The 121,896-nt window shown below is 45.2% G+C and overlaps 1 long non-coding RNA gene and 1 other non-coding gene across 6 annotated transcripts; one reads left to right on the forward strand and one right to left on the reverse strand.

Annotated features, from left to right (window-relative positions):
• The first annotated feature begins 46,158 nt into the window (after positions 1-46,158).
• Positions 46,159-46,262, forward strand: LOC118612070. Its single transcript, XR_004954779.1, has one exon. It is a non-coding gene; the product is annotated as a U6 spliceosomal RNA (small nuclear RNA).
• An 18,458-nt stretch (positions 46,263-64,720) lies between these two features.
• LOC107503225 lies at positions 64,721-121,655 on the reverse strand. Of its 5 annotated transcripts, none has more exons than XR_004954643.1 (8): positions 121,504-121,655; positions 86,272-87,442; positions 84,565-84,810; positions 81,290-83,405; positions 80,333-80,489; positions 80,031-80,217; positions 76,424-78,014; positions 64,721-75,906 (listed from the first exon to the last, which is right to left on the reverse strand). It is a non-coding gene; the product is annotated as an uncharacterized LOC107503225 (long non-coding RNA). The 5 variants fall into 5 exon arrangements; XR_004954644.1 differs by having other exon boundaries at positions 81,290-81,346; positions 83,204-84,810; XR_004954645.1 differs by adding an exon at positions 78,909-79,050 and having other exon boundaries at positions 81,290-84,810.
• Between the last annotated feature and the right edge of the window lie 241 nt (positions 121,656-121,896).

Raw genomic sequence — 121,896 nt, forward strand, 5'->3', positions numbered from 1 at the left:
AGGAGTATACAACAGTAAATGTAAAAAGTTACCATTGCACATGCAATTTTATTTCTAAAACAAGAATCTAGAGCTTTTCTAGAAATCTGCTGTCTTGGACATATAACACTTCCCCAGTGCATACTAAATTTTTTTGCATTATTGAGAATTTTATTTTGGTCAAAAAAGAAAAAGCAGAAGTGGAATCCTGATTTTATTCTGCAATCCATTAGCTGTGTGACTTTGGTGAAGTGACTTAACCTCTCTGAGTCTCAGCTTTCTTGCGTTTTTCACAGAGAGCTTCATAAGTGTGCGATGCATTGGTGTGGGATTCCGCATACAGCAGGTGCGGTGATTTCTGGCAGGACAGCAGGCAGTCACCCAGGCCAACATGTCAGCACCGGCTGTCAGCTTGGACCCGGCTCTCCCCGAGGGAATCTTGCATAATCGTCCATCTCATTCTCAACAGCGACATTAAATTTGTTATCAAAAGCCTCCCTACAGAAGGAAGAACAAACCAGGAGGGACTCCATGACTTATTCTGGCTAATGAAGTGTGAGTGACAGTGATGTGGCACATGCCACTTCAGAACGGGATCTTCTAGTTCTGCATCCTTTCTCTCTGCCTTCTGTCAAGATACCAGCGATGCCTCTGACAGAGGCTGCCCTTCAGGCTGGTTGTTTGAGTGAAAAGCTGAAGCCAGATCAGTGATGGAAATACAAGGTGGACCAGAAATAAAATGGCCACTGTAAGTCACCGAGCTTTTGAGTTCATTTGTTACTGCAGCATTACATAGCCTAAACTGCCTGATGCGTAATCATAGGCTGGGTTGATTCTTGCCTTAGCACGCTAAGATAGGCATAAAATGAAACTGAACACTTGCCTGAGCCAAATATAGTTTTAACATTAAACGTGTGACTCCCTCCTCAATCACAAGGCACAGAATAGTGGGATACCAAGGACTTGTGAGTTATTGAGAAAATCGTGCAGCATTTCCTAAACCTCAGATATTCTTTCACCAATTCTTTCAACAACGATATTCATCATCGTTGCATATCTGTGTACCGACCGTACCACCATTTAATTAATAGTTCTGTTTTCAAATGATTGTATCCTAAATATACGTTCTAGAGAAAACTTAGAAGTACTACATTAAGTGAAAACTATTGTCATTTTTATCTTACATAGAGTTGAAAAAAACAAATACCTATTAAGAAGGATTTACCCACGTACAGTTCTAACTATTTGTGCGGCGTGGCGGTGAATCTTGTGCGCTCTGGGCAACGCTATTGCAGTGGGTGGGCACCAGGCGTCGGAGTCTGGCTTCCAGTCTGGGCTGCGTCACACCGCATGTAACCTAGGACAGCTTCCTCCGGGCCTCCGTTTTTCTCGACCATTAAAAGAATTTATATTCTAAGGTCCCATCCAACTCTAACATAATATCATTTACTGTTCTTAGCCGCTGGTCCTACTCTTTTCCGCTACCATGGCTCAAAATGATCCAGGTGTGTGAGATGGCTAATAACCCTAACAGGGAAAAGAGAATGTGGCTAATCTGTAGGAAGGCTCCTATTTATGCTGTGATTATATTTCTCTCCCAAAGAGAGCATCTCGAAATTACAAAGCCCAAACGAGCACACATCTTATTTCATCTCCTTTTATGCTTTGCCAATAATTTCTTATTATTAGTTGGAATTCTCTTATGATTGCAAAATGATATCTCTCTTATCCTCCCCATGGGCTGACTTTATTTCCCGCCGTTGCTGGGAAAAAGGAGGAAGGAAATCATAATTCTGTTTAACAGGCAGATGCTGACTATCGGTTGACAATAAATCCCATGTTGGTAACGCAAACCGAAGGAATTTGCCCATTTGCAGAGCAATTTGATTCCCCTTCCAGTAATTCCATGCCTGTAAATCCTTTCATTACCCGGGCCTACTAGAGTCCCATTCTTCAAAATGAACATATGTAAATCAGGTTTTCATTAATATTAAAGATTTTGGAAACTGGAAGTAAGCTTGCAGATCATCTGGCTCAACCAACTAGTTATACAGATGAAGAAATTAAGGTCCCGGGTCGTGCAGTTAAGAAGCAACAGACCGGGGACAAGATTCAGGGGTGCGAACCCCCAGGTAAGGCAATGGCGTGTGCCGGAAATACAGCTTCTGCCACGTCCTTGCTGATTGGACATTATTTAAGTCAATTACTTCTCTTGGCCTCAGTTTTTTTCATCTGTAAAATGGGGACCATAATGTCTATCTTTCAGGGTTGTTTCAAGAATCAAGCAAGACACACCAGTGAGTCTCAAATTTGAAGGTTTAAATGAAGCGCCAGATTCTAATTCAGTCGTTCTGGGGAGAAAATGGGGGCAGGGCACAATGCTCAGCATTTCTAATAAGCTCCCGAATAATGCCAGCCCTTTCCCTGCAAAGTCACCGGCGACCTCAGAGTGACCCAGCAGAAAGGCCCGCCAATGCCCGCCGGCACGGCCGTCGCTGCCGAGGTTGGGGCTGGGGCTGCAGAGGGGACGCCCTTGCTGACCGTGCGGCACAGGAGGTGCCACAGGGCTATGCACCGCGTCGCTTTTCAGCTCAGACTCCGAGGAGAAGATTCTTCCCGCTCAAGGCAGGATCATGTGATCCTGGCGTAACAGCGTCAAGCAGAGGCGCTGATCTCAACAGTGAGGAAACAGCCAGAGCCAAAACAAAAGCAAAACAATAAAAGTAGGAAAGACCCGAGTGAGAGAAGGAGAGCGCGGAACCGACTGCGACGCCCCGAGGTCGCTTATCGTTACCTAATAGGAGGGTGTTAAAGACTGAATATCTGTGTCGCTCCAAAATTCATATATTACGATACTATCCCAAACACATACACACACACACACACACACACACACACTGATTTGTTGAAACTCCAGTCCCCAAGGTGATAACACTTGGAGGTGGGGTCTTTGGGAAATAATCGGGTGCAGATCGGGTCATAAAAGTGGGACCCCCACGATAGGATTAACGCCCTTACAAGAAGAGACACAGAGAGCTCTCTCACTCGCCCTCTGCCGTGAGGATATGGCGAGAAGGGAACCGTTTGCAAATCGGGCAGAGTTCTCGCCAGGCACCCAAGCTGCCCGCACCTTGATCCTGGGCCTTCCAGCTTCCAGAACTGTGAAAAATAAATGTCTCTTATTTCAGCCCCCCCCACCACCACATTTACGGTATTTTCTCGTAGCAGCCCAAGCAGACTAAGATAAAGGGGGAAATATTTCTTCGGTCGTGAAATAAAGACTTGGGGTTTCAATGCTCTGCTAAGGGCATGTAAGGGCATTTATCTATCCATAAATCAAGCTCTAAGCCGGTCATTATCATCATGTGGGCGCACCCCACAGGGACATGTTTGAGAGCAAATGAGGTGTTATTTAATAATTATATCAGGACAACAGGACGAAGCCAGTACTGCCCTCGTAACCACATCACACGCTCACCCTATATAAAGAACATAACTGAAAAGAAGGCTCCTCCCGGAACTTTATGAAGAAGCAAAAGGATTTCATAAGTGTCAGATATTAAATAAAATCTACAGCTACTTGGTCTGAACCCATCATCTGAAATGGGTATTATATTCATATAAGAAGTAACGTAGCATACTTTCTAATACTCGCATGGGTTGGCAAACTTTTTCAGAAGAGCCAGATGATAAATATTTTAGGCTTTACAGTATCTATTGCATATTCTTTAAACTGTTTTTAACCCTTTAAAAATGTAGAAACGATTCTTATCTCCCAGGTCACACAAAAACAGACTGGGGGCTGGATCTGCCCCCTGGTCAACAGCAGAGACTCTGTAATGAAAGGGCCATGATTTGAAACCTGGCCCCGCCTCCCACTAATCAGCTGAGTAGTCCAGAGCAGGTGTTTAACTCTCTGTGCTTCAGTTTCCTCATCTATAATAGGAAGATAATAACAATATCCCTTCATCGGGTCATGAGAAACAAAGCATTAGAATAGTGTCTATATAAATCTCTTGGTACTATATATATTATGTGCACGTGGGCACACTCTAGATACATTGGTACACTATAAATATTGAAAGGAATTCAGAGACTGACTTCTAGTTCCTCTTCTAAGGGAAAGGAAGCTGGACTTTTATTTCATCAGAACTCTTCGTCTGGAAAGTTCTGGAGATCTGTGCCTGGTGTGCCCTGTAGTATCCTGGATCTATCCATAAATCAATCCCAAATCATGACCATAAATTAGGTAACAGATAGGACAGCACCGCTGTGTGTATGAAATGAGATCACGTGGAAACAAGATGGATTTTCATGTCTGGATTTCATAAACGAGCTGTATCACAAATACAGTATCGCTATGTATGAACCTGATTAAATGGGAAAAAAAAAGTTGCTACGTGGAGGAATGAGTGAGTAAATGTACCAATGGACTTAATCGAATGACTGCACCATGGGAGGAAGGAGGCATTCCATTGTTTCGTTGTGTTTGTATTGATTTCATGAAGAGCTGGGTTCATTGCACAGGTGACCCAAAGGCCCATTTTAGGCATAGCTTCAGGTAAATAGGTGCCCTTTAACAGAAAAGAGGGGGAATGTAGAGATTTGCCGGGACTTGACAAGAATGCAGCCAGACAGACAATATTCCCTGTGTAGAAAATTCCCACTGCTGAGAACATCATTTTACAAGGTGATGAGCGATTCACCAGGGCCATCGAGACTAAGGACGCCATGGTTTCTGCCACCCATTACCTGGGTGATGATTCCAGGCATTTCTAATAGCCACCAAGTGAGAACTCATCTTCCAGAGCATTGGTTTTCAGTTCGAGAACATCAGATGTCCAGAGCACCCTCTCCAGGTAAATCTGGGAAGAACCTCCCTATTTTTGTATGTTTCGGATGGAATCTAGGAGGGAAAAAAAAATGAATCGTAAGACTGAAGGATATCTTTAAAACATTAAGGCAGAGGAAAAACAAAGAAATCTACAAAGAATAAAAATCGAGGCTTATCTCAAAAACACTAAGCAATGTTGAACACTCAAAATATCACAGGATAACCTGCTACTCAGCAAAGCTAAATTCTTCAGAACTTGCTACTGTAGAGAATACCTCTTGGACAGAGTTTTAAGCACCCCAGAAGACTGAAGTAAGAAATGACATATTTGTAGGGTTTGGGGGAGTTCAAGTGGTGTAAGGTGGGTCTTTCATGGAGAGGAAAACTATTAGAATCGGGCAAAGCTCGTGATATAACAGTTTAGGACCAGCACACATAGAACACAACAAGCAAATTTTTATTTTGTAAGTGAACCATTTGCCCTGGTGAGCGGGCTGTTATCTCATAAGCTGATCTGTTGGAACTTTCAGAAGCCAGTAGCGAGGTTATCTGTAGTCTTACATTTCCCAGATAAAAGTTTCCTGGAACAACCACCTAATTCATGTTGACATGAGTAGCTACACCTCTCGATCAGAGTACCTGGCATATTGTAAATTCTTGTATCAGTTTAGATACTGCTGCAGAAATGCTGCACACAAAACAGCATAAAATTTATTGCCTTTTATACATTATTCATGTATTATTAAGCTCGCAGAGGAGTGAGCTGAATTGGATTCAGCTGATCTCAGCTGGGCTCACTCATGTATACACTTGGCTATAAGCCAGGCTAGGGACACCACATTGGGCTGGGCTTGTGGGTGGCTCTCTCATCCTCCCCTAGGACCAGTGGCCAGCCAAGGCGTGGCCTTCTCACAATGACAGAATCGGATGACAATGACATAATAGAAGAGGGAAATCAGAAACTGCAAGCCCTCCTGCGGGCAAGGCTCAGAACAGGAAGACGGGCACTTCTGCCTCATATTTTGGGCCAAAGCAAGTCACGTGGCTGAGCCCAGACCCAAGGGATGAGGAAATAATCTCTGCCTTTAAAGCGAGAGACACGTGTGAAGACGCATAGCAGAGAGGTAGTTACAGACGGGGGCAAAGCAGGGAGGCCATTAAAAAGCACAGTGCTTAATAAAGATTCATTGAATAAATAATCAATTAATTATGTGGTTTGCAATCTTGATTTGGAAATTGGATTATTTTCTATTTTTTATTTGTTTTATCTTTTTTCTTTTTTTTTGTATATTTATTTTCTGCCATTATTATTCCCACATCTTAAAGGATAATAATATACACATATAAAACCAGGGATACATCATTAATCATTCAACAATTCAACAACCATAACTCTGCCATGCCCCATGCCAAGAGCTGGGCATAGAGCTATAAATGAGACAGGCTTGGTCCCCACCCTCACAGAGCTTCCAAGTAATCAGAAAGGATGTCTTCGTAGGAGCAAATCCTAGTGCAACAAGTAGGAAGAACACCAGCGTTGAAATGGCCATGGAAATAGCAGCCATCTTTTTGTGCATAGTGTCTGTTTCTGACCAGAATGTTCCAGACACAATGTTATGTAAGTGGGACGTCTACCGTTACGTCATTAGACCAGGGGAGGACTCACTGTCTCCTCAGGTGTGAAAGCTCGCGCCCTCTGTGACCTGTGGACACCATGGAGATGACGAGTGTCCTCTCTCATTCAGGTCCAGAGAAGAGACAGAGGTACTTTCTCCACGTGTTTCCCAAGTTCATGACATCGTTTCCATCATCCAGCTTGCTACCTGTCCCAGGCCCCCCCTGATGGTCCCCTCCCCAGGGGCCCCACTGTCTTCAACCTCTCAACCGCCTGCTGAGAGGTTGAAGACAGTGAGAGGCCCCTGGGGAGGGGACCATCAGGTCTGCACAGACCCTTCGTCATCTCCCTGAGGTCCACTCGTAGCCACTGATGTGGTTGTTGATGACGAGTATGTGATCGTTTCAGGAAAACAGAACCCTGAGAGCAGGAACTAAAAAGCAAAAGGCACAGCATCCATTTATATTCCGACATAAAAGCCTTGGGCTACGAGCCAGACAATTTTCTTCAATCTGACCTTTTTTTTTCCTTCTTCAGGCTCCTAAACTTAGCCAACTAGAATTCTTATTTGCAGTATCATCCTCTGATTCTCTTTAGAAAAGAGGGATTTGCCGCCAGTAGAGATGGAATGTAATGTCCTTGGCTTTGTCAACTCCAGCAGGAACAGGACTCTACAAGTTTATGCCATAGGTCTAGCACGTAGCAAATGTACAGATTACAGAAAATCTGTACAGAATGCCTGGGCTCCTGCTGAGAAACAGATTGAAGAGTAAAAAGACCGAGATATGTTTCCGCAGGTTATGTGCTATATATTGAAGTTGCCATTAATGAGAAGAAGATGGTGAGCAGGAAATTATTAGTCCTCCAGCTCCCCCATTCAGTCACCGCACTAATATGTGTCACGTGCCTACTCTTACCAAGAAAAACAAACAAACAAAAAGGAAATAGGCTAAAAAGAGTGACATGAGAGAAAGGGTAAGGCACAAGATGCATTCATCACTGAGGTATCTTACCGAGTATTGTTTACTTACATTATCGCATTGAATCCTCATGACAAGATTCAGAGTTGTTGAGAATTTGCCTAAGGCTACACAGCTGGTCATTGTCAGAGGTGGGACCCCAACTCCTGCGTTCTGATTCCTTTGCCCTCTTTGCTGTCAATCTAGAATGCCTTCCTACATTTTGGATGTAAAAAGGTTGAATGCCATGACTCCAACTGCACTAATGTGGCAGAAAACAGGCTATTAAACTCAGTTGGGAGACTCCAAGTCTTGAAAATCATAAAAACTGGAATCGATGACCATTTACCTTAGGGGTGACCTTCACTTATAAAAGTCAAGAAATATGCAGGCAGGTGGCAAGTTATACAAGAGGGTGACTGTAGAAACTAAGCCAGAATGAAGTGCGAAGTTGCTCATATCTCTCCAACTGACTTCCTTCCAACTGCAAAGCTTCTCACCCTGAGCATTCACTACTCATTCACTCATTCATCCATCCATCCATTCATTCATTCATTCAACAAACATCTGAGAGCCTACAATGACTTATGAGCTTATATCTGTTCTGTGCCTTTCTATCGTCTACCACTGTTAAACCAATAATCGCATAATTAAATGCATTAAGTACAGATTGCAGTATGTGCTTTTAAAGAAATAGAAAGGGTTTGATGAGAGTTTATGCCAGGGGAGCCTGATCCAGAAAGGGCATCAGGAAAGGTCCCTCCAGGAAAGTAACACTCAGGCTGCCTCCAGAAGGATGAGTAGCACTTTATAAGAAAAGTGGGGAAAGAGTGTCCGAGGCAGAAAAAAAAAAACATGGTCCCAGATGGCCTCTTGCAAACCTGATGGTTGAGTAGCTATCAGCGAGGGTGACAGTGATGGCTAGATGGCGCTTCTCAAGTTGTGCAACAAACTGGTAAGGTATATACTCATATAGTGAGTGTAAACAGCAAGCGAGAACAAACTCTTAAGTGCAAGCACTTTAAAAGTCTCTGCTTACATGACATTTGCTGCTGTCTCTCCGGCCAAAGCAAGTTGTATGGCCAAGTGCAGAGCCATGGTGAGAAGGGTCTCCTGGGGCACACTGGAGAGAGAAAGAAAAAATATTCCTGGGACTAGAGCGTTCGGAGGTTTGGAAGTGGAGTCAGAAACCTGCACAAGGGAAATTAAAGATGTCCAACACTGCTCGGTAGCAGAGCAAAAGGCAGAAGAGTTAGGGACAAAGCTGGAAAGGTAAAAAGAGACCATGTCATAAAGGGCTTCGGAGTCAGGTGAAAGAGCTTGAGCTTTATCCCACAGGCAACACCATCGGATTTACATTCCAGCAGGACCGCCATTGCTTCCATATGAAGAGGCAGAGAGCCCATTAGGAGGTATCCGAATGCAGGGAAAGGATAATAATGGCCTCGCCTGGAACAGGAGCAGGAAAGAGGGGAAGAAGTATTCAGATTTTATGCATAAAAAAAAGTAAAATTAATAGAATTCGATGAAAGAGCAGGTGTTGGAGAGAGATCTTTTCAGATATGTACTTGGGAAAACTGAAGACTAGGGATGGCCTTTACTGCCAGTGATCACGTGGGGAATGTCAAGTAATTGGGATGGGGAGATGAGTACCATTTTGGATTTTGTGAATTAAAAATTTCCCATGAGGCAGCCAAGTTTTTTTGGAAGAAAGTTACACACAGAGATGTGAGTCTTAGCAAAGAAATGCGACTTCGGCCATCAGAGACAATGACTCTGCCAAGGTGGGTGTGTAGAAATAGAAGGGGACTAAAGGCAAAGCCTAGAAGAAGACTAGTCTTTGAAGTGTAAGTCAGTAAGATGAGCCAGCGAAGGAGACCGTGCCTTGGTCACGAAGGTGGTGGGAACAGGGTCGATAGTGGAGGACGACTTCCAGAGCACTCATAGGGCTGAGAGTCCTGTGAGGTGAGGACTCAGAGGAAAACCCCTGGGCTGATGATCTTGAACAGACAAGCGACGGTGGCCATGCAGGAGGCAGATTGGCGTGACTGCGGAAGGAGGGAGAGTTTGGGAAGATGCCGAAAGCCACTCAGAGAACTGTTGCCAACAAATCTACAAAGGGGAAAGAGAGACACAGCACGACTGGAGGAAAGAGGGCGAGAGAAGGCTCACTCTTAAAGAAGAGAGAAAACTGAGTATGCTCCGATGCTGATGAGAAAGATCCAGTAACGAAGAATAACGCACAGAGGAGAGAGTGACTATCATTTTTTAAAAAGAAGAAGAAGGAGAAAAAGATAATTGTCCAAGACTGATTCCTCCCTGGGCCTTTCTCTTGTGGGCCTCGTCTCTCTAGTCTCAGGCCCCCTACCTGATGCCACTGTGGGGTTCCCCAGGCAGGGGGACTGCACACTACACTGCGCATTTTGTGATCACCCAGGCTGGACAGCCCCACCTCAGCCAGCGGCCGCCCATTTCCCTGGCCAGCCATTGAGCTCACTGATCATGTCTTGCTCAGGCTTCATGATGGGAAGGGCAATTTATCACTTTAAGTCTTGCAATGTGAACTTGAAGAGAATGACTTTCTGACAAATTGCTCAAAGAGAGGCGCCACCCAAGGAAACAAAACAATCCCCCCGCCATCTGTCCGTCTCGCCCCCCATGACACCTGCCTGCTTTCAGCACTTGCAAGCAGCCCAGCAGAAGCCACACGCGTTACGGGGCCGGACAAGAACGTTTGCTTGTAAACAGGGTACAGATGCCAAGATGTGTTAACTCTATTGGTATATAATAAATGGGGACCTGGAACGGCCGGCATTATGGCCTCTGAGCATGCAAAACAAAGGAAGAGGGAAGCGATTTCTCAATATGATATGTGTGTCTTGATTATAACGGTTGCTTCTCATTCTGCTTATTTATGAATAATAGTGATCTTTCTTTCATTAAAGATGAACTGAGCAAAATGACCCATCTTGAAATGATCACCCATTCTGCAGGAAGGGAACATGAGAGAAACCTAAAATCCTATTAGGCTGACTCTATTCCAACCTCTCTTTGCATCGAGAGTATTTGCCAAAACGCATTAAATCCTATAGAAGCCCCAAGATGTACACTTTTGGCTCACAGAGAGAGAGCGAGCCTCACTCTATTGGAAAAAGATGCTGCACACTTTCCATTTCCAAAGCAATCTTCTCAGGATGACAGGGCTGGCCAGGTCTGAAGGGACCGCGCGGACGAGGCTCCGCACCACAGCATAAGGCTGAGGACGAGCCAGGAGAAGACACAAGCAACCCTGGAAAGTGGCAATGAGCCGCACTGGCATGATGGCTGTGGGACCTGCCTGAGGAGATCAGGTCTCCAGGGAGACTATCTGGGTCATAGGGAGGGTCCCAACCAGGCCTGCAGCTCCAATGGAGCTGCGGCAAACCACGAGGACAAATTCCGTAGGCTGATTAATGAATGTGCTCGGGTTAATCACCAGGCATTTTAAATGGCTACAATGTCCACATCCTGTCCCACCGAGTCTGCTGGGTCTCCCTGCAGCTTTACCTCTCTTTTCTGTCTCTTTCTCTTTTTTTTTTAAGCTGCAGGTGCATGCGTTTCGAGACTGGATTGCCCACCTGCCTCCTGCAGGGTGGCCCCAGGATGTGACACAGACGGAGGCTCCCCCCTCCTCTCCCCCATCCTCTCATGTCCGTATCTTTTTGCCACCACTTCCTTTCTCTGTGACCTTGACCTCGGGAAAGCTTCGTAACCTTTCTTTCTCTCAAATTCTTCATCTGTAAAATGGGGAACTATTAGTCTCTACCTCATAGGATCATGGTCAAGTTTAAATGCATTCACGCATCAAAAAACCTCAGCTTGGTGATGGACACCACAAAGAGCCTAATTCATATTATCAGCTATTACCTTTTCTGTTATTTTTATTAATGTGGCTGTGGTTGCAATTTTTCTCTGGGGAACCTCAAGCTCCTTGAGTGCAGGGACGGTATTTTGTTCCTCTCTGTCCGTCCCCCATTGACGAGCACAGCGTCTTATGAATTCATGTCCAATAAAAGGGAAAAAAAGGAGAAGGGAAAGGAAAAGGGAAGACAGAAAGAATAAGGCAGGGAAGGCAAGAAAGAGAGAAGGAAGAGGGTAGATGACAAAAGCAGCTGACATACAACAGTCGGGAGCCACAGGAAGAGAAACTCACCTAGACGTGATGAAGAAAGGAAAGCCACCGAACGAATAGACAGGACGAAGGTACGTACAGGATGGAGGCAGCTCAGAGACGGACGTGCTCAGCCGGGCTCTGCCGCAGATGGACTGGCGCCGTCCATCAGCTTTGTGAGGCCTCGGTTTTCGGCTCTCTGAGTAAAGGAGGCTGCGCGGCGCCGCGTCTCAGGTTCCTCGCAACTCTAAACTGTCTACGCTTTAATGTCAGTGTAGCCGTCCCTAAGTGGGTCGCTGGCCTCGTGGGGGGGGGGTCCCGTGAAGAGCAGACGGTCCATATGAGTGTTTGGAGAGGAAGAGCAGGATGGGGACATGATGACAATCATAGGAGTGGGAGACAGGTCCACAGGTAAAAGACGGGGCGTGGGAACTAAGTCAACACAACTCCAGCATTAAAGCAACCTGGTAGTCACCGAGCCAGAGGGTGTTTCCATGTGTTTTGTTTTAGAAAACCAGGTTGAAAATGTCCCCATCTCAGGGAGGAACAGAACGTGGCCAGTGTTTCGGAGCCGGTAACTCACGTGGGAAAGGAAAACAGAAAGTGGAAATTCACAGGCCTCTGACAACTGGGAGACGCAAGGGGCGGCCCCAGGTAGAACCACCACAGAATCCATCACCTGACAGCTGAGGGCGGGACCTGAGAAGCTGAACGGTGGAGCGGGAACCCTTGGTGCGAAGAGACTGTGGATAAGCTTGGATGGATAGAGCCAGGAGGAATTAAAGAGAGGAGACTGGCGAAGCTACGTTTTCTTCCCGGAAGCGTCTCACTGTGATTGACGTCCAGCCTTTACACTTGACTCTAATATTTCCCCGCCTCCCCCAACCCCTGCCAAGAACCGAAAGCACCCTCTAATGTGTGGACGCAGCCACTCTCTCAGGCTTGCCAAATTTTAGCAATCCCACCCTTTGTCTTAAAATGTTGTTCTTGCCAATATTCTTCAGTTTCTCCCCAGCCCCTACGAACTGGAAATGACTTGAACAGTCCGGCGGAGGCCACCCTGAATTTGCCCGTGGGATCACAGCCTGCAGCCCATCCCCAGGTCCAGCTCAAGGCCTTAGGAAACCCTGTAGCACCCGAAGCTCTGAGCCCCAGGCTCGCGCCAGGCAGAGGAGTGCTTCACAGACTTCTCGCGGATGTTGTCATCCGTCTGGGGGTATGAGCCGTGGGCCGAATGGATGAACCGGGCCCTCGAGTCCTCACCAGTTAGGATCCTTGGCTGACACCCAACAGCAGGGCGAGGGGGCGGGCCTTCCAGCAGTCACTCGGACTGGGGTAACCTACTCTGGGAGTGGAGACGAACGTTGAGCCCCTGGCCTCCTTTCCATTTGGAATCTGTGCTCGTGTTCTTCCTTCTTTCTGGAATGTTCTAGCATCCCACCTCCAACTAGCTTTGACCTCTTAGTCATCCATTACATCCCACCTAAGCATCTCCTCCTCCAGAAAACCTTCCCTGACCGCGCAGTCTGAGACGGGCTGTTTCCCATTACCGCGTTCCTTTATGCCAAAGAGCTCACTCCACTGGCAAATATTCACTCATGGATATGGCCGTGAGCTCCGAAAGGACAAGGACCTGACTTCTTGCTCGGGAACCGTGCACATTGCCAGGTGCACATGGGTTCAGGAAATATTTGTTGAATGAATGAAGAAACTCTGAGAGACGGAGAAGTGTCTGAAACACCTACACACTGACCACAGGGTTCTGGAGCTGACCTGACAATATGGTTACCAGGTCTGCCCTCCAGTGGAAGCAGGCAGCCCTCGCTCAGGGCCATCTCCTATCCGAACTCCCATCTGCCAACCCCTCATTCATGCAAACCCAGAGGTGCATGTTGAAACATTTACCACTTAAACTCCAAAGGGCTGGGCTCTCTGAAGAAGGACTGTCTAAATATGGATAAAAGGAAACTTCGAAATACTATAAACCAAGGAACCTTGGCCATATGAGATCAAGTGCCTGCAACTCCCTAAGGAACATCATCAAAGGAGACGATTAATGTGGAAGGAAAGACTCCACGAAGCCAGCACCGCACGTTCTGGCCTTCCCAGACATTTACCAAAAGAACAAGACGCCTGTAAATACCAAGACTTCCGAAAGTATTTTCAGAACAGCGCTAACATCAGATAAAGGGCCGCGGCAGAAGAGGGCGTGTGGTTTTCAGAACTCTTGGGATAATGGCCGGATTGTGGGGTTTATTGATAGGACGGCCAACCACAATAGAGCCAAAATTTATCCCTAGCAGTGAATGAAAACAGTACCTATTGCAAGATAAACACATATCGACTACTCTGTAACAAGCCCGAAGAGTACTTAACCCCGACCACTTAGCCGTTCCTATTGAGCCACTGTGGTCAGCACAGAAGCACAATGCACCAGGCGTTTCTGTGACCAGCGGTTCCACAGCTCTGCTGCTGGGATGCGGCCCTTGGAAAGATCCCCACCTCCGAAGCCACACGGCTCCATTCTGCACGGTCTGATGGTTACTATTCAGAAAAGCCGGCATGTTCCAAGTGGCGGGGATCAGACCCCACCTCTTAATGGGGGAATTTGCGGCCATTTTTGATCAGCCACATTCCGCGTGAATAACCCTTATTCCCGCCTTCGTCTTTCCTAGAAGCTCTTAAAATAACTTGTAAACTTTTTGCCCCTCCATGAGACAAACCCGAGTTTATATACTACCATAGAAGGATTTTTAATTGGAAAAAAAAAAAAAAGTCAAAATAATCAGTATCTCAAGCCCTCTTGTGGCCCGGCCACCTGCAGGGTTCACGCGTGGCCAGCTGAGGACTCGGAGTGGCCCATGCTGCAGTCACCTCTCTCGCTACAACTGGCCTGCTGTGGTCCACGCAGAACTTTCTCTGTCTGTGTCACTGAGATTATTCACAGGAAGCTGTGGGCGTGCGGTCAGCCTCCAGGGCGGGACGGGGGACGTGGATGGGAGCCCCGCAGTCCCTACTGCGCCGCACGACTTCTCTGAGCTTCATCTCAGCTGATCTCCACACTGTTCACGCTGCCGTTGTCGCCACTTTGCGAAGAAGGGAACCGAGGCTCAGAGAGGTTTAGTAACATACCCAGAGTCACACAGCAGATACGGGTCAGCGCAGTTCCCTCTTCTATACTAAACCGCCTCTCGGAGGCCCAGAGAGAGTGACTTGTCAGGAGCCACCCAATAAACATCCACGCCACGATCGGATATAAAAGCACCATCACCTCTGGCTTGTCACCATGTTGTTCCTTCCAGCCTCTCCCACTGAGCTCTGTGCCTCGCAAAACGCAAAGCCTGATGAACAGCTTAACCAAAAACACTCGCGTTCTTTGGACTCAGCAGGGCAGACAATACAAGCTGTAAGTCAAAACATGTGTCATCTGGGCTACACGTTAAGGCTCTCCCCAATCGGGGATCCTCTCTCTACCCCCAACTGTGTGGAAACGACCCAGAGGAATCTCCTCGACATCAGATCGTGCTTTATACACGGAGGACAATGAGCAGGGGACACACACACTCTGCCAAGCGTAGCTCCACTGAGACTCTCTTTTCCTGGAATTCTACTTAAGATCAGAGCATTGGCTCGACTCGGGGGCGTGCAGCCTCCACAGAATGACGAGGCAGCAGCCTGAGTCGGGGGGTGAGTGTTCGCGAGGATGAGGCTGGACCCTGGAGAGCGGCCGGTGCAGGTGGCGGGGGATGTACAGCATGCCCCTGGACCGGACGGGCCGTGGTGGTTAGGCGGGAGAGTAAACACTCTGAAGCCGTCCGTGATTAAGTATTCGATCCATGTCCCCCACCCTCAATTCCTCTTATCACACCCACTATAAAGGTGAGACTTTAGTGACGGGTCGGTCAAACAGGGTCACACAGCTCGTGAGATCAGAGTCTAGCTTTAACCCCTCCCGAACAGGCCAGACTCCAGAACTCCTCCCGTCACAGCTCGCGGCCTCTATCAGGTGCTGCGACGCACCCACTGCACACCGGAGCAGGAAAGCTGTGGGGCGCACTTCTTGCAGAGAGGCCTGTGCCTGGTGACACGCCACGTGTTCGGGCCCTTGCACAGTGCCTGGCCCGGAATAAGCTCCCTCTGGAGTGGTCCAGGGCTTCGCGGGGGACAGAAGCTGCGTGCAGAAGGAAAGGTACGTGACCGACCGTCATGGGAGTGGTTTGCACAAAGGGCCATCTGGGTTCCTGGGCACGAGAAATTGCCGTGGGGCTTTCACAGACAGGACAGGTGTGGCAGGAGGTGTAGGAATTGCCGTGGCGAGGGGAGGCGAGGTCCGGGTAGAGCAACGGACATCCAGGCTCAGGGCACGACGCGGCCAGAGGACGGCGGGATGGCGTTTGTGGTTCGTGCAAGGGAGAAAGCAGAGAGAAATGGGGACAGGCTGGCTGGAGTCGCGCTTATCCTCGATTGTCGGGTTACTGACTTTGGAAGGTTTTGGAAATAACAAGCAAAATCTCCTAGGTGCTTCCTACATGCCAGACGCTGTACTCACAATTCACTGCAGGATTTGTCAACTTGGGCACCGTTTACATTTTAGGGACAGATGACTTTTTGTCATAGGGGCTGTCCTATGCAATGGAGGAAATTTAGCCACATTCTGGGCTCTACCCACTAGATGCCTGTAGCATCTCTGCCCCCAGTTGCGATGATCAAAAATGTCCCCTGACATTATCAGATGTCCCCTATGAGACAAAATCACTCTTGCCAAGGCTGAGAGCCGCTGTTTTACACAGACTATTTAATTTTTGCACAACTCTATAAGGTAGTTACTACCGTTTGCTCTATTTTACTGGCAGGGAAACTGAGGCACAGAGAAGTTATATAATGTAACCACATTCACTGGGCTTGTAAGGGCAGAGTCAAGCCACTTAGCCAGGACAAAGTGATTCAGAGCCCATGAGTCTCCTCACTGTGTTTCATTTAAATGTTAAAATTGCAAATGCAGTAAACCTTCAATATTAAATGTTCAAAGCCAAATGTCATAAGCCTTGTACTTGCAATTATGTAGAAATTTATATGAAGTTGCTTGACAACCAGTAATAGTACACCAAAAAAGTAATAATATAGGCTTAAATCAGAGAGGTGAAATTCTGGGAGCTTAATTTCTTTAATAGTGTTGTCATATTTTTTTAAACATAAGTAAAAGTTTTGATGGACTCTAGGCAGTACCTCTAATGTTATTTCTCCACCCATTTCCAAGAATCGTTGGCTAACATCAGCTCAATCTGACTTATTCTCTGAGACTCAGCTCAGACATTACCTACTCCTCCAGGAAGTCCTCTCTGGCTTCTCCCTCGACCCACTCCTACCTTCAAAGTGGCTTCATATGCTTATCCTCGTTGCAGTCAGACAACATCCTACAAAAGAGTCCTATTGGGGTCTTCACACTATAATTGTTTTTCCTGCTTTATAGAAGTATGATTGACAGACTAAAGATGTATATATTTAAGTATACAATGTGATGTTTTGATATACTTTGTGAAGTGATTAGCTCTATATTCCACTTCTAGGTACGGGAGTCCCCTTCCCCCACATCCACAGGACACATTCCAAGACTGCCAAACTACGGATAGTGCCCAAAACTGTATATACTGTTTTTTCCTATACGTACCTACCTGTGATAAAGTTAGATTTATAAATTAGGTACATTAAGAAATGAACAACTATAACTAGTAATAAAATAGAACAATTATAACATATACTATAATAAAAGTTATATGAATGTGGTCTCTCTCTCTCTCTCTCTCTCTCTCTCTCTCTCTCTCTCTCTCTCTCTCTCTCTCTCTCTCTCTCTCTGAAAATATCTATTGTACTAAACTAATCTTTCTTCCTCCGGTGATAATGTGAGGTGATCCAATGCCTACATCAAGGGATGAAGGGAGGTGAATGACGTAGGTGTTGTGATGTCACCTTAGGCTACTTCTGACCTTGTGACAGTAACGTGCGCTTTGTAGCTTGTCTGGTGAATCCAAATCGCCAGCATCACTGCGCTTGTGTTTTGGCGCCCTCTGCTGGCCAGGAACTGAACTGCTGGGAATGCGTGTGCATGGGGGCAGGGGAGGAGAGCGAAGCCAAGTCAAGCTGCTCTTGACAATGAAATCACCCTAGCTCCTAGGTCCGTGGCCTATTTTCGTATTTTTTTTTAACACAGAGAAGCAGAAATGGCTGGCATTACAAGGCTGAGTGAAAGAAAAGCTTTAAGGGAAGAGCATTCAAAATGAAAAAGTGTTTACTTAAACAGTCTTATGAGCAAGTCGTGCAAGGCATCGTCATACCCATTTTCCTCCTTTAATCAGCTTTGTGCTGGCAGGACAGTGGTGTAGGCAAAACGGCAGCAGAGGGGGAGGCAGATAAGGAGCAAAGGTCACTGGAGTGCAGAAAGAGCAAACAACTGTTGCACACACACGTGCGTACACACCTATTTTGGTACACTAATACATGGGTTCACTGATTTTTAGAAATGCTGCCTTCTAAAGCCCTTTATGTTTGGCGTTTCACATCAGAGAAGCGTTGGATGGCTGTTAATAAGGTCAACAGAAGCATCATAATGGGAGGGGAGTTAATGGCTATGGAGAGTGGACCCTGGGGCAAGCACGTTATTTAACCTTATAAGATAGGAATCATCATCCCCATCTGCAAAATTCTTAGAAGTTATGTAACTTGCCCACAGCTACACAGCTCGTGTGTAACATAGGGGTACAGAATGAGTTACCCCAAGATGTGTCTCAGTGATACGTGGATTATTTTAAGCTAAAGGCTACTGAGACTCTGTGGGCTCAAGAGAAACTTCTGCTCACCTCTTCACTATCTGGAAGAATTTAAATTAGGAGCTTGGCCCACAATATCAGGCATCACCAGAAATGACTTTTTTGCCCACCTATATGACAGGGCCAACTAATAATTACTGAACATGTGATCTCTCTGCAAGGACCTTCTGAAGCCCCCAGGTGCAATTACGTCATCCCCAGCTCAGAAAGCCTTAACTACCTCAATTTCCCTTTCTGTTTCTGTCTGACTCTCTCACATATGTAGGGTTCCCATACACATGTATGTAATTAAATCTGGTCATTTTCTCTTGCCAATCTGTCTCATATCTATTTGAGTATTGGACCAGCCAGAAGAATCGTGAGGGTGAAGTCTCTGCTTCTCCCGCAGAAGCAAAGCTGGGCTTCGCTCCCACCTTACTGCAGTTCTTGCACCGTGCCCCTCGGACCTCCAGCTTCTGGGGCCACACCAGACGGGAGAGCAGATGCTGACCCACACTGTCAGCATTTCAGAATCAGAGAGTCGCCTTTCAGCCCTTAAGAGCCGCCTCCGCGGCTGCCTGTCAAAGGGAAAGAGGAGCGTACATTTTGGAGGGGGGAAAGCTCAATGCCAAAGGTAAAGTCAGATTAGTTTTCCTGGGCAGACTTGGTTGTTCTGAATCACCCAGTGAAAACAAGCATGTTGCCATCTGGTAACTACCTTGGGGCTGCGGCGTCAATCCCTCTCCTTCGTCCTGCCCTCCTTAGGAAAACACGGCCCCTGGGTGGTCCAGATGGCCAGAGCACAATGAACAAAGGTTGCTGATCCATGTGTGACCCCTTTTGCCACAGGAAGTCCTCCCATGCAAAAATACATTCAAGCAGATTTCCCCCCTGCTAAACGGCTCGTTAGAGAGTCAACGACTTCTAAGAGGAAAGCATGCAAAGACCTCAGAAGCTGTCTGTGCGCCAGCTCCCCATCTCGTCTTATCCGTGGGCTGAAATGGCCACAGCCCGCTGTGCCCAGCACCACCCCGTGTGCTACCCCGGGGGACCCTCAAGGAGCCAGCTCCCTCACTAGAGAAAGAAGGAGAGAAATGTTCAATAACATGCTTTGTACTATATCAAGTTGTTTCTATCCTTCCTCCACCCTTCCTTGCCCCCTGACAGTAGCTGTCAGTAGAAACACCCTCTTGTTGGACTTTTACCAGTGGCTGGGGTTCTCTGACTCACTCCCCACACGGAGAGTCCCTACCAGCCCTTGAGAGGGGAGGAATCCAGCAAAAGAGGCCAGAAGTCACCCTGGGCTGGGGGGCGGATAGGCTTGATTATCCTTATTCTCCAAATCACGCAGCAGCTGGAACCTCCAAAAGGCTCCTCAGATGCGTCAGACTGCCTCCTGTGGACCCCTCGGTCCCAGACTTCTACTCACACCAAGAATTGTGAGACGACATAACAGAATGAGAGGCGGAACCAACTCTCGCTGAAGGGCCTCACACATGGGGGTACTTAGTCCCGTAAACATGACCTGGGGCCTAATTTCTCTGAGCCTTGTTTTCATCATCCGTAAAACAAGGACAATAAAAGTAACTCTTCAAAAGTGTGACGACGAAACCCATAAATATATTTGATCGGTATATAGCAAGTACTAAATAACATTTTTATTATATTAACCTGGATATTAATATGGATTTATTATTGCTATTAGTGGAGATTGTTGATATATAGATATCAATATTAATATTACAGGGGTCTGAGCAGTCCTCACACATGATTTTAAGGCCGTAGTATACAGTTTATCATCTATGGTATGGATTATCGACCTCAGCACTATTGATATTTTGGACTAGATGGTTCTTGGTCGTGAGGGGCTGTCACGTGCATTGCACGATGTGGCAGCATCCCCAGCTTATTATCCCCACTCGATGCCAGTGGTACCTCCCGTCCGGTCGTGACAACCAGAAACGTCTCCAGACATTGCTAAATGTCTCTGGGAGTGAAAAGTTGCCCCTGGTTGAGAACCTGTGATCTATCGTATCCTATGCCAGCTACTCGACTTCTTAACTTCCACTTTTTTTAGTGGAAAAAAGAGAAAAAAAATTCTAGTTATCATTCAAATGATGACTAAGGGACAGATACTTTAAATGCCTGGCTCACTCTATTCCACGACCCTGTGGGCTAGGCCCGTTTACAGATGCGGAAACTGAGGCACCCAAACCCTTCTCAAGGCAGAGGTGTCTAGACCTGAGGGAAGACCAGGGGTGTGACCTGGCCTGAGAAAAGAGAGAACAGAGGTTTGTCAACAGGTCCTAGAGACATCGGAATAAAAGCAAAAGCGAGAGTCATGGAAGGCAAACAAGAGTGGCATGAACGTCACAAAACTGAAGGAGACCGAGGGGTCTCGGCCCAGCTGGGGCGCCGTCTGCAGCTTCCGGCCAGAAGCTCAGAGAGGCAAGAAGCAGCTGCGAGGTTAAACGAGGTGGTTTTAACGTGAGACACCGGAGCCACCCTCGCCCCACAGAAAGGAGCCTTCGCGGACCGCGGAGGTGAGTGTGGCCAGCTGGAGAAAAGGCGAAGGAATTAGGAAGTACAAATTGGCACTTACAGAATAATCACAGAAATATAAAGTATGGCATAGGGAATAGAGTCGATAATATTGTAACAACTGTGTATGGTGCCCGGTGGGTACTAGACTAATTGAGGGATCACTTCATAAGGTATATAAAAGTCTAACCACCACGCCGTACACCAGAAATTAATGTAATCTTAAATATCAACCAGAATTTAAAAAAAAATTTAATAAAAAGAAAAAATAGGAACGGAGCAGAGACACCAGACAAACACTACCGTCACGTCAGGAGGAATCTGGGGCTAAGCTGGGGACCTACATTCCCCTGCATGCGTCGCGTTTTCCCACCATAACCAGCTCTGCAGGAGTAAAGCTGCTATCGACACTGACCTATTCACCGCAACTGTTGTTATTGGGTGAGTCACCACGCAGGAAAGAGAGGGAGGAGGAAGAAACAGACCAGTGAGCCTGACTAAGGGGAAAGCCCTGCCCCCTGAGCTCAGGGCGGAGGGACACACAGGGCTGCTTCCTGCGGGTTTAGTCACAGCATCTTCAGCGGGAAGCGGAGCCACTTGTGTGACTGTTGGCCTGGCGTTGGGCAGGGGTCACGAGAATGGGGCTCAGAAGAAATAGTTCTGGGGATCAGCTCTAAAACTGACTAGCTAGACAACCCTGGATTAGTTTTCTCCTCTGAGCTGTGATTTCTTTATCTGTTGGAGTCAGGTGGTAGCACCTGCATGGAGTAGCTCGTTGTGCAGTGTCAGGAAATGAGATTTGCCTGAAAGGCAGACATGAAAGTCTTAGCACCTTGCTCTACACTAAAGCTAACTGTGTTTCAAGGGCCCGGCAGCTAGAGTCCCAATTTTTGGCAGAATCAACTGGTCCGCCACTCTGCTGGATGAAAACCCATGCTTACAGCATCTCCCTATTGTCTCCTGATTCTGAGAATTGCCCTCTGATTTATTGGAATTCTACTTTCTCAGAACAGTTCCTTAAGTACAATTGTATACCCAAGGAAGAAATAAAGCCCAGTTATAACTCAACACTCACTACTATCATGCCTCGCGAACCCCACTGCGGTCTGATTCTCGTCTCCAGACTCCCCCTGCCCTATTCCCTTGCCAAAGACTCCGACGCAGAAGAGCTTCCGTCAGCCTTTGCCAGCATGTGCTTTTAGATGAAGAGGATAAAGACCAGTCTCCCACTGGCTCCAGAGAATACGTTTAAATATATTCTCAAACACGGAGTTCATAACAACATGGTGCATTTGGTTAAGCATGCCCCTCCCCCACTTCCATCTCTGAGTCCAGAGTAGCCACAAGGGACATGTCATCCATATGTTTCTCATTCATTCAAATGCAACTCACTTAAACACTGCTAAGCAGCGCAAGGCCAACATGTGCTTGTGTGCTATATCATTTATTAATTTTGTTTTTACTCCAGAAGCAGTAAATTATATTTTCCAGAGGGCAAAAAATCTCGATCCTCAAAATATTTACACTCAAGCCAAACACAGAACCTCTACACTGCTCTGTCTTTAAATTGTGTAGAAATAAATATCTCAGCCAAGGGAGGGCAGGGATTCTTTACTAAGTAGTTTGAAAAAAAAAACATATCTAATAATTACAGCAGAATTTTACAGTTGGGGGAAAAAGTGTGTTCCATCATATAATACACAGAATATAAAATTTAAAATGTGACAATATCCTCTCAATAATTAGAAATACACAGAAGATACCACGATTCTCAAGCAAATGAAGAATTTATCAGATTTGTACAGTGTAACATGTACGTTCATCAAAAAGGAGTGAAATTTGAAAAACACTGGTATAGGAGAGAAATACTCTCTAATGTCTTCCTCCAGAAATTTTAGGTATGTTTGATATTGATTACTTTGTTTCTTCCTTCTTAGTTTCCCGGTTAAATGTGCTTAATTTACAAGTGGAAAATGATTATTCAAAAATTTAGATTGGACAAATCGTTCAGTCTTTGAAAACCTGAATTGCTATATCTGTCAAATGCTCAACACCCTCTACCTTGCTCCCAGTGCCAGAAAATTTATTCATCTTTGTAGAAGTGGAACTCCCCAAAGGAAAAGAAAGATTACCCTGAAAATGGGTAAATCGGAGGTTTGAGGACAGATCAAAGAACACAGACCTAACAGGACACGAAAACCAAATTTCCTCACCTTTACATGGTGTCTCCGAGAATTAATGGCTCATAGATTCTCCCTGCTGTGGCTTATTAAGAAAGAGGAAACCAGGAAGGGACTGGACATCCTAGGTTGCAGTGCTGGACAGAATAAAGCACATCCCCAAAAAAGCATCCACTTCCTCGTTCCCAGAACCTTTGAACATGGTACCTCAACTGGCCAAAGGGGAATTTGCTGGTGTGATTCACTTAAGGTTCTTGAGAGGCAGAAAGTAGCCTACATCATCCACTTCGGTCCAATAAAACCACGAGGGCCTCTACGAGTAAATGAAGGAGGCAGGAGAGTCAGAGAAAGTTTTGACGACGCACTCCTGGTGGCTTTGAAGATGGAGAAAGGGGTCACAGGCCAAGCAATGCAGGCGGTGTGTATAAACTGGAAGAGACAAGAAAATGGATTCTGCCTTTGAGCCTCTAGAAGGAACTCAGCCTTGCCAACACCCTGACTGTAGCCCCGTCAGTCTTATTTTGGACTTCTGACCTCTATGACTTTAAGAAAGTAAATTTGTGTTGTTTTAAGTCATGACGTTTGTGGTCATTGGAAATCAATACAATTGGTACGAAAAAGCTATGTGCTGAGCGACCAGGCTGTATTGTATATGCCTTCGCCGTCATTCCAGGGTTACCGAAGGGAGCAAGGCAGATTTTGCACCTACCAAAGAGCGAGAGAAGGAAACAAAAACCCACACAGGCAACCGCAGGGCGTCGGAGATCAAGAGAAGCACAGAATGTATGATCCAGGAAGGCACAGAAACTGTGAAGGCTCCAGATTGCTCCTGGCCAACTTCGACGAAGTCTCCAAGAGGCAACAGAGTCCTAAATGACATCTAAATGTGCTTGATGAGGCAGAGTGCCAATAAAGGGAAGAGGAACAAGGTCGAGGACCAAGATTAATTCTGGAAATGTACAAAACATACAGCAGTCTGTGTTTAAGAAATAAGCAATGTGACAATAGGTCTTGTCCCACACTGACTTGTGTTGAGGACTCCTTAATTATTGTTACTGAAAAGTTCAATAGATGAGCACGGGATAGAAGAAGAACTTTAGTAGGGTGGTTTATTCCAAGAAAACTCCCTCAAGAATATGTCACGTCTTCACTGACTGACTGCCATCCATCTATAGCTGTATGTATGTTAGTAACAGGTTTAAACAGCATTTAAATCTGAGCATGTCATTCACCATCTTACAATTTCTGGCAAGGAAAAATGTTCATGTCATACTGCAACTTTTGGTTTCACCTAAATTGTCAACTCTTGACTTTTGGCTGATCCTCAAATTGAACCAGACCATGAAAGGAAAGACATCTGACAGCCCTGAAACCATCAGATCCAACCAACAGATTGTTTGAAGAGGACTTCAAAGGATGGGTTTCAGATGTGTTTCAGCAGGCAGTGCCAAGGTAGGCCACTGCATTGAGTCTGAGAGGAAGTCCTGGAAGGCGATTAATCCCATAAATGTGCATTGTTCAACCCAATGTATTTATTCCATCAGTCATCGAACTCTCGTTAATCGCAACTATTACAGACAGTCTACAATAAGGAAGGTAGATGCTTTGCAGGGAGGATGGCCGGAGCCTTCACCACTGCTGTTAGTCTTACAGAACACTTAGCTAAAGTCGTTAAACGTAAAACCACTTTCCCATTGGCATCACCCAATTTAATAATACGGCCTGTACCTCTTCTACCACCAGCTGCCTTACAAGATTTTCATACTTTCTTTAGCAATGGCAGAACAGTCTTTATCCTGCCAACCTTATTCACCTCTTCTCTATTGCACCCTCAATCCATATAAACTCAGCTGAGAATAGGTAAGGCAGTCTGTGTGTCTTTAGACATTATGTGGTGTAACCTTGATATTCGGTCACAGTGATTTCAGCGTGTAACTTACATCCTTCCTCCTTTCCCTTGTCTTAATGTCAGATTTCAGTTTTACCAAATGTGTAGTGCAAACATTCTCTATTTTAAAATCCTTTAAATCCATTTAGAAAAGATAATTGTTTGAATGATTAATTAAATTCTTCCAAAAAACTCTGGTTCCTGCAGTATCTTCTTCAGCTGTCATAATTAATTATGGATGTTTTTGGAATGTTTCTTCAATTTGGTCTTTTAACTTTAAAGCATCTGTTGTCTCCCTTCCTGTATCTCATGTAGCTCTTTAAAGAGCCTTGGAACCAAGGACCAGACATCTGTACCATGTGTCCGACCCCGATCATAAAGTTTCTTTCAATGCCAAAGGCCTTCATGCGATGACAATTACATCCAGCATTTACAGAATATTTTCTGAGTACCTGTTTTCAGACTAAGCACTTCTACACAAATTACCTCATCTAATACTCATCAGGACCTTTTGAAATAAACGCTAGCATTATAATCCTACTCCAAAGATGAGAAAAATGTAGCACAGAGAGGCTAAGTAAATTTACCAAGGTCTCTAAGCTAACGAGTGATGAAGACAGGAGTTGAAGCCCTGCTCTTAGCCAGCACGGCACCAAGAGAAGTGGTCGAAATGAGCTTCGCCACGAACACTCTTCCCTTCCCAGACCAGCTCCTCTCATCACTTGTCGCTTCCGTGAGTGGAGAATGTAACATTTCATGTACCCCATGACCTTTTATTTCTTCCTCTACCACACACTCCATCCAAATGTAGTGATTTCGATATCTGAGCTTCACCCATTTACCCTAGAACAGTTTAATGGTCCAGTAGATTTTTATTTTGTTGAAATTTCTTGCCACTGGCTACTTAAAATATATATCATGTGAGAAAGCAAAACATGGAAGTTTTATAATTATATAAATATTATGCTAAGTAGTTTGATAAGTTGTCTGTAATGTCCAACTGGACATTAAATGTCTCTCCCTCCTCCATGCTCCACCCCCCTGAGATCCTTAATGCTTTCAGTGGAGAGCCATGGTCAAGTCTGCTGTGCTAAAAACTTTAGGAGACCCAAGGGTATGACGAGAGCAGGAAATAAAGTGCATAGCCTTTTATTTATGTTACTAAGATATAGCAAGACATTATGATCCTGGGACATGAGGTCTAGGTAACATGGGCTGGCCTGTCCCCACTCTTCATGCTGTCTTTAAAGGACGAAAGCAGTAATGTGGTTCTCGGAGCCTCTGGCCTGAGCGAGTGCTTTGCTCTGCTTGGGGAGCTCAGGAGGTCCCTAGAAGCCAAAACCTCTTGCACTGTGATGTGTCCTGGATCTCAAGTGCATCCTTTGGGCCACGAGTCTGCTGTCTGTGAGGCAGAATGGAGGAAAAGGAACCCAGCCTGGTCTGGTCAATATCTTTTTGCCGGTCTTCGAACCCAGGCCAGCCTTCGTGATCCAGCCTGGTTCTAACGCCTCGACATTGACACTTTGGTCAATGTTTACACAAACATACACGCACACATGTAGTCTTTTGTTTTTTCCCTGTTTAAAATGCAATCATATTGAATAGTAAGTGGTTTTGTAAATATGAAATCGAGGCTAGCTCCAGGGTAAAATATACTAAACTTCTCCTCCCCAGCTGGACTTTCCATTTCACACTAGGGCAGATGTTACAAACGGGGTCACTCGGTCCTCCAGCCCCCATGCAGGGCACCTTTCCATGCACTCAACTGAAAAGCTAAAGATTTCATTTCCCAAACCCCCTTGTAATTGTGACTTCTCTTTTGGCCCAGATTCTCCCAGGCAGACCGACCCCGTAAGACATGAGAGACAGAAAGGACAACAAGAAGCAGAGTCACACAGCCCCCCAGACACACACGACCCTGGGGTCACCAGGTTTTCTTGTGGCAACTGTTGCAAAGGTCCTAGTGTCCAGTGTCCAGCTTTGTTGTGTTAAATGCAGCAGAGAACATTCTATTTATATTCTGCATATCCTCCAAAACTTCCTTACTGTTCACCGCGAAGTTTGGCATTAATTTTCTTATTCTGATCAATCGTAACAAACTTGACCTTTTAAAAGCAGGATGCATTCTGGTGCCTAAGGGTCCTGGAGAGCTCCTTTGTTGGGTGGGACCTTGTCTCTAAGCTACCACCTCTTCAAAGAAGTGAGACATGTATGGAAGAGTTGAATGCAAACTAGAGAAAACGGGATGTTTTATATTTTCTCTATTTCAACTCAAAGTCACCTTAGAGTTAAGCCTACAGGAGTGCGGATTTGTGAAAGAAAAAAATAGTGGTCACTTGCACATCATTGATTATTCATGTATCTAAAAATATTTAATGGGTGACTATGCTAGATTAAGAGGTACAATCCCTCCTCCTGAGGACCTCAGTTTAGTGAGGGAAACTTACAAGAAAAACAGGAATTGCTGAGTGGGAGACCCAGAGTGAAATGACTCTTAGGGGCTCAGAGAAAGTTTTCCCTGTGGAAGGGACATTCATGCTGATGCGGGAGACCAAGTAGTGGCAGCCAGGAAAAAGTGACGAAGGACGAGCTGGAAAAAATAGTTGTAGGCGGAGGGAGAAACATGTACAAAGGCCCTGAGGTGAGAGTGTCAAGAGAATGACTCATTCAGTGGTCAGTTCAAGCTGTCCAGAGTATTGGGTGGATGTTGTATCAAGGGCAAAGCAAGATCTTTTGGCAGACATTGTCCGAACTTATCTATTTCAATTTGAATGAAGAATTTTCAGGCAGTGTATTTTGGTAGGGAATAGAGCAATTGTAAGCACGATGTAAGAGCCAACAGGAGAGTAAGCAGAAGGATGCTGGACACTTGGAGGCAGGGAGGGAAGAAAATATTCCAGGAGAGATGAAAAATCCACAAAGGAGCTACTGGGAGCAAGTTTGCACAGAGCTTGTTCCAGGCTGTTTGGGGAAGACATGGAATCCAGAATGCGTGCACAATTTAACAAGAACAAGAATGTCCCTCATGGCTTTGTAGAGCCACCATGTGATATTGTCCCAGGAGAATGGGGGACCCAGTGAGTGCTCCCTTTGCAGAACTTGCCCACTGGGAGACAGAGTGCAGTATCTGAGAGAACAGGAAGTTTACAGCATTTTCGCAGTAGGAAGAGCTGGTGCTGCCTCCAGGCCTGGTTCATGGTCCCCTGCAGCCTCTCCAGAGCTCTGCTGGTTGCAGCCTGTCTGAGTGACTAGTCACAGGAGAAGGCTCCCATCAGAGCTTCAAGAAAGGAAAACCCAACACAGGGTGCTGAGTGGCAGAATTTATGGCTCATCGACTCTCCATTCTCTATTAAGATAAATGTCCCCACCATGGCTCATGCAAAGACCTAGTCCATGCCACTGGATAAAAAGTGATGTAAAATTAAAAAGCTCTTTTTCAAAGATCTCATTCCAGAAAGCCCTAAAGCCAAACAAAATATGTTTCTCCTTCCAAGATGAATGCCTCGCCTGGCAAGCTTTCCCACTCTCCAGCTGTACGTTGGGGATCCTTGTCTCAGAGCATTAATCGACATTTAAATCCAAACTTTATTGTTTCTTGTATGGAGAAACGCCTCCCATATTCAAAAGGAAAAAAAAAAAATTCCCTCGCATATAGAACGCAGTAACAACTTTGGGTCTAAGAAGTTCCAGAATGTTTTCTTTCAACCCCTGGGCAGTCCCAAGTGAAAGGGGCAGGCTCTATTTCCTGGCCAGAATGTAAATCAAGAATGCCACACTTTCAGGGAGCTTGCCTTGGGTTTGAATTCCAGCTCAGTGACTTACTAACTGTGTGCTCTTAGAAACTCACTCACTTTCCTGAGTCCCGATGACAATAATCCTTCCTCTTGGAGTACTTGTGAGGCTTAAAACAACAACAACAACAACAACAACAACAAAGCAGTGCTAGCGCCAGGCACAGGACTCAGTTCTCCAAGAGAGCTCAACGCACCAAGGTTGGCTGTTCCGACAATGGTTATTTCTCTGCCACGGGAAAACCTTTTGACAATGGAAGATACACAAAGAACCTGGAAGGTCGTACATAGTGCACTGAATTCTGATTCCCCTTGGCCCACCAGCTTTCAGAGAGGTGCCTCCCTGGTGATGCTCCAGGAAAGACAAATGGGTGGAAAGTCCAAGAGCAAATAACTAGTCAAAGAAGGGAAAGTGACCGGTCAAGGGAAAGAGAGTGACTTGTCAAGGGAGAAGCTAGCAATCCACAGATATTGCTTGTTCCTCACCACAAGTCTTAGTCGGCTTGGCTTCTATAGCAAAATACAATAGACTGTGCAGCTTAAACAATGAGAATTTATTTCTCACAGTTCTGGAGGCTGGGAAGTCCAAGATAAAAGTGCTGGCACATTTGGTTCTTGGCGAGGACCTGCCTCCTGGCTTGCAGATGGCTACCTTCTTGCAGATGGCAGAGAGAGGAAGCTCAGGTGTCTCTTTCTAGTCTCATGAGGACACTAATCCCATCATGGGGGTTCTACCTTCATGACATTACTTAAACCTAATTATATATCTCTCAAAGGCCCCACCTCCTGTTACCATCATGTAGAAAATTAGAGCCAATAGTTTATTGTTCTATTTCACACATGACTCTAACTAAAAGAATAAGGCATGATTGGACCTTCAAAAAATATAGAGACGAAAATGCTTTTCTCGTTTTTTTTTTTTTTAATTTGTTTGTTGTATCTTCCTTTTAGTCAACAAACATTTATTGTGTACCCACTATATAAGAGGCACTATGTTTAGGACTGGATATGCCAAGTTGAATAGGACATAATTCCTACCCTCCAGGAATTATTAGACTATGAAAGAAGATAAAAACTTGAATGATCATGATGTCACGTTGCTTTAAAAGAGGTACTTTTCAAGAACCCAAGCAATGGAGGATGGAGCAGGAAGAAATTCTTTTATTCATTTGTTCAACAATGACTTCAGAAGGGAGCTAAATTCACAGTTATATCTGAAGAATGAGCAGGAGTTTGTCAAGTAAAGAAGGTGAAGAGGGCATTCCCAGCATAAGAGCTCAATGTGTTCAGGAAACCGATGATAGTTCCATATACCTGGGTGTGGGTTGCTTGGGAAGACTGGTAGGAAATTGTCCCAATTATTCACTGCTGTATAACAAATTACCGCACAACTTAGAGGCTTAAAACTATAATTATTTTACTATACCTGACCATTTGTGAATCAGAAACCGGGTCAGGGCTCAGCTGGAAGATTCTTATGCTCCAAATGGCATCAGTTGAGGTCACTCATTGATATTCAGCCAGTCGATGGTCTCATGTATAGAGTCCAAATGGATTTACTCACCTGTCTGAAATTTTGGCAAGGGCAGATGAAAAAGTTGGGCACAGCCAAGACCAGCGGCAGAGCATCTACACCTAGCCTCTCCGGATAGTTGGACTTGTCACATAGTGTCTTAGCATGCCCTAAGTCAAAAATAAAAGACTCCAAGACTCAGGAAATGAAATCTGACAGTTCCTTAAGGCCTGGGCCAGAAACAGGCAATGTGTCACCTCCACGATATTACATTGGTAAAAATAGTCACAAAGGTCACCTGGAAATAAGAGTTGGGCACAAAGACCCCACTTCTTTATGGGAGGAATGGCAAGGAATTTACTACAGAGATGAGTTGGGGGGAGAAATTTAGGGCCAAGTTGAGAACCATCCTAAGGATTTTATATTTTATTCTGTTTGTAATTTGAAAGAGAGAGAGAGAGAGAGAGGGAGGGAGGGAGGGAGGGAGAGAGAGAGAGAGAGAGAGAGAGAGAGAGAGAGAGAAAGGCAGCAAAATAAGCTTATTAGAATTTTTTTAAGGACAAGCACTCCTAAGTCATAGTAGAAGACGAATGAAGAGAGTCTCTTGACCAGAAGACCTCTCAAGAACTACTGCAATAGTCCAGATGAATTTATTACTTCTTAATCTCCAGCAAATCCTGGGGACCGTTAACAAGGGAGGAGGAAGGACTGGCTGGTAGCTAGTAACCAGCTATGACTAACATGATCCACAAACAAGATTTGGCGATCACTGGAATGAATGGAGAAAAGAAGAGTTGCAGCCTTCGCAAAGGTTTCTAGCTTGGGAAACTAAATGGGTGATGATTCTATTAATAGAGATGAGCACCTACTAGTAGTTTATCATGTCAAAGACTTACTGCTCTCGGTGTGTTCGTTGCTTCCATGATGACCCTCCGCCCTTGTGAATGACTATTTCTTATCCTCCCTGCCATTGTCTATTCGCTCCCCATTCTTTTCTTTACATGTGTGTAGGGGAAAAACACACACATATAAAAAATTTATGTGAAATTCTCTCCGCTACCAGCAGCTCAGCACAGACCCTTACTCATGCATATTCTCTCTAAACCTGTAGCTGCCCATCTCTAAGCTCACAGAGACGTTCGAGGATGGCTGCAGACGAATCGGCCTGAGGAGCTTATTAATAATAAAAGCCAAGATTCTGGTGGCGACTCCTGCAGATTCTGATTCCGTGGACCAGAGAGGCTTGGGGACCCCTGTGATAAAAGATTGATTTCACTAGATAGCGACAGTGGGTCATAGAAACACAGCAGAAGTGCTAACGGAAAAGGAGAGGAGCCCGGCCCTGTCGGAATGCTTCTAAACATCCTCCAGTAACACAAAACATTCAAAAACGTGGAGCTTGGCGTTTGATGAGAAACAGGACGCTGTTGTGCTGGGGTTTTTTTTTTCTGGTCTTTACTTTAAATACGATCTTTTATCAGAGGCACATATGTTTTCTATACTGTCACATGTGGCTGCAGTTAGGCCAGGAAACAAATTCCCTACTAGTTGAAAGGTTTGGCCTCCCTTTCACGCCCACCAAGCATCGGCTTCTATCCCCTGTTAGGGAGACCCCAGGGAAATAATTAATCAGCCTGCCTGCTTGCAACACTTCCAGGACTTGGGTCACAAGAAGTGCACGGTTTCTAACAGATGGCACGGCAACCGCCTGGAGATCTTCTCTGTCCTCCAGCTGCCATCACCTCTGTTGTCAACAGGGCCTGGCCGGTCACTTAAGCCTCCTCTCCGCACAGATCTGTGGCTCTAAGGAGGGACCCTCTCCCCTGTGTATCCCCAGGGCTTCTCTTTGGTCCTGTTGGACAATGAATGTTTTCCTTCAAGGCCCAGCCAAGCAAGTACGATGGGCAAAGTCATTTATTCATAGCCTGGGATTAGGCTCAAATTGCCTCCCAAGTGGCCAGGCCCCATTAGAAATTAAAGGAGGCCCCAAATATTGTCCTGTTTTTAAGATCTCAAAATATTTAAAAAAATGAAAAATTGTCAAAGCAAGGTAGCATATTTAAAGTTCCACGAAGATGGCTTCCTCGTCCATTTTTATCAGTGGGACTGCCTGCATAAAATCATTTGGAAGGACCATCAAAAGTCTGAAATTTGTCACATGACTTCAAGGCCTGGGTCAAGTAGTTCTCCTGGCTAGCTCCAATTCACCTCCCGCCAAACTAGACCTCACTTAGAACCGCCAAGAAAGCCCTATAACCAGAAAATCAGTGGCTCAGGGAGAAGAGAGAATACTTAGGCAGGAGACCTGGGTTCAATTAGGTGTTTGGCTGGGAACTCAAAAAGATTTGCCTTCTATTCTCTTTATTCTTTGAAGAGTCTAAGATATACTTTTAATTACAAGCTATTGAGAAATGGCCTGCGGTCAGTATGCATGGTCTCCTATGGGGAGTGTGTGAGCCTGGGGGCTGCCTCGCTAGGCAGGGGTTCCCTAGACACTCTCTCATCGTCTTATCCCTTGCTGGTGGTAGCCCGTGTGCCAAGTCAATTATTCCCATTGCAGAGATGAAGAACCTGAGCCCCAGAGAGTTTATATAACTTCCAAGGCCATACACTTACAAATAGCTGAATCACAACTCTGACCCAGGCCTGCCTTACCAGCAGCCTGAACACAGCCTAGAACTGCCCAAACTATGGCGATGGCCTCCCAACTGGCCTTCTTGCCTTCCGTCTTGCCTCCCCAACTCCACCCCCAATGTATATTCACATTGGAGCCAGAGTGACTTTTCTAAACGCAAATCCGACTATGTCTCTCCCATGTTTAAAAGCCTACGGCAGTGGTACACACACCTCCTGAAGAAAAGAATCGATCTGCAAGCTTGTAAAAAACGCAGGTGCTCAGTAAGATCCCCTCTCATTCTGATTCAGAATCTGATTCAGAAAGTGGTTTTTACTCCAGCCACACATTGCTGGGCTCAAACATCTGTATTATTGACAATCACCCCTGATCGTTCTAAGGCAGGTGGTCGGTGGCCAATTGATTGTATCAAAGGCCCCAATTCTTTGCCCCTCCCTAGAATCACAACCCGTACCATATGACTTTGGGGTCCCTCTCCCTAAAGTGGTAGAGTTTACTTTCCCACTCCTTGAATCTCAAAGAGCCTCGGAACTAGCTTTGGCCAATAGTGTATTAGTGAACATGGCACAAGCAGAGGATGAAAAAGCACCGGAGTGATTGGGCTTTCTCCTTCCCGCGCTCTGGCGTCCGTCCCCATGAGGACTGGCCCGCCAGAGGATGTGAGACACAGAGCAGAGCCGAGTCACTCCAGCCATCCCAGCTGAGGCCACGCTCGCTTCGCTGACATCAGGCCAACACCCCCACATGAGAGTGAGCCCTGTCGGGATCAGCAGGAGCCGCCTCGCCAAGCCAAACATGTGAGCAGTAACTGTCGTACGTAGCTGAGGTCGTGTACGGTGGTAATGCAGCATATTTGTGGCTACAGTAAGTGATTTTACAGTATCGTGTCCAACCTCCTCCGTGAAGCATGCGGGATCTTCATATTCGAACTCTACACGTTTCTCCATCCTCTTTACCCAACACTATTTACATGCAGCTGTGCTGCAACCGTGCCAAGACACTTTCAGTTCGCCAAACGAACGAGGCTGTTTTCCATCTTCGTGCCTTTGCATATGCTGTTCCCTCTGCTGAAAATGCCCTCTCGGCTCGTGGGTCTCTTCCTCTTTCACAGGGTTTCCTCGAATGCTCAACTCATGGCCCCCGATGCAGAACTCTATTATGAAGTTTAACTCTTAGTGTGGGATTTATTTACATTAAAAAAAATGCTCTTTATATAGTCTTACATATAAAATAAGAAGCAGGTCCAATGCATTGTTGTGGCACTGGTGCTCAATAAGCGATCATTCAATGAGTGGTTAAATGCATAAAATTGCGAGACAGCCGGAAAGGGACACCAAGAACTATTACTGGCCATGGGCTTGAGCTGGAGAGGCATTAGTTCAGAACCTCCTTTATCTGCCGATGACTTCAACTAATCAAGAGAAATGATTGATAAAGTAGCTTGGACCCCTGAGCAGTGAGTACATGACCCACTGCTTACAAGTTATGGATTTTTGTCCCTAGAAAAGCCCCTGGATTTGAAACAATAAAAGAGAATGAAAACCAAAACTAAGTTTGCTTCTCCTTTAGTGTAGACCAAGTTCTCTAGTTGCCTGAGATGCCTACTCTTTCCCATGTGATCAGCACCCACTCAGCCTCCAGGTGGAATCAGGAAAGTCTGCACCTCCCAGTGACTTATCCCGGCCCCTCAAGGGCTCCAAGACCTGAGTTCATTGTGGAAAGGCAACTCTTCAGCCATTAATTTAAAATACCTCTGCTCCTACACTTGAGGTTAAGGAATATGCCTCCCGATAAACTTTGCTTTAAAATATAAAGACAATGAGCATTTTAGTTTCCCAGATAAAATAGACTTGACGTACAGAAATATTCCTCCCAAAACGCGATACCTTATAGTTATACAAAAATATTCTAAAGCATCCTTTTTAAAAGCATGGTTTCGTAAGTAGTGATACCTGGGCTTCAATCAAAAGTCAAAATCAAATAGAGACACGATTATAAAAGATAAATAAGCACTGGCACTGGGATTTGCTCTGACGGCATCTGCCTTCAACGCTCGACCTGAACTCCCAGCCCCTGGTTGCCTAAAACACCTCGAGAGTAAATTCTCCTTAGATAAATCCACTATCAGCACGGGCCTCAGAGAATTCCCACAAAACAAGCCCCAAGATGCATGAGTTTACGATAAAAAGACAAATAAAAATAAAAACATGAGAGAAAAAGTCACGTGATACAGAATCAACAGTATCGGCAGCTGGCAGTATTAGACCCACCTACCTTCAGAGGCTCCAGATAACAGAATTACTATTTACAGGATATAAAATAAATAGGTCTCAATTTTGTATAGGAAAAAGTAGACTTCTTGAAGTCAAGAAATGTTGTGTGTTTTTGTTTATTGTTGTATATACTTTGTATATTGTTGTACCCTTTTAATGACTGGAAGATTAATGGCCCACAATAAGCTCTCAATACTCATAGATTGAACATAACAAAAAACTATCAAAATTGATGGGCAGATTTAAAAGCTACAAATAATACTTCCAGAAATTAAAATAATTGAAGTTAAAATTCAATGAATAGGCCATCAACAGATAAACAAAATGCGATGTGTGTGTATATATATACATATATATACATATATATGTACGCATATATATACATATATATGTACGCATATATACATATATATACATATATACATATATATACATATATATGTACGCATATATATACATATATATGTATGCATACATATACATATATATACATATATATGTACGCATATATATACATACACACACACACACACACACACACGCACACACTGAAAAATTATTCTGCCCTAAAAAAGGAACAAAGTGGTGATACACGCTACAACAGAAACGAATCTCGAAGACGTTATACTAAGTGAAGGAAGTGAGACACAAAAGATCATGCATTGTATGATTCCATTTATGTGAAATATCCAGAAAAGGTAGATCCACAGAGGTAGAATGCAGATTGGTGGTTGCCAGAGGCTGGGGGCGGGGCAGGAGAGGAAAAGGGGAGCAGCCGCTTAATGGGTACAGGGCTCTCCCTGGGGTGATAAAAATGTTGTGGAACTAGACGGAGGGTGGTGATCGCACAATATTAAAAATGTACTAAACATCATTGAATTGTTCCTCTTAAAATATATTTATGTTTAGTAGTTACCAGAAGGTAGGGTGGAGGGGAGAAGAAGGAGGCGGATGGGGTAATAGGGGTCAAATATGTGGTGACAGAAAGAAATCTAACGATGGGAGGTGAACACACAGTGTAAATGTATATATGCCTTACTGTTAAAGTGTACAGCTGACACTTATTGTATTTCGTTAATTGATGCCACCATAAATACATACATACATACATACATACATAATGGAATTTTAAATCCTTAAATAAATAATATGTATATATATTTATGTTATGTGAAATCCACTTCAATAAAAAAATGTGACAGATAAGTTAGCAAACTGAAAATGTATACACAAGGAAATTACTTAGAATGCAAAGCAGGAAGAAACAGAATTGGGAAAGAAGAACTAGGAGTTAAGAAGAAAACAGCATGAAATCTTAAAGAAAATTTGATGAAAAGAAAAACATATTCATACTCTTTTTCATTCTAACTGCTTTCATTTCTTATAGTTTGGAGTGTATTTACCATTTTATGCCCTGAAGTTTTCACAAATTATAAGTATAACTCATGTGATTACATGCTTCTCAATTATCATTTTGCTGGCTATATAACCTGGTTATATAATAATTTAATAAACTATTCTCCTATTGTTTAGACCAAGGTTCAGCAAACTACAGCCCATGTGTCGAACCTCACCCATCCTGTTTTTATAAGTCCACAAACTAAAAATGTTTTTATATTTTAAATGGTTGAAAAGGAAATCAAAAGAATACTACTTTATGACTTGTAGAAATTATATGAAATTTGAATTCAAGTTTCCATAAATAAAATTTTATGGGGACCCAGACGCATCCATTTATTTACATTTTGTTTATGGTTTCTTGCATACTATAATGGCAAAAGTACTTCATGGGCCAAATACTGCATGATTTACAAAGCCTAAAATATTTACCATCCAGTTCTTTACAAGAAAAGTTTACCAAACTCTGGTTTAGACAGTTGCAATTTTTTACCATTAGAAAACAATACTCCCATGACGCCTTCATGAATAACTTGTTTTCTTTTTGATTATTATCTTGGGATACACTCCCAGAAATGAGTGAGCCAGCGGGTATGAGCACTTTGATGGGCCTCTATATGTGATGCCAGATTGTTTTCTACAAGGATTGTACCAATTTCCACTGGCCCCAGGGGTGTGTAAGAATGCCAGTTTCCTCTCGCTCTCCTCTGATGACATTGTACTTCAACCTCAGAATGTTCTGAAGCTGTATCTGCTCCCATCTCTTGGACATGGCCACATGTATAACTGCATTTCATCATGATCCAATCTACAAGGCACACACATCCCTCAGGCACTCGCTCTGTAAAACGATGGCCCATAACTTAAAATCCTCATGTCTGAGGTCTGTCATGATTGTTTTCTGAGACAAAAAATACCTCTTTGGATCATCATTATTTATATCATCATTAAATAGATCCCATTCATGAGTAGGCTCATAACTGCAGTTTCTTGGATGTAAATGAGATTCAGGAGATGAGCATTAAGTTAGAAAAAGTCAGATGTTCATCAACGCTTCACCTTTCCTCTCTCTATTCTTCCCTAACACTGTCCCTTTCGAGATGGAGAAATAACATCCGCCATGATGTATTTATTGTTCAAAGTCACACGTCTAATTAATAACAGTTGCATGACTTGAATCTCTTCCAAGCCCTCCTGCCATTATCCTCTGCGGTTGATCAGTATGGTTAGTGATTCTGAATAAATTAAGTCCTCCAACAAGATTTGCTTTCATTAAATACAATAATAAACTAACCCCATAGTGGCCAAATATGAAGGGCTAAAACACCGATGGGCCTCAATTTTACGGGTCCGCATAATGTCCTTGAGCAGTCTTAAATGCACAGAACAGAACCCGCTGTTCGAGATAATAAAGGAACAACTTCTCTCTTCAAATCCTTGCAGTTACTGGCATAATATGTCCAAGATGATGAGGGTGGGTCCAGAAGGGACAGAGAGGGGACGGGCAACCCAGTTTCTCAAGTATGCGGTCTCTCTGTAACATGGTGCTCATAATATTTGTTTCTTTTCATCTTCTATGTTGAAGATGGTTGAAAACTTTATGTTGTCACGAACCAGCAGACGCACTGGCCTAACTTTCCCAATCTGTGTAGCTAGACTTGTCACGTTCTTTGGACGGTTCTGTTATGTTTCCAAAAGTCACAGATGTTTTTCTAGCAGCAAAGTGAGTACGTTTTACTCCCCCACTTCATCCCCACGGTCCCGCCATCACTAGGCTCATGTCCTCGGACTACCTTGACATGATCTGGAAGGAAATTGAAGGAAAGAACCACTCTACCCCAGCCTGTCCCTGGCCGCGGTGCCTGCCGGCACACATTCCTCCAGCTTCCGGACTGGCACTAGCAATCACAGGCATGTTTCTGCTCCGACGACCCCTGACTTCTGCATGAATCTCTTCTGAAATTTGTCCAGGAAAGGGAGCTGGAACTGTACACTTAACATCAGTCCCCATCATACAGATTTCATTAGAAAACCCACTTGGAAAATGTTTCCCCCCTTCCAATGAATCTGTACACAAAGGCAGCAATTGAATCTGGCACACGGAAATCAAAGCCTGGATTATTGAATATCAAAGCCCACCATGGGCACCCTCAGCCCCCCGGCCTGCTCTTCACCTCATCCCCGGCTCTGCCTTTCTTCTGACACCTTCCACCTGGACTCCCAAACCTCCCTCCTGGACTGGTTTCCCATTCATAATTAAAATCAGAATGCAGCTGCTTCACAAAGAGCCCTCAGTAACACTTACTCAATGACTATTTACTGAGCACCTACTATGCCCTAGGCATTCTGCCTGTCTTTGAAGATATAAAAATCAATGAGACCCAGTTCCTGCAGACAATCTAGAATCTAAGAGGCAGATACCAAAAAAGAAATTATAATTTTGTGTAAAGTTACAGTGAAACTTAATAAGGAATATATTGAATCCTAAATCGTTTTTGCTTTTCCTAACATTAACTGTGTGTATGATCCAAGAGAGCTTGAGCTTTCAAATTAAAAAAAAAAAACGAGAAGCATTCAAATTTTTGCTCTGCTATGTATTAGCTATGTAAGGAAAATTACCTCATTTCTCTAGGCTTCCATTTCCTCATATTTAAAATAGACATCAACATGAGAGTAAGTTAAGAGAATCTGTATAAAACTTAAATGAAGTGAATGCTCTTTTGAAATTCCAAATGATATAGTTGTATACACCAGCCCAGAAGTTCCTCAAGGTCAAGGACTGAACCTTTATTCACCACTGCAGCCCCAATGCCTAAACACAGTGCCTGGCACATAGTAACCACTAAATAAATGTTTGCTGAATAAATAAATAGGCCAATGAATCAATAAATTGATTATATTTATTTAACCTTTCTAAGCCTCATCATACAATCAGGAGTCAAAACTAGAGAACTTCTCTGGTCTCTTCCAATTCTCATGTTTTGATTCTTTTTTCTCCTTTTCTCCTTAGGCTAAATTCCCAGGAAAACTGACTGCTTAGCGTGGACCATTCTGGAAATATGTGCTTTAACTCGTTGCTACGGTGAATTTTATGTATCGTTATGGAGGATATTTTGGGATGAGATTAACAATCAAGTCCATGAACTTTGAGAAAGCAGATTGCCCTCATTATGCGGTGGATCTCATACAAGGCCCGGATAGAACAAAAAGACTAGCCTTTGGAGCAAGAGGAAATTCTCCATCCTGAGGACCTTCGGACTGGAACTGGATCCGCCACTGGCTGTCCCGCGTCGCCTGTCTACAGCTGCACAATGAACATTTTGAACTCACCAGCCTCCATAATCACATGAGCCAATTCTTTATATTAAAGCTCTTTCAATATATATACATATCCTACTGGTTCTTTGTCTCTGGAGAACCGTGACTAATGTACTGGTTTTGGAGACACAGTGGTTATTGCTGTAATGTGCACAGTGGTTATTGCTGTAATATCCTCAGGAGACTATGTGGGGCCTGCTGATTATGACCATCATACTGGGAACCTGGTCAATTCACACAGCAAGTAAAAAGACAGGGCTCTGGGTGTAGCAGAGGTCCTATGTTAAGCCTAAGCTCTTCTGTTCTCATGAGCCCCACACACCTGGAGGATGGGGAGCAGGGGTCTGGCAGCCATGAGGCTACCTAAGAGCCTTGTCTCGGTTGGGTTCCCACTTGGGGCCCCCAGGAATGTGCATGAGAGCTTTTGAGAGAGGGGCTGCAAGAAACAAAAGGGCCATTCCCACCACTAATCTCGCTGAGCTACAACACAAGGCTGCTGTGTGCCAAGACAGAGTGACAGGGAGCAACCTGAGGGCGAAGAAGAGGAAGTCTCCCCACTCCACTGGGGCCCACGGCAAGGCCTCTGCACCCTGCTATGGCCCTGAAGGCTCGGCAGGCTGAGCAGCTTTGGCCAAACCAGCAGTGGCCACAGTGAAGAGACTTAGCCTTTGAGACCTCGACTAGGGACATCAGAGCTCACACCAGAGAGGGGGGCACCAGGAAAAGGGCAGGCGGCACACACCGCGTGTCAAGAGGAGTGAACTTCTCGCCATGCAGGAGCCACCGTCAGCTGCCCAGAGAGGAGAGGTGATTCTCAGAGGCTCTGCGTGACCAAGGGAGTCGGAGCCAGAAAAAAGGACTGTACCGGCTTTTACTGTGACTTGGTTCTTGTCGTCTCAGGTTAGAGCAACCCAGAGAGCCCAAATTGCAGCTATTTTACTCCTACATGTGTTAAAGGTGAATTCCTGGGAGCAAACTTGTTGTCATGTGAATTCCGTACCTAGGAAGTGAGGGTGAAGTAAGAGAACCATCCACCCCCACGCCCCGCATTGCCTGGAATGTTTCGTGGGTGAGCCTAAGTGCCAGAAGTCCAGCGTGGTGGCAGAGGAGGGACCCAGAAGGGCACTGGGACAGAAAAGACATGGCAGGACCCGAAAAGTAGCCGCACGAAGGAGGAACGTGGAGACAGGAGTAGAATCTCATGGGAAAAGGACCTGAAACCATTTTACCTTGACCTTGAAAGGCAAGGGGCTGGATGTGCTGGTTTTCCAACCTTCTTTGAAGAAATTCAACTTTACATCTCTAATAACGACAAGGGAACGGACAGCCCGTGGGGTTCAGGGATACTAACGCCACAAAGCACAGGGCGCCTCTGCCCACCCACCTCCCAGAGGAAGCCAGGCATTGCGCTGCCCACTCACGCACGAGCCCCTGGCTGCTGACCGCTGGAAGCATAGATCTGAAGAAGCGCATGCTCTGGACATAGCCCTCTGAGCTCTCGTCCCCACTGTCCAACGTCAGACATCTGGGCTTTCAGAAGAAGACAGACTGCCAGGAGCAGTTAGCTGGGAAGCTTTAATCGACCAAGAAGCCACAAAGCCCAGCTGTCCAGCCAAGAGCTGAATCAGAGCTGATTCTTGCCTGAAGCCTGTTCAAACAACAGACTCCCTTTCATTCTTGATGTAGAAAGGAGAGCCTCTCTCAGACTTTCCTCCATTAATTTCTGTGCCCTGTAGAAAAGAGGAAGTCTTTCTTTTCCCAACAAAAACGAAACCCTCTCCAGGCATTCGTGCAATAACGGAGGCCAGTTCAGGCAAGGCTCGTGGTGGGCTGGGATTAGAAGCCAGGGACTCACAAATGAGTTCATTCTGCTCATTGCAGACTGCGTTCCCTGAAATATTTTCTTTTTCTTCCAGAACAAACCCTCTTCCCCTGAAAAAAGCAATGCCACAGAGTCCGAGGGCCCACTGAGAGACTGGCCTGTTCTACCTTCATTTCCCCACAGCGTCTGCACAAAGCCCTGCTCAGGAAGGTCTGCTATATTGAATTGAATGAAAAAGAACAGAAAATGATCCAGAAATCAAGGAGATGCTGCTCCTTTCCTTCTTCAGAGAAGTAAAGCCTATGTCAGAAGTCAGCAAACTTTTACTATAAGAGAACTGATAGTGAGTATTTTAGGTTTAATGGGCCTCAGGAGCAAAATCAATTATGGGGGTGTGTTCATAACCAAAAAACCCAAACTGCCATAATTTTTTTTCAGCCATTTAAAAATTTAAAAACCTTTTGGCTCTTGAGGGTCACACAGAACAGGCGGCAGGTCTTATCTGTCCTGTGGGCCACAGCTTGCCAACCCCCTGCCTATGGCCTCAGCTCCTCCACCCAAGGGCCATCTGTCTTTGTCACATTTAAATGTCTAAGTTGCTGAGCTTTGTTTGGTCAGGGCAGAGGAGGGGGAGAAGCAATGACCTGTCATCAGTTGAATTCCCAAATCATTAAATGTTTTCGCTCAACTCAATTTCAAATAATAAGTGCCAACAGGATCAAATATATGGTGGCTGAAGGAAACTGGACTCCGGGTGGTAATCACACAATACAATATATAGATGTCAAATTATAATGTACACCCAAAAATTTTTTAATTGTATTAACCAATGTTACCCCAATAAACTTAAATAAATAAATAAATAAATAAATAATCGTAAGTTTAGAAAAAATCCACATTAAAATATCTGCAATTGTGTCAAATCGAAATGAAATGCTAAATAAGCACGAGGGTTTTATTTCTTTTTTTTTATTTATGCTTTCCATTAAAGACGCTAAAGAATCAATTTGCTATTGTTTTGACATTGTTTAAAAGCCACATTAAAAGCAATTTGTGCGGCGATGTCAAATCAAAATGGAATATAACTAAATAAATAAATAAATAAATAAGTGCCAACAGCCAACACACACAAAATTAAACTCAACTTCTGATCCATACCAGCTGAAACTATTTTAAAATGTGTATAGAATGACTGGCAAACCAGGGAGTTTTTACCTATGGAAGGACACTGATATTTTGAAAGAACAGGGAAAGGAATTACCCTGAACCACATCCATAAATTATTAAAATAAAAAATAATGACCAGGTCAGGTGATCTTGCCCTTTAGAATCACACACACTTGGGTTCGAGAGGTGATTCTGTCCCTCATCACCTGTGGGCAAGTTACTTCACATCTCTGAACTTCACTGTCTTCCCTAAAACCTATCTTATTGCAGAATTAAAAATAATATGGGCCAAGCAGCAGAGTCATGGGCATTTTCCAGGTGTTGGCCATTATTTCCATTAGGTTTTTAGCAATGAGGACACTGGGTAGCACTTGGCCTGTAACGTGGCGGGTTAGACTCCTGCCTCCACGATGGAATGTGAGAGGGGGCTGGGCAGCTCCATCCTCCCCACCAGTGTCCTGGTATGCCAGAAAGCTCCACGTTTCTCAGCGCTTCAGATAAAGGCATTAACAAACAAGCTGCAGCTAAGCATCACTGATTTTAATGCTATCGAAATAAAAAAAAAAAAGAAACTTTTGTTTAAACGATCTCATATAATCCATACTGTGGCCCTGGATGGCGATCGAGGCAGAGGTTATCTCTATTGTGTAGGCCAGAAAACAAACAAAAATTGGACTTGGAGTCAGAAAATCTGAGGCCACATCCCAGATGTGCTCTGGGAGTCATGTGACCTTGAGTTTATTTGACCTCTTTTAGCCTCGGTTTCCTTATCTTTAAAATGGGTACCTGGTAAGATGAGGGGTTTTTATTTGAAATGCCCGGCACGGCATCTACGACATGGTAGGGGGTGATAAATATTAGTTTAAACTCCACAGCGAGATGACAAGAATCAGACTTAAACAATATGCAATGACGTAAGCTTCTTCGGGCCATTGTGGTCAAATGAATCAGACAAGATGACCTCAAAGTCTCGTAGTCTTTGCAAAAATGGTTGGTTCTCAGGGGTTAGTAAATTCTCTGAGGCTTCAAATGCACACAATTGCTGCCAAATCCCAGAGCCTGCTGACCCACTGGAATGCTTTGGTCGGATAATTAGAAAGTCTGGGATTCTCAGTATTCTCCCTTTTTCCATTCAAATCTGGAAGACTGGTGCTTCTGTACACCCAGTGTAGTCTAACTCCATTAGTGACCTGCAACTCAGGGGAAATACATAAAACAAATACCTGATCTTCTCCTAGTAATACCTTACAGAAATGCATTTAAGGTATCACTCACCTATTTAGCAAAATTTTCCTGAGAACCTACTCCGTACCAGGTATGTGCTGACATAAAAGTATAAAAATGCATAAGACACAGACCATGATGGTGGTGAGCCAGACAGATTTGTTCACAGGTACAATGCGATATGATAAAGGTTACAGTAAGAGAAATATTGAAGTACTGTGGCCATAACTAACTTTTCCCAAAGAGCCAAAGATTTCACATAGAAGAGAGCATCGATCTGGATTGTAAAGGCTGAGCAGAAGTTGGTCAGGTGAAGCAGAGGATCGCCAGAGAAAAATAACCGCGCCAACAAAGTACGAAATGCAGAGGGAGATAAAATTGAGAAAAGTTATCTTGATATATGGAAGAGACGATTTTGGCTGCAAGTAACAGAAAATTCTAACTCACAATGGTTCAAATGATAAGGAAATTTTACTTGCTTTTCTGGGGGTACACACACCCCACATTGATGGATTCAGCTGTTCATTCAGCTTCTTATTCTCATCGGCTCTCATTAGGTTATGCCGCATGATACAACAACTTTAAAATTTCGGTGGCTTACAATAACTAGCACATGTATATTTCTTGCTCACGATATTATCAATTGGACTCAACTGATCTCTGCTAGACTCAGCTAGGTTGACCCAGCTCAGCAATTCTCGACTCCACCTAGCACTCATGTCTGATTCTGGAGCCCAGGCTGCAGGAGTAGCCACCACGTGGGCCATGCTGTCCCCAAGGTGGAGAGCAGAAGCCAGAGAGTTCCAGCCCCACCACACAAACACACTTAAAGCTTCTGCTCAAAAAGGCAAATGGCATGTCTATTCAGAGCCATGAGTGAAATCATGTCACTAGGCCGAAGTCAGTATGGTCAGGGTGGGGTGGCAATAAAGAACTGTTAAGTAGTAATAACAATAGCAATGCCAACGATCACCATCAGCAAAACCTCAGTTCCCTCTGCCTCTCTGCTCCGCCTTCCACAGCTTAGCTTCATCCTGAGGCTGCCAGCGGAATGAGGCTGTTGTCTTCCTTGTTCCTCTCAGCACTGAATGAAAGGTCTTGTTTGGGGCCCATTTAAAATTATGTTAGGCCCATGGGTCAGTGACAGACACCAGGGACTGTCGTATGCAGGTTGGGCCTAACCAATTAGGATCTATCCCTAGAGCTAAAGATGAGGCCGGCCATCCTGAGTCCCTGAGAAGGGACTCTAACCCGCCCTGTAACGTGGTGGGTTAGACACCTGTCTCCACGATGGAATGTGAGAGGGGGCTCCTTGCTTCTTGTCCCAAGGGCGAGTCATTCTCCGCTCTACCATCAAAGGGATCTTCCTAAAATAGATCTCATTTTGACATTTCCCCACCTAAATGGCTCCTCACTATATCCAAGTTACAGTGTACACCTCTGAGCATGAACACCCTTGTGATTTTGCCCTGCTCACCTCTTTAACCCTGTCTTCTGTCACACTCCCCATAAAAGTGCCCATGGTCCAGCCATGCTGAACACACTGCAGCCCAGACTTCTTACTGCGCCGTCCCTGGTGCGATTTCCTCGCCCACTTCCTACACAGCTCACTTCCTCCTAAGCCGTGGCTCTGGCTCCTCAGTGCTCCCAGTGGTCCTTTGCTCTCCTCCATCGTAGGAATCATCAAGGTGTACTGACCTGTATGCTCACCTGTTTCCCTTGTAAACCACTCCGAGAGGGCAGGGACTTCAGCTTGGTCGTCTTTGCATCCTCAGAACCTAACATAGACCTAGTACACACACATGTGCTAAAGAAGTGAATGAGGCCCAGAGAGATTCATTCATTCCCTAAGTTCATTCATTTGCTCGTTCAAAAACTATCAATCGGGTACCTACTACGTGCTAGGTACTATTCTGGGTATTGGGGATGCAGGATTGCACACTGCTATAAAAACCCCTGCTGTGGCAAAGCTCACATTCTGGGGGACTGAGGGAGCTACATTCTAGGAGGGTTTTACACCGCAGCATAGAGACAGAGACAGAAATGGATCCTACAGCATAAATTATTCGTGCTTGCTTTGGCAGCACATGTACTAAAATTGGAAGGATACGGAAATTAGCACGGCGCCTGCGCAAGGACAGCATGCAAATTCGTAAAGCATTCTGTAAAGAAATAAATAAGTAAAAATAAAGTATGAATTATTCAATCCGTTCGTTTGTTCCTTCCTTCCTTCATTTATTTTCTATTTAATGTGCAACTATTCCCTGCCATCCACTCTATCCAAATACCACACGCACACACACACACACACACACACACCACATCACACCACATCACACACTGGTTTAATGTCTGTCCCCCCCCCACCTCCGTTCTCCCCAAAAACTGTAAGCGATGGGATCTGCTCAGTTAATATTTGTTGAATTGTGATAATTGGATAGACGGTTAACTATTTAAGGCTGGGCAGCAAGACATATTGAAGTCTGCCTCTTCCACATGTCCTGATGTATCTCAATTTGTAAGGAAAAAAGTTGAAAACAAAAGTAATTGCTCAAATAGTATCTGCCATTCTTCAAGGGCTCTTGTTTAGAGGCATTGCTTGCTAGGTCGGAGGTTTTTTGGCAAACAAGGGCACCCGTGAACTTTGCAGAAGCTTCATCCACCTGAGTTCTGGAGCCAGTCACATCCTCCAACCTTCATTCTCAGAGGCACTATGAGAGTCGAAAAGGACAAGATGAGTCAAAAAGGCTCCTTCACACAGAAGGTAGGAACCTCGCAATGCCTGGAATGGTACGTGCAGCCAGCATCCAGGGGGCTGAAAGTCCTCCATGGGGACCCTAGTCTCTAGGCGATTCTTTCCGAGAGGAAAATTCCTGAAGTTCCATCTTCTTCCTGGAAACTCCAGCACTGAATTCCGCCTGTCCCCAAGGGCAACATACATGCCATTGTGATCGCGTGGATCCCCATCTGGGATTTCAAATCCCCTTTTTGTGGGAGAAGAATGACTGGGCGATTCTCCCAGCCCAGGCGCTCTTTGAAATTGACCAGAAATCCATATCTAATCCCAAATTCCTTCCTCGGGCGCTTCTCTTTCTTCCACAACTGTTCTGTCATTTTTGGAGTAAGGGACGAAGCATCAGGCAGTCTTAAAGAAGAGCTTGTGTATTTCTTAGAATCAAAGGCTTTTAGAAATGGAAAGAACCTTAACTTAAAGATCCACAACAGCCATTACTTATTCAACAGATGAGAAAACCGAGCCCTAGATGGGTTAGTCTGTGGAGCTGCCATAATGAAATACCACAGGTTGCGTGGCTCCAACGGCATAATTTATTTCTCACAGTTGGGGAGGCTGGCCATCTAAGATCAAGGTGTCGGCAGGATGGGTTCTTTCTGTGGCCTCTGTCCTTGGTCTGCAGATGGCCACCTTCTCTCCTTGTCGTCACAGGTCTTCCCTCTATGTACATGTAGGCCTGGTGTCTGTCTGTCCGTATTTCTTCTCCTTATAAGGACACCAGTCAGATTAAATGAGGGTTCACTCTACTAGGCTTATTTTAACTTAATCACATCTTTGGAGGTCTTACCTCTGAATACAGTTGTATTCTGAGGTGCCAGGTGTTAGGGCTTCAACACATGAATGGAGGGGGCCACAGTTCGACCCATGACCCCAGGGATCTTACTGGTTCCCAGGCCTTCTCACGCTGTCTTCTTCTCGACATCTAGGTCTCAGAGAGGCCTCCTCTGGCCATCAAATTCAACGCCGTGCCCCTCACACTCCTTATCCCCAAGGCTGTTTCCTTTTCTTCACATTTTTCACCATGAGCACAACCATAGATATGGCTGCAGAAGAAAACGCAAATTCCTTACCTTGGCTGACAAAGCCCCGATAGGACGTAGCACCTGTCGCCCTTTCTGGAACCATCTCCGTTACTCTCGCCCTCTCCCTCTTTACCGCAAACAATCTGGCCTTCCTTCCGTTTCTCGAAATTACATTCCCACTTTATTTCCATCTCTGGGCCTTTGTACTTGTTGTTCCTTTGGCCCGATATGCCTTTTCCTCAGCTGGCTTCCTGTCAATCAAAGGTAGTCATTAATGTGACCCCTTTAAAAGGTTTTCTGTGACCAGCCTTTCTAAAGCAACCCCCAAGTTACACACCTAGTTATAGCAACCCATCTGAACTTTCTACCCGGCACGCATCACCTCCTGATACTCTCCTTTATTTGGTACTGCCCGACTTTCTCTCACCTCCGCCCTTCACTCTGCACCCAGAATGTGACATGAGGACAGGGGACTCTTTCTGCCTCGTTCCCCACCATATCCTCTATGCTTAGAGGGGTGCCTGGTCTGTTGCACACACTCAAAAAGTTAATAGAATAAGTAATAAAATGAATGAATAAATCAGTGAATGAATGATGCACTCGACCAGTGTTTTTCTACCTCAGCACTATCGACAAGTTTAGGACAAATCGCATTTCGTTGGAGGTGAGGGTGAGGAGAGCCTGTGCCATGCATTGTAAGATATGTGGCAGCATCCCCGGCCTCTACCCGCTAGATGCCAGGGGCGCCCATCTCCCCCAGTCATGACAACCAAAACTGTCTCCAGACATTGCCAAACGGACCCTGGGAGGAAAAATCAGCCCTCTTGAGAGCCATTCGTTACACCATGAGCTCCCAGGGAGAAGGAACTGTATCCAAAACCATCAGATATCTCGTATCTGCACGTAGATGCTCAATAAGTATTTTTAAAAGAAAGATTAGCTTCACACATTGTTAAAAATAGATCAAGAACTGTTCCAGAACCCATTCTCTCAATAGGATTTGGCCACTTACTATTTATGGTATCTTAAGTAATTGACTTAACTTCGCCAAGTCTCTGCTTCCTCATCTGTTAAACAGAAATATCAAAAATTCTTACATTGCAATCCTGCTTTCTAAACCCTAAAGTATGACACAAATGTGCAGTTAATTACTTATGGATTCCCAAGCTGTGCATTTTTACTTCACCTCTTGCCTGAAATAACTTCAGATCATTTCCTCCTAATTGCCAAAGCCCCAGGTTGGTATTTACCTGACCCCTTTCCTCTCCAGAAGTTGGGGGCACTTCCTGGGTTTTGTAATGTTCAGTCTCTCCCTCTCGCCTTCTTCCATGTAAGTTCAGACTCACACGTGAGGTCTCTGTCTCAAAAAATTCTTAAGAAAATGTCTGCCCTGAGTAACATTATCACTGGGAGACCTGGGTTATGTGTTGATGCTTGTACCTCGCAATCTTCAGAGAAAGTATTTTCCCTCATAAATATGATCATTCCTTCAGGCCCCAATGATATTCTAATTTTCCTTCAAGAAGCTTCTAGGCAGAATTAATCTCTTCCTCCCTCTCCCAGTGATACCACCTTATTTTCATCTCCAGAGTAGCACATCTCAAAGTCCACCTTGAGTCAGAGTTGTAGAGGGATCTTCAATTCTAGCCATACTGCGAGTTCTTTGGGGAGGGGTGGAGGACGGGAGTTAGGGGGTAGGGAGATTATAACATGCTCACCACCTCCCTCTGTCACTAACTACATCCCAGAAGGAAAAAGAAGTTAACCCTCAGGAATGTGATCCCCTAGGAGTCACAAAAGTACGTAAGTCTGCTTTTAAGATTAGGAAAGACAAGCTACATGTCTATGAATTCTGAGACAGAGTATCATTCACATGATGAATTGGTTATCAAAGCAAAAAATAAAATAAAATAAAGTGACAGGCACACACATAGACAAGCTACGAGCGCCATCTCATGGAGAAGCCCACCACTGCCTCATCAGCGCACCCTCTGTCATTCTCGGGTCTCATCCCAGGACATGAGTGAAGTAAACAGAGAGGGAGCAGGGACATCGGCATTGTCAACCCAATTCTCCCACACACGTAAAGGCTGTTGGCTGTGACTGCATGTCACAGTGGACAATGATGTTCGCATCTGTCAGTTCCAACTCCGCGTTCTCTTGTCTGTCTAGATCAGGACAGCAGCCCCAGAAGCAACGACAGATGAAGTCTGAGATGAATCCCGCTGCCTGTCGTTGATTAGATTGTGGTGGGATGAACCTGGGCTCACCACGTGGCCTCTAAACCAGAGAAGCCTTGACTCCAGCCCCTGTCCTTTACTCTGGCCATTCCCCAGGCCCAGGTCCTGTCTTCCCAGGGCCTAAGCTTTCTGAAAACCCAACCCCGATGTAGCTTTTGCTGTCTCCACCCTGCTCAGGCCCTGCTGCCCAGTGTCCCAGAGTGCTGCCTACCTTCTGGAACCTTCTAGCATGAGAGGGGAACCTCACTCTCAGATTGAATGGCCCTGTCCAAATACACACTTGCACAAACACACGAGAACTTGCCACATCCATTGGGCACCCCGGGGCAATTGCTCCTGCCAGCTGGTTTTCCCCAGCACCCACCTGCTCTGTCCGGCTCTCTCTCCATTGCTGGGGCCATGCTGTTACAATCTCGACATGCCTCACATGTGAGTTACAGTACATCCATGCAAGTCAAAGACCCCAACGTGCCTTGTATTCACCCTCTATCCAATTCATGATAATGGTGGGGACACTTGAGACCAGTAAAGGGAGAGTAGGTATTTTTGCCCAGAAAGTTGTCTGGGTCCAATGAGGCAAACTTTATCATGAAGTATCTGATGAAGAAATCTTGCACATAATCATGAAGAGGGGTGCTAGAGTAAGCATTACAAACTCAAACACCTCCCAGAGTCGGGAAGGTGTGTGAATGAATGGCATGGGTCATGCATAAGATGGCCGAGGCCCCCGCCCATGGGTGCATGACCACTGTGATGGTTGACTGTATGTGGCAATTTGATTGGGCGGTTGTGCCCAGATAATCACTTAAATATTATTCTGGATGTTTTTTGAAGGCATTTTTTGGATGAGATTTAAATCACTGGACTTTAAGTAAAGCGGATAGCCCTTTGAGGCGGGCCTCATCCAATCAGTTGAACAAAGACTGACCTCCCCCTTGCAGGAGGCGATTCTGCCAGCAGACTGCCTTTGGACTCAGACACCAACTCTTTTCTGGGTCTACCGAGTGATGACCCAGCCTGCAGATTTTAGATTTGCCAAGCCACCACATGGTGTGAGCCAATTTGTTAAAGTAAACACACACACACACACACACACACACACACATGCGCATGCGCGCACATCGTGTTCTGTTTCTCTGGAGAATGCTAAATAATATACCCACCTCGATGGACCAGCTATTTATTCAGATCCAGCTCATCCTGGGGACCAAAAACTAATCTCTTTAAACCACTGACTGCTACCAGCTGATGGGCCAGCAGTCAGGATGTCTGAGCTAGAACTAAAACAGATAGAACTAGCGCTACTCTTAGACAAAACTACAGCGTCTCTGCTCATCCAACTCAGAGACACCATCATGTCCTTCTGCTCCCACACCTCACACTCACCCACCCTTCCCATTCTCTCCCTCTTCTAACCACAGTTCTCTGAAAATAGACAGCATAATATTTATACAGGCCAGAAACATAATCATCACAAAAGTCCTGTGTAGTAGACACAATTAATCCTCCCCCACATACAGATAAGGAACAAGCTGGGAGAAGTTCAGTAACTTGCCTGAAGTCACATGGTAATCAGAGGTGCAGGCAAAAAGACCCTGGACTATCTGAGTCCAGAGCTCAAGGCCTACCAACTTGGCTTACGGGAAACCCTCTAAAAAATCTCTATTTTCAGAAACTCAGCCTCTGTTCATTTCCAAAAAAGATAACATCAGCTTTCTGCAGCAAGCCAGAGGTACTGTCTGTGTTCACCATGTAACACAAGCAACACACCTGTAAAACTCACTGAGTTTCTCCAGCAAGATGATAACTTTATCACTACAGTGTAACCTGAACATCCTCCACACAGCTAAAGCCAGAGCAGTACATCTAAAGCTGAAATCCGGTCCTGACGCACCGGTTTAAACCCTTCCTGTGGCTTGAGGATCTCCTGCCTCTTGTCAGTCTTTTCCCTGGGAGACAGAGTGGGGCTGACTTGACAGATGGAGATGAAGTGGCCATACCACAGAGGAAAGGAGGTGATCCAGAGACACTGAGCACCTGAGTGGGCCAGGTAACTCATGGAATCTGGGGAGATTTGAAAGAGAAGAGTGAGCACCCATCTTTCTAGGTGGTCCTTCTTGCTAGCTAAGAGAATGGACTGTGGCCTGGCTTCTCTGTGCCTTTTCCAATCTTCCATATGTGATGTGACATCTTTCTCTTTCCAAGAAGATGAAGCCACCAAGCTCTGCCCTGCACTTCCTGGAACATGGACCTGTACACAGATCTGGTGTCTCATTGTAGGTGAAAGTTTACTCCTGCCCAAGCCATTTCTCAATCTGACCACATGTGGGACATCAAGAACCCTCCAGGTCGGCTCCAGAGTGATTTTTGGCAAGAGGAGGAGTAAAGGATGCCAGGCTTTCTGCCAAATCCTGTTCTTGTGAAAGATCAGCTAGCCCATTCTGACCAGACGTATAAAATCGTCTATAATAAATGTTTCCTGAAAATGGCAGGGGAGTTTTTCCATCTTTACGCGCTCAGCTTGTAAGAGAGTCATTGAAGCACAGAATTAGTCATGCGAGCTGTGGAAACCAAATTTCTGATCAAGCCAAAAAAAGAAAAGAAACGCTCTAAAGCTCCGTTCCTTTTATCTAAGTTCCTTTCTAGTTGCCGTCAAGGTCAAAGATCAGTTTAATAAATCTGTCTGATATGTTGAGATGAGATTGCCACATAGTCTAATTGCTTGAAAAAGATGACTCGATGGAGATATTCAGTAATAAATGGAGCCTCAATGATATCATCACTTCCACCCACAGAAAGAGGTCTGGGAATCAGAGTGTGGGGTCTGACAGGGCCCTGAAGTCCTCTGAAACAGGAGGAAACTGAATCTCTTGAGGTTAAGTGACTTAATTAGGAGAATATAGCCAGTTACGAGCAAAATGAAAGTCCTGATATCCTGGTCATTTTCTTTCCTGTACACCAGCAATCTTCACACTGGGCTATATTCACCTGAAGATCTCCCAAGGCATACATGGCACAAATAAAATAGTTTTAGAAAAAACAACTTTCAGGTCCATAATTATCAAATGTGTATTCTCTTACATAATTGATCTATATGAAAAAGCATCTTGGGGTAGCAAGCCAATTCTCATATTTATCATGTAGAGAAGCATTTCCAATAATATTTTAAGCTTATAACCAATATTTATTAAAATGTATAGTATTTATGCATATCTTATTTTGATCAGTTATGAACCGATAATAATTATAATGATAACTCAATCCAAACAAAATTTATTTTGAAACTGGGAGCCTTGGAGTTATAGGAAATAATTTTTTTCAATGTAGAAACATTTTTGTTGCAGAAAGGTTTTATAGGTTGATCTATAAAAGACCTTCAAACATGAAAATGTTACAATAAGAGAAATTCTGTGATGGAAGAAAAGTGGAAGTGTGATTTTTAAGGTAAAAAATATGCGATATAGAATTTCCTGCCACTAAGTGAAAGCCAGTTCCTGTGGATTTTTTTTTAATTACATGATCGAGAGTGTCTAATGACTATGGAATTTATATGCTACTGTATTAATTTAAAAGACTGATTTATTAAAATTTTCAAATATTTATAATATAGTAGAGGTTTTGTCCTTTGCAATTATTTAAACTGATGAAGAAAAACTTATAAGTTAACTTAAGAAACATGTGAGGGGATACATAATTTTTCAAAATACTTTGAAAGCATAAAAAAGGAGCAAAAAACTTTGAAGACCATTGCATTTTACTTTCTTTTTGCATGAGCAGTGGACAAGGTGGTGAAGAAGAAAGACTCTGGCCTGGAACCTATCTTGCTACTGGGCCGGTTGTAAGCAGACCGGCTAGACATGGAGCAAACCCATTCCCTCTTCCTGGAAATAGTGATGAACCACATTTCCAACACTCTGCAGCTAGGTAAAAAAGGTCTTTCCTGCTCTTATAAATTGGTTTGCCTGTTTAACAGAGTTAAATATAGCAGGTCTTTGAGTAACGTCGTTTCTTAACATCATTTTGGTCAATGTTGTTTCGTTATGACTCCAATGAGATGCCACAGAAACTTCACTCTTGTCAATGTCAACTAGCCTCAAGTCAGTTTCCTAAAACATCGTTCCACCACACTTCCCAAAACCTAACCTCGATGTTAAAAGAGGACTTATTGTAGATGTGAACTTGCCTTTAAAGATAGGGCTTGCCCAGACAGAAATAGTTGAAAATCACATGATATCACATATATGTGGGATATAAACCTGAAAATAACAAATGAGCAGGACAAACAAACAGAGACTCATGAACATGGACTATAGACTAGTGGTTACCAGAGGACTATAGACTAGTGGTTACTAGTGGGGTGGGGGAGGGGGGAGGTAGACGGGGTAAAGGGGGCCAAATATAGGGTTTTAAGGGGGAGGGTGCAGTGGGTAAAGGGGATCAAATATATGGTAGCTGAAGGAAACTGGACTTTGGGTGGTAAACACAGAATAGAATGTAGAGATGTCAAATTATAATGTACACCTGAAAATTATATAATTGTATTAATCAATGTTACCCTAATAAACTTAATTTTAAAAAAATAAAAAATAAAGGGAAAAAAAGAAGACAGACAGTACATCCCTGTAAAAAAAATTTTTTTAAAAAATAAAGATAGGGCTTTCTCAGAGTCTTCAACATGCTAATATTTAATTAAAATCTCTAGCCATTACCAAGCTTATATGCTTATGGGGCCCTTTTCTCTGAGTAGATTTTTACATCTACAAGACCCAGCTTGATTTCTCGGCAGCCTCTGAAGATGCCCCAGGCTGTCTTCTCTCCAGGCCTTTGCTCCTGCAGCTCCTTTCGAGGTGAATGCCCCTTCATGCTCTCGACTCCTGTCTCCATGGGTCTAAATCTTCCCCATCCTCCAAGGATTAGCTGTTCACCTCTTTCATGCAGCTTCCCCTGGAGTCCCCCTCCCAGCCCCCAGTCTGAGCCTCAGTGCCCTGCTTCTCCCTTGGAGTTCTCCTCACAGTCTCCCTTGTTCAATTCCGCCGTCCACATCTTATCTCCTGCACCAAACGGTAAGGTCTCAGAAAGCAAAAAACAAAGTAGCATTTATCTTTATAGCTGCCCCTCAAACAAGAATATATCAAAGTATACGCTCAATAATTTTTTGAATGATGGACACCTCAAAGTATAAATCAACAAAGCTGAACTTCCAATGATCTAACACATATGGTCTGGCTTTTCCGTTTATTGGGTGACCCTAAAAAACTTGCAATATTCAGTATATGCTGGTATGCCATGTGAAGGCCAAGTTTCCTTAAGCAATCACAGGCAAGTAATGCCCTGGAATATACGTGGGGGAAAAAATGTCATTGCCTCATTACTTTAGCTTAATACGTTTTTGGCTAAGAAATAATTTCATGAATCACAAACTTCTTTCTTAAGGCACCAGTAGCCACCATACAAAATGTACTAATGAAGAACTGTCATTTGAAGCAGCAACAAAGGCAAGATCAAGTTCTGACCCATGCTGAGTTTTTGGAACAGTTGGGCTTTCTGCAAGCCAGGTCCACGTTGCGGGAGAATGTTTGTTCTGGCTCCGACCAGGATTCAAAAGGAAGAGCTCATATTTTCCCCTGCCCTTCAATCAGTGTAATGGTTTAACAAACGATCTAATTCATCAACCCAGTTGGCATTTACTGAGCAGTAACTACATGCCCAGCACAATCACCTGTGCCTGCTTGTTGCTTTTTGAGAAGGGGAATTCCAACAAAAATAATCATATAAAGAGATATGCAAAAGGCCCCAGTGGCAGAGGCTGTCACTTGTCTATAATAACCATTTTGCCCTTCCTCATTAGAAACAACACCCCAATTTTATTGGGGAAAGAAATGCGCTCAGCTAAAATTGCAAATTTCCTGACCTCCCCTTGAAGCTAGATTTGGCCATGAGACTAATTTTGGCAAAAGGTGGTTAGCAGGAGTTTGGGGTGTTTCTGGGGAAGTTGCTTAAAAGGAACTGACTTAGCCAAGAATTTTGCCCCTTTTGACCTTCCACCCACCCTCTGTTCTGAAAACCTGAGATGCTGCTGTAACAGCTGGCACTCAAACAGCCATCTCAGACCATGAGATAACCTTAATATGGACACCTTGAAGAAAAAAGATGAAAAAAGTCTGGCTTCTGGATGATTCTATAAGGCTATCATACCAGCCCTGTCATGCCTACCTCTGGTCTTCCTTCACGTGAGAAGATAAAACCTTTAAAATAAACAATTGTTTGATGGTTTGGGTTATAAAGAGCCAAATGAATTCTTGGTCTTTGAATTTGGCAGGTTCATGGTTCATTACGCCTCAGCCTGCACATTAAAGCAAATCTCAGACCAACATTGCCTGCACCAGGGACTTGACTCTATCTTCCCTATGCACTTTATATATTTAACCTTGTTCTTTTCCCTTGTTCTGAGATTGCTTCTTTCCCCTGCCAGCTTTGACAGCTGCTTTAGGCCCCTTCATTTGGACAACCACCTGGGTTCACCTGCCGGCTCCTAGATTTCAACCTTCTTCGTGGTTTTCTTTCTCGACACGCAGCCTTGGTTTTGAGGTCCCCAGCTGACTCAGGTGAGGAAAACTCTCCAATACAGCTCACGGCACTGCACAAAGCCCAACAGAAAAGCCAGACCTTTTGCCCAGACACCATGTCAGAGGAAGAGGATCTAGAGGTAGGTGCCAGAGCCCCCACATACAGTGGTACGAGTTGTGCACTGCACCATTCTAGGGAGCGCCATTCACCTCATAGGCTATCATGTGTTTCCTCATGGTTTACGCTATATAAGCAGCCCTGTCCTCACTGCTTAGCAGGCACAGGTCAGACTGGAGCTAGCAATATTCTGGGGTCCATTAGGCCATCTGGCATGGTGCCATCTCCCTGCTGCTGTGATTCCCTTACTGCTAATAAAACCACATCCAAAAGGCCCAGGAGATGACCACAAACGACACAGCTTTCTCGTACTCGTGCTGCTATGTATAAGGAAGGCCGAGTCCTGTCACGGCCCCATCCCCAGCCTGGAAAGAGTCAGGTATGAACAGTTATAAGGTGGGATGTTAAAGAAAGTCAATTGTGTCATTCTCAGTGATAATAATAAATATATAACTATCATAGCATATTTGTCTTTGTTTTATCATGTCATACTCACAACCTGCTCTGAGCTAGGAGTTGTTTTCAGTACAGTTCAATAGATGAGGAAAGAGGGATTTGGAGAGACAGATGACTTTCCTCCGATCGTTCAGTTTTCTAGAAGAGGAAAAGGGCTTCTGGCTACAAAGCCACGTTCCTCCTTCCACATGCTCATGCATTAATGGGAGTTCGTCATTATTCTCATGCCCATTTTATTATTAAGGAAAATTAGAAAAATAGATAGCTTCATCAATTTGCCCAGGGAACATGGCAGAATCTGGATTTTGAAGCCGGATCCCTTCTGGGTCCCGGCTTCCTTCTCCCACCAGTGTGTTGTATTTTTTAACTCGCTCCTGCTCCCATGACCATCAACCTAATTCTCCAACCCCAATTCCATGGCTTCTTTTGTTCGACTCTGCAAAGGGCATCCCAGGCATAATTGGTGGGGAGTGGAGAAACAGAGAGCTGTCCGGGCAGAAGGATAAACATCTTCAAAGGGCCCAAGCCCTTGAGCATCAGAAGGAAGGGGTACCAGGTAGAGGGTACCAAGAACAGAGGCTGACGGACATACTGGGCCAGATCAGGCACATGTACTTTAACCAAGAGCAGTAGAGAGCCGTCAGAGCAAGGGAGCTGAGATCATCAGGCTGTCACCTTAGGAAGGTCACTTCGACTGCCATGTGATGAGTGGAATGATCAAAGGCAGCACCGAAGGCCTGGTGTGGATCAGGAGGTGGCAATCCCAATAACAGTGGCAGCTTGAACGGTTGGATTCAAAGAATATCTAGGAAGTGAGAGCTATAGGACCTGCTCGTAGTCACATTCGACTTGACACATGCCCTTGGTACAGCCTCTCAATCAAAACCCTGCACAGAGCTTGGAAATCGTTGCAGTACCCAATCACCACTAGTCCTTCTCATCAGAAAGAAACAGCATAATTCTTCATCAGCAAAGGGCACATGTAACTTCTAGCTGGTAGAACTAGATAATAACCAATCACATAAAAATGATTCAGGAGTTTAGAAAGACACTGCTGTGAGCCGAACCAAAACAAATCCAGGGAAAAACAAGTCTATGACAGGCCTCGATGCCCGATGACATGCCCTGTTTTGGCCACTCAAGGCTTCAGGTGAGTAATAGTGTTGTGTATATGGGGTGCTATTTGGTGACCCCATAATTTATCCTCCAAACTAGGACATTTTTAAGAAGAATAAAAATGACTTCTATCAATATGACACCAGACAGGAAACGGAATTTTCCAGCCAAACCAAGTCTTAGAATTGTTCTTCCTTTCGGCTGCCTGACATTCATCACCTTTCGCCCTCCCCCTCCCCCCACACACATACATACACACACAGAGTGTTTTGGTGACATCTGCCCATGATGTCCTCCTGAGGACATCAGAAAGGAGGACATCACCTCTCTCCAATGGTAGGTAGGTAGTCTTACTAGTCTGACTAGTGAGCCCATGATCCAAGGTAACCCAGTTGAATCCAAGACTTTGAACTTGACTAGAAATGGCACAAAAACATAAAACACTAGGAAGAGTTCATTTATTCCAGCAGCATCTCCCAGCAAGACACTGAAGCATCCCTGCCTCCCAGACCTCTGGAACCCTCATTACACCTGTTCTTTTACAAATCTGTTTCTCAGTTTGTCCCATTGATTCCATGAGTGATTCTGAGCTACCTGACGTCGTTGCAATAAATTCCTTTTCTGCTGCTAAAAATTCTGATAGAATTACCATAAGCTTTAGCACACATAATTCTGATTCAAAATTCCACATATGGCATTCACCAACTCTGTGCCTTTGGCTTTGGTTTTCTTAGAAAAATAATATAATGCATACCTTATAAACTAGTTGCAGAAATAAATGATAATATATGCCAAGCACCTGGCTCAGTACCTGATTCAGAAGTAAGCTATCGGTTAAAATTAATTTCTTTCCAAACTTGCTTCCTCTCAGCTAAAATTCTGTAGATTTGGTTTTTATATTTCACATCAATATTCGCAAAAGGGGCAATCGATAGAATGATTTTAAGTTTGTTTAAGCCAAGCTGAATCATGAGATCCAACTGAGATTCAGTGTACTCCTGAAAACATGTAAGAAAAAAAAATAGGTGAATGAAACAGACCATGTGTAAGTTCTCTATCAACAAGGATGGTCTAGGTTATGCCACAGTAACAAATAACCCCACAAGGTCTGTGGCTTTGAACAACACAGGTTTATTTCTTGCTCACTCTTCATTTTCGTTATGAGTTGGTTGAGGTTTCTGCTCCAGGCCATCTCTACCTAGTGTATTTGTCGGAGAAGTCCAAAAAGACAGAACCAATAGGATATGTACATAGAGAAAAAGAGACTTGTTTTAAAGAATTTGCCCACATGATGGTAATGGGACTAGCAAGTTTAAAACGTGTGTGGACCAGGCCAGTAGGCTGGAAATTCAGATAAGGTTGATGTTGCACACTTGGGTCTGAATGCCACAAGGCAACAGGCTGGAAACTCAGGCAGGATCTCTATGTTGCAGACTGGAGTTGAATTCCTTCCTCTGTGGGAAACCTAAGTCTGCTCTTAAGGACTTCAACTAATTGGACAAGGCCTGCCCCACACTATGAAGGGTAATCTGCTCTCCTCAAAGTCTACTGACTTAAATGTTAATCATATCTAAAAAATACCTTCACAATAACATCTTGACCATTTGATCTAACAACTGGGCTTGTCGCCTAGCCAAGCTGACAGAAAATTAACCATCACTACCAGGCTAAAGAATCAGTCACCGCTTCTAAAGTTGCCTGTCATTGTGGCAGAGGGGGAGAGAATATGACAAATCATACTGGGTCATAACATTTTCTCCCAGGACTGATAGATATCAGTGTCGTTCACATTTTATTGCCCATAGCAAGTCACACAGCCATGCCTAAATTAACGGGGTCGGGTAGGTGAAACCCTACCATGCCCCAGAGCAGAACCAAAATATTCGTGAACAGTCTTAACAAATACCACAGCCCCATAATCTCACCTTCCTGATTTTTAAAAAGAATCCCATTGCCTTGGTCCTCTCCTTCCTGACTTTGCTGATAAGGCTATCTGCTTTCATAGGTTACAGAGATTCATTCCTTTGAATGAACAGCCATTAGTATAAGCACATCTCATTACACTTTTGATCACAGGGCCCTCAGAATCCACGAGGTTGTGAAGTGTCCCCTGTAAGAAGTAGCAATACTTCCTACTCTGCACATCATTCTGGAGTCTTCGAGTGCATTGAGAATCCTGAGATGGGGGTTATATTTCTCGGCAGAAATAGGCAGAAATGGGGCAGATGGAAGCAGCATCTGAGTTACCATTTCTGAAAGGATTTTCAAACATCTTTATCCTGCTCTAGGACTTGTGCCAGATTTCCCTCCTGTGTTCGTCTAGAGGAATTTTCACAGACAATTGATATAAAATAAAGATCTGTCTCTTGGTGCACAGTCAGCTAAGAAGTAGTCTCTTTCCCACCTTCTGCTTCAAAGAAAGTAGATTGGTCAATTTATTTAATCCTGCTGAGGCAGCCAAGCCTAATTAGCATCTCTGGTCTTAAGTAATCAGTGCTTCTCTTTGAAAAGAAAAAGAAAGAGATTTGCTATAACAAAAAAAAGCATGCAAATATTGGGAGAATTGTTTTTGTTTTTGTTTTTTTATTTGACCTCTTTCCTGACCATAAGTGATCTTGATGAACAAATGAAAAGGGTTGATAGAGCGATTCTGGTGCAAATGTGATAAGATGGCAATAAAGTCCCCCCTTCAAGAGGACAGTGAAGGTTGCATGAGCTAAGGAGTTAGCAGCGGCTGGGCCACCACTCTGCGCAGTGGAGCACAGGTGCTCTCAAGGGCTGTCCTGCTGCTTTGCTGCAGGTGGCTGTGTGTTCAGGGCTCAGCCCCTAGCGGCAACGGGCCAGGGTTTGACTCCCGATTCAACAACTCAGTGGTCATGGGACCCCAGGCAAGTTACTCACTGCTTCAGTTTTCCCCTCTCTAAAATAGAAACAAGCGTAGTAAATACCCCATAAGATTATCCCGAGGATGAAAAACCAATATAAACAAAGCACTTAGCAGAGTAACTCGCCCAACCACCTACCCACACAGTCAGCACTATCAGCCATGGCTAATAAGGAAATTGGAACCCTGGCTGGGCTGTGGTCCCTCTGCTCAGTTCTCCTCAAAACTGTGCTCTGCCTGGGAAGCCTTGGTACTTCCAGAGGAGGAAGGAGAAAGTGAGACCGAAAGGGCTTCTCTCCTCCTAGAACCAGAAAAGTCCTACTTTTATCTGTTCCAGAAATTGAGATGCTGCACACAAGTTTCTTATCGAAAGCACACTACTGGGGAACGATATTTGAACATCTGTCCTTCCATGTTGCTCCTCACTTTCTCATGCTTGGATCAGCACGATCCAGCCAGGCCCCAGAATGACACCCATGAACAAATCACACAGTCCCTGGGAACATGCGGATGACGTCGCAGCAGGAGAGATGGATGAGGAAACAGGCCGTGATGCCCGGAGTTTGGAGTATCATGCAAAAAGACATACCTGGTACTGAAAGGAAAGTGTCCAAATGTCTTTGAGATTGGGAGAGACCTGGGCGTGTAAATTGAAGCCTAAAGGCGGAGAGGAGAGGAAGGGGGACAAGTTTTCTAGGAAGAGGCTCAGGGGTGTGAAAGAACACGGTAAATTTAGAAAAAGCAAGTTGTCTAGCAATTAGGAAAGCCAACGGGAGGGCAAAGAAGAAACACTGTGCCCCCCAAAATGCGCAACCAAGACCCAGCTAAAGCCTTCCTATCAGGACAAATGCTTCATTTATAAATTCACTTAATAATTCCAGCCAAGGACCTGGCACCCCAGAGAGTCCCTTCCAGAGAGCAGTTTTCTTAAAGGTTCTTGGTCTCTTAGCAAAAAGACAGTCCTGCTGCTTAGGGTTAAAGGCACGAGCTGAGAACAGGCAAGGAAGGGTGCCTGGGAGCACCCACCTGAGAAAACACGGCTGCGGTTGGCACAGATTTCTCCTGCCTTTCAAAAGCAGAGCTGCTGCCACTGGCTTCCTGAGTGATGTCACTGAGCCATTGTGAGCAGGTCTTTGCAAGGCTTTTAAAGTTGACTCTTCCCCAGAGCATAGGCCGGGCTTGGGAAATGGGCAGTTCATTGGTTGACTCTGAGCTTCTCTGAGCAGGTGTGACAAGTGTGAATGTTCTCAGATGGTGAATGAGGCCATGACTAATTCTCACTTTACACACCCAGGAGCCAAGCCAAGAGTCAAAAGGTCCACTTCTTCCTGCATCCCAGTGAAAAGCAAACACAGCCTCCCCTCAGGCAGGAGCCTGGGCATGGAGTCAAGCGGGGGAAGTGTCGTTATCCTAATGATGTTGAGGTAATAGTAATAATTACAATAATAGTGATACCTGCCATTTACTGAGCCCATACTCTGTGCCAGGTGCTGTTATAACCACTTTTGCATCAATTGAATGAACTCAACTCAGAAACTCAATGGAGTCATTAATAAATACCACTCTAATTTTTCAAAAACAAAGGAGTCCAGAAAAGTTAAGCTTAGAGAGATGCAAAACAACAAAGAGTTTGCAAAAGCTGTAAAACCAAATAAACAATATCATACATTAAAATATAAACATTTTTACTAGAATTGACTGTATAGACCTCAGGGTCCACACTCCACAGGGACCTATCCCGAGGTGTCTATATATCAGGACAAACTGTACTCAAATGAGCGACTATAAAAGTCATCAGAGAAGTTCACGAGAATGCTGTGGTTTTCGGACTGTGTCCAGCTGGAGGGTATTAGAGGACGCTAAAGGAGGAGGTGACCTCTGAGATCTTGAGGGGCTGGCAGAATGTCGTTCCAGTTTAAGGGAGCAGGGGGAGGAAGTATGAAGAGTAGGAAAATTGTGGGGCATGTCCAAGTAGGGGACAGAGTGGATGGTGGCTGCAGAGTGCCTCCTGGGGACTCCAGGGCAGAGCCATCGGGGCCACAGCAGACACTGCAGCCACCGCTTCATCCCAGTTTTTACATTTATTTTATACATTGGGCTTCTACGTGTATTTTCATGTGCAGAAAAAATTCAGGCAAGTTCGGTTCTTCAAACCATCGCACCAAAGGGTAGAGAAAGTTCAGAGGAGAAAGGGGAGATGCAGCAAGAATGGGTGACGGACAGCGGAGCAGGGCGAGCTCCCGGCGTGAACGCCAAATCCGCGGCTCACACGCCACCGTCTCCACGCAACGCCTCCAGCAGACACCGCCAGTAGGATGCGTACCTCTTTCCCAGGCTTCCTCAAGACTCAGAATTCTTTCATAACCAACACTCAGACATCAGAAGAGGGAATTACAGAGCTAAGAAAGAGAGTATGGGCTTTTTTTTCTGTAGACAGTGGAGAACCACGTATTTTTTGACTGTCACCCGTAAAGGTTCATCCACGTCTAAACAATGATATTGTGATGAGACCATGCATCTTGTGACTCTGAGGCCAGGCCGCACAGAAAACATCACGGGTGACTTCCTGGGATCCCTGATCTTCCCTCCGACAAGGCCCAGATCCCCACAGTAATTTAATCAGTGGAATGGGACGTGAGAGAGAATATCTATCGTGTCTGCCAGTAATTCTTTCCATTAGCGCGCAGCGTGAAATATTCCTGTTTATTACATTGGTACCTGAAATTTGAGGATCCAGGAGTGAACTGGAATAAAAGCATCAGCTTCCCAGCCCAAAGATGGCAGGCGATGGGGTGAGGGGGGATCTTGTGCAGGAGGCATAGGAAGCAGGGTGATACTCGTAGTTAGTAAGGAAAAGGGATTGAGTTCAATACAAACTTCAGTTATTCCTCTCGGTAGAAAGAACATGATCCGGAGATATAAATAACATGGCTCTGCTATACACAGCTGTGTGACCTTGGACAAATCACTTGACCTTTCTGAGCCTCAGCTTTCTCATGTATGAAATCAGTGGGATAATAAACAGAGTGATGACCTGATGTCTACAGAGCATTGCTACCAACCAGGTACATGGCAAGCCAAGTCATTTGCCCCTCGGGACCTCAGTTTTCTCATCTGTCAAATGTGAATTTTAAGTGAGGAAATCTTTAAGAATTCCTCTAGAGTTTATAGGCTAAGAAAAGATTTGTCTCACCTGGCTTTAATGTCCAGTCTTCTGCACCCCATCTTTAATGCGTAGAGACCATGAACCCCTTCTTTGTGCCATTTTGGATCTATGTCACTACTTTTAAAACTTCTTTAAGCCCCAGGACACTAAATATGTTTCGCTGAGAATATCTATGGCATTCTTCCTTAAGGAAGAGCTCAGATCTAAAAAGAAATAAACCCTCTGTGATAAAAACTAAACGATTTAATTAGAGATCATAGAAAAGATATCACTTTGTATCAGATTTTATTACAGAAAACATATAACAGAATTTCCCCCAAATACCTGCAGCATGCTGGCAAGCTGTTCAAAAACAGAAAAAGTGTTCCACAGCACAGTGTTAAAAAATAATGATTAAACGAAACTGCCCAACATTTCACAAATACGTCTATCCCTGTAAGATTCCTTGTCAAAACAGATCATTCTCTCTGTCTCCACAAGTCAGGTTGTCCTAGTGAGAACCACGTCTTCAGTCCTCGCTGTGCCAGAAAGGGAAGCGATCAAGTCTGAATGGCCTCACACTGAAGTACCAAAGTGGCTAAGGCCCCCCGGTTTCAGAAAGGAGGAGAACAATAAGCCAGAGAGGACGGAATAGCTCTCATTCACTAGATCTGGATGTCAAGCCTTCCCACGTGAAGCCAGAGCAGCCTCATGGCTACGCCAGACTGGCGTCCTCTGAAACTCGTCTGCTCTGCTCCTAAGATAAATCCACATGTCAGCTCAGGCAGGAGTGAGAGGGGTCCCAGGAACCGAGCAGTCCCGGCCCTACCAGGGTGGAATTCACTCCAGAAGCCCTAGTCGTGGACGCTGCCACCAAGCGAGGAGAAGAAAGCAGAGCCAGGTGGGGTCCAAGGAGCCAGCGCTCACCCCTCCTGAGGGCTGTGGTACGAAATTCCTGACCTTGACTGCAGCCAGGGTTTTTCCTTTGCGTTTGGGTCCCCCTAGTGGAGCAGCGAAAGTGCACCGGCTCGATCACGAGGGAGGCCTGTGGGGAGAACGGACTGCTGGGCAGTTAAAACCAGTGGCCACGAAAGAACTTGAAGCTGCCAATCAACACGCAGTTCACTCCTACTGTTTACGCAGCAATGAGGGCAGGGAAGTGCGGGGGAATCTGGCTCCCAGGCGGGCTTGCCCATGCAATGCGCGCAGCCGGGTGGAAGGGGCGAGCCTTCCCCCAAAGAACCAGGGGGAGCACTTTTCCCCTGAGGGCAGCTCATTCCCACCATGAAGAAGGTGACTGTGACCCAAATACGCCCAATTTGTTCTTCCCAACCCGATAAATCACTCTATCTCCCCTGGAGCCAAGAGGCTGGAAACCAAATTGAGTTTCTGTGACAGAAGGAAACTTCAGAAGGGAGAAGAAATGTTCTTCCCTACCAGTCCTTGGCTCTTTGCTCTAATTCAGTCACCTTCACGGATGAGGCCATGGTCAGCCACAGTGTGGCCACGGTCTTCACAGGAGATCACCAGAATGTGAGGCTGCATCTTCGGCACCAAATGCCACACTCATGGGACCCCGGCGAGAGACTTAGACATTGCTTCCGGAAGGCTCCGAAATATATCAGAACCAAAATTCAGTCGACACCACGATGACTTCGGAATCGAGACTGAAAATTCATTTCTTGCAGTTTCCCAAATCGCAAAGTGTACAGTCGCACTGTCCAGTAGAGCATCTCCAAGACTCAGCAGTGACATTGAAAACTGCATCCCAATACTTTGAGAATCGACTGCATGAAGACACCCAAATAATAGAATGGTTACAAACTAGAGTTGTCCCATTATCAAATTCTTAGAACAAACAATGCACATTAAAAAATCAAATCCTCCTGACAGTTAAAATCTAAGGAAAGAAAAGAAAATTTAAATCCGAAAACTAATTATTTTGTCCCTGGGTGTTAAAAGCCTCATCTCCTTGCTTTCCATTATACCGGGCATGAATATTTCCAGCACCTGACATAGTGCCTATGACCACAAGACATTCACTATTACTTTGTTTTGTAAATTTATGAAACGAATGGGTGGATGTTCACTGGACCAACGTGGCTACCGTTTCATGATAAGAACAATCAACCAAATGGTAAATGACGTTTCTGTTTATCCTTCTCTCGATAAAGATAATTATTTTAGGAGCTGCTTCTTTGATTCTAATCACTAGCAAACGAAGCCAGGCTGCTCAGCACAGCTCCTGGCATGTGTTAGATATGCAGTGTTATTTGGATGGGATTCTAATTTCACAAATCTTATATTAGGAAGAAACAACAAGCAATGATCAAAACTTTGAGCCATCTAGAAAGCTGAACTACTTGGTTTTCTTTTTTCACTTTAGGGAGGAGGGGACTGATTTTTATATCAATAACCAAGAAAATGAAGTCAGAGCTTTTTGCATCTGCCTGGATCTCTCTTTGGACCATTTCGGCTCCAGCCAGTCCCTATCGCCCTTGCCCTCTGTGCAGTGTGCTCCACAAAAGCTTCGTCCTTCTGCCCTGGCAGCTGCCCGAGAAGGACCAGATGCTTATCTTGGCTAACCCTGGTTGGCCATGACAGGCATCCTGGTCCTCTCTCCCTTCCCTACAGCCTGTACAGGGAACACCACGTCAGGAAACCCCAGGAGCTAACTCTTCCCAAGTTGGTCAGATCCAGCCAGATCTCCAAAGAGTCAGTCACGACACTCTGGTGCCTTTGGGCTGTCTCCCTCCAGGAGTCCCCACTCACACGCCATGCTGCCCTTTCCAGTGTCCTCAGATTCATGAGTCCACACTTGCTCTTCCCATCGCTGTGGGTAAAGCCCACCACTGCTGCAACCCAGGGTCAAGGCATCCGCCTCCCCCGCTCTCCAGCCAAGTTGTTTCCCTGCAGAGGGTGGTGTGAGCAGCAAGTAGGAGGTGTCTCGTCTCAGCAGAGAGTAGTATGAGCTTCCTCCGTCTCTGGAGCTCCGTACCCCAACCAGCCACCTCTCCGCCCAAACCACTCCCTTCCCTCCTTTCTTGAGAAAGCCCCCTATCGTCCTTTGCCCAAACTTCCCATCTTCTCCTCTAATCCCAATACTGTCTCTATGTCTCCAAAAGCCCAGGGTTGACCAGATAGCTTCTCCTTGGTGGTCCCACAATAGTTTGCATTTATGTCTTGGTCAAATTCCTAGAAATTAATAACTTTGAAATGGAAATTCACATGCAGGAAGTTTAGTGATGGATGCTCTCAGGATTGACACCTGAAGGAGTGAAGGAAGCAGGCCTAGGCAGAGGGAGAAGCTTCAGCCCAGCCTTCGAGGGCTCTGGAGCTGAGCGTTGCCCCCTGAAACATGGGGCAGGCCTTTGTGCCTAACACTGTCCAGTCACGGGCTGTGCTTAAGGAAACGACATGATCTTGAATGAAGCTGCTTTCTTCCCGGAGAAAGACTCAGCTGAGAGTCACCAGCAGCTAAGAAAGAGAAGAGTGCCTGGGTCCCGGAGGGAAATCTCGATGATGCACCATTCACTGCACACTTACCGTGTTAATGCAGCATCTTCTTTCTTTTATTTGATAAATATTTATCGAGTGTACGAGATCCTGGAGATACATCAGCGGGCAGCTCTCACTAGGTCGTGAGCCTGCCAAGGGCAGGGACCATCTTTTTCTCTCTGTCTCTATGGTTCCTGCTCCTAGTATATAAAGATTGCTCAATAAATTGTTGCTGAATGAATGACTAATGAAGGGATTGAAGAGAGCCTAGCAAATAACACTTCTTCCCCCACCCAGGTTCAATATCATTGAGAAATAGACAAAATCAGACCTACGGAGGCCAAAATATAACCTTTACTACTAACAACACGTCTTGCTAGAGAATGTGAATTCTATTCGTGGGAATGTATTGAAGACAGGAAATAAGTAATAGGAAATTTCGGAATGAGGCAGACATTCCCGCCCAGTCTTGGGCAGTGTTAGGAAAACCAGAGCCCCGCTCCTGAACATGTGGGAGGGGCAGAAAAGAGATTCTAAGAGGTGGACAAGCTGAGCTGAGATTGATACGTCGCTGTTCTCCCAGAAGTTATGATTAGAGATAAGTCGCCTTCTCTGCATAGAGTAGGGACAGGGAAAGGCCAGAGTGTTAGCTTAGGAGCACCACCTACACAGGTAAGGATGCACCAGGACTGGGGAAGTTTTACCCCAATTAAATATGTGCTGACCAGACCGAACACTGAGAGCTTTCTGGCCCAATTCTGGTTATCACGAAGGCCGGTTTCATCCACGGCCCTCCCATCCCCCTGAGCCAATAAACCCCCTTGCTGGGAAGCAAACGCAAGTTCACCTGCAGCCCTGAGTTCTTACCTAATATAAGGATCAGAACTGAAGAAGAAAATTAAACATAGTGATAGAAAATTAAACATAGTGATAGAAATTCACGGTATAATTAATTGAGGCTTGAATCCACTGGGAGTAAATCCAGAGTCTGTGATGGCCCCAGTAGGTGTGGTTACTATGGAAATACTCCTGCTGTAACTTCCTGTACACGTGAATCTCTGGCACGAGGCCAGCAGCCCAATGCCAGGAAGAGACACCTTTGTGACAGTGATAGTAAAACACTCTTGACGGAATCATAAGATTCGAAATCGGCAGCGTTCAAATTCGAATTAAACAAAGTGAATTCGGCCTCTGTGTCGGGATGAACAAAATCAGATCTCTCCCCAGTACTGTTCTGGCAGCAGAAAGTGCATAATTCAGTCCCAAGAGAGTGAGAAAATTAAGTTTGCACAGGGTCTGGGACTTCTAAGCAAGGTCCCAAGCTCGAGGAAGACCCCAGTTACAGACTCTTGACAATGGCTTCTCTGCTCACAAGTAAAGTTGGCAAAAATTAAAGTCGGCTTTGGATTCAATGCTAGGGAAAAGTAGGTAGTTTCATAGATCATTCGCTTAAATGTCAAGCTCGTGCTTTTATTTCTCAGCATTTTGGGAGCGTTCACATTTCTGCACTTTGAATGACAGCTGGAAGAGGAACACCTAGCGTCTAACCAGCTCCCTCGGCTCAAATTAAATCAAAGCCGGGGTGACGAGACCCATTGGTTCGAAAGTTCCCGGTGGCACACAGCTTTCTAGAGCATTATAGACAGAGGGCGGTGGGCAGAGATCATTGATATGAGATGCGTATTAGTAAAATTCAACTTAAGACATCGCATCTCTGTCCTTGCAGTAAAAGACTGTGCTGCCGTCTTCCCTCAGCACGCTCACCCCCTCTGACACCTGGTTCTAACCCTGACTATGTCCTGAATTAGCTCACAGACCTTTGGGTTCATTGTTCAGCCTCGCTGGATTCCTCATTTCCATTATTTGTGGAATCACCTGACAGTGATAGCTCAAGACTCCACCTCTTCTAAAATATTACGCCTATGATGTGGGAGTGTCTACCACTGGGCACTGGGCATAACCACTTGTTAAATGAAGTAATGAATAGGCAAAAGAAGTGTGATTAAATGAACAAATACATCATCAATATATGGAAGTTCAGTAACTTGTGAGGAACTTCTGCAGCCATAATGCCGTTCCCAGTCAGGTCTCTGTGAGAGAATTCCTCTTTAACGCTCTAAGGCATCCACTGTACAGAATGAATTAACTTCTCTCTACCCATCCACAGCGGTAGTAGTTACGTACCAATTCTAGGAGATTTCAGAAATAGTTACTCCAATCGTTGTCTGTGTTCTATAGTCCAGTTGCGAAAAGCTGTATGATTACTAAATAGTCAACGAACTCATCAATAAACCAGAATTTGCCAAAGAGCCCAGGAGCATGCTAATACACCCCACCCCCCAGACCTACACATGCTGTGAGATCTGGCGTCTGGCCCACCCACCGGCCCCGTAGCATGGTACAGAGAGAAGAATATGGGCCGAGGACACAGAAAGTCCAGGGTTCCAGTCCTTGTTCTCCCAACCGCAAGCAGCGCAATCCACAGCAAATTATTTGTCTCTTGGGGCTTCGGTATTCCCCCGTTGTCTTAGTTTGCAAGATCCTCCAAACATAGACCCTAAGACAAGGACTTTGATGCAAGTAATTTATTTGGGGGCTGATGCGTGAGGAGTGGCCGTGGTGGCAGGGATGGAGACCGTGCCTGGAGTCAGCACTGTGCGCTCCCATTGCCCAAGGCGGACCTAGCTTCAGCCCCTGCCGGATAACCAACCCTCCAGCAGCAGAGACCAACGCCGAGCTCCCTGTGCAAAACCTTATCTTTCCAGGCTCCCAAGCAGGTTACACGGAGTAAAATCAACCTGTATTCCAGGTGCAGGTTTGCCATCAGAAGGCCGTGGCCGGCACCGCTTTCCAGGGGCTTTCAGAGTGTGAGAGCCTCCGAAACAGATGCCACAGTCCGTGTTTCAGTCCAAGGAGCTCCACGCCACCTCACAGCAATGGGCAGAGGACTGTTGGATACACAACTTGTAATTCATATGGCATAACCCAGAAACAGCCAGCATCACAGAGTGATGGGAAGCTGTCCTTTAGAAATGATACCCAGTCCATGATCAAGCCAACTCCCTGGACCAGAGAACAGCTGCAGTCAGAGAGACAAAGATGCCAAACTTAAGACTCCCTTCCCATGGGTGGAAACTGCCCACTAGAGCTTCTGGTGGCCTCCTGGGTGGTTGACAGCTTGTGGGTCAGGCAGAGACATCATCTACTAAACCTACCTGCTAACAGGTGGTGATAACACACATTATAGTGAGAATTAAATACATTTTCATATGTCAAAGGTCGGGAAGAAAGCAGAGATTTGACAAATATATATATTTTTCCTCTCCACCATGTAGGTAAATATAAAGAAAGGGAAAGATTTTTAAATCAAATAACAATAGGCTATCCCAGCCCCTAAAATATAAGATTTACCAGTGCATACACACACACGAAATGTTATCAAGGCATCTTCCTCGCAAATTCTGAAGAGACAGTCAACAAACAAACATCTGCAAAGCAGCACTCCCAGTTCACCCAACACAGATAGCCCCTGCCCTTGCAACTGAGCAGTCAGCTTCGCAAGGCTGTATCATAGCAACAGTCAGCCAGAGAACTTCCAAGAGTAACGAAGCATCCTTCTGATGGCTTCAGGTGCCCTAGCAGCAAGATGGAACAGAAAGAAAATTCCCAGCTGGCTGGCCAGAGTACTGTATCTCGGAAGCCTGAATCGACCATAAACTTGATGCCCAGTCTTGGCCCATCTCTTGATTGCTCTGAGCCTTGATTCCCTCGCCTCGAAACTGAGCACTTGGACTGTATTTATGTGTTCATTCATTTAACGGATATTTGCTGAGCATCTGCTAGTTGCCAGGCTCAGAGCCACCGTTCAGGGGAGGCGGGGAGGAGGCTGGACAATCTTCCAAGTCTTTTTCAACTCTAACTAGGTACTTGCAATGGCACATCTGTAGAGATACGGAAGCATTTTTCAAAACTAGCATCCCCCACAGGCCGTCCCTGTGCCATCTCATAGGCAAGCCCTTGATGTTAATGACCCCCTTACGCATCATCTTTCTTGGCAAAAACAAGAACACCGTTGTTCAGTATCCTCCCCTTGACCATGGAGAAGAGGTCACGGCAGAAATGGGCAAGGAGGTGAGAACATCTGGCCGGGCTCGCTGAGTCAGCAGGACGCCTGGCTCCCGGTTTGGGGGGCCTTGCCCTCCTCTCTTTCCCCAGGGGCCTGCTCCCTCTGTCACTGTGCCGGCTGCAAAACTGACCGGCTTTTTCCACAGTCCAGCAAACTGAGCTTTGGAACCTCACTCGTCCCCTCGGCAAAACGTCCAGCGAAAGTAGAGCAGATTTGAACGCAAAGGACAGTTACATAAGTTGCCCAAGTCCCAGCACAAAAACGTCACGTGACTCTGCTAGTTCACGTCTTCCCTTTCGCCCTTTTCCCTAGCAAGCCCAGGAATGGAAGCCCACGTCTCGCAACCAAGCCCACACGCAACCTTTCGGTAAGTGAGGATGCTTTCTTCACGTGCTGGGAGACAGCAACGTGGCTCCGAAACGAAATTCTTTTTGCTTCTTATTATCATATTAAGGGGTATGAGATTGTGAGATGATGGATGAATGAATGGATGGATAGATGGATGGAGAGAGAGAGAGAGAGGGAGGGAGAGATCACTATATACACATTACTATAGCACTATATGTAATTTGTATATTTACATGAAATATAAATTGCGCCCCCCCCCCCAGTGGTCCTCATTTTATTTTCTATGCCTTATCTAAACTTATTCACGAGTCACATTCCACAGGGGAGCAGGAACTCACCAGTCAAAGGCTGCCGAGTCGCTTCCAGTGTAAAATGGCGCCTTTCCCAGCCGAGCCACTGGGAGGGAGGGCACAGGTTTTCAGGCTCCCTGCCCTGTCTGCTGCAGAGGACAGTGCTCAGCCCATGGCGACCGGGGAGAAGCCTGGGAGGCAGCTGGACGGGGCTGGACCCCGGGAGCCCTGCATGGATGTCTCCTTGGGCACAGGGTGCCCCTTCCCAAGGGACAGTAAGCGACCACCCCCTCCTGCGGTCTGTGCTCATGGCTGTTCGCCTCCGGTTGAGACGTCTCCAGATAATTGGTCCTGTAGCCAGGCTTCACATTCCACGTCTCCACCACTGCATTATATCTGAGGGCTGCCATAGCAAGTCATCACAAACCAGATGGCCCAAAGCAGCGGACGGGTATTCTCTCACAGTCCTGGTGGCCGGAAGTCCAAAATCAGGGTGTCGGCGGGACCTAGGGCACCTCCCCAAGCTCTAAGCTCAAGGGAAAAATCCTCCCTTGCCTCCTGCAGCTTCAAGTAGCTCTGGCCTCTGACAACATCATTGCGATCTCTGCCTCCACCTTCACATGGCCTTCTTCTCTTCATCTCGGAGTCTCAAGTCTCTTCCGCTCTCATAAGGACACCAATCGTTGGATAGAGGGCCCCCCCTAAATCCCCTATGATCTAATCTCAGGATCCTTAACTCGATCATGTCTGCGAAGACCTTACTTCTGAATGAGGTCCCATTCACAAGTACAGGGGTTAGGACTTGGACGTATCTTTTGGGGGCCGCAATTCAACCCATTATCCTTTCCGAGGGCTCCCTGGGAACTAGTGAACCTCTTACTCCCCTTCGAGCATTCACGGGCCTCAGGAACCGGAAGTGCTGCCTTCTCTCAGCTGGTAAGACACCTCCCTCAGCTGTTTCCCACCACTGCCAGGTGCCACGACGAAGACGAACTTCTAAGGCTTGTAGTCTTGCAAGGCACATCCCAGGATGCCTGGACAAGAGTCGCTTCTGCTGCGAGATGCTTAACTACTTGTCTGGAGTTTCTAGCAGACCCTCCAGCTGCCTGCTTCTCTGTCCTTCCTCAGCTACTTACATTCAACCCCACCTCACCCTCAGGGAGGAAGGTAGTAAAAAAGGAAATGAACTCAAATTCAGAAAACTTGAGTCTGAACTCCAGGCCTGACATCCATTAACTATATGACCTTAGGCGAACCATTGCCCCCGTCCTGAACTCTTTCATGCCACTCAAGTCAGTAAGCCCCTCCCCACTGGAGGAAAAACTTGATGCGATCTTCACCTTGCTGCAGCCCCCAGCTCTCCCATCTCCTTCACCTAAAGGAGAAATGAGCCATCCCCCAAGTCCTCATCCTGTGCCCCTGCCTGCTTCTCATCCTGGTCTCATGAGCCACAGGACTGAGCAGTTGCCTGATGGCCCCAGCTGGATACTAGGCCATATTCTTAGCTGATCACCCATCCTCTTCTCAGAGTTGTCCAGGATCAGTTTGATCCTGCTTCACATCTGAGTTGTCTCAGGCACCACCGAAAGTCCCATCAGCACATGGGACTTCTTTTCATACTGCCCGTACGTCTTCTAATCAAAACCACCTCCCACCCCTCATCTCACCTGGAAACCTTTCCACAGAGCCCTCCAGGACTCAGGCTTTCACCGGCCAGCTCCCTTCATCCTCAGACCCTTATCTGAATATTCCTACCACCTCCCCTCACTAACTAAAACTGAGCCAGTCCCTGGGGATGCCAGTTTTTCCCCAGCCCTCTCAAGTAGAGATGAATTTTTTCCTTCCATAATTCTTAAACCTTAGGTATCCTCTTGGCTCCCCAGTGCTCCTTCCAACCAATTTCTCTTTCTTGTTTAATTTTTAAGGATGATCAAATAAAATATAAGTGAACAAAAACACCTCACCGCCTTGGAAGTTTAATTTCCCAGCTTTATCATCCTTTATTCTCCTATTGCCATCTTCCCATGATCCTTAGCGCTGCCTCATGATTGATTAATGAATTCAGAGTCTGGCTGTCTCCCTCTTCACGACGCCTCTTACCGTAATTCCTGGTGAGTGTAAAATGTCATGAATGGCACGTCCGACGGGGGCCGGTCTTTCACGTCCTTGCATCCTTAACTCCAGCCATCTTTTCTTTCACTCCATCCCTGCTACCCATTCACATGAAAGAAATTAATAGATCTCTGTGCCAACTCATGTCAAGCCACACAAGCTAACAGTTGCTGCATGTCTATTCTGTCATTCGGTCAAACACCAGATGTGGAAAACTCTGACTATGTGCCAGGCCCCAACACAGTAATGACTCGGTCTAGCCCTAATGAGTCTGGTGGGAGAAGCAGACAGATGTTTGCCATATGGAGAGATGAAGCGTTTGTCTGCATTTGTCCTTGGAAGTGAAGGTCACTGCACAGTAGGACTACAGAGGTGAGGCCGATAGAGGGAGCGGAGAAGGCGTTCCAGGAGAGACACCTGTGAGCAGAGTTTTGAAGTGTAAGCAGGAGTTTGACAGGAGTATGTGAAGAAAAGGTTTTTTCCTTAGAGTAGCTTTATACAAAGACACAAAAGTGGACTGAAGTATGGCGAGAGGTTTGCATGACTAGAGCGGAAACTGTGAGGAAGGCAGCACTGAGAGGCGGGCTGGAGAGATCTGTGCGGAGGAGGGTCATCGAAGGCCTTGAATGTCATGCCAAGGACCAGCATGAAAACCTTGGGAGCCATGAAGGATTTCAAGGAGCAGGTGCCCTAAACACCACACTAGGTCCTGCACGTAACTCATTGCGAGCTCGACATCTTCCGAGGATGGTCACCAGTAACTCCCCGGCTCCCTGGACACACATGATGGTCCACCCGCCAAGAAAGGGAGCCTCTTGACTCTGCTTGAACCTCGCCTGGCCTCTCAATTTGCCTGGTCCACAGAGTAAGACAGAAGTGCTACTGTGCCCGTTCTGGTGCTAAACGCCAGGGTCACAGGCAGCTTCCTCTCTCACTCTGAGAAGCCAGCCACCTTGCTATAAAGAAGCTCAGGTTCTTGAATGACAAGATCCCGTGTGGGTAGAAAGAGGCTCTGTGGAGGAGCAGCTGGGCGGGCAGATCCCAGTGCACATCACGTGGAGCAGGAGAGCCGCCTGGATGAGCCGTGCCTGGGTGCTTGACCTGCCAAATTACAAGAAATTGTAAGTCATTGTTGCTTGAAGCCTCTAAGTTTCTGGATGATCGGTTACATAACAATAGACAACTGAAACACATTTCATTTCATTTTCAAAAGAACCCCACAAGCAAATGTTATTTCCTCTTGTACATGTGAGGAAAATGATGCTCAGCAAAGCTTTAACGTGCTCAAAGGCTATGGAATTATAAGAGACATCCAAGATGGAACTCAGGTTTAACTCCTCCCTGGACCTGGACAACGAGCCTAGTGTTCAGCTAAACTGTTGGATACGGACAGCCTCTTCTCTGATAGGTGTAGTGTCTATTCCGGTGAGTCACGGCCTATTCTTTACTAGTTGTTAAACGTTTGGAACACTCCCCTTAACTGGGAGGACATAACGAGAAGAGGCAGGAATGACGACCGTCTTTTAAAAACATTGAGAGCGTCTCAAGTTTGTAGAAAACACCCCCAGCCTTGCTCTCTTGGCCTTACCATCCCAGCTCCCTTTGAATGAATCCGTACCTGAGGCCCAGACATGAGTGACAGCTGGTCCTCCCTCGTCTCCATGGCGAATCGCACGCACAACCAGACACGGTGGGCAGCAGGCACGCTTCACAGGCCAAACAGACACACGCAGTGACGGGCACACATTTTCTTCCCTTTGCTGCTTCCCATCTTTTTCTCGCTTTATTTCATGGTATTTGCTGCCGGGTTTATTACTGTTGAATGCCCCTTGGTGCATTATTTGGGAGTAAAATCGCCTCATTTAATTCAATGTATGGCTCTCAGAAGTAGATTTTCTTTCCTGCACTTGATGCTGGACAGGAAACAAGATGCTTCCCTTTTTCCCAGTTCTACTCTCCTGCCTCCCCCGGCCAACAAATGTCTAATGTGCTCACCACGTCTAGAGACTTGGCCTTGAGCCTGAATGGAGAAAAACAGAGATTTCGGCACACATATGATCCCCCACACGCACAGAAGAAAAGGCACTGAACTGGTTATGCTCGGCTGATTGTCTTCATGTTTTAGGGGGTCATTCGACTAGGCCGAGTGATTCCAAGAACAAATCCTTTGGTTCCATAACTGTCCCAACAACTCCTTGCTGTACACGAGAACTTGCCTTACAATGCAACAAACAAAGGAGGAGAAAGACTTTGAATCAGAAGGACAAGTGAGCTCTTCCCAAACCATTCCAATAAGACTTTACGCTCAGGTCACCAATGGCTTGTCAGGGTCACCAGTGCGTGCATCTAGCCAAATCCAACAATGGATTTTAATTCTCATCTTATTCAACATTTCCGCAGCAGCCGATGCTGTCCATTCTTCTCTTCGTGAGATGCTTTTCCCCTGGCTTCGAGGCCGTCCCACACACTTTGTTTTCCTCCTCCCAGCCTGGTTCTTCCCCCTCTCCTCCACGAGATGCTCTTCTTCCTCCTGCCTCTGTGTGTTGGCGTGCCCCACACTCGGTCCCAGCCGTCTCGTTTCCTCTGCATGATCTCATCCAGTCCCACAGCTTCAAAGGCAGCCTGTGTGCTGATGACTCCCAAATTGTATCTTCACACCAAACGTTTCCCTTATTAAGAATGTCAAGCCCAACATGTCCATGATGGGATGCCAAATTTTTCCCCTTAAAACTGCCCTTCCTTCAGTCTTCTGCAACTCATCAAATGGCACCGCCGCTCCCCAACGCATTCAGATCAAAATCCTGAGAATTTCCTAACGCTTCTTCCTTTAAGACTTCCCATTCACTTAATCAGCAAGTCTTCCCAGACCCACTCTAAATCTGACCTCTTCTGAGCACCTCAACTGCTATCAGCCAAGCTTCATTTTTGCCTCGACCATTGCAACAGCCTCCTGTCATAGAGTCTGCCATAGTTTCCAAGTATTTGCTACTCCATTGGGGGGAGAATTATACTTCCCCAGCCCTGGTGATGCCAGGCTTAGCCACACGACTCGATTTGGTCATCGAAATGTGTGTTGCTTTCAGGTAGAAACGTTCAGAATCAGCAGGTGATGCATCATGATCTCTTTTGTTTCTTCCGAGACCAGCAATGTTCCAGATAAAGCTGTTCCATTACCCTGGATCCCGGAGTGGGCATGATGTGCAGCATTGCTGTAAAACACAAAGCATTGTTACTGGAACATGACTCAGCCCACCCTGACTGTCCACATCCCAGCTTGACTCTCATGTCACTGCCCTCCCACATCACCTCCCTGCCTAGGAAATCCTCCACATAGTAAACAGAGTGACATTTTGAAAAGGTAAATCGGATCATGTCATTTCCCCACTCAAAGTCTTCCAAAGCCTTCTCACTCGACTTAGATTAAAATCCAGCCTTCTCGCCTTGTTCTGAAAGCCCAAGTGTGGCTGAGTCCTAGCCCATCCCTCTGATAGCACCTCTCGCCCTTCTTCCCCCGGCTCCCTGCCTCCTCTGAGTCCACACTGGCGGTGACCATCGATTTTGTGTGTCAGCTTGACTGGATTGAATGATGCCCAGATACCTGGCTAAGCATGATTTGGGGTTATCTGTGAAGGTGTTTCTGAATTGGCTTTTGTATCACGGACTGAGTAAAGCAGATTATCCTCCCCAATGTGGTGGGCCTCATCCAATTGGTTGAGAGCCTGAATAGAACAAAAAGGTGAAGAAAGGGAGAACTTGCCTTTATCTGACTGAATGGGCTGGGACACCTGTCTTCTGCTTTTGGACTGGGATTTATGCCACTGGCTCTCTTGAGTCTCAGCCCTCTGGACTCAAACTAAATTACACCATAGGCCTTCCTGGGCCTCCAGATTACGGACAAGAGATTATGGGACTCCTCAGCCTCTATAATCATGTGAGCTAATTCCATATTTTATATGTATAGATTCTCTGAAGAATCTTCACTAGTACATTTGCATTCTTGCTATTTCTTGAATATCCCCAAAAATCTATCCACTCCACAAGAAGACACAGACATACTAATAGCAGAATTCTCCTGGAGAATCAAACCAACGAAACCACCTTACACCCTACACTTTATACATCTCCTACTGGATTCCACAGTTGACAAGTGCCACCCCACACACAGAGTTTCCAGTTTCCATGTATCCCATTTTGAAGTGTGAGCATTAGCCAATGATCACCAGACCACCAAGGAAATTCTGTAAACTGAAAAGCAAAAACAGAGGCCAAAATATTAGGGAGATGAAGCAACGTGTAGAAAACTATGAAGGAAGATAAAAAATTAAAAGGAAACTATCGTTAACATCCTCAGAGAAGTAGGAGAAGTTATCGTATTTACTAATAAAAATGACATATCAAAAAGTAAACAATTATAGAATAAGAGAGAGTTCTTAGAAGTTCAAACTATAAGAGCCAGAATGAAATTTTTAATAGAAAGGTCAGAAGACAAAGTTAAAGAAATCAACCAGAAAATACAGTGAAAAGTCAAAAATATAAAAGATATGACAGAAAAGGAACTTTAATAGTCAGTCTAGCATAGCAGCACTATTCACAGTGGCTATGGAAGCAACCAAAGTGTCCTACGATAGACGATTGGCTAAAGAAACTGTGGTACGTGCATACAATGGAATATTACTCAACCATAAGAAGAGATGAAGTACTGCCATTTGTGACAACATGGATGGACCTCGAGATAATCATGCTCAGTGAAATAAGCCAGACAGAAAAAGTTGAAAATCACATGATATCACTTATATGTGGGATAGAAAACTAAAAACAACAAATGAACAGGACAAAAAACAGAGGCTCATGGACATGAACTATAGACTCGTGATTACCAGAGGGTAAGGAAGGGGCAGGTAAGTGGGGTAAAGGGGGTCAAATATAAGAGGATAGGGGGAGGGTGAAGTGGGTAAAGGGGATCAAATATATGGTAACTGAGGGAAACTGGACTTTGGGTGGTAAACACACAATAGAATATACAGATGTCAAATCATAATGTACACCCAAAAATTATATAATTGTATTAACCAATGTTATCCTAATAAACTTAATGTTTTAAAAAAATCTCAAAAAAAATAAAATCATTCTAGGAGTCTATCATCTGAATAAGAAAAGTTCCAGAAAGGAAGATTGAAATAGATGCGAGGAAAACACAATAATTCCAGAAATTACCTAGTACTCACAGGCATGAATTTCTTGATTGACTAGATACATTAAATATCCAGCAGGCAGATAAAAACAAATCCATATTAAAATTGATCATCACGGATTTTCATAACAATAGGGGCAAAAAGGTTATTCTAAAAATCAGGATAACCATGGATTTCTTAATAGCCCATTAGAAGATAATGGAGCAATGACTTCAGAGTTCTGCAAAAAAAAAAAAAAAAAAAAAATCATTTCCGGCCTAGAATTACATACACAACCAAGCTAACAATTAAATGGAATACAGAATTTCATACATAATAGTTCTCAAAACATTTACCTCCCATACACCCTTTCTCAGGAAGCTGCTAGAAAAGTTGGTCATCCAAATTAGGAGGTAAACCGAAAAGGAGAAAGACACAGGAAATATGAGCATCAATCCATGAAGAGTCAAAGGAATCTCAGGAATAATGGAGAAGGAAAGCTGTGTATTTAGCCTAGAAAAAAAAAAAAGAACAGTCCAGATTGGAACTGCTTCAGAGAGCACAGTAGAGTGGACCAAAAAGATGGCCGTGTTGGAATACTCAATGTGAATGAATGTATTGAGAGGAGCATTAAACAATTGAAGAGAGAGTTTGGGGTTAATTAGCAATAGAAAACAAAACAAAGGAGGAAAAAGTAATATAACTATCAACTCCAGGAAAACCTAAAAGCGGTGCTATAAAATAAAAATAATCATGTTTCAGCTGTAAAAAGTGCTTATGGAGACAGGATAGTATGCACACTAAGTATTAACCTAAGGAAAATTATGAAATGACAGCAGTGAGATTGTGGGAGGGCGGGCGCGTGATGGACAGGCATGGTCGAAGAGAGCTGAAAGGGCGGGAGGCTAATAGGGAATGCCTAAAGCCGGAAGCCTTTAAAAGCAAGGAACACTAAAAGCATATTGTAGAGATAAGGAGGTAACGACCAAGTGAAAAAGTTAGACACGTTGATTCTAGAAAGCAGGAAAACGGTGGGATAAGGGGAGCTGCTGGTTTTTAATGTCCCTTGTGAAATTTTTGACCCTTGTTACGGGCTGACTTTTTATTCCCCAAAATTTATGTTTTGAAACCCTAATCCCCAAAGTGACGGAATTTGGAGTTGAAATCTTTGGAAGGAAAATAGGATGTGGTCCCCATGGTGGGATCAGTGTCCTTATAAAAAGAGAAACTAGAGTCATCTCCCTCTCCCCTCCCCCTTCTCCCCATGACCCAGTGCGAGGACACAGCAAGAAGACAGGCCGGAAAGGAATTACCACCAGGAATCTTTCAATTCTGCTGGCACCATGGTCTTGGACTTCCAGCCTCCAGAACTGTGAGAAATAAATGTGCGTTGTTTAAGCCACCCAGTCTATGGTTTTGCTATGACAGCTCAAGCAGACTAAGACAACCCCTAACCTTATACACGTGCATAACTTTGACAAAAGTGAAACACCAAATTTTAAAATGATCACACGTCAACAATAAATCAAAAAGATGGTTTTCATCTGGCTTACCTTTGTCATGCGCGCACATACACGCACAGCACTATTTGGGCACTACATTTTGCAAGGCATCTAAACGCATGAAAATATTTCAAGGAAGTGTTAATGATAGCCCGGACCAATCTGTCTTTTGTAAATAGTTCTCAGGAAAGTATACTAATTAGAGCTAAGATAGGCAAATGATACAACAGCCCATCAATCAACTGCTTGCTGCTCATCTTTTGAACATATAGCAATAGTCAACATTCTGTGTTGGGGGCTGGGGGGCACCAAGGAAGATACAGTTTCTGGCACCAAAGATTCTATAATTCAAAGAAAGACATGGAGCATAAACTTCCGTAAAGTTAAATGACAGTACAAATTTATAAGTAATGTCGTATTAAAAAGTAAAACACCACCAAAATGTAACACATGACTGTTGCTAAATAAAGGCCACCGACTATGGAAGCGTGATTGTTCAGCAGAAAGAAAAATCATGATACAGGGAAGGGATTTCAGAGGAAAGCGATTAGAAGTAGGTTTTGAGAGATAGGCTGGGCTTTGATGGATGGGGGAACTTGAAACATGGATTCAGGAAAGCAAGATGTGGTCTTGGCGCCGTGAAGAGAGGGCTGGGTCTAGAGCCAAGGCATTTGAATGAGAGTCTGCTAACCGATCTGCAAAGGCAAAGGTTTAGACTTGGCCTGAGGAAATCCATTATTCAGAAAAAACAATTCCATCACCCACCTTAAGGCCAAGAACCCAGCCTGGCGTTCTGCTTTGAGGGTTGATGAGATCTAAAACCCCAGGGGTAGTTCTTGATCGATGTTAAAGACCAAAATTCCCTATAAACAGCAGGTACCTCTGAGCAAAACCATTAATTGGGGCTTTGCCTTGATTCTATTGTGAATAATGAAAACATGGTTGTGGACTTCTGTAGTTTGATGAGAACATCGGGGTGTGATTTATTGAGAAGACTATCCTCCACGGGAATATAACTATATAAGCCTTACATCTTTATACAGTTCAAACACTTTATCCCTTCAATGGCTGAAATAAACTGAAATGACCTTGGTTCAGACAAATAGATAGGACAGACATGTAAATTAGCAAAAATTAATATTCTGACATTTATGCAGCGCTTAGATTCCACAATGAAAAATATCCAGATCAGTGGGAAGCCAGAAGCGTTTTCCATACATGACTACCACGAAACAAACCTACACACGTGGTAGTCTTGTTAGATGTGTGGGTAATCAAGGAGGTCCCAGGGGCAGATATAAGAAGACAGAAACGACCTCAGAAGACGAGGCTGTTGAGCAGTTTATACTTGGCTCCCCAAGAGCAGGCAGCTATACCCTCCACCGCCCAGAAGAGGGCAGGCAAGAGCTGCTCGGGTGAAATCATCCTCGAGGACATCCAGTTGGCAAACGGCCCTTCACCAAGAAGGCCAGAATCAGCCCAGGACTATTTGGTGAAGGAGGTGGGGGAGGTGGGTAGCAATGGTGGGTAACAGAGACCAAAGGCAGCCAACAGATGAAGAACGAGGCCAACGAGAATGATAGAGAAGCCGGAAAATGGAAAATAAAGACAGACGGCAGCCAGGGGTCAAAAGGACCTAAGCTGAGGAAGACAGACGTTCTGGTCGTGCCACTCCCCTGCTCAAAGCCTTCCACAGATTGACACAGGCTTGGCCAATCATCTTACCTCATCCCTTGGTCCACGGTGATTGGTTCAAGGAGTATCTTTCAAACCAATCAGATTTCTCCCCTGGAGTTATTTTTTTTCCCTCCCATTTGGAGTCAAAGGGGTAACTCCCTCTTTTTTCCAGGATTGGAAGCTGTCAGCAGAGGTTCCAGAACTGCTGGCACCATGTCCCTTGCCCCTTCGAGGATTCCGAGAGACTAAACTAGAAAGAGACAGAGAATCTTGACACTATACAAATCCCACAATGCAGTTGCACTGGATCAGGGCTAGGCCTGCCTTTAACTGCTTGTAATAAGAGCCCGACTCCAGGACTTAACACCAAAGAGGAGTTCCTTTTTCTCGGTTAGCAAGTGATTTAAAGACTGGCAGGTGAGCCCTGGTACGCGGGCCCCCCGATGATAGCAGAGACGGGCATCCTCCTGCCATTTTGCTCCACCGTCCTCATCACCTGGCTCTCCTTCTCATCTCCCAAGACGATTGTTGCATCTCTGCATGTCATATCCACATTCCAGATAAGAAGGACAAAAAGCATGTGCCAGCTAAACACGTCCCCTTTTGTGAGGACTTCCAGAAGTCCCACTCTGTATGCTTCCATTTATATCTCAATATTCAGAAAAAGGTTACATGGCCACCTCTAGCTGCAAGGGAGTCTGGAGAGCTGAGTGATTTTAGTTGGGCACATAGAGAAGATAGAAGGAAGGCATATTCGGAAGGCAACTCGTTGTGTCTGACTTGTTTGCCTATGTAAGTCTACATAGCCTCCTTTTTACTTAAGCTAGTTTGAGGTAAGTGTTTATAAATTTCAGCGAAAATGCCGTGACTAATACGCCTGCCAAATGCCATCAGCACCACCCGATCCGACTACATCAGAATAATCTCGCCTTCAATTTCCGGTTATGAGAGGTGCTTTTCCCATAGCAGCCTGTGGGAGTGCAATCTCAGGAACAAGGTTAATCCCTCAGACAGCCAAAGGAGGCGGGAGGACCCTGCCAGCGTGACCCCTGGAATCTAAGTCCCTTCTCCCCATCGCTTCACCTGTAGAGGACTAAGGAACAGCTGTCTCTAAAGCCATCAGCACCATGGACTTCTCCCTAGTCCTCGAACCCGGCAATGCTACGCAGGGCTAGGAAAGTGGGAAGCAACAGCCCTATTTGCCACGAAAACACATGATAAGGTGCTTGCACGTGAAGGGACACTATGGAGCAATAAAAGAGAATAGGAACGCTGCGTCTGTATGGATGTGAAGCGTTTTTCAAAATACATTACTAAGGTGGGGAAAGCAAAGTGCAAAATGGCGTATATAGGAGATAATCATTTGTGTTAAAAAGAAGAAAAAATAACGTGCGTGTAAATATTAGTACCTGCCTGAAAGATCTGCAGAATGGGAGGGAGGCATTTCTTCCTATGCCCTCGAACCTTTTTGAATTCTGGGCCTTCGCAAATGTATTTGCACCTATTTGGATCTTGTGAACCTATTTGAAAAAGAATAAAAATACATTTCTTGAAGTAAACACATTCCTGGTTTGTGGTGGTACGCCTCGTGTTTGTTTTGTTTTGTTTTGTTTTTCAAGGCAGAACAACCAGAAGAAGGAAATTGGCAGACAGGGCTGGGAAGAAAACAAAAAAAGAAGAAGAAAATTAGCATCCGTTTAACAATAAAATAGAAATAATGTCTTTCGATTAATGACTGCTTTTCTCATATTATTCTCAAAGCATTTCTAGACTTCGGCTCATTCATCTTCTCTTTCTTTTCTACAAGGTGTGGGAAAATCTATGCAATTCCTTTCAGCTGAGGTGGGAAACAGCTTGAAGAGCTGAATCTCGAGCCTGGACGGCCCCTCCGTGCTGGAATTGGGCCGCCATGCCTTTGCTCAGGCCACGGCCTCTGCCCGGAATCACCCCCTTCTGCTCCTCCTCATTCCCAGAAGCCACGCCAACATGCCTTCTCTATCCCTTCCTTTAGGCCAGAGATTGACAAACTTTTTCTATAAAGGGCCAGATTGCAATATTTAAGACTCTCTTGCAAGTCCCCATCTCTGCCATCAGGAGGCAAAGGCAGCCACAGGCGACACATAAACAAACAAGCGTGCATGAACCATTATCATTTGCTTTACAAAAGCAGGTCGCACGTGGGATTTGACCCCTCTTCTGGACCCTAAGGAAATTCGCCATTAGCTAGCAGCATGTTCTGTGCTATATTATTGATTAGTGGTTTACACCTCTGTCTTCCCCTGGAAGCAAACTCCTGGGCAATAAAAACTGCCTTTCAGTCTCTTTTTAATCCCTATCCACTAGCCTGAAATCCACTGAATCTGCCTCAGGTCACTCAACCCATCTGCCAAGGAGAGAACCTGGCTTAAAGCTTCCTCTTTTTTTCTGGAAGGGGGACAAGTCTGTCACACCCCACGTCAACCCTTGCACTTCGCTTGACCTCCACATGCTCCGAAAAGCAATATCCTTGTTTGTCCCAATATATTCCGTTCTCTGCAGAGAAGAGAGGCTCAGAGTAACAATCAGAGCGCTTTCTCTAAATGCTCAGTAAAACGCCTAGATGACTAACCGTTAAAGCTCTCAAATTCAAAAGCAGCATTGAAGAAATGCTGTCACCCTGCCTTCTGTAGCCCACCAACCCCATCCCTCACACACTGCCCAGCTGGTCTGTGGTTTAATAATACCGTTTCGTTGCTGTTAGTTTTCTGGTCCACATTCGACATTCAATAAACACGTATGGAACAGCTACCATATGCCAGGTGCCTTGACCATTTTAAAAAGACATTCAGGACAAAAACAGAGGAGTTTACTTTCCACCGCATAACCTTTAGCACGGTTCGAATTTTTTACTGGGTACATTATTGCTTTCAGTGAATGAATACGTTAGAAGAGACCACCAAAGGGAGTTTTATGGCACGTTTTAAAATGTATATTTCAACATGTGAGGCCTTTCTGAAAATGATGATGGTGGATTTCTAACAAATATTTGTTGGCTGACCCTAAATCTAAAAACAAACAAACAAACAAACAAACAGTTTTAAGTTTAGAAATCACAGAACTTTATTAAACGATCTTACCTTCACTTTTCAGATTCCTTTCCAGACTCTTTGTCTCTATGCTTCCAAAGTCTGGAGTCTCTGTGTTCCGAGACTTGGAACCCCAAAAGGGATCCAGCCTTTCCTTGGTCCCTGGCCACCTTGCCCCACCGGGCACAGAAAGGAGGACTCAGGAAACAATGGGCTGCCTCTCCCTGTGACTCTTGAGTCACCCGAGCCAGGCAGGGCTGCCATTCCCTTGGATTCCAGTAGGGGGAGAAGCTGTTTCCTCCGTCAGTTCCCAGGGCTCCCCCAGTTCCCCAGCTATTCTGCAGGGGGTGTCCCTGGACTAGGGGACTCTGCCCAGAGTCTCAGTCCTCCATGTCCCCGCAGCAACAGCAGTGCTGCCCAGACTTCCTGATGCTGCAGTAAGTGCACAGAGGTGAAATCCCACTGAAGACGGTGCTGGAAGCTCCCCGGGTCGCCCCCCTTCACTGCCACCTGCCTTGGGCCCCTGAAGGCTTGAGTAAAACAAGTGAAACGTATGTTTAGACGCGCAGAATTGCTGAGTGAAGCTGCCACCACCCCTCTAGAGCCGTTGGACGTTTCTTCTTGTTTCAACGGCCCCTTCCCTTGGCTGCCATCCCACCTTCTAGAGCCGGTGTGTGACTTGACAAGTGACTAGTGTGACTGAGGAACTGAAATATTTTATTCCATTTTAATTAATCTCTGAGTTTAAAAACAGATACTGAATCCAGGTGTTGGAAAACTTTAAGTACGTTGTGAACAACATGAGCGAGCAGGTCAATCCATTTTTTAATCTGTAAATTTTGTAATATCGAAATACACATCAAGTATTTTCTGTGAAAGTTTAGAGTCTGGATTGAGATGTGCTGTAATATGTATGAAATACATATCAGATTTTGAGTGCTCAGTACAAATAAAAAGGCAAAATATCTCATTCATAATGGTTTACATTGATTGCATGTAAAAATGATAGTATTTTGGATACCTTGGATCAAATAAAATGTATTATTAAAATTAATTTCACCTGTTTTGTTTCCCTCTTTCACATTATTCTTCTATTGGAAGGTAATGTTCTAGAACCTCTTCCCGTTTTCCTTTCGCTGGGAAACTAGCCAGAAACTCCAGCTGTCTCCTGGTATGAAGAGGCTGGAATCCTCAGAAGAAACTGCTCGGCCTCTGAGGCTCGCTGTGACAAAAAGGGAGAAAAGACTGTCAACGGGTCGAGCAGGTCTGACTTGGTATGGAAAAGCCAGCCCCGATGCCAGGGCCCCGCCGCAACCAGCGCGACCCCTGCAGGCCCGCAGTGGTCCTCTCCTGCTGACCTAGGGATGGTAAATAGATGTGCCTGGCCCTCCAGGGACACGTGGCTTAGTGGGGAGGGCTCCTACAGTCCAAGGATAAGGCCAGTGGCCCTGGTACACACAGGAGTATCTAACTCAGCCCGAGGAAGCAGGGCGCTCACCCCAGATGAGGTGGGCACCTGGGCAAAGTTAGAGGAGGTACCGACCTCTCTCCAGCCGGCCTAGTACTGGCCACATCTAAACCAGAAAGATGAACTTGAGCATCACTACCCTTCTCTGTGTCTTGGTTTCCTTCCGGCAGAACAGGAGGCTTTGAATAGGCTACTTAAAATTGCAGTAATTCAAGGCAACTGCCTTTTCTCTGGCAGAGAAATGGGGCTCCCATCAGGCCCAAGGCCAGGCCTTTCCCTTTCTCCCAGAGAGCCAACGCATGCCCAGCACCCGAGCCCGGGTCTGCTTGAAATGCCAGCCAAACGCTCGGTAAAGATGCACAGAAGGGAGGGCGGCCAGGTGGGGACGGGCCAGCCTCCCCAGCAGGACCAGCACTGGGGGCTCGGCCTTCCGTGGCCCCTCGCCTTGGGCTGCATTTTCTCTGTCTCTGGGGAGCAGCTCCATTCCCGGAGGCTCCCAGCTGGCAATACGCAAGATGGGTTTGGGCACGTGGGCCCAATCGCAAACGCCAGCAGGATTAGAATATCCTGTAAAATGCTTTCCAGGCTTCTGGTGCCTGAGTAAGACCTAGAATGCTAGACAGGAGAGGAGAGAGAGAGCCCTGTCCCCAGAAACCCGGCGCTAATCCTGACTCGGCCAGCAACCAACCCAGTGCCTTGGAAATAATAATACCAACAACAAGGATAATAGTAACAATAATGACGTGTGTGTGTGTGTGTGCGCGCGCGCGCACATGTGTGTGTTTCCCTCCATGAGCCAAGGCAACCCAGGAATGTAGAAAGGGTGCAGTGAGGATGAGAGACGACTTGTCTGCCTCCAGCTGCAGGGACTGAGAGAGTGACTTCCGGGCAGGATGGCACCTGAGCGAACAAGTGAGCACAGAGCCCGGGAGGAGAGGCTTGGGGACCTGAAGCGAGGCCTCGCTGTGACACCCAGCTTACTTCGCATATAGTTTCTCGTGGAAACTTTCCGCAGTGATAAGCTGACCCCTCTCTCTTCTCTGAGCTATCACACTTGTTCCAAATGACTCAACCTCTGATAATTCACACTTGGGGCATTTATTTTTATCAAGGACGATCTCGATGGCCTACCACTCTCATGCTGCATGGGTTTCTCGTCTCCGACATCCCGGTCAGCAATTATGTCTGACACTTTCTTTTATTTTCTGCCAGGGTGCCATGCAGTCTCTGGGTCGGGAGGAACCCTGGAGATCATCCTAGCCCGACGTCCATCCTCCTTTCTCCCCCAGATGCCTCTGCACGACTAATGTGCGTGCCATCTGCCTCTTTATTCTGTTTGTGCTAAACAGGATGTTAAAAACAGGTTCTTTCTGTTTCACTATCAGCTGAGACTCCAAGACAACAAGAGCTGGCTGCTTCCCACTTCAAAGCGAAGGGTGAGATCACAAAACCGTAGGGAGGAGCCAGGTTTCAAGAAACCAACCTACCCACCTCCGGAAACTTAAAGAAGCTGGAGAGGCAGAGGTAGGGGTTGGCATTGGATAAGGACCTGGGGAGAGAGCTGTCAGGCCTGGAGGTCCTGCTCCTGTGGGGGCGGGGCTCTGTCTTCTCACCCAGAGCGGAGCTAAAGGGGATTCGATGAGACCTCTTCGAAGGCTCGATGCGTGGAACATGGGGGTCTCAGCAGACTGATGTCTGACTCACCCCGAGGAATCTAAATGACCAGAGACTGTGGCCAGCCAGCTGCGCCAAGCATGGAGTGAGGAGTCGCTGCGTCGAAGGTGACTTGCTTTCCTCAAGTGGTGCGAAAGCATCCTGTGAAACAGAACTATTCCAGGAGGTGTGCCGCCAGGTCCTGGAGCTGAGGGAGAAATCGTGCAGGAGCCATCAGAAAGGACACAAGCTCCCGGCCAAGCGAATGGCTGGTGCCCACCAGGAACTGGGGGAATCCGGCTTCAAAGGACCATGAAAGAACTCAGGAGACAGTGAGTCGACTGGCAGACCTGGACGGTGGCTAGGACGACACCAGTCCAGTAAGTCTCTTCCCGCCACTTTCCTTCTCTTTCCCCTTCTCAATTCTGGAGGTGCCAGAGAGAGTCTAGGGGGTGTGGGAGCAAATCAGAAGCACCAGGTGAAGAAAGAGGGACAAGGCACCCCACACTCCTCATTTCAGGGGCCAGCCCAGCGCCACCGAGCTGGGAGAGGGAAGAAATTCTCACTTGCAATGAAGCTTGGAGGGTTTGAGTCCTTACTCTAGAGTGAACATATTGATTAGTAAATGAAGACTAGGTTTTTTTGAAAAAGAAGTGACTGGATGACTTTTTCTTAGATAAGAATGACAAAAGAAGTCCTGGGACTTGCCCCACTTTCACCAAGGAGAAGGATAAAAATCTACAGAACAAGCTTGATAGGACAGCAGGAAACCGTGAATACAGTTCACTTCCACTTCATTTGACAAGTCTCTACTCGTCCAGTAGAGACTGCCAAATATACACAATTTCAGAAACTGGGCTCATCCTCTATATGGCATTTAAATCTATTTTTCCCAAGGACTAATATATCATGAAGTTTTTCCTTTGGAAGAAAATATTCATCTATGAGTTGAACATCTCACCATATGGACATGCATAATTTATTTATCCAATATCTATCCAATGTTTGCTCTTGCAAATCATGCTAAAATCAAATATCCTATGCATAAATCTTCATTCACATATTTGATTCCTTCCTAAGAAAAAATTCCAAGGAGTAGAATTGGTAGATGAACAGGTAGGAAATTTTAAGGGCTTTTTAACCTCTACCATCAAAGAGGCACGGGGTCCACAAACATATCTTTACTGAGTAGAACTGAGTTGTCCAGACCAGCTCTGCAGAGGCTGAGAACTTCCCACAGTCTCTGTAGCTTCCCAGAAATGAGCAGGGAAACTGATTTGGGGAGGTTCTTCCCATGCACCAGTATGGAAGGGGAGTGAGCATCATACCTGAACAAGCCCACTCTTTTTTCCTACTATAACACACACACACACACACACACACACACACACACACACACACACACACAGAATCCATGGCATGACCCTCATGTAATGCCTCACTTCCCGAGTCCCTCGCAGGATTGATCTCTAGGCGAGGCAGTATGGAAATTGGTCGAAAGCACAGATTCTGGAGTTATTGGGGTTGGTCCCACATTCTAAACATGTTCCAAAAGCAAGTGTGATTTAACCTCTGTGTCCATTCATAAACTTTCTCCAATGGCTGAATTGTGTCCTCTAAAAATTTGTATGTTGAAGTCCTAATCCCCAGTACCTCAGAATGAGACTATATTTAAAGAATCATTTTTTAAAAAGGTAATTAATTTAAATCGGGTCATGATCCAACATGACCTGAGTCCCCATGAGAAGAGGTGATCAGGTACAGACACTCACAGAGGAAGGGCCATTGGAGGAAATGCCGCCTCCAAGCCAATGAGAACAATCTCAGAATTAACTGGTCCTGATCTCAGCTCTCCAGCCTCTGGAACAGTGAGAAAGCACATTTCTATTGAAGCCACTAGTCCGTGGTGGTTTATTATGGCAGCCTCACCTAAGTAATATGCTTTCCAAATTAGAGTCATTCCTGAAAGCGCTTTAAAAAATGCCTGGACTTCAGTAAGTGCTCAACAAATGGTGTCATTCGTTCTCATTTCTGTGCTTATCTTTAACAAGAAAACCGAAGATGGATCAGATAAATGAGTGGTTCTCAACCGGGAATGATTTTGCTACCCAAGAGATCTTTGGTAACGTCAGGGGAGATTTTTGGTTGGCACAGATTAGGGGAAGGGGTGCCACTAGAGCCCAATGGGTGAAAACCAGGGATGCCTCTAAACTTCTATGCACAGGACAGCCCCCAACAACAAAATGTCAGTATTGCTAAATTTGAGAAGCCCTGATCTCAGCAAACCCCGTCATTCACCTGAATGCCAGCTCTTATGTCCTGGTGAACCCCAAATCTCTGGTTTACAGAATGCTGCCTTTGTTGGGCATTTCCCTCTGAGGTCATCTGATAGACCCGACAGGTAGGCTTGGCTACATGCCCTATCTAGCACTCACAGTGTGAGATGGCAGAGAGGAGTCTAACTACCAGATATATTAGCAGGCTTCTACTGCTATGACGCTGCCTTACAGACAATTACAAATGTGTGAAGCAAACAAAATCAGCCTTGCTCATAGCTTTGAGAGGTGGCTAGGATAGTTCTGCTTCAAGCTGTGGGTCAAGTTCAAGTTTGCTTCATGCATGTCATTCTGGAGGCCAGGTTGAAGGAACCGCAAGAACTGGGCATGTTCTTCCCAAGGGTGGAAGCTCCCAGAGGGGTGAGCAGGAACAACGACAGTGCTTCCTAAGGCTCAGAACCGGCGACACACTGTGGCTTCAGCCCACGTTTCACTGGCCAAACCCATTTGTGTCTCTCTGTTAGCAATAGGATAAAGCCTCAGCGCCTTAGACTGCCTTCCACTCTATATTGCAATCAAATAAACTACAACAGATAAGCATTTTTGTTTGTTTGTATTTTTAAGTCTTTAGCAGAATACCAAAGGCCTTCGTTGTCCATCTCTGCCCTCTCTTCAGCTTTGCGCTGGCTGTACTTGCAGCTCCCAAGTGGGTCCTTCTATTTCATGTTATTTCACACCAACGGGACTTTGAATATACTGCCTGTCCGCCCACCCGCCCCACGTGGAGTGCCTTCCCCCATCTGCACGTGAAGAATTCCTGTCCTTCTCCAAGTCCCCGTTCACATGTCTTCTCTTCTCCCCATTCCCGCTAGAGCTAAATTTTTGCTCTGGCTGTCACCAAACATAGAATCACCTGTCAGATCACTTCTCACATGCCACTGTCCTTATCACCGAACACTTAGTACTCTGAGGGCAAAAAGAGCGCCCTATTCATTCTCAGGTCCCCAGTACCCAAGAACTCAGCATTTGTTGAATTAATGAGTAAGCAAGTGATTCAGTAAATGAATGAATAAATCCACGAATGAATGTTGTGTTCCATTTCTAGTATGTATACTTCTCAGTAGTTTGCTCAGACAGCTAGGTGCCTCCCAAAAGCCATTCCCCCTTCTTCCTTATGAATTAAAATCTGAATTTTAAACTGAGAACATTATCATTTATTTCTCAGCCTCCCTTGCAGCAGGATGTGCTCACAAAACTAAGTTCTAGCCAATAATATATAAGCAGAAATGTTGTATGGGCATCATAAATGGCTTCTTAACGGGGACAAGACAGATCCTCCTTCCTGCTGCTTAGAATCCAGATGTAATGGCAAGAGCCATCTTGGATCATGAGGATAAAAGGCGCTCAGAGCGGAAAGATAGAAAGTTTACGGTCCTCTGAAAATTCATGGATCTGCCTTAGCAGCCCTGCACAACTCACCTCCAATTTTTTTTACATGAGACAATAAACTCTTGTATGTTTTAGCCATTGTAGTTGAGCCTCTTATTTACATGCAAACTAAACAAACTAAAGCATACTTCAAAGATTCCCCGAGTCCTCACTGGGCGAGCATATCTTCTTCACCTCCGTGTGTTATACATTCACTTGGCTATCAGTGGTTCTGGCATTCTCTACACAGTCTTAAGGACTGGAAGAAAATGTTTTGAAAAAGTCTCTCACATCAAACTCAGTCTTTGCATTAGTGCTGCTAACCTCCTTCTACTGAAAACAAAGCGGGAAAAATATAAAGTTTTATCACTAAAGAAGTGCCAGGAAATTTTTATAAATTAAGTTACCAACGCCCTGATAATAGGTAAATTCTGTCGCCTTTCTCCTGGGCAATATTAATATTTTACATTTTGAAACCAAAGTCCGTGAGCGCAGCTGTTATCCTCCACTGCTTCTCTAAAAGCCCCTCCATTCCACATGGAGGACGACCCTTTGACCCCATCCCCTCCCCAGACCTCAGCACTCACGCCTGTCCTGTGTCCACGCCTGCCGACCTCATATGAGCTGGTCTACTCCAGCTGCCACTCAACTGTAGGGCTTCACAGCTTCACATGAAATTCCCCCAAATTATCAAGGCCCAGCCCTCTCCACCAGACTCCATGCATTAAGTCCTTTAATCACTTGCTCTAATTCCCCTTATCTACACCTGCCTCACGCTAATCCAGTATCTCTGTGGAACAATTAGGCTTCCAAACAGAGGTAATTTCTTCCACCACCCATTCTCCCCATGGCCAATAGCCTCATAAAGTCATAAAATGGGGCAGAAATCGTAGAGTTCATCCAGAACAGTGGTTTTCAGATATTTGCATTTAAACATGGAACTCATTGTTCATCTGAAATCTTCGAGGAAGCCAAATATGCAAAACGGATGAAGGAAACTGGCAGGAGTTTGGAGGGAACCCAGAAACCTGCCTGCTCTCACTCCCTATGCCTCAGCAATTTTAAGGGAACCCTCAGAAACCCAGGTCTCTAAGTCTCCACCTGTGCCCTTCCTTCTTCTTTCATCCCCAAGGGCGGCTCCCCCAGGCGTCTGCATGAGTCACCCCCACACTCCGGTCAGGTCCCTAAACAAAGGCACCTCCCCCAAGAGTCCTCTCCTGGCTCCTTATCCAGAACAGCCCCACTCCTGGTCACGACTTTCTTTCAAGCCGCATCGGTCTCCTGTTAGTCCAGGTCCTCCAGGAAAAAGACAGCAAGATGGGATAAGAAACGCAAAATGCTATCCGGGGAGACCTGAGGGAACTGGGATTGGCTGGGGGAGCTGGCCAGCTGCAGGGAAGGTCTGCTCCGGAGTGAAGGGGAGGTGACAAGGAGGGAAGAGGGACAAACCAGGGACAAACCGAAGTTTCCCGTCAATGGGCTCTGTGCCTCTCTTAGTGTCCCCGCTCTGCTCTGTTACTGGCGAGAAGTAGCCCCTGAGAAGCACAGTCCCAGGCAAACATAGAGATGAACTTCAGAATTCAGCGGCTGAGGCCCTCGGTCACTCAACACCCTGCAGCATGAGACCTGAAAGGCCCCTTGTCATGGCCGCCGCCATGTTTTTTTATAGCACTCTCACTATTGATGTATATTTAGTGTTCATTCGTTTTTCGCTGTATGCAAGCTGACATGCTAACTCTGTGACAATAGGGACATGCCTAGCTTGTCCGCCACTGTTATCCGCAGCTCCCAGGGCAATTACTGGCAAACAGAAAGCACTCAACAAATATTTGTGAGGTGGATGGGTAGTTAGATAAATGGATGAATGGAAAGACGGGTGAATGGGTGGATGGATGGCTAATATAAACTGCAAAGGAGTTATAGCATGAAGGGAACAGTGAAAGATCTCAAAGTTGTGTTGTTGATCAAAGAGGAAACAAGAAGTATCTTTCTATCCTGGGTTACAAGGAGCGTGAGAGAAATAACAGGTTGAAATTGAGGGCGCTTCAAGAACGCTGTTTTGTTAGAGAAGAGAAAGGCTTCAGGGACACCATAGAGGTGAGGGAACTAAGCCAAGAGTTTGAGGACAGACAGTAGTTTGTTGGCCATGGGTTGTAATTTATCCAGGCTGAGGGACTTACATGAACTTTTCTGAAACCAAAGGGAAGAAAACCGGTGGCCATGAAGAAATGGAAATGTAATCTAACGTCCTCTCCTTAGAAAACGCCTGTATCCACACGCACTCGGACGCGGGGTTCTTTTGTGGGTGGTCACAATGATCTAGGCGCAGTGTTCTCACCATAGCACCCTCCTCCCTCCACGCCCACCCCGCGCCACAATTTCACTGTCACATAAGTCATTTTCCTGGCTGCAGAGGTTCTAAACTCTGGGACCCAGATCACGTGGAGATCTCCACTTCACTGTTTAAATTTCAGAGTCAAGAAGATCTGAGATTAGGACTTAAGTCAGCATTGCTGTGTAAATGTGAAAAGTGGAATGGCTTTTCTGTGAGTCAATGTTGAGATCTAAATGGATTTTCCTCCCTTATTAGTAAGAACAAAACAGCCCGAAGCCCGTATAAGAATGTCTGCCATGAGTTCACAGGGGTTGCCAAAACGAACAAGCTTCCTATGATATGGCAAAATCAACGGATTTGCATTACAAACCATAAAATTAAATGTATGTACTTAGAGGACTGGGGCTGCCAAATGGTCCTCCAAAGTAACTTCCTTTTGATTCATTGCACCATTTTTAGCCATAGCCGGTATCATGTTCTAAACATTTCAATGAAAATGGAACTTCACAAACCTCTACGAAGCTAATGGCAACCTTCAACTTTGAATAATAGAGTTTAGGCAGTAACTAAGGGCTAAGGGATGTCCAGGGGGTTTGATGGGTTTGAGATTATGGGGGCAGCTATCATTTCTGTTTTACTGACCCAGGGCACCCAAGCAAGATGTGAAACATGCTCGGCGTGGAGGAGGGGACTGTAAGTGCCTACCACTCTTCCCCTCTTCAACCAACACACCACACTATTATCTGATTGATATACATGCTGGGCTTTGTGTACAATTAGAATAGCACTAGTCGATTGCACTGAGATGATGTAACATTCGTATCAGATCCTTCATTCCCATAAACCCCCAAACAGGTACGCATAATAAGATTCACTGTCATATTTCTCATTCTCATTCTGGGGCTATCTCCTAAATGGGACATTCTCTGGCACACACCATTTTCTGTAGCTCTTAGGAAAAACATTATGGAAAAATAAATACTTCTGTGAACATTTACTGAGTTCCTACTCTGTGCTAAAACGCCAGGGATACAAAGATGAGTATCTGATCATCCCACTCTACGAATAAGAGAATAGTAGAGGAGAAAAACACAAGGAAATGTGAACACAATATGCTGAATCATTTTGAATATGTTCAGCTGCAAGTAACAGAATACGCTGCAAAATTCTGACTTAGTCAAAAGGGGTTATTACCATATCTCACATCTTAAAAAGGCTGAAGGAGAAAGTTCCCAGGCTGGTTCCGCAGCTCAGGGATCTGCTTCACCTTCTCTGTGATTCTCTTGGCTTTCCCCTCATAGCTACAAGAAGGCTGCTGCAGCTCCAACCCTCACTCCTCACAGAACGACATCCACTAGCAGAAATGAAAAGGAAGGTGTTCTCTGCATCACTCCTTTGTTGTCACAGAGGAAAATCTTTCCCGAGCATACTTTAGCAGATTTCCTATTCAACCCCTTTGAGCAGGATTGGATCACGTCCCAGACCCTAAGTGCAAGGCAGGCTGGGAAAGAAGTCTCAGGTTTTCCCGTCTTTGTTGAGAGAGGTATATTCTGCCAGCAAGTAAACAGGAAAAGGAATGGTTGTGGGTTAGAAATCAACACGGTCTGGTGTGTATGCCAGCTGCAATGACAGAGGAATGTGCAGCCAGCTGCGGGAGCATGGAGCAGGAAGGACACCTATTCCATTGAAAGCAGGACCCCTGGAGTTGTCGATAATACCTGAGATGAATATTGAAAACAAATGGGGTTTAGCAAAATGAAGATGATGATAGAAAGAATGGGTGAACAGAGGTTCCAGGTAAAGGAACGACGTAAGCAAAAGCATGGGATGGTGAAAGATGTCGGCATTGATCTAGTATAACTACAGCATCTAATGACAGAATGACGTGAGTCTTGAGAAGCGTCAGGGGCTTGGTCACAAAGGCCTCCCGGGCTGTGTGCAGGAGCTTGAACTTGCGGCATGGACCAGAGATTGCCAATTTGGAGCCTGGAGGTCAAATCCGGCCTCCAGATGTGTTTGGTGTGGCAGTCACACAGTGTTTTCATTCTGGATATCATGGCTGGAGGCGTGGCACCTACTCTCCAGCTGAGCCCCCTTCGATTGGCCTTCTTCCCTCATTTACATCATCTGCCTGTTTCCTCAAGGCTCTTGAGTTTGGCTCCCCTGAGTAGGCTCTGGGGAGCCATCAAAGGATCTTAAGCAGGGAAGTGGCACTGCCAGTTGAATATCTTTCGTCAATCCCCCTGCCAGCAGTGAGAGAGCTGTAGTTGTGAAGATGACACTGAAAATAGGAAGACAGCACAAGGTATATTTTTCAGGATTCTTGGTTGCAGGTGTCAGAAACATAACTCAAACCTGCTTGAAAAAGAATATATTAATTCACAGAACTTTAGAGTCCAGGGTTAATTTAATCTTCAGATATGCAGTGGCAACATGATGACAATATGTCTTTCCACTCTGCTGCCCCGTGTTGTGACTCTCTGCTCAGGCAGCCCCTCTGCTGCTGGAGAAGAAGGTCCCAGGCAGCTCCAGACTAATGTGACCCTTAACGCCAATTGTCTCCAAGAAAAGAGAACTCATTTTCCTGATAATTCTAACAAAATTCCCAGGGAAGACTTTGATTGGCCCGCCTGGATCATGTGACCATTCAGGAGCTAAAACACAAGGCTCACATAAGGAGAATGTGTGGAGCAAGACAGGCAGTGGCCAGAAGATGGAACCTCATAGAACCTCCATGTGAAAAAGGAAGAGAAACCTATGAAGAAAGAGTGGTCAGCGAATGAGGGGTAAAATCCAAATCAAATGATGTCGCAGACACCAAGGAAGGAGAATTTTAACACTGAATGGACTGCTCTTTCAAATGCAACTAAAGTACATTTCATGAAAGTGAAGAACTGCAATGTATTCATTGAATTGGTAAAGTATTGGACATTGATGCCAATACTTTGATGGAGTTGTGGGGACTATGGGGTAGTTAATAATGGGTTTGAGGACTGCATAGAAAGAGGGATCATAGAAACAAATTTTATATAACCTAAGAAATTTGGCTGAAAGGAGAAGTAGAAATAGAGAGATTATAGAGAAAGATATGGGATCAAGCTAAGATATTTTAGGGTAGAAAGGACTTAAGTTAGCAGGTAAGAGGGGAGGCTGAAGATAACAAAAGAAAAAAAGAGTTACTTCTTTAAAAGGAAGTTTGAATTAAATATAATAATTATTAGGAGTATAAAGTCAGGATGTATGGCAGCTGAACATTTCTGATGAGTATCTAAATACCCCTGTTTTTGATGTCCTTCATCTTCATAGTGACTGAAGAAATAGGAAGCCGTACCAGCATCTGCTACATTCATTCATTTTTTCATTTATTTGTTCATTCAACAAATGTTTATGGAACTATTACCCGGCCAAGCATTAGTCCAGGTGTCAGTGAACAAAACTGACAAAGCCACAGCTCTCACGAGTATTGAATTCTTCTGATATATGTGTCCTGGCTCCCCCATCTTCCTGAGGATCTGAGCCGTACACCTGACTTCCAGCTTGTTCTGGGCCCACAGGCAGGCATACCCAGACACCGGACCCTGTTATCATCCCTGACAGCTGGGAGCAGCTACGCTGAGCAAAGGGAGAGCACAGTCATTTCCATACCGTCCTCTCACCATCTTTTTTACATTCTTTATAGAACCTAGAGGAAGCCGGGGAAAAACACATTTTCCCTTACCGTAAGCTGCCAGTACAATTCTCAAAACAAGATTAACTTCTGCAGATGACTCACCCCAAAATCCCCCCGACTTATCCTGTGGTCCCGAGAAACACAACCTAAATTAGCTGTTATTCTGAGATTCTTATTAAGTGGAGGTCAAAGATGGACAGTCACCTGACAGAAGCAGACTGTGGGAATAATTGAGAATATGGACTCTGGAGTAAGACTCTGGGCTCCAATCCTGGTCAATGCCTTGAGCAAGGTACTCTGCCTGAGGAGAAGTTCCTTCATTGGCAAGTAATAATAATAACAATGACGACAACAACATCAAAGAGTTGTACTGATGAGATGCAGTCATTCGCTAAAGTGACACAGCGGGCTGAGAGCTGGGGTGAGGTGCATCCTCACGTGAGAAGTGAGGGCTGCAGCCAAATGAAGAGAATTCACAATGTAGCATAGCAAACATGTGGTGTTCACTTACCGACCCTGCGATCTGGTCTTTACCTGACAGTCCGCCCTCTTCAGACCCACTCAGCCTGGGCATGGAGAGGCAGGAAGGACACGATTTCTCCTTCTACTTCCAGAATTCATGTTGGTATGATTCATCCCTAAATCTTCATGTCTATGGCCAATTGGCTTATGTTATATGTTTATAAATATAACTATTACAACTAGTAGGTCAAAGTTTCAGCTAAAGATTGGGTTCCTGCAGTATGTCAAATAAAATATCTTATCATTTGTGATAGAACAGCTGTTGCCTTTTTCCCCAAGAAGGAATTTAAGGGTCTTATTACCCTAAATGAAAATGACTAAAGCATGATTATTTTCCTTTTAATCTTTTTCTCCCCGGTGGAAATTTACATAAGATGGAGTTGTAATCCATTCCTTTCAGGCTGACAGGGTGTCAGAAACTCTTCGCTCCTGCAATCCCCATGGCAGCAGCCCTCAACCTGAGGCTGCATTTGCCACGTGGAGCAGATTTGACTTTGATCTGGTGGATGCAATCAATATGGACAAGCACATTGGATGACTCAAACTTGAGATTATTTCTGGTTTTGAATTCTATGTGCGTTTTGGCTCTCCCGATGTATTGGTTCACCCGATGAATCAAGTCTGTTTGTTACTTTATGTTGTGGTAAAAATGCCTTGAGAAGCCTCCTGGCATTGTGAATGCTGGCTTTCACTCTATACTGATGATGGTGTATTTTCTAGTTTTCTAAAGGGGAGGATGCTACAGATTCACTTTCTGGATCACTGAGGACTTGACCTTCAGCTGTTCTCTCAGTAGTAGACTAGTCTTTCTCAGCTCATCCTTTTGTGATGTCCTGAAAAACACGGACATGTAGCCACTGAATAGAGTTAAGCCCGTGGTGGGTGAGCTATTGTAAATCTGAATAAGCACACCCGAACGGGAATTAGACCCATGATCTGCCTTCATGAGCAATGACCAATGGAGGACCATTTCGGGAGCCCTCAAGTAGAGGTCAGGCTTTTCTATGTGGGGATTTAAAATCTCCACTTGTTTGGTGCTGTGAAAGACCCTGTTTAGGTCTTTAGGATGAAAAGACAAGCTGCAAACAAGGAGAAAGCATTTGCAAGTCATGTATTTGACAAACACCTTGTATCAAGACTATATAAAAGTCCTCTCAAAACTCAATAGTAAAAAAAGCAGACAAACTGCCCAATTAGAAAAAGGCCAAAAGACATGAACAGATATGCCACAAATATATAGACAGCGAATATGCTCAAGAAAGTTGTCGAACATCATTAGACATTAAGATAATGCAAATTACAACCACAGTGACACATCCCTATACATTATTAGTCTAGCTAAAATAAAAAGAAGTGATAATACCAAATGCTGGTGAGGATACAGAGAACCTGGATCTCTCAGACATTGCTGGTGGCAATGTAAAATGGTACAGCCACTATGGAAAATAGTTTGGGAGTTTCTTACGAAACTAAACATGCACGTAACATATAACCCAGCAATCACGCTCCTGGGTATTTATCTCAGAGAAATGAAAACTTATGTTCACAAGAAAACATGTGCATGAATGTTCATAGTAGCTTTATTCATAACAGCAAAATACTGAAAACAACCCAAATGTCCTTTATTAGGTGAGTGACAGATACCCTGGCATATCCAGTCGTTAGAATACTGCTCGACAACAAAACAAATGAACTATTAGTACATGTGACGATCTGATAGTCCGCAAGGGCACTGTGCCTAACGGAAAGAGTCTGTCTGTAAAGGTTACACACCCTTTGAAGTCTGATTCAATTTTGAGAATATTGTCGAAATGACAAAACTGTAAAAATGGAGACCAGATTAGCAGTTGCCAGGGAAGGAGGAAGATAGGGAAGCGGGAATACAAGAGGTAACGTGGAGTTCTATGGAGACGGAGAAACCCTGTACTTTGACTGTGATGGTGGTTACAGGAATCTACACAGGAGTAAAATTACACAGGCACACATAGGCGAATACAGGCTTGAAGAACGGTGAAAACGAAATAAACTCTGCAGGCACCGGTAATACACCGATGTCGATTTCCTGGTTTTAAAATTGTGCCGCAGCTTTATAAGACGTCACCATGGCAGGGAAGCTGGGTGAAATACATGACTCGGTACTATTTTTTGAAACTTCCTGTGAGCATATAATTGTTTCAAAACTAAACATTACAAACAGCCCTCTACTCATTGTTTTCCTTTAGTGATTTTGTTTAATCATTCATCCATGACACTAATCATAATGTAACCATCCCTGTCAAACATACACACACACACACCCCTCAAAAATAGGCAGAGGTCCTTATTTATTCTCAAAGCATTGCTGAGTGCTGGGCTTGTCCCAGGCTCATCTGTGATCCATCTGCACACTTGTCTAATACTGTCTCTGACAGAAGAATTAAGGATGCCCGTGATTGTCCTCCATGGGCAAGGCTGTATTTAGAGCATCCTCCAGCCTCCGCAGTCTCATTCTTGTTCCTCTACCCATGAACTTATCCAAATTTTTAAGGGGCTTTATCTTTTCAAACAGTGCTACTTCTAAATATAATAAATTCTGTGTGTTTATTACCATTGTTTGAAATCATTCACATTCAATATTTGCAATTCTTTTAGCTTTTTGAAAATTCATTTGGGTCTATTAGAATTTGGTAAACAAATATATTTACAGGCATCTTTTCTAAGCCCTTTATAAATTCATAGCATTTGCTCATTTCTTTAAAATTTCTTTAAAATTTTGGCCTTTCCATACTTGAGTCCATATCCTCTGAGCTCTTGCTCAAATAGTCTTCTTAATAATTCAGTTTGCCTCTTCCTGTGTGCCCTCCACATGTCCTCCGTCGAGCAGTACAATGACTAAAATTACACACATTCTCCGAGTGTTGACCCACCGAGGTTTCCTACAAGACAAATAGAACCAATCTTTCAGGATCTAGGACCAACGAATGGTTCTTTGGTACACTAACATGTTCTAGAGGAATAAGTTTTTCTTCTAGACCTTTATCTTGCCTTGTCCTTGTTTAAGCAACTGAACCGAGAAGCTGCGCCCAGGAACGTTAAGACAGCGGGGAAAAACGTGGCCCCGCTGCCCACAGCCGGCTGAGACAGCAAGCGTGGACAGGCGCGGGCGGCAGGCATGTACATAGCGACACCAGCGGAGCTGAGCTGCCAGCTGCGAGCTGTCTTCATTTCTTCTTTCACTCGCTCCTCAAAGTAGGAGCCCCAAGGTGCCCCCTGCCTGGGTCTGTTGACATCAGGGACAACTCTGAAAGGAACCACAACTTTTTTTTCAATGCTCCTCTGAATAACGAGCAGGATTTCTTATTCTAATAAGAAGCACACAGTGCGCATCGTTTAGCCAACAATCTGCAGTGACTAACACATCCCTTTTCTGATTGGCAACTGATAGCCATCATTTCATGGTTTGATTTGCATGGATTTGTCCCCATTTAGTGTGTTTTTATACATTTGCCTAACACACACTTTCTTTCTCTTTTGCTTATTTTCACAGTTGTTCACACACTCATCTGATGTCATTTCTCATTTGTTTATTATGGGCAAGTCCCTGGGTTACGTCTTGGGAACACACCACAAATCTAACTATGATTTAGTGCCTGAGCTCTCCAGCTTTCTCCCTCAATTGCCTACACTGTGGACCCCACAACAGTGGCTCTCATTCCTGGGCATGAATTAAAATGGAGCTTTCCACACCAAAGCCTCAGCCCTGCTCCTGATCACTTGAATCAGTCTCTAGGGTTGGGGTTGTTATGGGATGAATTGTGTTCCCTCAATATTTGTATGTCGAAGTCCTAACCCCCAGTACCTCAGAATGTGACTGTATTTGAAGACAGGATCTTTTTTAAAAACTAATTAAGTTAAAAGTAGGTCTTTATGACGGGCCCTAATCCAATCTAACAGGTGTAGGAGGAAATTTGGACACAGTTACAGAGGAAGACCACATGAAGACGCAAGGAGAAGACAGCCATCAACAAGTCAAGGAGAGAGGCCTCAGAAGGAACCAACCCTATTAATGATTTGATCTTGAACTTCTAGTGCCCAGAACTGTGAGAAAATAAACTTCTGTTGTTCAAGTCGCCCAGTCTGCGGTACTTTGTTAGGCAGCCCTAACAGACGGATACTCTTCACTCTCCCCAGCTTATTCTAATGCCTAGTCAAGAACGATTGCCCTATTAGATAAACTGCCATGCCCCAGCCCTTATGCAAGACACGAGCCACACTTTACCTAACCAAGCACAGATCCTGCTTCCCAATGAAAGTTCCCAGCTGCAGTCAGTAACTTCACTGAACCATCTCTTAAGAATGCCAAGCTCGTTTTTAATGGCGCCCTTTTGCTCCTACTGGCTATTCCCCAGCTCCACCTCTCCCTTCCCCCAAACCATCTACAATTTGAATCTTTATCAAGCATTTACTAGGTAAAGTCTCATGATGTTTAACCAAGTAATGTATTTTTAAAGATGGACCTTTCAGGGAACCTTTGCTCCTGAGCCAGGTTGGGAGGAGTGGGGGTGGTATTTCGGCTTTCCATGACGTCTCCCAAGTTACGCCAGCCGGGAATCCATTTAAACCACCCGCTAAAAGCGTGACTCTAAGTTTTCAGGGAGCTAGAACAGGAATTTCCACTATGGGCATTAAGAAAGGAGCAAGGCTCTTTCTGGGTCCTCTATTTTGCGGAAGCACCATTGTGAGGTTGGTGAACCCAACTCTGGCAACCTCTGAGCTGTGTTCTCAGTTCCCATGCAGTTTTCTTTGCCTCGGGTTGCCTTGCTAGTCCACCAGCTAATGCTAGTGAGAAGGTATGTCCCTTAACAGTTAAAAGCATAAATTTTGCACTTGGATGGGCCTAGTTCAAATCTCAGCTCCTGCACCATCTAGCTGTCCAAATAGTATCCTACGCTTGGTATATGCAGAAGAGATTATAGTGCAACCCTGAACTTGACTTTCTACTGACTAGGCAATTTTCATCTCTGTAGGGGGCAGAGGTTAACTCGTATATTTGGGTCCGGTAAAGATGCAAATAATTTAACACTGGTAGGAGAATTAGCTCCGAGAATTGTGGTTTATAGGCCTGTTGGGTATTAACCAGTCTTTCTACCTAATCCAGCAACCTTTCTGTATTAATCTCCTCCTGCTGCTATAACAATTTGCCACATCCTAGGGCTTAAAACAACATCAATTTATCTTAAAGTTCTAGACGTCAGAAGTCAAAAGTCAGTTTCACTGGGCTAAAATCAGGTGTCAGCAAGGCTGGTTCCTTCTGGAGGACCTGGAAAAGAATCTATTACGTGCCTTTTTTCAGATTCCAGGGTCACATGTACTCCTGGGTGTGGGGCCTCTTTCTCCATCCTCAAAGCACGTCACTCCAACCTCCGTCTCCATTCTTCCATCTTCTCTGTCACCCCGGCACTGCTGGCTCCCTCTTGTAAAGATGCTGTGAGGACATTGGACCTACCCAGAGAGTTCAGAATAACCTCCTGATCTCGAAATCCTTCCTCACACCTGCAAAAGTCCCTCTACATGTAAGGCGACATCACGTGCAAGGTGACTTAGTCACAAGTTTCAGAGATCAGGACACGGGGACCATTGTTCAGCCTGCCACACTTTCCTTATAGTTCTTTAAATCACTTTCATTTGCCTAAATTCTCAAATGCTAGTTGTATATATTTTATAAGTATCTTATTGGTTCTCTTGCTCACTAATGAGTTAAATAAAATCTTGACGTGCGATTATTTAATATTTGCCTGAGAATCATGGTTTTCACATTTAAAAATTACACTTAACACAGCTCTGTGATCCTAAGCACGTTGCTGAACCTCTCCATGTTTCAGTTTCTATCTCTGCAGAGAGGCCGAAATAATAATAATAATAATAATAATAATAATAACGACAAAATAATAATAATAGCAGTAATAATAAAAATAATAATACTTACCTTGAGGGGTGGTTGTTGTACAGAACAAATGAGACAATGTATGACCTAGTGCCTGTGTCCTCAGTGAATGTTAGATGATGATGGTGATGGTGACGGCGATGGTGATGCTGTTGATGATGATGCAGTTGATGATGATGATGAGAACTCGAACAAGTGCTCCAGTCCTCACCATCTCCGCATCCCTAAAATCATAGTGCTGTGCTCGGCACTCTCTAGCTTTATGACCTTTACAAAAGGGCGCCCCCCTGTAAGAGGAAAAGGTAATGCAACCCCAGCTGGAGCACCTGGCTTGGCAAAGAGGTGTGGACTGATTTTCAGGGGCCACTTGCCCCCTCCCACACCAGTTGGGCCTCTTTGTGACATTTACAAGCTGCATAGGGAGGCCCTGACTATGATTTTAAAACTAATTAATGATGGTGATTACCACAGGAAACACTCCACCTTGTTCTCTAGACAGAGGCAAAGTGATGTAATAATAATAACCTGAGCAGAAAGGTAGGGCTTGTCTTTGCATTGATGTCATGCTAAAACATGGCAAATGGTATCAAACAATTGCTAGAAAACTTAAGTAGCAGCAGTAATAATATTCTTGCGCATGCACGCACACACACACACACACACACACACACACACACACAAAACAAAAAACTAATTCCACTCATTCTGCCCAGAACAATAAACAGTCATCCTTAAACAGCCTAACCAGCCAACACTTCCTCCCACGGCATATGCAGTGATGGATGAAGCTGAGCACAAATGAATAACCTGCAGCTACGTTGGCACTGACCACAGAACCACATGAACTCAAGGTCAGGTTTACGCTGTAAATATGTAAATGTGCCGTGTAGGTATTTATGCTCACTCTACTTTTTAGAAAAGAAAGAATGAGGTTTAAGATTAATGATGCAGCTTTGCTACTCAAAGCCTGGTCTGGATCAGGAGCATCTCCATGACCCGGGAGCTTGTTAGAAATGCAGGGCCGCGGGCCCCAGCCCAGACCTGCCAACTCAGGAGCTGCAGTGTAATAAGCTCCCCAGGTGATTCGAATGCACATGAAGGTTTGAGAAGCTCTGTTCTAAGAACTTCTCAGTGAGAGCGGTGGGTGGTAACATCATTCTGAATAGCTGTCCCTCTTTGTAAGGAAAAACCGCACCATTGCTACAAACCAGGAGGAATGTCAGGGAACAGAAGTCACTGCATCATTCTTTCCACATTCATTAGGGCCTATTATGGGCCAGACACTACTCCAGGTGCTAAGATTTAGCAGTGAAAAAAAAAAGAAGAAGAAGAAAAATTCCTGCCCTCGAGGCTCAAATGAATAAAGTCATAGTGTGTCAATTGGTGGGAAGTACTATGAAGAAAAATTAAAATGAGATAGAAAGGGGGGATGTTTTACTGTTTAAAATAGCATTGTCAGAGGTGATATTTGTGCAAAGACCCAAAGGAAATGAAGAGAGAGGCTTGGTGGTTATTTACTGGAAAAGCATGTCAGGTAAAGAGAACAGCAAATGCAAAGCCCTGAGGAGGAGAAATTGCAGCAAGTGCATGCAGTCTGCCTCCCGTATCCACGGGTTCCACACCTGCAGAGTCAACCAACTGCAGATTGAAAGTATTTGGGAAAAAAGTGTTACCTTGTAGTTGGTGCACACTATGTAGTTAGGACTATGATGGTTGTGTCCATACAGACATGTACAGACTTTATTTTCTTGTCATTCCCTACAACAGCCATGCTACTCTATTGGACAGTGCAGATAAAGAGCATTTCCATCAACACAGAAAGTTCTAGTGGGCAGTACTATTCAAGGGTATGACTATGGGAGTACGTGGCTTGGGTAAGATGATGGATGAGATCATTGGAGGGCACTGGATTATCCACTCAGGCACGGAAATCACCAAGAATTGGGACAGGGATAGTTTGGGAGAGAATGACAATGAGCCAAGAGCTAACGTCTTCAAGTTATTGAGGAGAGTAGGGTGAGCACTCCAGCTGCTACTGGGAGGATTTAAGTTTTGCATGTTTAGTAAGGAGATAGTAAAATGATCTAGAAAGAGCACCAGGGGGCAAAGAGGACACCTACCCCACCTCTAGGCCTATGTGCTTAGAACACGTTGGGAAAGGGCTGCTGTGTCCTCAGGTGACATCCAGTTTCTGTAGGAAGAAGGAGGTGAAGACAACCCTCAAAGAAGATGGCGAAGATATAGGAGATTTTGCTGAAGGCTGACCATGGGTCCCAGGGCAACAGCAACAGTGTTTCAGGAGAGGAGGAGCAGTAAGTGATAGGCTTGTGGAAGCAGGGTAGGATGAAGGTGCAAGAGATGAAAGATGTTCTGGGAACCTGGGGCCCAGTATAAGCAGCGATAAAGAGCATGTAAGATTGATCCTGAGGTCCCCAAAGCAGGAACCAGGAGAGGCTGTGAGTGTTGAAGGAGAAACAGGGCTCTTGCCAGGAGCTCAGAGAATTCTGGAATCTCCTCGTATGGAGGCCTGAAAAAGTCCAGAGCTCAGGTAGCTCTTGGCTACTGGCCGTGGAAGAGGGAGGCCTGGGAGAGTGGCCTTCTCTAGAGAACATGGGACTCCCTCTTGACCCCTTAAAGCTGCAACGAGAAAGGCCTTAGCATCGGGACTTCCCTGGAGAAGAGAGCTGCTGGACGCAGGAGCCAAGCTTCAGGACCCCAGCACTGGAGACCTGTTTGAGTTAAATTCCTGACCCCACCACTTACGACCTGGTATCCCGGGGCAAGGCTCTTCACTTCTCTGAGTCTTCCTCCCCTTATCTTCCGCCTTCGCGGGTCTCTGCAAAGAAGTCTCCTCCCTCTTTTTCAAGTCAAGGGAATGGTTGAGCTCTGCTGCTTGCAGATACACACTTTAAATATTCAAACTGACTATATTCATGGGTTTATTTAAGAAATACTAGTAACTAATATTAAGAGAACAAATTGGATAAACTAGGGTTCAAATACACATTCTACCACTTACCCATTGTGTGTCCTTAGACAATTCTTTAACCTCTCTGAGACTCAGTTTTCTCTCCTGCAGCACAGAGACAGTAACAAAAAACCTCCCTCATGAGAAATAAGTGAAAGAGTCAAGTTAACCCATGAACATGCTGAGTGCAGTGCCTAGCATACAATAGGACCTCCATAAACATTAGTCATTGTTAGCTGCAAATATGTTTTGCCAAGCTCTGTGCTAAGTGGTGGGGATACAAAGATAAAGTGTGGCATTTGGGTTTTACGAGACTCCTTTTCTAGCTAGGGAGACAGAATCTAAACAATACCTTATAATCGTAAAGTAATTAGGTAAGAGTTATTCCAAAGGAATGTATACAAAATACAACGGGAGCGTAGTAAAGCAAAGGATTTGTTGTGCCTTGGGAAGATGAGAAGCCTTCCAATGATGAGGAGTTTGCCAGGAGGAGAAGGGGAGGAGCATCTCAGATGACGGAACAACATGGCTCCATTAAAGGCAGGGTGTGTCCTTGAACCTCTGAGGACCACCCCTCCCAGTGGTTGGAAGAGAGGATACATAGGAAAGTATTAACAAGAAGTGAAGCTTGAGAGAGTAAGGGCCTCATGTGGAGAGGGGCACATTGGCCATGCCAGCCCTCCCAACTTGATCTTATAAACAATAGGCAACCACATTCAGATTTTTAGGCAGAAAAACAAGAAGATCGGGATCTTGGTATTAGAATGGAAGGTAGATCAGAAGATGAACAAGACCGAAGGTGAAAGACTGTTTAGGAGGCTATCATACCGGTGCAGGTGAGAGGTAGGACCTGAACAAGGGTGCAGGCAGAGGGGCTGGAGAGAAAGTTATGGATGGGGGATGTGGTGCAGACGTAAAATCCACAGGACTGGGAATGTGTTGGGCCGGGTACGAGGTATGAGGACGAGGGACCCATCCAACATCAGCCTGCTCAGCTCACATACCTACAGGCTGCCATGGCGGAGCTTAAGAATGTTTTCCCAGGCCTAGGGCAGCTCAAGCGTCACCTTGGGGCATACCTTCTTTGGCTCCTACTGACCATTTGACCACTTCCTGATAATCATGTGATACGAAAGCAAATAGTCATTGAGTACCCTCAGGAAAAGACCATCTGTATGACTATCTATCTGTGCAAATGTAACATAAGATAGCATCAATATTAACCACTGTGCAATTCGTGTGCCGCGAGAGATGTAAACGAAGGACGTGGGACAAGCGTACGCGTATACGAAACTCATTGGACGCTACGCATGAAATGTGTGCATTTCATGGCACGTTCTGTATACAAATTACATCCCGTTCGATGTGATTAAAAATATAATAATTTGTATACAAATTACATCCCGTTCGATGTGATGAAAAATATAATAGTTTGGTTTTCATTTGACTTGGGAGAATTTTTTTTATTATTTTCACGAATGTTCCCTCAAAAGGCCTATTTCCCGGACTATTATCTCGAGAGATACAACTCTATTAGTTTCCCACAGCTGCTATAACAAATTACCACAAAAGCAGTGGCTTAAAACAGCAAGTCTGACCTGGGTCTTACTGAGCAAAAGCCAGGTGTGGCAGGGCTGCGTTCTTTCTGGAGGCTCTAGGGGAGAATCTGTTTCCTCGCCCATTCCTGTTTCTGGAGGCCACCTGCGGTGCTTGGCCCATGGCCCCTTCCTCCATCTTCAAAGTCAGCAATCACATCATCCTGACCTCTGCTTCCATGCCCAGTTCTCCTTCTCTGACCTTTCTATTTCTGTCTTTCACTCACAGGGACCCTGTGATTAAATAATCCAGGATAATCTCCCCATCACAAGATCCTTAACGCACATCTGCAAAGTCCCTTTTGCCAATTAGGTAATATGCTCAGGCTCCAGGAAGTAGGACATGGACATCTTTGGGGGGTGGTGGAGGGACAGCATTATTCTGCCCACCACAGCTAGTTTCAATGTAAAATAAGAGGAATAAATAATAAGATAATAAGCCTGGAGATAAGGGCTGAGGCTAGATCAGGCTAAAGGATTTGCTGTTTTCCAGGTAAAAAAAAGGCAGGATTTATTTATTAGTAAATTGGTGTATTCACATGTTTTCAAATGGAAGCTATCACAAGGTATTAGGTTAAATGTTCCCTCTCTTCTTCAGCCACTCAGGGTCCCTCTCTAGAGCCAAACAAAAAACAAAAAACAAAAAAAAAAAAAAAAGGTTTACTTACCACTGTCTTATATATTATTCCAGAAATAACTCAGATCCACATTTTTTTACACAAATGATAGCATAGTATAAAAATTGTTCTGATAACTTTTTATTTTTCCCTCCACAATATAACTTGGACATCATCCCTTGGCAGAAATAATAGAGAACTTCTTTATTCATTTAAATGAATAGACAGCATTTAATTGTCTAAACAAGTGAGTGTTTCTCAATATGGTGGTTCGTTAGATTGGTTTGGGGAGATTTTGAAAGATTCCCAGGAGTTCCACTTATCTATTCCTCTATAATAAACCACCTCACTTAGAATCATGAACAATAAACATTTCATTATGCTCACAATTTGGGGGTCAAGAATTCTGGCAGAGTACAATAGGGACAGCTCGTCCACAGTGATCGAGGGCCTCCCAGGGTGGCTTGGACGGCTGGAAGATGGCTGGAATGGGTCCTCTGGAGGCAGGTATCTGGTGCCTTGATTCTGACATCAGCTGGGATCCTTGGTTATTCTTCACGTCATGTCTGCAGAGGCTTGAATATGCAAGAAGGCATCCTCACTCACATTCTGGATGTCTGGTGCCTGGGCTGGGATGGGGTGGCTGCAGCATTTGAGGCTGGAAGGATCTCTCTGTCTCTCTCTGTCTCTCTCTTTCTGTCTGTCTCTGACTGTCTCTATCTGCCTGTCTGCTTGTCTCTGTCTCTGTCTCTCTCTCTCTCTGTCTCTCTCTCTCTCTCTCTCTTTTACTCTCTCTCTCCCCCCACCCCCACTTCTCCCTCTTCTCCATGCAGCTAAATCAGCCTTCCTTATAGCATGGTGGTCTCAGAACAGTCAGACTTCTTACAAGGCAGCTGGCTCATCCTGGAGCTAAAATTCCAAGAGGCCAGTACAGAAACTACAAGGCTCCTTATGACTTAGCTTGGAGGTCTCAGATCATCTATTGGATCCCATTCTATTGATCATGCAAGTCCCTAAACAAAGGACTATTCCTATATATGAGGAGGGCAATTAGGCTTCATCTCTCAATAGGAGGAGTGGCAGCAAATTTGTGGTCATCCTAATGTACCATACCCAGATGACCCTCATGTGCAACCAGGCTTAAAAACCACTGCTTTAAATGTACCAGGTCTTACTAACCAAGCCCACACTGACGGATATTCAGGTTACTCCAGATTTGTTGCTACCGTAAGTAACACGGCACTCGGTATGTACAGCAGCCATCATTTCACACGTGGGCACACATGTCTGGAGGATGAATTGCTGGAAGTGAAATCGGTAGGTTAAAGACGAGGTACTGAGAGTTTCTGAGTGATAAAGTGACAGAATCAAGGCTGAAGCTTAGGAAATTCAACCTGTCTGCCCTTTCCAGGCTGGAACAGAGCGGGGGAGGGATTGCAGCAGAGTGACCAGGCCGAAAGTGGTCAGGCTGTCGTAGGCGAGAGACTGCAAGGTAGAAAAGTACAGCTAGCAAGGGACAGGTGGATGGAGCACCTAAATGCTGTGATTCTCGTTCGCGAGCAAGGAAGACAGAAGCTCATGGTGTGAGGAACTTGGTGGTGCTGATGACATGCACCGAGGTGGTCACGGCCAATTTCTTAGAAGAGGTTGGACTTGAGATGGAGCGTGCAGGATGAGAAGAATTTTAATAAGCAGCAAAGAAACAGGAAGACAGTCTTATCATCGGCATCTCATGTTAGATGACGTGCAGGGAGCTTCTTTTCGAGACAGATAATCCAACCCAAGCACTTAGGGCTTACCCAGTGCCTGTCACACAGCGAGCGTTCAAAACTATGATGCGCTATTCCTGATAATGACAAGTAATGTCCATTAAAAGCTTAATAAAATGAAACATGGCTTTGGATGACAATTGTTATTGCTCTCATTATTTCTAAACGGATCCACATGGAGTGGGAAAAGCTTTGACTAGGCCATAGATCCTTCAACCATAGACCCAAATGGAAACAGATGGTGGTTTTCTCACTCTGCCCTGGAGCCACCATCGGCTCCTCGTCCTTCCAGGCGGACATCAGTGCCGCCCCTAGAATCCCGTCTGCCATCACCCTCGCAGCCTAGTACTTACCTCCTCGCCATCCCACAGAGCCTGAGCCCAGGAGCTGACTTTCTCTGGGGTGCATTAACAAAGAAGAGATCTCAGAGCAAGTATGGAAAGGGTCTCCCTGTAATTAGTGCTGCAAAGGCCTTATCTAAAGACCTGGTCCAATTTGGGGAGGCACGTGGTAATGAAAACAAGGAGAAATAATGTCTAGATAGTACATTAGGATATGGATAATCCTGCTCATTCTTTGAGTCTCAGCTTTAAAAAAAAAAAAAATCGCTTATTCCAGGAAGTCCTCCCTGACAACCCTGAGACCGTTCAAGTGCCCCAATATTCTTAGACTCTGCATCTCCCTTACCATAGTGATTATCACACTATCATTGTTCTTGTGTGTATATCTTCCTTATATATATATTCTTAGATACAAACTCTCGTTTGTATGTTTCTGTGATGGAGAGACTCTAAAGTGACTCCCCGTGGTTCCTACTTCCTATTGTCCTGTTATCTCTTCCCCTCGATTATGGGCAGGACCTATGACTTCCTTCTAATCAATACAATATAGCAAGGTGATAGGCTGTCACCCCGGTGATATTAGGTTACGTAAGACTCCTTCTCAGCAGACTAGAGCGAGAGACTCTTCCTGCTAGCTCGATGAGGTTCCTGGCCATGTTGGAGAAGCCCGTGTGCCAAGAGGCCTCTGGTTGTCACGGGTGGTCCTGCGGGTAATGTAGGACCTATGGATGGGATCCAGCTGACAGCCGGCCAAAGCCAGGGAACCAAAGTCTCACCATGGTAAGAAAGGGAATTCCTACAAGCTAAATGAGCTGGGAAGCAGACTTGTCCTAGTCAAGCTCCCGGATGAGGACACAGCTCGGTGGGCAGCACTGTCTGCACCCTTATAAGGCTCTGAGCAAAAGAGCCAGCTCAGCTGTGCCCAGACTCCTGACTCACACAAAGCGCGGCATAAGAATGTGTGTCGTTTTAGCCTCTTAAGTGGTGGGCTATTTGCTGCTCAGCAATAGAAAACTAATATGTCCCCTCACTAGACCACAAGCTCCGCGTGGGCAGAAACCACGTCCATATTGTCCCCCCCCCCATTGTATCCCCAGCACCTCACACTGCGCTCGACAAATATTTGCTGAATGAATGAATGAATGAGTGAGTATCATTCCTACAACATTTACAACCACTTTATAAGGAGGATTATTTTGATTCAAGTTTTATTGAGGCTGAGAGGAGACAGTGTCACGTCCAAGATTCACATAGAGAGTGGAGACAGGACTTGAACTATCGTCTCCCAGGACCAAACCCCAAGCTCCTCCACCAACACTACAGCAATCAAAGCAGTGCAGGCTTTCCACTTCGGCAGAGCCAGTGGGAGCCTAACAAATTATTGTCCCTAGCCCATACCCATGGCAGACATCGCTGATCAATCCCAATGTGCTTTCAGGCCAAGCCCATCATCGGCTCTCTCATTTCAGCATTTCAGCAGTCACCAGCAATTGATCAGAGCTGGCCCAGAAGAGGCAGCCTATTTATCATGTGAGCACTAAGCTACTAGTGGGTCTCTATGTCTCCAGGCAGCTAAATTTAGAATCCACTCCTAGGAATGTGTGGGAAAGAATAAGAAAGAAACTAAAGTCTGAGCACAGGGAGAAGTGGTACCCAGGAAAGAAAAGCTAAGAAAAGAGGCTGGGGACGGGAATGGGGTAGACAATGTTTCTAGAACCATCCCTGCAGAGGAAAACCTCGAACATTTCCAGGCAGGAAATTTCACTAACGATGCAGGCTGCAGATAGATTCCCTTATGGCTGAATTTCCCAAGTCAGCTGATGGATTCTTCCTCGTGCAGAAATTGGATTCAGCAATAAGAATCCTTTTCTTATTGTTAGCATCCCCATGCCATCCCAGCTGATGACTGGAGCCAGGGGTGCAATGGGTTGAACATCCTCCACAGCTGATGTCTTCATTGTTGTGACAATTAAGGTGTTATGTCCGCCTGAGGGGGTGCGCTTTTGATATTTTAAACATTATTCTCCAGAAAGGGCAGCTAAGTGTTCAAACAAGGAGTGGCTGGGCTGCCACATATGGAATGGAGCCTCAAAGTAAGAAAACAGATCAAAAAATGAGGGAAATAGCCAATGAATTAGTTGCTTGGGTTCGACTCTCTTTATTTGTTAATAAATTGATTAAATACACTTTGCTCTAGGCATTAACTACACCAGGTAACCAAATATTTTGTGCTAACAACACCACTTCTCACAACCACGGTGGGCAGTATTAATTAATCATGTCATTCTTTCCTCTCTGAGTCCCTGCCAGCCTGGTCTTGGAAACCTTCCGAATACGGAGCTTCAGGCAGCCAAGAGCAATCCATCGTTTTGATCTCAAGGCAAAACTACTCGCCGTGGGAGATTACAGGCGCAGCCTCAACTCACGCGTTATCCGCGTTATCGAGCAAAGAGCAGCAGCGCGCAATTTTCACAGTTAAGAGCACAGACACTGGACTCGGAGTGCCTGGGTTCGAAGTCCTCGTCCGCCATCTCCTGCCTCAGTGTTGCCCCCTGTAAAGTGGGGATGATAAAAGCACCGCCTCGTGGGGCTACCGCGGTGTTGAAATGAGTTCAGATATGCGCAGATCCCGGACGAGTCCCTGGCAAACACGTGCGTTGGCTCCTTTGTCATATATCTCGACGATTCCCTTTGTTCTCTCGGAAAAACCGAGCTCTTCTACTGGACCGTGAGCTGTTCAAAGGTGAGTGCTACGCTTGCTTTCGCTTCTTTGCATCTCCAGCACTTAATACACGACAGGAGCTGAGTCAGTATCTGCTAAACCCTTGAATCCGACTCTTCCGGCCAGACTGGCAGACTCACCCTTCCGCCCCCACTGCCTCGCATGTTTCTGCCCCCTGGCTCTGCCGTTGCTTTCCACGCCCATCCTCTATATCCTTAAAGCTCCACTTTATCTTCACCCTTCTCCCACGCTCCCCACCCAATCCCACCCCGCCAATGGCCAGCGGATTCCTACCCATCCTTTGGAGTCTGCCCAGCTGGAGTAGCTGTTAATCTGTTCGCCACGTAGGTCCAGCTCTCTGCCTTCTGGCACCTTGGAGAATTCCTGCCCTGCCTTCTGTGGTTGGGCGGGGCCGTCTTAGAAGTCTGAGTGGACAATTTGATTGCTGCTGTGAGACCCTGATCTCAGATCTCTTTTTCTTCTGGCCACAACAACCAGCAATGTTCCAACCTGTGGCTGCACCGTGTGTCTAATTTGGAGTGAAAATTAGGGGGAGCAGAATCACCAGCTGACTTGTGACAGACCAATAATATGAAAGAGAAATAAATCTTTGTTTTTTTAAGAAAGGGCATTATTATCCCATAACTTTACATAGTGCCTTGCACACAGTAGGCGCTCATTAAATGCCTGTTGAATAAATGAACGCAGTTGCTAATTTGTTAATCTCTGAGCCTCTATTTCCTGATCTATAAGAAAGAATAATAAAATTCTTGCTCTTTCTGTTTTGCAGGGCTATCGTGAGACTCAAATAGAATTACAGTTTAGAAAGTACTTTGTGAAAATGAAGAACATATCTTAAGCATCATTAGCAGGTGATAAACTACTGAAAATAATTCGCAGAATTCATTCATTATACCTGGAACTATTCCAGTTTGATAATTCACGGCCTACTCACACACACACTTGAGTTCTGCTGCTGCCCTTAAACTCAGGAATAACAATGGCGGTCAACATCTATTGCATGGTCAACATATGCTAGGCACTGTGTTGGGTGCTTTTCGCACTGACAATTTTCAAAGAGTCATAAGAAATTGGTACCATATGCCTATTTTACAGATGGCAAAACCGAGGTTCAAAAGTATTGAGTTCTTTGCCCAAGGTCAAGTGGCTAGAACGTGACAGAGTTGGGAGCATGGTTAATCACCCCAGGTGTTTGGAATGTAAGCCCAAGTATTTGGACTCTACGGAATTGAAGCCGCAGCACTACTCGACCTCCCAAGGAAGCCGTGAACTAAATACTCTTCAAACCGGGTAGGGAGGAGCCCTGTAAGCTCAGGAGTCTCCGGCGTGGCCACCGAAGGGACAGCAGAGACTCCGTAAAGACTACCCAACACTCCTTCTCCCCTAGTCGCAAGGGCTGAGCTGGCGCCGAGTGTTTAAAAATACACATCCAAGCAGATGAGTCCACTCCCAGCTTAAACTGAATATATAACAAGAGCTACCAAAAAGACCAAAAGGAAAAAGTAAGCATTCACCTCCCACTTTAGAAAAGTTTATGCCATAAATAAAAGGCCCTTAAGATAAAGTCAACTTCATGAGCACTTGGCCAGTGCGGTCACACAGGGCCCCACACTCAGAAGGCCCAACTCTTGGGTTTAATGCTCTGCAGTCGCCATCCTGAAGGTCTCAAATTTCACCATTGAGTTTATGTTTTGTAAGTGGAGTACAATGGGATAATGGAGCAGGCTTCGGAGGCTTAGGGCCTGAGCTCGCAGAGTCTCACCTCCTGCCATCTCCCTGCTTTCCAAAGGAGGACTCTCAGCTGCCTGCACCCCGACCCCTGATGCCCCAGACCCGCCTTCCCTGTCCCCGCCTGAACGCAGGCACGGAGCAGTCAGGGCCAGGCAGCATGTGGCGCCGATTGCTAGAATTTAAATTCTGTCTCCTACATTTGCCAACCATATGATCTTAAACATATTGCTTAACATCTCTAAGCCTCAATTTCCTCATCTGTAAAATAAACATAAGCACAACATCTGCTTCGTGGGGTTGCCGAAAGTTCAGGTTAAATTTGAAAATCCCCATAGAAGAGTTAGCACGGTGCCTGGCATGTAGCAGCAGCTCACTGAATGGCAGGTATGATATTCTCTCGACAAGCTGTGAGACTAGTACTGGATCACGGACGAGAAACCAAGACCCAGGAAAATTAGGTGCTGCACCCAGGAGGCTCCTCCGTGGAAGAGCCCAGATGGACCTGATGCTGCCAGGTTCCACAGCCCATGCGCTTCCCCACCATGCCACACGGCCACTCTCATGAAAGAGGGCTTCTTGTGATGGCCCAAGGTCCCACTTCAGGCCTGCTTCCGAGGTCTTTAAACCATAGCCCTCTGAACTTGAGATCCGACAGGACCTTGCAGCTCTCACGGTCCTGATGGTGATCAAGATAGCCCTACCAGGTAACGACTGTGACTGCCATCATGTGCAAACCCCAAGAGACCTCTCATGTCTGTTCAGCTACCCTTCCACAGAGCCTCATACAGCACCATGACCAGGCAGGTACCTCATAAGCTCCTTTGATGAAAAATCCACGTGGCCGATAAGGCTACACTGTCCCTACCTCATATCCGATGCCAGTGCTGAGCAGTGGGAGGTAAGCAACCAGAATAACATAATAAAGGCTCGATCGAAACTAAAGGCAAAGGAGAGAAAGTGAGAAGAGCGGACCATACACCAATAAAATGTCTGAAACCAAGGCTTCTCTGCCTTTGAAACTGAACCCAGGAAAACTGCCACAACCCCCCACAGACAGTGGGAGGACGTTTTCCCTCTGGACTGTCACATTGTTTGGGAGCCTCTGATTTCTAATCTCACAGGCTGGGAGCGCAGCCCTGAAGTCTCTGTGCAGCAGGGGGTATGTGAGTCAGCCAGGGAGCTGGCATGGCCCAGGGCCTCGCGTGGAGTCTAGGCCTGCCTCTGACACTAGGGGAGAGTGGAGGCAGGAGTGGGTGTTTGCTGACAAGCAGCTTCATGGGAACGCTTGTCTCGGCATTTCTCAGTGCTGAATCAGGGAGAAAAGAGTCGGGCAGAATGCCTGCAGGGTTCAACTGCAAGAGAGAGGCAGAAAGATGAGAGAGAGAGAGAGAGAGAGAGAGAGAGAGAGAGAGAGAGAGAGAGAGAGAGAGAGTGAGAGAGAGAGAGAGAGAGAGAGAGAGAGCGCGCACAGAGCCCGAGGAGAGCAAACGCCACACTAAGCAAGAAAAGAAATAGCAAAATAATCAGTACCTTAAGGCCTAGTAGGTGCTTTCTGTGCTTTCGCCCTCTCTCCTGTAACTTGTCCTCTCCACAACCCTATGAGGTGAGCAAACCCCCAGGGGAATTGTTATTCTCGCTTGCACATGAAGAAACTGGGGTTAAGAAACATCCAGAACTGCACAGCCGGCTAGTGGCTGAGATGGAATTCAAACCCAAGCCTAAGGGCAAAGCCTGATGCAATTCCGCATCGACTCCATCGCCCCGCCTCCTCTGTGAGACATCTGGTCCTGCCCTCAGTTTCTCCAGACAGGGAAGGAAGCAGACGTTGAGCATGGCGTTCACCTCCTCAGGCAGACTGGGAGGAAGCGAGCAGCCTCCAGACGCAGCAGCCTGTGTTGACCTTGCTCATCCCAAGGGCCATCCCACACCTGCCCGGCCAGACGGAGAGAGGAAAGTCCAGGCCTCCCCGCTGGGATCGTGTCACCCAGAGCAGTGCTGATGGTGTCACCCCAAGCGGTGCTGTCCACCAAAACTATAACCCAAGCCACATATTATAATTATAACCTTCTGGTAACCACAGTTTTTAAAATAAAAGGAAAGAGGTGAACTTAATTTTAATAATATGTTTCGCTGAACTTCGTCTGTGCAAATTGTATTATTTCAACATGTAATCGACATAAAAAATTATTTTTTTCATTAACATACAGGAAAACTGTTTTTTTTGATGTACGGTTCTGCTAATTTTAACGCATGTGTAGATTCATGTAACCACCAGCATCACCAGGATAATCAGGATCCAGAGCAGTTCCATCACCCCCAAAGAACTCCCTGGTGCTATCTCTTTAATATCAAACCCTCCACCATCCCCTAACCCCTGAACAAATGAAATCATACGGTGTGTCACCTGAGACTGGCTTCTTTCACTTGGCATAATAATGCCCTTGTGACTCCTCCAAGTCAGCTGTGTGCATTGATAGTTCCTTCTTGTTGCTGAGTTTGATTGCATCGTATGGACATACCACAGTCTCTTTATTCATTCCGCTGCTCAGGGACATTTGAGTTGTTTCCGGTTTGGGGTGATGATGATTAGAGCTGCTATCAATACACGTACAGGTTTTGTGTGACCGTAAAGTTTCATTTCATTTCTTGAGAGTGGGATGGTTGGGGCGTGTGGTAAGTGTATGTTTAACTTTATGAGAAACTACCCACTTATCTTCCAGAGTAGCTGAACTGTTTTTATACCCACTGGCAACGCGGGAGCCTTCCAGTCGCTCTGCATCCACGTCAGCACTTGGTGTTGTTAGTATTTTTGTTTTTAGCCATTTTGATAGGTAAGTAGTTGTGTTTCGTTATGGCTTTAATTTGCTTTCCCTTGATGACTAATGATGCTGAATATCTTTTAATGTGCTTCTTTGCCTTCCATATGTCCTCCTTGGTGACAAGTCTAAGTCTTTTCCTCCTTTTTAAAAATAGCCGTATGTTTCTAAAGTTTTATATATTCTAGATACAGATCCTTTGTTGGATATATGATTTGCAAAACATTTTCTCCCAGTCTCTAGATTATCATTTTATTCTCTTAACACTGAATCAAGTTTTTAATTCCAGTTTATTGATTTTTCTTCTAAGGATTATGCTTTTGCTATCATTAGTAAGAACTCTTTTGCCTAATCTCAGATTACAAAAATTTTCTCATATTAAGTTTCTGAACAAAAAATTACATGTTTAATATCCAAAGGCTTGTAACTTTCCAAAGAAATTCAACTACAGATCTCAGTTGTGGAAATCTGCATTGCCGTGTAAATTCATTCATTTACCACACAGATCTTTAAGAAGTGGAAAGTAAAACAAAGACAAATAGTAGCAGCCATGAATTGAAGGTCTAGGGCAAATGGTCATATAAACATCATCGATACCCTTCGATCTAGCATTACTATTATTCATTTGACACGAGAGGAAACTGACGCTTAGAGAAGTTAAGCGATTTTACATCACGCAGGCAGGAAGCAGTAGAGTTAGGGTCAGCAAGCTCTACAGCCCTCGGATATGGGAGTTCTCTGTGTTTTCTAGAAACAGAAAACAGCTCTACTTATCTAATAAAGAAGGAAGTGATCCATAGATATTTCACAGAAACAACCAAATGGCTGAACAACCAAATCTTGGAAGGGGAAAAAAAAAATCAAGGAAGTTCAAGGACCCAGGTAGCAGGAAAAAAAAAAAGATGTTAACTTCCAGGCATCCCCTTTGGATGAAGTATCAACTATTTTCTGCCCTTGCAAGTGTCCTCTCTAGATTCGAGTTCCCTAGAGCAATCATCTGACTGACCTGTCATGGGTCACATGACCATCTTTTGACCAAGGAATGATAGAACACCTTGATTGACAGTTTCACCAAGACTATGTCCAATTAGGGGCATCATAGTTTCCTTTCCTTGTTGAAAGGGATATCGAGGTACTGTTACTGGAGGGAAAGATAAGAATGGATCTTGGGAAGGCAAAACCACAGAGGCCCACTATGACTGCGGCTTCCAAAATTTCTGACCATGATCCCACGTTGAGAAATATATTTCACAAACACGTGAGTATATTCGCACACAACCGAAATGAAATGTTCATATAATAGTGTGTACTCTTAGAATGTGTGGTCCATTCTAATATGTCATATTTGTTTTCTTTCATTTAAAAAGAAATGAATATTGTAACTCCCTCATGGGTCACAACCTGCAGATCGGAAAGCGCTGCACTTACCATGATTGCCTTCCTCTTTCTATCCACGAAGTCCACAGAAGGAAAGGCGTGTGTAAACAGTGAAGACCCAAAGCAGTGAGCTCCATGATGCATCCTCAGAGATTCGTGACCGACCAGCGTCACAAGGCGGATGTGTAAACCGAGACGTAAAACTCCTGTGAATAAGAAAAGGCTGATGAAAGATAGATGTTTTCTCGCAGAAGCAAATCCTGAGACAGGGATTGGGGTCCAAGGAGCTTAGCTGTGAGGTGATCCAGGAGGGACAGGGGGAGGGACACAGGGACGGGAGGGAAACCAGTCAAAGGTGTTCGTGCTGAGCATGTTTTCACCGTGGTCGTCTGGGGCTGTCGCACAGGAGATCCTCTGAGAAACTGTGCAGAACGCGCCTCAGGC

The sequence above is a fragment of the Rousettus aegyptiacus genome, unplaced genomic scaffold (genome assembly GCF_014176215.1).
Source record: "Rousettus aegyptiacus isolate mRouAeg1 unplaced genomic scaffold, mRouAeg1.p scaffold_m13_p_15, whole genome shotgun sequence".
Lineage (NCBI taxonomy): Eukaryota > Metazoa > Chordata > Mammalia > Chiroptera > Pteropodidae > Rousettus > Rousettus aegyptiacus.